Source organism: Heterocephalus glaber, unplaced genomic scaffold (assembly GCF_053883595.1).
Source record: "Heterocephalus glaber isolate CG9 unplaced genomic scaffold, H.glaber_assembly_v1.0 deba00000621, whole genome shotgun sequence".
Taxonomy (NCBI): Eukaryota; Metazoa; Chordata; class Mammalia; order Rodentia; family Bathyergidae; genus Heterocephalus; species Heterocephalus glaber.
In genome coordinates, this window is record NW_028258153.1 from 912708 (window position 1) to 1056886 (window position 144179).

Sequence of the window (144179 nt, forward strand, 5' to 3'; positions counted from 1 at the left end):
TGCTTGAAGAAGAGCAAAACTAATTATAGCTAACAAATTGAAGAGGAAAGAAATGGACAGTTAAAGTGTGCTAAGGGCTCTTCTGCTGTCATTTAGGATAAAAATTATGAGTGTTTTAGATTATTTAGAAAAATATATGGTCTAATATATACATTATATAGTCAAAAAATGAAAGCACTATCATAAGTTGTAAAACAAAAAAGGGGAAAGTACAGAAAGTTTTATTAATTCAATGGATTGTAGGAAAGGGGGAAAGGAAGAAACAAAGACAGACGAGGGTGAACAGAAAATCAAAACTAAGGTAGAAATAATCCATCAATCAGTAATCCAACAATGGAATAAACACAGTACAAAAAATAAGAGACTGTATCATCAAAAACTCGTTAAAAACCTTCTCATAGTGTTTTCCTGTATTTGGCTTAGTGAAGCAAAAAATACCGTGATCTGAGCAGCTTATAGACAAATAGAAATGTATTTTCCGGTTTGACAGGCTGGAAAGCCCAAGGTTGAGGCCGCACAGTCATGTGCCTGGTGAGGGCCGGCTTCCGGTTCCGGGTGGATACTTCCGTCCACTCCCTCACGTGGAGGGAAAGGGCAAGGCAGCATTCCCGGGACTTGTCTACAAAAGGGCAAGGATCTCATGGTCTAATCACTTTCCAAAAGATCCCATCCCCTGACACCGTGAATTTTGAGGAGAAACAATAAGATTCTAATTTTTATTAAAAAGCATATTAAAGAAAAGACAAAGTAAAGTTAACCTTCTTGATCTGTTGTTTTTTAAAAAACCTTTAAAACTGGTGGCATAATAGCTAAGGAAGAGGGGCACAGTGGTGAATGCCTGTAACCCCACCATGCTAAGTGTCTGAGACCGGAGAATCAGTTTTGAGCCCAGCCTGGGCAATTTAGTGACACTGTTAGAGTTTCCTTTTTCTTAAAAAAATAAAAATCAAAATTTCAACTATAATACAATATAATAAAGACGAAGTTCATTCTCTGTTCTCTGGCTACACTGAAATTAAATGAGATTTTTAACAGTAAAACATTGCAAAATACATAAAGATCTAAGAGAATCATAAACAGCACACACATTTGGAAACTCTAAAATGCACTCCTGCATAATTTGTGGATTAACTTTAAAAGATAACACAGTGGAAATTGTAGCACACTTAAAATCAGAAAGATAATTAATTTGATACATATCAAAGTTTGTGGATACAGCAAAAAGTTCATTTGTTCTTGAAAACAAATGAAACCAGGCATGATGGATCATGCCTGTAATCCCAGCACTCGGAAGGCTGAGGCAGGAGGATTGCTGTGAGTTCAAGGCCAGCCTGGACTATATAGAGTTGAAGGTCAACCTGAACTACATAGCAAGACCCTGTCTCTAACAAAACAAAACAAGCCAGAAAAAAAAAAAGAAAAGAAAAGGAAAAGGAAAAAACCAAAAAGACAAATGAGTAAGTATTCAACTCAAGAAGGTACCAAAGTAATACAAATTTTAAGAAAGGAATTTAAAAGAATAGGAGCAGAAAGGAACAAATTTTACACTTTTATATGAAAGAAACAAGAGATCATCAAAATCAAAAGCTAATTTTTTGGCTAAAATAAGAAATAAAAAAATACAGGAATAAAGACATATGCATACACATACATATGCATAATATTAGAAATTAAAAATCTACCTTAGTTTAGTGGAGACTTAAAAACCACACATGACCATTTAAAATTTAGATAAAATATTTATTTTCCTTAACAAAGCTGAGCTTCAAAAACGGACCCAAAAAGACAAAGAAATTCCAATAAAGTCAATAGCCATGACAGAAATTAAATTCATAATAAAAAGGTACTACTAGCATTCTCCCTCTTCAGTAAAGACAGCAGACCACACGATTTCACAAGGAAAGTTTTACAAAACTTTTAAAGAACATTTATCCTACCTCGAACCATTTGGGGGCTAAGGGGCAAAGAAGGAAAAGGGAAACTGCCCAGATAATTTTATAAAGCTACTACAACCTTTGTATCAAGACAGGGCAAGAACAGTAAAGAAGAGAACATCACAGGCAAATTACATGCCTGAGTTAGATGCAAAAATCCTAGTTAAATACTAACAGAGAGAATTCAGCATAACACATCTTCAAAAGGCCTCAGAGTGCTTTCATGCCTTTTTACGACCTGGACCTGCTGTCCTTTTGCCCTGGTCACACACTGGCCCTGACTCAGGGCTGGAGCTGCCTAGCTCAGCTCCTCACTCTGAAGGGGCGACCCAGAGAGAAAATAACCATTCTAACCCCGCAAGGGGCCCTCATGTTGCCTCATTGATTTTATTTTAAAGGCTAGTGTTTGTTTAATCTCTGCTTGACCATGGAACCCTCTGAGTCACCTAACATTTACTGACTCCCAGGTACGCTCTGGAAAGTGCTGTCTTCAGAGGGGAGGGACTATTAAGGTGTCGGTGGCACCTTAGAGAGCAGACATCCTTTTGGAAAAACATCCTTGTTGTGAATTTTGCGAGCATCCGATCTGTCATAGAACATCTGATTTGCTCCCAGAAGTGAGAGCCACGGGGCCTGGCAGCCCTACCTGCTCGGGTGTACCCGGCTCAGTTCTGGAGGGCGGAGCCTCCCGGGCCTGGCACAGGTTCCCAGAGCCCTAGGCCTTATCAGGAGCTTCTGAGCTGCTGGGGAGGGAGAGCCAGAGAGTCCCAAGTCCCTCTCAAAGCCTAAAATAGCTGGGCGCCTTGAAAGGAAAGCGGGCTCCTCCCTTCACCACGTGATGTCTACCGGATCCCTAAGGCTCATCTTTACAAAGCAAGCCCGGAACTCCCTAAGCTAGCCTCTCCCGTCTGGGCCATTGGACTTGGTATCGTTGGAGCAGTGGCACCCGTCAGGCGCTGGTGTCCTGGGTGGTGGGGAGGGAGGCAGGGGGCTGGTGTGGTGGTTTCTGCTGGGCAGACCCCACAGGGAGAACGAACGGGAGGAGAAAAAGAGCAGCTTAACTGCCTACGGATTCGCAGAGATTTTACAGGTTACTGATGTGTGTGTGTGTGTGGAAAAATTAAGAATGAAACCTAGAACTCTTAAATGTTCATACGTCTTTGGATTTTATTTTATTTTCTTAGTCTTTTTGAGGCTGGGTCTCTCTATGTAGTTCACGCTGGCCTTGAACTCACTATGTAGCCCAAGCTATGAACTCAAGGCGATCCTCCTGGCTCAGCTTCCCGTGTGTTGGGATTACAGGCGTGAGTCACCACAGGCTTCTGTTTTCGGTTTTCAGAGAGGAGGAGGATGCTGTGGGCTGCAGACACAGTTTAGCAAAGTGGCTTTAGAGACGGAAACATGGAAACTGCTTAGCCGAGGCCTTCCTACTTGTGGGGTGAGGGCTCCGGATGCAGGTCCCGCGGGCCTGGGGAGCCCCACTTGTTCCTCAGCCCCCGCAGCAGTCCTGCTTCAGGAGGAGGCACGCGGTGCTGCGCGTGGCCAGTAAGAAAGAACCCCGGTGAGAGGGGCGCCAGCGTGGAACCCCGAGGGCGGCCCAGGGGAGCCCCGGCAGGGCCTGGGGCGCCGGCTCGCGGTCGCGGCGGGCCGGGGGACGCAGGATCCGGGGACCCGGCAACCGCACGCGGGGTAGCGGGTCGGAGGCCGAGCGGACCCGACAGGGCCGCGCAGAGGGACCGCGGGGCCGCAGCGCGTCCGGCCCGCAGGTGCCCCGGGCCCAGAAGGGAGCGGCCTGGTGGGCGGGGCGGGGGTGTGACTGGGACCGGGTGGGCGTGGTTGGTCCCGGTGGGCGGGGTTTTGGGCGCCTGGTCTCAGACTTCCCGACTCCAGGTCTGCATGGGTCCCCTCCTCTCTCGGGAGTACTCCGGGTCCCGGGTCTCTGGGTTTGTCTCATAGCCGGCGTTACTCTGGTTACAGACTCACCGCTTAATGCCTATTTCCTGTCTTTTTCTTTTCTGGACTGGGGATTGAAACCAGGACTTTTGAGCTGCATCCCTGGCCCTTTTACACCCTAAGTGTCTGAGTCTCGAACTTGCGATGCTCCTGCCTCAGCCTCCCAGAGTGCCGAGTTTCCAGAAAAGCGTGCCGCCACGCCCTCTGGGTACTCATTTTGAATTTCCCCAAATCCATCTCCAGGAGCTGAGCCGTCCTGCGCGTCACTCGGCCCCTCTCTATCCCTGTAGGATCCAGTTTGTGGAAATTCACTCCGGCTTCATCCCGATTTTTCCCCCTGTGGTTATATTTGCTTTCTCCAGGACCCTGGAAAACTGTTTCCTTCTTTCTCTTTGTGTTAGTAGGTGAGGGGCGATATCAGCTCTGTTGTTAGAGGAGAAGGTGGGGGTCCCCGGGGCCTCAGCAGGAGCAGGGCCACAGGTAAACTCGTCCCTTCCCCTTCCCACCCGAGGGGACGGGATTCGCCTTACCAAGGCCACATTATCACAGATGGCTGCTGCAGAGCTGAACCAATGGGAAAAAAAATGCAAGTATCGATTTGCCATTTGCTAGCCGAATCGGTACCTCGAATAAAAGGTCAAGTTAGACAGAATTTTCCCGCAGTAACCTCAGCACCTCCGAGCTGGAAGTAAACCGCGGGAGTGAAGGAGGGTTCAACCCTCTGCGGCTGATCCACAGGGATTCGCGGTCAAGCCAGAGGGCCTCGTAGCTGGGAAGCCAACAAACACAGCGCGGAGGAGCCACTACGTCTCAGGTCTGAGCTGGAAAACATTTAATGGAGAAAAGAGAAAAATACAGGGGAAAAGTTGAAAGTGTCATGTTGAAAGAAGGAGTGAACAAAGTGGGAGCGATTTCAGTCCAATTATGATCAACTCCGATCAGGAACGGAGAGTTGCTAGAAGCCAAAATTGGGAGATGTGTGGGCCTTCAACGAGGAACGTACGCAGTGTTTTCTAAACTGAGGCTCTTTCATTTCACATCTCTCTTTTTTGCATCGTGTCTTCCTGGAGAACATGGAAGTGGGGTAAAAAGAAATCAGATCTTGTGTGACTTAAAGCTATGGGGCCCTGAGGGAAGATAATAACATCTCCGAGCTGTTGCTGTCACCTGCTAAATAGGATTGTTTTGAAAAGTAAATGATATAAAGTGCGTATGCACACCTGGAGCTGCTGTTCACAGATATAATTGCCACTGCTAAAATTACTATTCAGAATAATAAAATATTTCTGTAGAACTCATGCTACAGCTTTAATAGTCAACAGATAATTTTTAGAAAAAGAAAAAACTAATTCATGAGTAATACTAAGTCCTACCACACGTTTCCTGTTCTATCTGAAAGACAGTAATTCACAAGTAAAGATATTGGCATCTTCTTAGTTTTGATTTGTTCTATTTAAGAATAATCAAACATGGGCAGGGGATTTAGCTCAGTAGCGCTGTGCCTGCCTTGCAGGCACAAGATCCTGAGTTCAATCCCCAGTATAAAAAAAAAAAAAAAAAAAAAAAGAATAATCATCAGGCACATGAGCTTAAATATCACATGGTTTCTCATATATGAGAAACCTAAAGCATAAATAAACGAAGAAGCAAAATAAAAGGCAGATAATAGGAAATGGAGATTTTTTGCAAATAGAAGATGGAAGGAGGAGAGAAGGAAGGGAGGGGAGGGCAACATAGAAAGAAGGGGTGTTAAGTTCGTTTACAAGCTCCCCGCCATGAATGTAATTACTAAGTACTTCAAACATGGAGTAAAAAAATAAAATAAAATAAAATAATAGAAGAGTTTATATACTTTGGTATAAAGATGCTGGTTACAATTCTGTAGTGAAACTCAGATTGGATTAAAGCAAAAGAATGAAAACAGAGACATTTACTGGACTCCTCAGAAGATCCCGTGTCATTATACCACTGCACTTTGTTTGCTTTTTCATGCCACCGCTCAAACCCAGGGCCTTGGGCACAGTAGGCAAGGAATCTACCACTGTGCCACTGCCTCAGCTCAGCTCCTTGTCCTAAATCCGTCTCAATTTCAGATGTTTTTCACGTAGTCTTGTCATTCTCTGGGTCAGCCTCTGCCTTCCCAGGGTACCCAGGTGCTTGGGGGTGTCAGGAAAAAATGGAAGCTATTCTTCCTGTCCATGGAATCCTTACATCCCAGGGCTAGCGGAAGAATTAAATGGTAAGTTAATATTGCTCTCATTCTTCTCTCAGGAGGCCATACAATAAGATTTACATGAGGAATATTGAATTTGCACTATAAAGAAGTCCCTTAGGCATTTTATAACTAAATCCTTTTAGGCAAAGACCTGCAAAGACTTGCCTGGACTCACTAATGCTATTTATAAAATTTCCCAATTTTACATCAAACTGAGTGGACAGTGATAGGATAAATGTCCTTTGAGTCAACCTCAAAGAACATTGCAGTGGGAATGTGTGATGATGGATTTGTGAGAGGCCTGGACAAAACCCAGACCTGGGTGTGAGAGGGATCGCTGTGTGCTGTGGTCACAATACAGTGAGCTCACCATCCACACGACTGTCCTAGGGATGATGTGGACGTGAGAGGCAGAAGATCTTGGGGCAGGAGTAGGAATCATCAGGTTGTGAGTCCAAAGGCAGAGAACTGGCTATGCTGAAGAGGTCAGGAGGGACAAACAATGGGCAGCTATGAGTGAATCACAAGGACCCGGATTGAAATTTTAATGTAACACAGAGGACAAATGAGGAAAAGAATGACAAGGTTATAAAAAAAATCAGTGTCATTTCTGCGGCAGCTCCAGGATTTCTAGCGTAGGAGGTGACTGTGAGCAGCTATGTCTGAAGAGTGTCTAGCGCCATCTTCAGTGCAAGCACACTGGCTTTACTTGGATTGTGTGTTTAGTTAGAGTGGCTGGCTGTGGAATAAGGAGATAGTGATGTCTAAAGCACTACTCCTTCCAACTGTTAGCTTTTGGGTCCTGATAATTCTTTTCAGATTCTTGGCATCCTGAATGAAGAATTGGACAAGACACATGGAAAACATAGCAAGGATTGATAGTTATTGAAGGTGGAAAGTAGGCTCTGAAGAGTGAGAAGGTTCAGAGCAGCCCCACAGTTAATGGTGGGGGTCTTTTATATCGCTTGCCCCTAGATTGCTTCTTCCCCCTGTGAATGAGACATTTGGGGATGATTGTCCTAGCAGAGACGCACTTGATAGCAGATCTAAACTGTCCAACCAAAGGCCTCCTTGGTCTCATGCCAGATGTCAGTGGAGAATTGAAGATAGTGCTTTCTGATTGGTCTCATACAGTGCTGCACAATGATTCCGGATTCTGTGTTCTTCGAATGTGTCCTGAGACTCTGTGACTGCCAGGTCATACCCACTTGCTCAACCAGTTTGCCCTGTCCTAATCTCCAGTCTCACACTGCCTCTTGTACTATCAGATCCTCTAAATGGACCCGGAGAAGGAGGAAGTGGAGGAGGAGGAGGAGGAGGAGGAGGAAGAGGAGGAGAAAAGGTGACCATGTTGGTTAGGTTCTCCAGAGAAACAATATATATACTTGTTTTTAGTTCCTTGCTTTAACTAAATAACAATAACAACAACAACAATAATGATGATTTAGTAATAGCTAAGATAATTTCAAGATTTCAAGGAGCATCATGATCAAAGGATTACCAACCACCAGGATTTGCAACATCCCTTTCCAGACCACCAGAGAGATGCCTAGAAGACTCCAATAATCAATCTCTTCCTAACCTGAGACCCCTCTTTTTTGCGCTTGCCTAGGGCTGAAAGAAACTTGAACCTTGTGCTAGGTTAAGATGGTCTTTTGGGTGCTCAAGTCTGCCATCCTTTGGGTTTGCTGGCTTACTGAATAAATCTGTTTCCTTGCTTCTACAACTTGCCCCGATCCCTTGGTTTCCTTTTGAGTGGCAAGTAAACAGGTGTGGGTTCAGCAACAGTGTTCGTGACTGTTGTGTCCAGGCCCTCTGTGGATTGGACGATGCTGGCTCACACGGGGGAGGCCATCTATCTGTTTTACCCAGCCTACCAATTCAAATGTTCATATGTCCCAGAAACAACCTTACAGACACACCCGGAAAGAATGTTTAACCAAATACCTGTGGCCTAGTCAAGTGGACACATAAAGTTTACCACACAGTAATGGGAAAAAATGGAATTTTATTATGAAGATGATAGGAAAATCATGTTTCTGCTTATTTGCAAAGAAACCTAGCAGTTTTTGCAGCTACCATGGAAGAATTCTGATTTATGTGTGCAGCAGATGACTTTTATATCTTCACTTGTGGTGTCTCTGTCTCTATTGCTGCTGTTGCCAGGGTGCCATGTCCCCTGCTGCCATCTTCCATCTGGGGCCTCTCTGATGTCATCCGTCTGTCTCTGTGGGGCCCAGTCACAGCTCCCTGGAAAGACCTGTTCCAGTTTAGCTGCCATGAAGTCAGAATGTCACCAAAGGGGTCTGAAGAGGTCCCCCAAAGAGGGAATGGGGACTTTAACTCATCCCACCCACGGGGTAGGTTGTAGGTTTGTTAGCTTCAATCGCAGAAAAAGAATTTTCAGAACATGTCAGTGAGAGGCATAAAAGTGGTTCATTAGGCAGGCCTTTAAAAGTACACATTTGGAATAAAGTGCAGGCCTGAGAGAAAAGCACATTAGGATCCAAAGCTGGGCATATTTATGTGGTCTTAGGGTGTCTTCAGGATGGGTGTTGTAGGATTCATATTCCTACTATCTGTCAGCCTATCCATCTGGCAGGGTCTGTGTTAAAATGCAAACCATTTGCGTGTGTTTGAACCTGGAGCCTGCTGCCTGCTTTCTGTGACAGGAAGTACAATTTATAGGTGAAAAGCATGGGCCCAGAGCCCAATTTCTGGGTCTATTGTGTCCTTAAGACTCTCAAAGATAGGAGCTATGGCCTCACTGGTAGGAAGGAAATCACTCTGGAAGGCTGTACTTTAAGAACTGTCTAGGCTGGGCTGGGGGTGTAGTTCAGTGGTAGAGCATTTGCCTAGCATGTGTGAGGTCCTGGGTTCAATCCCCAGCACCAAACAGACAGAGCTGCCCAGGGCTGCTCCCTCAGCAGGGCCCTGTAGGAGGAGCTTCCACAGAAGGGGTTGGCACTTCCCCTCTTCTGTTTCTGATGTAAATGGCCACATTTTATGGGTTAACTGTGTATTCTTATGCCTGAAACCATCACTTGTTTATTCAGATCTTGTGGGTCAGGGAATAAGGTAGTGCCCAGGAGGTGATCAACGGTAGTAGGGACCTCAGCTCAGCTGTCTAAGCGTCTTTTAGGACGATGGCCAGAGATCTACACTTGGAACCAAGGGACCTAAGATGGCGTCACTCACTCACAGATCTGTCTTGAGGATGGCTTTTGGCCAGGGGCTTGGTTGCCCCTCTTTGTATTCTCTCCCTCTCTCTATCATCTATCATCCTTCAGTAGTTTAGGCCAACTCTCTTTACATGCTGGCTGATTTCTAAGAGGGCAAATATGGGAGTGTATTAAGGGATAGGTCTGTGAGGAAGATCGAAATATCCCACTCTGAATATATTTCTGTGGCATACTTTGAGTTATTATTCAAAGAAGCTGCAGATCTCTGCAGACACGGGAATAGCTCTGAAAACTTTTCTTTCTGTGAAAAAAAATGACATCTCTCTAGATTAGTAAACTGTGAACACAGGGTAAGGCTTTTTCTCTGATATCCCCCCAGCTGCCTAGGAAAGTTCTCACAGGAAGAAGAGAGTGGGCTCTGACACACGGCCTTGAGACAGATGACCATAGAAGGTCCCCGACTACAGCTACCTGGGAGTCTTGGTCTGGGTGAGAAGACCAGCTCTGTTCACCTTACATTTCTCTCTTCAGTCCACTAGAGCTTGTCATCACCCATCACTCCCAGCAGCCACAAACCCCAGTTTCTTCCTGTAGCTCTGAATATTCCTTAAGCTTCCACTACCTAGCACTCCTTTGAGTCTTACATTGTAGTTCACATTTGCACTATATTTGTGGCTCCCAGGTTTATGCGCAGAATAAAATTTGTTATTTTTTCTCTTAATCTATTATCGGTTTATTTCATAGACTAAAATTATCAAATGGAGGGAGAAGATACAATTGAAAACTTCCCTGTCTCAAAATAAAAAACACAGGACTGGGGTATACCTCAGTGTGAAGGCCCTGAGTTCAATACCCAGTAGCGCAAAATATTTTTTCTGCTTATAGTAGTCATATAGTGCTACTTCTTCAGCTTTCTATTGGGCAGTGCAGGTCCCAAGAACAGCCTAGACTCATAGAGAGGGGAAACAGATGCCCTCTTGGTGGGAGGAACTGTTGGTGGGCATCTTTACCATCCATCTATGGCAAGCCTGTGGGCTCATGCCCACATGGCTTTAATAAAGTCAGAACCTCCATCCATAACTGTCTCAAATTTCCTGTTACAGCCCAATTATTACTGGACATCTGTATTTGTTACACTTTTTTTTCTATTTAGTTAAAATATGCTTCCAATTCCAGAGTGGAAATCTGAGTTGAAACCTTCCTACAATTATGAAATGGGCTGTTTTCCTTTTCAAAGATTATCTCACTATGGTTTTGACCTCAATGCTGAAGGACATTTTGATACCCTTTTTTTCTGCTATACAATGTTTCTGTGCTGGAGTGGTCACAGGACAGATGAAAATGTCAAAAAGATACACAGTATAAGCTCCTGGAATACTTTTTTCTTTATATAGACGAATCTCACACAAAATGATGATACTCATAGCTTCAGAGTACAATTTGTCTTATCTCTTATTCATTTGAAATTCCCTCTTTCAAACTATTTTATTCTTTTCTTTTCTGCCTGGATTCATTTGATGAACTATCTGAAAAAGAGATTTATAGAGTTACATTTTCCTCATCTTTGTAGGCACAGATCGTATGCTGAGAAATGCTCTAGAAAAGCTTGGGTCGTTGGTGTGTTTAGCATTGGGCTCTGGAAGCTGGGATTTCTCTGGTAAACTGAATACTTAGGGTCTAACCATTTTAGCTCCTAGAAAAATCTTAGAAAATGTACTAATTTAATTTCTTGCTTTGTACCTACAGTATATGAAACATATTTGAATTTTGATTCATAATTGAACATCCTTTAGCTCCATGGCCGCTTCATGAAGATTATTTTCTGACACAGCTCTGCTGGGACAGAGCACCTGGGGTGAATATGGAAATTTCAGGAAGTGACTTTGTTGACAAAGTTGGGTAGTTTTAGTATAACTTTCCTTTTTCTGATAAAATTGAAGGCAGGCTCTTTTTTTCCCCCACAAAAATTGCTACCTACTTGGAGAATTTACTGTAAACCTGAATAATTTCTTTTGGCCAAATGAAGGAAAATTATTGTCACTATAATCACTGAGAGTTTTATTCTTGTTTTGCTTGGCTCTTCAAAAGGAAATGAGCGATTAGTATAGGATTGGCTGTGTTAGCAGGAATCCCAGTTCTTCCTAAGAGGAAGGCCCTGAACAATGGTGTGTGAGCTTTTACTGGGCCATTATTATAGTAAGTAGGTATATCTGTCCAGGCACATTTTGTGAGCTCCCATTTTAGTTAAATATACTATATCTTGCACATTTCCCCAGTAGACTTTTGATACTCTCAGAGAGCTAAAATTTGCAACCATAAAAGCAGTTCTCTGACCATGTGCTATTTTTATTTGCATTTGATAGGATAAAGTTTAACTTTAAAAAGAGTTAGGTGATGATATTTACTTAAAAAATAAAACCTTCCTAATATGACATGATTTGTCAAATCGAGGATAAGCTACAGAATAAGAGTGCCACATGCGTGTCCCCATCCAAATGCATGCTTAGGAAATGTGTGGTAACTAAGGATATCCTGTAGCTATGAGTTAGAATCCTTTCTGATCCTTGTAATGTGCATATTACATGAAGTCAGTCTCTACAGCTGTCTCGGTTGTTGCCCTCGTGTTTGCCTTTCACATGTTCCTTTATCTGTTTTTTCACTTGTTAATTCCCCAAGCTTTGAAAAACCTACCATGCACCAGGCAGAGGAGGTCTAAAAATGAGTAGAGCTGTGGTCCTACCCCACCGGAGACAGACATTTGTAGGGTGTTGTAACAAGGGGCTGAGGTCAGTAACGTGGATGCTAACAGGGGCAGAGGTCAACGGAGGCTTTTAGAGGAAGGAAAGTTCATGCTGAATCTTGAAGAAAGAGTGGAATCCCTAGGCGTCCACCAGATGCAAAGTGGGACTGAGGGTCAAATAAGAGCACTGAAGAGGGAATTATCGATGAAAAAGCAGAAAGATTTGTGAAGCTTGTCAGCAAAGCTACAAAGTGCATGGAGCTGGAGACCAGTTCTCTTCTAGACAGGGATCAGTCCTGTCAATGGTGGCCAGGGCAATTGTGCAACTTTTGTGTGGTGCCTGCCTTTAGGAGCTCCTGAAAAAGTAGTACTGTACCTTTGAGATCTTCTATGGGTAGCTATAATGCCATTCATTCATTTGTGAAAATCAAGATGAAGGAGTGCATATTCAGATCTTCCAATTTAGAAAGCTAGTCGGGGATTTAGCTCAGTGGTTCTGGCACCTGCCTGGCAAGCGCAAGGTCCCGAGTTCAATCCCTGGTACCAAAAAAAAAAAAAAAAAAATACATATCCAATTTAGAAAGCTAAATTAAGTGAGAAACAATCATACAGACACTTTGCTTTTGGAAGTGTGCAATGGGTGGCAAGTAGTTCTCAGTGACTGACCACCAGCCCTGTCCTCGCTGGCCCCGCACAGATCCCAGACACATGGCACCTGAGCCCTCAATTGGTAGTCAGATGGTTAATCTGGCTTTTGTTTCTGTAAATTTTGCTTTGGCCACCAGGAGGTTCAACACCAACCATAGTGTTAGTATTTCTGTCTGAGAAAGGTTTCCTCTTTTTTCTGCTTTTGATTTCTCCTTTTAAATGAATAAGGTCATCGTGATTTCAGCTTAGGATGTTTATAGTAAAGACACTCCAAAACTGCTTAGGGGAGGGTAAATCAGTCTAGATAGAATAGAATCATACTCTGGGAGACTGAAGCAGGAGGATCACAAGTATAAGCCCAGCCTGAGGACTTAGAAACTTAGTGAGAACCTGTCTCAAAAAAAAAAAAAGAGGTTCAGTGTAAAGGCTCTGACTTCAATCCCCAGTAATGTAAGAATTTTTTTTAAAAAGAAAGAAAAAAGAGTTTAAGGTGTAAAAAAACACAGTGCTGCCACCCCCGCCCCCAATCAGGCTTGGTTGCTGTGAAATTAGTCAAATAAAATCATAAAACTTAAACATCAGAGAGTAGTTATAAAGGATCATTGCAGCCAGTAATGATCTTAGCTTGATCTGGCTTACAAATTGTATTAGTCTTCTTAGGTGAAATAACAAAATACCACAGAGAAATTTACACAGTGGAGCACACAACAGAAATTTTATTTTCTCACATTTCTGGCAGGTGGAAATCTGAGGTCAGCATGGTTGATTTCTAGTGAGGCTTATTTTCCTGGCTTGCCAATGGTCACTTTCTTCTTGTGTCCTATGTAGCCAAAAGAGTCAAAGAGATAGATAAAGCTCTCTGGTGTTTCTCGAAAGGGCACTAATCCTATTTGACCCAGGTCCCAGCCGTATGACTTCATTTAACCATAGTTACTTCCTTAGAGGCTCCACCTCTGAATATGATCATACCAGAGGTTAGGGCTCTAGTGAATACATTTTTCAGGTAAGACATAAACATTTAGCCCATATATCTAATCAAACTAAATTGAATCCTGGGTCCCACAGAGCATGGTGTGTACTTTTAGTTTGGTCTTTAGCCTCATCACAACTGTGTGTCTCTTTCTCATGCATTTTGTTTATTTTTTTGAGTACTCTACTAGAATAGCAGGAAAACAAGGATTTTTGTTTATTTTTTCTCTACAGCAATACCTGCTTCATAATGAGATCTGATAAATAATCACTAAATGAACAAATGAATAAATGATGATATGGATTTTTAAGAAAAAAAATCCAATTTTGGATACTTTGAAAAGAGATAAAAAAAAGTCCTGAAATTTTTGAGTGGAGAAGTTTCCAGGCCATTGACCCAAAAGTTTTGCAGTTTTACTGCAAAGAGCCTTTCAGAACACCTTTCTTCCTGTGTGTTCAAAGTCAAGCTGAGCGTCCAGACAAGCACAAAACCCAGTGTTCAATGGAGGACTCAAAGGGAAATTATAAAATAGGAAATCTAGTTTTCTTGTTTTTGATATATCCATTGATTTCTTACCATGGTAACATTGGAAACCCAATATACTAGAAATTATTTTATAGTAATTGAAAGAGTCAACAAATTTATAATCTGTCCTCACATTATCATTTAGGAATTAATTGTAGCACAACCATGCCAGCTGCACTTAATTGCTTCCCCAAACTCTGAAAGGTATTTCATAAACAAGTGTTGTTTTGGCATGTGGTAGTTATAGGAAGTTAATACTTTAAAAATATTATCAGGGCTGGGGATTTAGCTCAGTGGTGCCACAACCTGCCTTGCAGGTGCAAGGTTCCGAGTTTGATCTCCGGTACCAAAAAAAAAAAAAAAAATCAGAGGTGACTGGTGAGTGTATTGCCAAGAAAATACGAGCCCCTTGTTTTGAATTGGCCTCCTTTTTTGTCCAGTCAAGTCTGTGTTAGAGGAAAGGCAAATGTCTACTCTGACTCCATTTACTTCATTATTTTAAGACAAGTTGAGAGTGACTCTTGTACCAGTTAAGCAGTGTTCCTCTTTGTCTCCCCAGTCCAATAGGTCCTGCTTAGTCAATGTTTACTGAACAGAGGGAATTTATTGAGCACTTATGATGTGTACACAGCCATGCCAGGGACTGTCAGCAATACAGCAGTATCACAATGCAGAATTTCTGGTGCTGCAGGTTTAGTGTCTCCGAGGAGATGTGACTACCAATGAAATGACCCTCAATGGTACAGGCGAATGAGTGTGTGCTCTTTTTGGAACTGAGTAGCTCAGAGCTCTGCTCTGGGCCCTTTTCTTTCCTTGCATTCATTCCCTTGCTGATCTTACTCAAGGCTTTTTAATGGCTTTAATGAAGTTTTTATGCAATTGGCTCTCACATGTGAATCTTCTATCCAAAATTCTTCCACCTGCATCTCAAATTTGCACATTTAAAGAAGCCTCCAGAAAACTCTCTTTTCGATCAAGCATTATCTTTTCAGTAAATGGCATCAGCATCTACCAGCCTGTTCAAGCTAGAAACCTGGGAGCGTTTTAATCTCTTCCTTTCCCCCACCTCCAATCCGTTTATTCCAAACATTACAGCTCCACCTCTTTACCTCCCAAATAATCCCCTCTAATTTTCACCATCTCTGCTGCCTCCACATGCTTTGTACCACCCTTCGCCCTCATGGGTTGTAGCAACAGCTCTCTAACTGGTCTGATCCTCCTTCCAGCAGTTGGTGTTAAAAATATAAGTCAGATTGTATTACTCATTTAAAATCCTTCACTAGGGTTTGTCCATGGCATAAGACAGCATGGAACCATACACACACACAAATTAATGAAGGCATATGAAAGTCGGTTCATCTGAATGAGATCTGTTGTAGTCTACCTGGCAGTGTTTTATCAATGTCAATCTCCTGATTTTGATGTTCTACTATACTCAAGGGTTCACAGAAATCAATCTATTAATGTTGTAACTTCATGGAGTCTAATTAGCTAAAAAGAAAATGTTTTAAAAATACTTCTAAGGGGAAAGAGATCCCTTATTGACTTTCCACTGCAACAAATCAGCTCCTTCCCAGGCCTACAGAAATCATTGCCTATGCTATCTCTTGCCCACCTCCTTTGAAACCCCAGACAATGTTATTCTCCCCTCAGGATTCCTCTTCAGCCTCACTGGATTTCTGGCAGTCCCTGAAACTCAGCAAATGCATTCATTCCCCAGGACGTTTGCATGTGCTGCTGTCTACCACTAGTGGTTCTTCTTTATCTTCCAGAGAAGTCTCTTAGACACCTAATATATTGGGCTCTCACTTGGGTCTTTTCTTTAATAGACACTTTGTGATCTTAATAAATGTTTACTTAGTATTCATTGGTACTTATGTACCAATGAGAGTGAAAAAAATCAAACAGATCATATCTGCTTTATTTACTAATGTATTCTTTGTCTCTAGTGTGGTGCTTGGTCTAGAGTCAATGTTTAATAAATGTTTATTGGTAAAAAGAATAAACAGATATGATTTGGGGTCCCAGAAAATGGAGCTGTCAGTGGTAAAAGTAGATTTAAGCAAGTCTCTTTCAAGCACTTGATAAAATTTGAATTAACAAAGGATATCTGGCTTGGTAAAATGTTGGGTTGTGTGTGTACAATTAAGATTCTGTCTTGAAAATATAAATGTGTATCACAAATGTGTGCAATTCTAGTTTATGTTTTATCTACTTTGTTATCTTTATCTTTTATGTTTTATTACTTTAATCTACTTTGAAATTCTTCAGTCTGCTGTAAAGCCAACTGTAGAAATGACCACAAGTTCTAAATAGTTAAAATCTCCAGCAATAATCTTTGAATTTATTTGGGCTCATTTTGATATTTTGGTGCAAGATCAAAGAAGGAGGTGAGGTCATTTTAGGCCATTTCATTTTTAAAAAACCATTGTTTTATTCCCATTACATTTTTAAATGCATACTTCAGAGAATTTGGAAAATACAGAAACATAAAGATGAAAAGAAATAGCATAGTTATATACCCAGTTATCTAGAGATTTATACTTGTATTCTCATACTGTTCTTTCTATGAATATTTCTTTAGTAAAATTAGAAACATTTTATATAAGAAATATCTTCATTTAAAAATATAACAGTAGCATAAACAGTTTTACACTAGTAGGTACTATTTGAAAGCAGTATTTTCATTAATAGGTGCCCAATTTATTTTATTATTCTCCTATGGTGTGGAGGCACTACAATTTATTACTACCCTTTTCAAAATTCAGGTGACTTTTTCCTAGTTTTACAGATTTGCAATGTGATGAATATCTCAGTACACAAATGTTTCTCAGTTTTTTGTTGGTTGGTTTGTTTTTGTGGTCCTGTCAGTGTTCCTAATATTCTCTTAGAATAATTTCCTACAAGACGAATTTTAGAGTCAAAAGGCATCAACATTTTTAAAGTTCCTGATAGTGTATGACCCAGTTGTTCTCCAGAAAAACTTCATTCCCGTGTCTGCAACCATGTTTCAGAGCTGCTTTGGCATTCTGCTTTACTCTAGACTGAAATCGGTATGAATCAGGCATCTTGGATTCCTGCCTGGAGGTTTATTATTTGCTTTTTTAAATTTTATTTTTTTAAATTTAGTTTTATTGGTACATTTTAGGTATACAATATAATGACATTCATCATTGGAAATTTGTACCTCTTCATAATCTCTCTTGGTTCTTATTTTTTCCTCTTTTCCCTGCCCTCCCTTCAACCCCTCCATCCCTCCCTATTTACAAAGACTTTATTTCCATTTTTTCATTTTCTCGTATTAATTGATTCCCTTCTTTCCTTTCCCCTACCCATCCCACTTTCCCTTCCCCTTTGCCCCTTTTCTTCCTATTTCACATTATCTATTATACCTTTTAGTCCTTATTTACACTTTCAGTTTCTCACACTAGAGAAACTATTTGGTATTTACACATGTGTGTCCTATTTATTTCACTTAAGAGTATTGGAGGTTTATTATTAAGGTACAAGAATGGCCTCACTTTGGGGTGGTCTTGTATCAGAAACAACCTCAAAGCTTGGATACCCAAAGACAGTATCGCCCTAGCTGCTGGCACATTATTATTTATTTCTTCATCATTCTAAGGAGAACTGTTAGCATTCGGGTCTGGTTTTTTGAGCTGTAAATTGGAGAGAAAAGTACAGGAGGTGTGTAGTTTAAATTCCCAGAGCATTCCCTCAGAGCAGTGAAAAGTTACATTTTTGAATAGATACCTGTATTTCATGGTCCCATGGTGTCTGAAGAATTTAGGGCATGATTAAAAGAGATGAAAGGAAGCAGTGTCAAAAGCCCTAGAAAATCTAGTGTGTCAAGCTTGAAAACGGGATTTCAAGCTTTGTGAATTCCACAGTCATAGCTGTGCATCCTGTCAGATTCGGGCCACTGAATAAATATCCTTGGAAGCTGGCACTGACATTTAAGAAAAAAAAAAAGTAGAATTAACCAATGACATTCCAGTAGGCTGACAAAGTTTTCTGGAAAGTAGTATTTTTTATTTTTAATGAGGTAGGAGCTGACTCCTCTTAGTCCAATGAGTATTTTTGGCTTTTCTGTCCATGCCTTCAGTATTTAATTTCAAAATCCTGTTGATGGAACACAGCAAGGAATTATTCACAGATTTGACCGTGGTGAAATACAGTGAATTAAAAACAAGTAAACAATGTCTTTGTGTGTGTGTGTACAGATATGGAGCATTGATGCAGAATTACACAGTCTGTAGACTGGAGAATCCAGTAGATTCACATAGGTTGGGACTTTCTTCTTAGATCTGTTCAGAGATGTGTGGTGGCTGTGGTGAGACCTAATAACCTCAGAGCAACAAAGCTTGGCATAAGTCTGCCTATCTTCAAAGCAGCAGTTCCAGTCGGGTTAAATTCCTCCAACACTGTATTTCCTGTTATTCAAGAGCTAACAGAGATCCAAATCACCCACCCAGCTTGTGTCATGCTTCCCTTTGAAGGCATGTTTGGGTGTTAACTAATTACTAGGCAAATGGGCTGTTGTTTCTGAGAGTTTTTTTTAAAGTATGTTTATACTGTGATTAGGCTATTTATAGGAATCTTTTTAAGCAGTTTTCTGAGTATCTCTCTATAAAAACAGAGAGAAAGTGAACAGAGCTGGGAGAGCTAGGAGCAGCAAAGTGAGCTCTTTTGGTGAGAGGGTGGTGCTGATGAGGTATGGCCCCCTGAATACCAGAAAAACAGTTCTTTTCATGCCAAATGGATATTTCTTGTGGTCACCAGGGTGCTCAACCTTGAGGCTGGGTTAGAGGAGCTGGCTTAGCAGGAGAAGACTGTTCCGCTCAAACTTAACCTCTGTCTTTGGCTTCTTTCCTGGCGATGAGCTGTCAACATGGCCAGCCTGCAGGATGGCTTCTTAGTTAACAGAGAAGTGGAAATGCCCTGACCTTGTAAATGCCAGGTGTCAACTGTCAAAGATAATACCTCAGGTGGGCACAAGGAGGGCACATCTGTGCCCACAAAAGGGAGAAGAGTGAGGTGTCCTGTGTGCCCAGGCAGCCTGGGCTGTGTGGGTCTGGTATCCAATGGTCAGTGGCTTGCTCTGGGCGTGGCTCCCCTCACATATTAAGCTCACGTGTGAGATCAGACAGGAACACACCTGGCCTTTCCAAACTAGATCTGACGGCCCCTCCATCATCCAGCCCTCCAGGCAGAATTCAGAGCTGGCCTGCCCACGAGTGGAGGATGGGCTGACAAAGGGTTTTCTGATCAAACCTTTATCACATTGAAAATATATGTTTTTTAATTTATTGGATGATCTTACCTGTAGCTTTTTTCCTTCACCCTTCTTTTCCATCATGTTTGTGATGATTGTGTATTACTCTACGACCTGAAACTGTCACATAGCCAAAACCAAGTGCTTAAAAGCTAATACTATAAGCTGGGCATGGTTGTTGCAGGGCTCGTAATCCCAGGACTCTGGGAGGCTGAGGCAGCTGGATAGCAAATTCAAGCTCAGCCTGAGCAACTTAATGATTTAGTTAAATTGTCTCAATTTTGGTTTTTTGGTTTTTTTTTTGGTACCAGGGATCGATCTCCGGTCCTTGCACTTGCACAGCAGGTGGCAAAACCACTGAGCTAAATCCCCGGGCTAATTGTCTCAAATTTTAAAAGGGCTGATGATGTAGCTCTGTGCAATCTTGAGTGCTACACACACATGCACACAAGAGACTAACACTATGAAATAACTTCCTGAAGTTGGTTATCTTCACTTTCAAAAGATCCTAATACACATATATAAAGTGTTACATTTCTTTTCAGAAGTACTGCTTCCATGGTACTAGTGTGATGGAAAGAAATGGACACGATAAACCAATTCAAAGAATGTCAAAGAACAGCCATTCTTTCCCCTAATGAAATCTCTGGGACCATTTGCTTTGGGTGGCCAGTGAGTATAATAGAAACTAATTAGCTTATTTATTTAATCTGCTATTTCCCTTAAAGTTATCATAGAAAGCACGATATGTCTCTTTCAAGTACTGACTATGCATCACTAGAAAAAGAAGGGTATTTCCCTTTCTAACCACAAAACCATTGACCTCTTAATAACATCAACAGTAATCCCTTAATAATCGTTAATAGTCATCTTTCTTTCAAATTTCCCCATTGTCCTTAAATGTCATTTACAGTTGGCTTACTTGAGCGAGGAGCCAGTTAACATCCATGCATTGCATTTGGCTGTTCCATCCCTTAAGTCTCTTTCAATCTAGAATGGCCTCGCCTCCCCTGGTGGGGGTTGTAGCTCAGCAGTGCCACCACCTGCCTGGCAAGCACAAGGTCCTGAGTTCGATCCGTGGTACCGGAAAAAAAAAAGGAATAAATGGAACACCCACCCCCCTTCTGTCCCTACATCAGTGACTGGATGAACTCTAGCTGGCTGCTCTGCAACAATTAGCTTTATCAACCGCCAACCAAGAAGGCAGAAAAACAATGGGCAAGAGTCTTGCCACCCTAACAAAACTTGGTGCCTGTATTCCATGACTCATATTTTGACCTGGGATTTACCTTAACCAGACCTCAAGAGCAAAGAGGACAAAATAAAAATCCTGACCTTTATGTGGATCTGACTCTGCATGTGGTAGGTCAGTGGCAGAACCTGGCTGCCTGTCACGGATTTGGCACCAGTTCCTCTGAACACCCACTGTGATTTCCTTCTACCTCCTGCAGCTCTCAGTTCCGTATTCAGACAGCTGATGCATTTGAGCTGTGGGAAAAGTCTGTACCTTTCGGAAGGCACAGCCCGCACCTGCACTATTCAGAGTCTCCCTAGTGAGGAGACTACACTAAGTGCAAAGATGTTTACACAATTTCTCTTCCGCTTGGTTGTATCTGGTCTTTTTCTCTGTTCTTTTCCCATAGAAGAGTGGAAGCTCCCATGACAGAGTGGCAGTTAGGACAGTATTAATGCTTTAAATCTTACAGTTTGGGTGCATGAGGACATGGGGAATCATTTTTAACTCACAATGAAAGGAAAGAACAACTGAAAAATCTGACTTCTACATGAAACACAAGGGCTGATAAAAATATGGTGTATATTTAAGTACATTTAGTGCAGTAAGAGACACATGGCCATTAATTCCCCTCAATACTCCTCTTCAATTTGAACACACTGATGCCTTCGTTCTTGACACTTTCTGCAGCAGTTCTGAAAGTCTTCTTTCATGAGTGTCTTCAGTTGCTTTGTCATGGCTGTCTTGATGTCCTGAATGGATTCAAAATGTTAATGGAAATTTCTGTCAAATGCAAACATTAGAGTGTGTCCTCATCCATTTTATTGACTGGATCTGGCACTGTGTGACTTCTAGGTCTTTCCTAAAGTCAAAATAACCATGAAAGGAAAACATTGGAATTGATTCAGGACACCAGGACAGCCACAACAATGCAATTAAAGACCCTCAAGAAAGAAGACTTCTAGAACTGCTTCAGGGAGTATATTTTGAGGGGGATTGATGGCAATGCGTCTTCTGCTGCAATAGATTTTTTAAAATGTAAATATTCATGGTATATTTTGATCATGCCTCACATTTAGGAAGTTGTATGCACTGGTTACCTGGGATGGGTCAGATGTTGCACTTATGGACTAGAATGCTTCAGTAAGGCTGTATCCCAGTTCCAGGAAGGACGTTAAACTGGGTACTCCGAGGTACCTGCCATCTTCCTACATCTTATATTCTCAATCTGAAGTGTCAAGAGATTGGATGAGACCTGTAAGGTTCCATTCAACCATGAGACTCCGTGACTTCATCACGTTAATAGCAACTCCAATTTTCCCATTTTGTCTCTCTCCTCCTTCCACTACTAACCCCTCCCTGCAGGCCCTTGCTTTTGTGTTTATGGGGAGACTCTGTAATGTTAGAGAGCCATGAGTCAGAAGGGCCCTGTTCTTAATCTTCAAGTATTACTTCACTGGTCAGGTAATTTCCTATCTGCGTCTATGTTTTCCCACATAGCTATGGCCTACCTTTCTACTTAAGACCAGTGACTCCAAATATGTTTATGCTTAAATATGTGATATCACAAGGTTGCTTAGAAATGGTTGGATTAATAGGGTCAGGGATTTAGCTCAGTGGTGCTGCCACCTGCCTCGAAAGTGCAAGGTCCTGAGTTTGATCCCCGGTACCAAAAAAAAAAAGAAAGAAAGAAATGGTTGGATTAAGAGAACATAGATCAGTCGAATATGATAGTACTGAATGGAATAGTTGAAAATCAGCACACACATTGCTGACATGAAAAAGAGGAATGCACTGGGCTTGGAGCCTGTGCCAGGTCTCTGCAAGCCCATTATCTCACCAAGGGCACAGTGGCCCAGGAGGAAGCTGGCCAGCCCACTTGGCAATGAGCAAAGCAGTTTGCCCTTGTTTACCATGTAATGCAGATTCCAGCTCAGGGCTCCTCCCATTCAGGACAATTCTCCTCCCAGTGTTGAAACTCCACTTTCAAAGTCATATATTGGAGCAACGTTATTGTTTGTATCTACACTGTGTGTAATTCACTACTGTTACCTCTTTCTCATGTGTTAGCCTATAGGACAGATACCACCGATAAAATTATAAAGCTTTCCAGAATGATTCATATTTGGAGAGAGATTCAGCCGCAAGACTCATGCCAGGCAGCCATAGAAACCACAACCTCAATTTGTGCCTTATAAAAGTTCTTCTATGAAGCTGAATAGCCCCAAATTCCTGCTTTGTATTTTCAACATAGATTGAAACATAGGTTATTAATGTGTATGGCTATCAACCCCTCTCTCCTTTCTATTTTTGCTGCCTGGTCGGCACACCCATGGCCTTTTGAAGTAGCTGGGATATAAATATAAAATGGATTTGAGGCCCATTAGGAGTGGAGAACAGCTGACAAGGCAGCGCAGAGCGCAGGGTGTGCAGGGCCTCCCCACCCGCCCAGGCTCGTTGGTTTCGGTCTGATCACTGTGTGCTTTATGCTGAGCAGGCTTTAATGATCTAAAGGCTGGCATAGGAAGCAGGGTTTCTTGCCCTGCGCCTGTCCGTGTCTATTTGTAATCTCTGTGGTAATTAAAGCCAGACTTTTTGTTGGAGCATTATCTTTGGCAGCATTTAACGTGTGGTAGTAGTGTATATGCTCCTTTCTAGATTATTTTTAAAGGTGCACATTATATGCTAGTAAAATGTTTAAAAATCGTTTATGGCTCAGAGTTTGTTGGCATCCTCCTTCCCCACTGATGGGAGTGTCAGCTTGTGAGTATTAAGTCCTTAGGTTGGGAAAGTACTTGTCTAAAAGCAAGGTGAGCATTTAGAGTGACATTTATGATCCCTTCTGCAGACCCTGGCAGGATTTTTGGTTTTGCTACTTTGCTTTTGGAGGTGTCATTTCTTAAACTTTCACGAGGGAAGATTGCTATTGCTTATTAATGATAGTGCACTTACAAGTCACATTGTTGACAAATAACTAACATTTTTCTATCAAAAGCTGGGAGTCATGTATAAGTTTTGAGTTAAAAATGCTCCATATAGGGCCAGGGATTTAGCTCAGTGGCACTGCACCTGGCTCACAAGCTCAAGGTTCTGAGTTCGATCCCTGGTACAAAAAAAAATGCTGCATATAAAAGAGGTGATTGAAAAATATGGTGCAGGTTAAAAAAAACTTATTCCAGTAGAAGGCATACTTCTACAAATGATGGGCTAAGTGTGTTTAGGGTGAGAGGGAATATACTGAGGAGGATTAATGGCGAGATGTGCCTTTTACTGTAATAAATTTTAAAATTTAAACATTCACCTTATTTTTGACCACCCCACATATACTTAGCTAACCACTTTCTCTAACAAACATCTATGAAGTGGCCACTAGTGTCAAACACTATGCCATGGATGGTTATACAGATGTGATCTCAGCCCTCCAATACATAGTAGCTTTTAGACCCAGTTTAGTGAATTCTTAATTTTTTGTAGACTATTTGTTTTTCTATTACAACAATTTAAAGATTATTTTGGCTTGATATATAGATAGCATATGACTTCAATTTCTATGCTCCCGTTTTTCCAGCTGTTTCTCAGTTTTCTCTTCTGTAAAATGGGCCTAATGATAAAACCTACCCAAGAAGGCTGTTGTCAAGATTAAATTAGTTAATAGGTGTCAGTGTTTAAAACAGTGCACAGTGACAGTACGAAGGAAGAGCTCAGGAAATACTAGCAACCCTTCTTATCATCTGTCCAAAAATCGTCTGGATTTGCAGTTTCGGGTTGATAGGAGCATTCTGAATCATGTGGCATTTTACCAGAGGTATGTTTATCAGCAAACTTCTCATTATGCCAGGCTTGGTGGTGCACACCTATAATCCCAGCACTCTGAGAGGCTGAGGCAGGAAGATTTTAAGGTTGTGCTCCCCCTGGGCAATTTAGCCACTTAGCAAGACCCTGTCTCAAAATAAAAAATAAAAATGGGCTGAAATATATACCCGCTATTTGCAAACAATTCAGTGTGCAAACAAAAGTGATCAGCAAAACTTTGCTTCCTTTTGCAAACTCCACATAGAGTGACAAATACAACCACAGCCATCTTCCCCACACAAACACAAATGCAAGCATCTTTCCCCAAAATGTAAAACAAATTAAGTTCATGAACCGAGATACCACAGTAGCTCAATATGAAGACCCTGGGTTCAATCACCACTACCAAAACCAAACCAAGAACTCTTCCTATCACATCTCAGCCAAATTTACTCTTCTTGTAGGAGTTTGTATCTTAGCGTTGTTACCACCAGTAACATAAGCCAGTTCTTTATTTCACCATACTCCCACCTGCCACGGGGCCTTTGCACATACTAATCCTTGTCCTGGAATGTCCTTCCCATTTCTCCAAGTAAACCCCTGCTATTCTTCAAAGACCACAGCTTGAGCTTTCTTGTGCTGAGGTGGCCTGTCTGACTTATGCACCACTTGCCCTGCATTCAGTGCAGGTGACATTTTACATTTGAGGGTGTGATTATTTGATTAATATCTCTTCTCTCATCGCAATATGAGCTCCCAAGAACCAGGGAAGTATGGAGGGTTTTTTTTTTCATCATGACAACCCCTAGCATCTAACCCAGCCCCTGTACTCCATGCTACATACTTAACAAACATTTGTTCAAAGGATGCATTAGAAGGCTGTGTAGATCATGGATTATTTGAATTAGTTTGTGTATCATTTATTATTTAATGTTAAAAATGACACAGTGTTTATAATAAATACTAACTATGCAGACATACATGAAGAAATGAAAATGCTCCTATACCCTGTACTCTCACCTCCCAGGGGCGTCTGCTGTTAATTAATAACAGCCCTCCCAGATTTCTTCTCCCTGAGGCTTGACAGTCATACACGAGAACACATACGCACCGTTACGGTTTAGTCTAAAACCTCTCCCTAAAGTCTCAAGTGTATGGACGGTGAAGAGTACAGCAGATTCATCCACTGGGAGTTCCTAGCTAACTGAGCTGTTAGGGGCTGGGTGGGAAGAGCTGACCATGGGGCGCCTCCTAGAAGGATGTCCCTCTCTGCCGTTCACTGCCATAGGTGCTCACCTTCCTCTGCCAGGCCCCTCTGCCATCTTGCTTCTGCTGAGGAGCCAGACAACCCAGGGCTGACACTGTGAGCTGAAATAAACCTCTCCTCCTTTAAGTGGCACACGTGGGGTATTTTGTCACAGTTACGGAAAAATGACTAAAACTTACAATGTATGGTCGCATAGCAAGTGGGACCATAGCACTCCATATTTTTTTGTTTTATTGAACACTAAAGTGGAGCTATTTTTCTAGGTCTGTAGCCAAGAGATCTCATTCATAAAAATGATTAAAAATACTTTGGAAAGGTCTAAAAGACAATAAAATGAGTGATCATGAACTTTCGGTCCAGCTTAATAGAGATTTTTCAGTACATTCCCACCACAGTAGAATTTGGTCCCACCTTGAATTTGGTCTTTCTAATCTTTGTGCATTTCCTTATCTTTTGACCCCTGAGGTTTTGTCCATACCCTTGGAGAGTCTTTGCATATTTCCAAATATGGTAGAATTCAGTATGCATCCTCTGCAACTTGCTATTAACACTCAACATTGTGCTTGTGAGTTTCATTCAAACTGAACTAGGTCACGCAGGCATCTTCGCATTCCTTAATGTAGAGTATGTCACTGTGAGCAGAGGGTGTGACTGGTAGCCCACCTCTACCGCTCCTTTTTTGGCTGTTTGAATCAATGCAGCTATAAACACTCTTGTGCCTGTCTTCTTTCGTGCACATGGGAGAGGATTTCTCCAGAGGTAGACGTGGCAGGGCCTGTGAGGAAGTAAAGGGCATGTACATCTCCAATCTTACTAGGCACTGCTCAACCCAGTTCTCCAAAGTTCTTTCGTTGTTGTTTTTACCCCTGCTTAGTAGCCCATGAAAATCATCTACACGAATTTATTTCATGGCGTTCTGTGGATATAATGTATTCTAATTTATTTATCTATTCCCAACCATACTTACTGAATTCTTTTAGAGGAGAGTAAAATCGCATGAAGTGTAAACTCTGAACTGACATGACTGCAGCTGGAAGGCCCTGGAAGGTCTTTGGATTCCTATTAGACATTCTCCACTTCAAGGGTAAGGTCAGTCAGTCGCGCCGTTTGACCCCTTCTCTTCCATGGACCATGAAGCCAAATGTGATGCACTCAGGTCCCCTCTGGATGCCCACAGTGGAGGGAGGTGGGAGGGCAGAAGGCCAGAGCATGGGAAAGGAGTCTCTGCAGAGGCCCAGACAAAGCCGGGGGGAGGAAACATCCCCTCTTTGCGTGCACCTGTGGAAACCCCAGTGAGTATCAGCTCACACGCTGCTCCTGGGCTTCATTGTCCTGGAAAAGGGGAAACAGATGGCAGTTTAATAAGAACTTGATAGCATTGTTCGGGTGAGCAGGAGGCGTCCTCTGGGGAACTGGGAGAGGCATTCAGCTCAGAGCCACAGCAGCTTGGAGAAGGAGCTTCCTGTGGTCGCTGCCTCGCTCCCCACCTCTGTCCCACAGCAGCCTAGAGGAGCTGGGCATCCAGTCCTGCTGCAATTCCTGCCAAATCTCTCTGGAGAACCAGGAGCTGTGACCCAAGGGTGTGTGTGTGTGTGTGTGTGTGTGTGTGTGTGTGTGTGTGTGTAGGACTGGGTGATGGACTGGCTAAGATAGGGAAGCCCACGTTAGCCAGCGGGGCCCAAAGCACAGGGCATGAACAGTGTGGTACGGCGGGTCAATAACCCTGTCCTCGTCTTTCCCTTTTTCCTTTCCATGTATCTTGACCTTCAAGGGCTCCCCTGAGCAGCTACAGCTGCTGCATTTTGTTCCCTTAGGAAAGATGGAGAAGCTACAGGTTCTGCACCCCCCAGCCCTGTGCGGCAGCGGAGTGTCAAACATGGCATCCGAGTGATTGTTCTTCTGGGAGCACAGGAAGCCGAGCTTTTGTGGTAGCTTTGGCTTCTGAGTTTGCCTGACTGAGGAGACAGAGTCGCCGCCTCTGCACTGTAGGGGAACTGGTGAAAGGACACCTCTGCTTTGGTGGTGCAGACAGGCGCCTTCTCCAGTGTTCCCACTGCACCCCTCACCTGCTCCCCCCATCGCCCCGTTTCTCCTGTCCTGTGTATCTGGGGGTGACAGCCTCACCCAGACTCCTGTAAGGAGCCCCGGGAGGCCTCGTGGACTGCCCACTGCAGCCGAGTACCTGCGTCCTGCCCTCTGATAGGCCTGTCTGCTGGTTTCCACACATTGCTCCTGGCGTCCATGATTCCACAAAGCATTGCTTCCTTTTCTAAGCTGTCTCTTCTGCAGTTCTGTTGACTAAATAGAAGCCAAAGCTGGGTCTGGTGCTACAGGCCTGTAATCCCAGCACTCTGGGAGGCTGAGGCAGGAGGACCACAAGTTCAAGCCAAGTCTGGGGAGCTTAATGAAACCCTGACTCAAAATTGATTAAAAAGATGGGCTGGGGATGTAGCTCATGTAGCTCAGTGTGAAGGCCCTGAGTTCAACCCCCAGTAACACACACAAATACACACACACACACACGCCACGCCTTTTTCAAGGGGCACATAGGGCCTTTCCTGACCAGGCCCCTGGCTGCCTTCTGGCCTCATTCATCTGCCCCATGATCATGCCCAGCCATCTTGAGAGGTGGCACTTCCTCATTGGTCCAGGCCCTTTTCCCATCAGCCTCCTCTCCTTCAGTCACAGCTCAGTCTCCTCACCTCCCCGACTCATTGCTTCCGCCATGTCAGGAGGTCAGGGGCATCTCTCCTCCTGCAGGCCACCCAGTGCTGTCACCAGTGGCTCCTCCTGGAGGTCTCCATGGCATCTGCCAGTGAGTGGCCTGTGTCGTGACTCTGCGGACATCATTTCCGGTGCTCCTCCAAAGTTAGGCACAGTGACAATCCTCTCTGCTCCTGCTCCAGTGCCCAGCACTCAGGTGTGGACAAATAAATATTCTGTAAATTTCCTTGGGGGATGGGGTGGGAATCTTAGGGTGTTAATGTCTCCCATAGTTTCTATGAGACTTGTAGAAGGGACAAATCCTTGAGAACGCCCATGGGTTCCAAGAGATCCTCATCACTAGCTGATGCCTTACATTCCTGGCACCACCTGCCACTTTGCTGATGAGCGACCAACTGGCTGCTGTGCAGGAACTGATGGTGGACCCAAACCGGGGCACCGCTGCCATGTGTAGGGACAGGAAGGTGGAGAATGGCACATCAGCGGTCCAGCTTCCAAGGATCAGCGCTGATGTTTTCCCTGGGTGCTTCTGTCTGTGCCTTCTGCACAAGCTTTGAGCAAAAATAAAGCCCCTTGTGGGGCACAGATGTGAAGCTGGCATCTGTGGCTGGTGAAGGGGGCAACAGCCAATGGGGCAGAGGCTGTGTGGTCCACATTTCACATCGTTCCTGGAGAGGTGACTGCAGACAGCGTCAGGACCCTGCTGATGCCCTGTAGCCCTCCCCACTGCCCTCAATTTCTCAACTGCAAACAGATCAATGAAATATTTAAAATTCTGACAGAAATGACAACTCCAGGAGGGAAAAAAGGGATGGTTTCAGCACTGGATGAAAGATGAAATACATCTAGAAAAGCAAAACCTTTTCTCCCTACATAAGACCTTACATATTTGCCTTGAACAAAATGTTGTGAGGTAATATTTTTGCCTCATAGGAATAATTTTTCTCCTCAGATCTTTAGGGTTATTTTTATTATATCTAGAATTTCAAAAACCGTGGTTTTGCTTACAGTGATCCGGGACAGTCAGCTCTGTAAATGAAAGAACAAGGCAGAGAAAATGGGTTTGTCATGAGAGCTGAGAAAGTTACTGCCTTCAGATGCCAGTGTGTGACATGAATTGAGAGTTGGAAAAAAAAAACTGAGAGCTCTAATGCCTTAAAAATATTCTAATTTTTTGGGAAAATTGAAGCAAATGAATTTAATTACTGAATTATGCACAGTAATTAAAAAGCAATCCATCTGTAATAAACTGCATATATTTTCCAATGAAGAAAGCATAAAAAATATGAAACTCAGGTGATTAGAATTGTAGGTAAATTTAGAAAGTAAATTTGAATAAAAATTATTCCTTTCCTTTTATAGTAGTTTTTGGCCATAAATTTGGTCCTACTAAAGGAATCTATATAAATAAGATTAGAGGTATTTATAGTTTTCATCCAGAATGCTTAATTTCTAAAAAATTCAAGTACACTGTGTTCCATTGTAGCAGTAGTACATTACTTCTTTTTAGAAGAATTACATTTAGGAAAATGTGCCCATCCACATGTTTTTAGGAGCACAGCTATTGAGATAAAAAATGATTTTCAGATTGATATTCAGAACCTATTAAGGGATTATGTTTAAAGTTCAGCAACTTTGCTGTGGCTGCTTGCTATTAATGGGTTGTGCTGCCATAAACATCCACAGGAGAAATGTGAGCATTGTGTGCTGCAAACGGGTACTAACGAAGAAAGATAATATGGTAACACTGTCCAAAACTACGCAAGACAAAAACAAGTCTTTGCTGTCAGACCATTCATTCCTCCCAGTGAGCCCTGACAGATCTTCCCTAAAAGCTTATGTGTGCAGATCTCTTATCGGAAATTAAGGCCTTCCGTGAGGCTGGAGGAAATGGTCCTGCCAAACTGTAACTTTGGAATATAATTTCAGTCGCAATGCAGGTGCACCTGGATCTGCAAGTAACCCAGATGAGTTGGAAAAAGACATTGTTTGGATAATCACGTTTGCTGCCTGGTGCCTTTCCTACATCTCCCAACTCTTACAAAATCCCTATCTCTCACCGTGATTCCTCTCTTGGAATTGCCTGCTGTTCCCCCCGGATGGTGTACTCTGATCTGAATAAAGTCTTACCTCCCTTCATATCCTTGCCTTGGTGAATCCTGTTCACCCCCTGTCGCCGGCCCGCGACCTGTGTCATCTGGCATGGCAAACATTCTTACTGAAGATTGTTCAGTTTAAGATTCAGCCACACGGGCTCTGGCAGAAATGTGTCACCTGGAATGTGCTGTGGCATCTTCCTTTCCTTACCAATAAGAAGGAAATCTAGGCTGGGATTTCCAGACCCCAAGCAGGCAGCACAGCCTGTGGGCCTCTTACTTCCTGGGTTCAAATCTTCCCTCAGCCACTTTCTGGCTATGAGATCTGGGGCAAGTTACTTGGCTTTTCTGTGACTCAGTTTCTTCACTGGCAATTGAGGACAATATTTCCTTCTTAGTTTTGTTGGATGATAAATCAATTCATAAAAAGTTTTAGGGTAGTTAATGACTGTACATAGTAGATCCTCAAAAATGTAAGAGATTATTGACACTGGAGAGCTCATTCTTTCTAAAGCATTCATAGGAATCAAGGGTGACAATTTCTCAATACCTTTCTGTTCATGTATTTTAATTTTTATCACTACATGTTTGCAGTACTGTACATAATGATCCCATTCATCGTGGAGAGTTGATACATGTACATAATATATCTTCTTTTTTTATTTCTTTCTACTCTCAATGCATTTTTCATACATTCAGACTGTTCAGTAGAGGAAATCATTTTTCAAGAAAGTCAAAATTATGTGGATAAAATATCTTCTCTTCATGTCCTAGCATAAAATGTTAAAAATCAAAATAAACCAAAAAAAAAAAAAAAAAAAGAAAAGACAAAAGGAAGAGGGAAAAAAACCTGGCAAGGGGACAGGTTTTGAGGATTGTTTTACAAAAGTCATTGTGTTCTGATGGCTTGGCAGGCTACTGTAAACACCCGGAGATGGAAGTAGGAAATCGGAGCCAGGAGCCGTGGCTATCGGCCTAACAGAGCCGTTCCTTTCTTCCTGGTCATTTCCCTTCCTGAGTGTCTGTAGGAACCACCCACTTGGGTGGTTCTCAGGTTTTTAGGTCAAACACAAACCCTGGGTAATGCCTGAAAAAGCCAAACAAGCGGTGACAGTCTGCGCAGGCTGGATGACTCGGAGCCACTGCTGTCTGCGGAGCCCAAGCTTGGGTGACGGTCGCTCCTCCGTCATCTCTGCAGCCAGGAGAGCAGTAACCCTGCTAGGTCTCTGTTGCAGCTTACGGTCTTCTGGAGGGCAGCGGGCTCCTCACGCGGTTCCACCATGGATGAGACGCAGGAGCCTCTCCCCATGACTATCCACCTCCTCGCCGACTCTGGCCACGGCCTGCTCCTGCAGCAGGCTCTGGACCGGCTCCTGGATTGCATCTGCCCAGAGATGCGCCTCTTTCTGGTGTCTGAGCGGGTTAGACCGGTGAAATACCATGAACAGTGCCCGCCTCGGCGTTCCCGGTTCCCGGGGATGTCCGTTTTGCTGTTCCTGCATGAAAGCCTGGGAGGGGAGCGGCTGCTCCGCATCCTGGAGTCCCTGCAGCAGCCGCCCTGGCAGTGCTACCCGCCCCAGGATGCCCAGGGGAGGCTGTTTCCCTACCTCCTTGCCAGCCAGAACTTCTACAGCCTGGACAGCCAGATGCCCGTCTGGGGCGTGAGGCAGGTGCACTGTGGCGCTGAGCTCCTCAGGGTGACGCTCTTCTGCAGCTTCGACAACTACGAGGATGCCATCAGACTCTACGAGATGATCCTGGAGAGGGAAGCCTCTCTGCAGAAGAGCAACTTCTGTTTCTTTGTGCTCTACGCCACCGGGAACTTCTCCCTGCAGCTCTCCCTGAAGCAGCTGCCCCTGGGGACGGCAGTGGACCCCAAAGAGTCTTCCGTGCTGCAGTTCAAGGTTCGAGAGATCGGCCAGCTGGTGGCTCTTCTCCCCAATCCCTGTGTCCCTATCAGTAGCAGCCGGTGGCAGACCCAGGACTACGATGGCAACACGATCCTGCTGCAGGTATTTCTCCTTTCCTTTTATGGTCTTGTTCATGCACATGGAACTGGGTGATTTTATGTCTTAGGGGATGAGTCAGTCTAGTGGTTCTCAACCTTCCTCGAACATTAGGATGTTGGGAGCTTTCTGAGATTTCCATTTCTGACCCAGGCAGTTAGACGGGACTCTCTGGGGGAACCAGCGATTTTTTTTTTAAAACTCCTTGGATGGTTCTACTATTTAGCATGGTTGGGAGTCACCAATCTAGTAAAATCTCCTCATGGGACACACAAGGAAGTTCAGACTCAGTGACCTTGTAGCTGACGGGTAGTTTGTAGCAGAATAGGATGATGCTCCCTCCCTAAATTGACCTGACATCCGAATTGACTGTGTGCACAAACTTAGCCCACTCTTAAGATCCAGGAACACAATAAGCCTTTCCTCCTAACTAAAAGAGCTCAACTCGTGGTTGTGTTTGTGATGTTCAATTTGTAGGACTGTGGCTCAGGTTCTTCATAAGCTCGGTGAAGGTGATGTTGGCATTTTCTATAGCAAAAGTTGGTAGCTATACAAAATGATCCAATGTTCATAAAGTTCATCATTAAGATAATACTCAGAACTCAGTTTTAACTATTATTATTCATTGTATGCCTTAAATGAAGGGCTTGCAGTGGATAATTTTATTTAATCCCTAAAACAATCTACAAAGTCATCATTTTTCCATTTTGCAGATGAGAAAACTGAGGTGTGAGAGTGTCCAGTTACTCACCCAAAATACAGCTAGGAAGTGTCTGTGATCTTCAAAGTCCATGTGGTTAGCTGACTCTTGCAGCATAGTTTTCCACTGATGTGTATATACATGTAAATGTGCAGGCAGAGGGTTGTCCCTGAAGCCAACAGCAAAATATTCTGTGGCTTCTGTCCTTGAGAAATGGGCAGAAACCCCTCCAAGGCTTGCTGGACAAAGTGCTAAGAGGCTACAGTATGAGTTGTTGTTCCCTCTAGTACATTTTGTTGTCAATGCTTTGACTTCTAAATGAATAAAACATGGGTCATACTGCTTCACTAGTAAATGATTTGTAACTTATTTACTTTCTTGGTCTCAAAGGTGGATAGGTACTCTTCCTTAGGTTGCCTATTATACAACTCCCTACTTTCCAAGGCATTTGCAGTTTCTCTTTCAGTCTTAGTTAATCAGCAGAATGTAAAATTGCCCTCCCTGGCAAACACAACCATAAACGTGTGTATGCAGCAGGGGGCACGTTCTGACTCATTCCTGTTTTAAAGGCTAATTGATGTTTTCTTCTTCAGAACCACAGCTTATACAATTACTGTAGTTATTTCAGAAAGTTGAATCAAATCTGGGGAGAGCACAAGGGTTCTTTGGATAAAGCAAAGACCCATGAGGGATATCAAAATAGCCCCATTTCTCTTGGGATTGTTTTAGGAGTCCGGTCAGTTTTCAGACAGACTCACACTTTCTTAGTTCCCTTGGAGACACCAACTCTTTCCTGGTCCACTGGCAAGTTCTCTAAACGTTATGCATTCTGTTCCCCCCTCCAAAACGCTGCCTTGGACTCTTCCCCATGGTCCCACCATATGCATGACTCTAAGCTTTTATAAACAAAACCAGGGACTGTCTTCTGGAAAATTCTGCTCTTCACAAAAGTGCTGAGGAAAGTTTGCAAGGCCAGAACACTGCAGTGACTTATCTAGAGCGATGTAAGTCTCAGAGGGCAGTGCATTTTTCAGGGTAAAAAGCCCAGCCCACACTTCCTTGGGGTGGGGGTGGGGGACAAGGAATGGGTGGCTGCTGCTTTGGCTTTTGTAAGTGCTATGGTTTGTATCTAGATGTCCCCCGAAAGCCTCATGCACTCATAGGTGGGGCTCTGGGAGCTGAGTGGGCATGCATGTATGATACTCATCAGTGTTTATAGCTAAGCATGATGCTGGGAGGTGAAGCCTGGCCACTGAGGGTATTCCCGGGGGCGTGGCCTGGAAAGGTCTATGTCCCTCCCTCCTCCCTTGATCTCTCAGCTTCCTGGCTATCTGGTCGTGGGCAGTGCTCCTCTGCCATGCCACCCCCCTGCCTTGGAGCCAGCTGACTATGGCCTGGAATCTCTACAAACTGTGAGCCAAAATAAACCTCTCCTCCTTTAGGATGTGTGTGTAGGGTACTGTGTCTCAGCAGTGAGAAAGGAACTTAGTAAGTCCAGGCCTTAAACAGCATGCCAGAACCCAGCCCTGACCTCTGCCACGTTTGTCTTGGCTCTGTCGTCAGACGGGCTTCCCCTCGGTGATGGCAAGATGGCCCGAAGCGTGTCTGAGGGGCACACCCTTCATATGGGCTCTGAGCTCCTCCCCGGCCATGGCCACAGCATTTTTGGGCCCCAGTGCAGTGAGACTGGCTTGGATCTGCTTGTCTCATCTACGTCAATGATTGTGCTCAGGGAAAGGGACTGAATGGATTAGTGTAAACCTGGGGAGAAGGCTCTGCCCTCTGCTTGGATTCTGTGTGGAGCCAGACTGACCTGTGTGACCCTCAGGAAGGGTGAGGGACACAGTGAAGAGCAGAGTCGAGGAGACAGATTCTGGTGGCCCCAAATGACTGATGTCTGCCAAAAATAAGAAAATATTAAGCTATCCAGAGGTATTCCTGTCCCAGGGTCAGAATGGAAGCATGTGTTCCCAGGGGTCTGAGTGTGGGGCACGAGACCCCAGGGGTCATGGGAAAGTCCTGGGCAGGGATACCTGCCCTGCATGACCTGCATGGCACAGCAGGAATTAGTCGGTTGCAGAGGGAGAAAGGTTTTCCTGACAAAGGAGAGAGTGGAAGCACCTGCCTGAGGTTCCATATAGCTGGAGAAAAGGCAAAGGGTAGGGCAGACAGAGTGGGTAGGTGGACAGAACAGATCATCAGGAAAACAGTGTGTCATAGGGTATGAGCATCAAGAGCACACGGTCTTTTCTAGCTCATGGCATCAAAGCTTGCACCTACACCAGTGTCTGACACACGGTAGGCAAGTACATACATACATACATGCATACATACATACATACATACATACATTTATTTATTTATTTATTTATTTATTTATTTATTTATTTGAGGTGCTTTAGATGTGACCCAGGGCCTCTTTATTTTGAGGGAGTGTCTCATGTATTGCATTTTTTTCAATTTCATTGAAGAGTTTAAAGAGTAATGGCAATAGTTCTTCTCTAAATGTCTTGTAGAATTCAGCAGTGAACCCATCAGGACCTGGGCTTTTCTTTGTTGGTAAATTTTTAATTACATTTTCAATTTCACTGATTATAATTGGAGTGTTTAGAATTTTTATATCTTCATTTAACTTTGGCAATTCGTATCTATCTAGGAATCTGTCCATTTCTTCTGTCCTTTCTATTTTATTAGAGTACTGGTTCTTGAAGCAGGTATTGATGATCCTCTGGATTTCTGCTGGATCTGTTGTGACTTCACCTTTTTCATTCTTTTTTTTTTTTTTTTTTTTTAGTACCGGGGATCAAACTCAGGTCCTTGCACTTGTGCAGCAGGTGACAAAACCACTGAGCTAAATTCCCCGGCACCTCCTTTTTCGTTCTTAATTGCATGGATTTGAGCCTTTTCTTTCCTTTTTTTTTGATAAGGTTGGCTAAAGGTTTATTGATTTTATTTATTCTTTCAAAAGAAAACCTCTTTGATTCATTGATTTTTTGGTATTGTTCTCTTAGTCTCCATTGCATTGATTTTTGCTCTGATCTTTATAATTTCCTCTCTGGTACGAGGTTTGGGTTTGTCATGCACTTCTTTTTTTAGGAGCTTGAGGTTCAGCATTAGGTTGTTTATTTGAGCTCTCTCTGTTTTCCTTATATAGGCATTCACTGCTATGAATTTCCCTCATAGAACTGCTTTCATTGTGTCCCATAGATTCCTGTATGTTGTACTGGTATTATCATTTACTTGTAGAAACTGTCTAATTTCTTCTTTAATTTCCTCTGTGACCCACTGGTTGTTCATGAGGGTGTAATTCAATTTCCATGTGTTTGTGAGGGTTTTGTGGTTTCTTATGCTATTGATCTCCAATTTTATTGCACTATGGTCTGATAATACACAGGGGGTAACTTCAACTCTTTTTCATTTACTTAAACATGTCCTGTGAGTTAGCATGTGGTCTATTTTGGAGAATGACCCACTTGCAGCCTAAAGGAATGTATATATTCTGATTTTGTGGGGTGGAACACTCTGTAGACATCTATTAAGTCCATTTGTTCAATAGCTTGGTTCAGTTCTAGAATTTCATTGTTGATTTTTTGTCTAGATGATCTGTCAATTTGTGATAGTGTGATATTGAGATCCCCCACTACAATTGTATTAGTGCTTATTTGGATTTTCATGTCCATTAATATTTGTTTTGTATAGTTGGGGCATTCGTATTTTGTGCATATATATTTAGGATTGTCATCTCTTCCTCTTGGATTGTTCCCTTCACAAGGATGTAGTGACCATCTTTGTCTCTCTTAATTAGTTTTAGTTTGAAATCTATTTTGTCTACAAATAAGATTGCTACCCCTGCTTTTTTCTGGATTCCTGTCACATGGAGAACTGTTTTCCATCCTTTTACTTTCAGTTTATGAATTTCTTTTTGAGTTAGATGTGTTTCTTGTATACAGCATATTGTTGGATTTTGCTTCTCAATCCATTCTGCCAGTCTATTTCTTTTGATTGGTGAATTGAGGCCATTAACATTGATGTTTATAACTTGTAGATATTAACTCATCCTTGTCATGATGTTTTACTCTTGTTGGTTCTTTTATTTTTTATTATTTCCCCCTCTCCCTTTAGTTTCTTGCCTTGCCTGGTTGCTTTGCTCTGTTGGGCCTCATGGAGTTGTGATCTTCATTATCTTTTTCTAGGGTATTTAGAATTGTTTGCAGTGCTGGTTTGGTGTTCATGAAATTTCTCAGGTGTTCTTTATTGTGGAAGTATCTAATTTCCCCATCAATTTTGAAAGATAATTTTTCAGGATACAACAGTTTAGGTTGGAAGTTATTTTCTTTTAGGGCTTGAAATACTTCACTCCAGGCTCTCCTTGATTTGAGGGTTTGTGTTGAGAAGTCTGCTGTGATTGTGATGGGCTTTCCTTTGTAGGTGATTTGTTTCTTTTCTCTAACTGCTTGTAGGATTTTGTTCTTCTGTTAGATTTCCAAGATCTTGACTAGGTGTATGTCTAGGTGTAGCTTTTTTTGATCATGCCTAGTTGGAGTTCTATATGCCTCACTTATCTGTACATCAAATTCTCTACCTCTGCCTGGGAAATTTTCTACTATTAGTTCTGTGAACAGTTACTTTTTTAATGTCAATTGTACTTTCTCCTGCTTTTTTGTAGACTCCTCTCAGTCTTATGTTATTTTTCTTTGCATCATCTAGCAGCTGCTAGATTGATTTCTCATAGTCCCTTGCTATATTTAAGAAATCCCTGTTTTCATGGTCAGTAACCACAATCCTGTCTTCTATATCTGATAGTCTATCTTCACATTCCTTGAATCTGCTGTGAATAGTTTCAGTGGAGTTTTTAATCTCCTGGATATGTGTTTGAATCTGTTTCATGGATTCCATTTCTCTCTTATGTTGGGCGATCATGGTTTCCATTTCTTATGCTGGGCATTCATGGCTTCCAGCATGGTTCTGAGTTCATCTATTTTTTTTTATCTGTTTCTGTTCTAGTGCCTCTAATCATGTCTTTCACTCTGCTTACCATCTCTGTAGTTATCTGGGAAATTATTTCTGTTTTGAATTTTTCTAGAGCCTCATTCTTCCATTTTGTTACTTTCTGTGCTATGAGTCCAGGGTGCCAGATGGTTGATTATCAGATGTTTCCACCTCATTTCCCCCAGAGTTTGCCTTTGGTGGGGTGGAAGTCCGAGTTTGTCCTTTGATTAATTGTCTTCTCATTTTTGTTTTTGGTACTGTCCTTGGTTTAATTTCTGGGTTGATACTTTGAAATTGCTTATTGTAAGTATCTTTGTTGCTTGTATTTTGAACCCTTATGGAATGATTGCTTCTCAGAGGTGTCTTCCAGGTATAGCTGGTCTTTAGGTTTTGAGTCTCTAATGACTCTGAGGCTATCTCATTTTCATTATACCAGGAAGGACAACTGATTAGACCAATCACAACACCTTAGCACAAGTGATAAAATCAGCAACACCATAGCATCAAGCACAGTTTAGAAAATGACAATTTGTGATAGTTATTAATCTATCACCTTTAACTGTGTGAATTAAATCAAAATCGAGGACCAGCCTAACATACTTTTTTTTGTACTGGGGATCGAACTCGGGTCCTTGAGCTTACGCAGCAGGTGGCGAAACCACTGAGCTAAATCCCTGGCCCCTCAACATATGTTTATAGTGAATAAGTTCTTCAATATAGCAACTTTACCCTTCATGATGGGGAGTTAGAAGGAGTTCAGGAGGGAGGGATAGATAGGAAGAAGGATAGGGGAAGGTTAGCAATGAGGCCAGAGGACACAGGAAGATCATGCAAACTCTAAGAAACTGTTGAAGACAAGAGGAAAAGACAGAATGAAAGAACAAAGAAGAGAACAGAACAACGTAACAGCAATAGGGAGGCTAGAAACTGTGTTTACTTTACTTTAAAACTAATGACAATTGAGAGAAGGAAAAAGAGAAGAAAAGAAAAATAAAGAAGAAAACCAAATTAGGGCCAGAACAGGAACAAAAAGGAGATGAAGAACAAGGTAGGACAGTAAGAGAATGAGTGAGAGAGAGAGGGAAATAAAGGAGAAAGGAAAGAAAAAAGAAGAGAAAAATAAAAATTTGAAAAGAGTAGAAAAAAATTAAAATTAAAAATTAAAAATAAGAGCAAAAAATTTTTTTGAAAAAAACAAATAAGAAAAATGAAGGGCCTCCTTCAGGGTGTGTCTCTGCTGTCACAATAGACAACATGGGCAGCAGTGTGCAGCTCTAAGTCAATGAGTCTCAGCAAGCCAGTAGCAGACCCGTGAGATTCAGGCAGATTTCTGGATGCAAGTCCCAAGTTGAGCGCCCTGCCCTCCTGCAGGGTTGAACTGTGCAAGGTTCTACTGCAGGTTCCAGCTGCCCTTCCCCTGAAGATAGTCCTGGTCCTGGTGGGAGGTGATGATCCCTCCAATTTATCAACTACGGTGGTGTGGTGTGCCTTTATTGCAGAGATTCTCTGCACTTTTCCAGTGGGCTTCAGTTTTCATCAAGGAGCCTGAGAGAGGCCCTCTTTCTATTGTTCACTTCTGCTTTATCTTCTGGAGCTCAGGACAATGGCCTTTATGACTTCCTGTGCCTCTGCAGTGTGGAACCAAGTAGCGGCACAGCCAGGAGGCCAGAGACAGGGGGATAGGAGGGGCTGTGTGGCTAAGCTGGTCCCTGGGGGGCGGGGCGCGGGGACCCACACAATGGACTATTATTCAGTCATAAAAAGTGATGGAATTCTGATAACTGCTGTAACATGGGTAACCTTGAAAACATTATGCTAAGTGAAAGAAGCCAGACACAAAACGACAAATATTACATGATTGCACTTACACGAAGTGCCTGGAATAGACAAGTGCATAGAGACAGAAAGTAGAACAGTGTTACCAAGGGCTGGAAAGAGAGATGGATGGTGAGTTTGGTTTAATGGGTACAAAGGTTCTGTTTGGGGTGATGAAAAATTCTGAAAATGAATAATGGTAATGGTCACATGACATTGCAAATGAACTTAATGCCACTGAAATGTACAATTAAAAAATGGTCAAGATGATAAATTAAATGTTCTATGTATTTTGCCAAAATTTTAAAAAGAAAGAAGGCTTCCTGAAATTTTTAAAAGGTGAAAACAGCGAAGTTTTGTTATGCATACTTTACCACCACAATAAAAAGAATTAGTTAATTTTTTCAAAAAAGAAATATAGATGGAGTGCAGATGATCAAGGTAGGATTTAAAGAAAGCCATTTATTCAGAATTTTAGAGAAGGGACTGATGTGGTCATAGCTAAACTATATAAATTTAGAGCAGTAACTGTACCTATCAGGTGGGACAGATTGGGTGGGGGACAGACCGAGGACTTCAGATGTGACTTCAGTCATCCAGTTGAGAGTTACAAAATTCTTGAAATAGGAAATGCACAATGAAAATATGGAGTTAAATATGAGCTGCATTTCAGGGGTTGTCTTGATAGGAATTGGCACCTTTTAGACATAAAAGATGGAGAAGAAGGAGGTGACAGTGAGTCTGGATATGCTATACTGGGTTTGAGAGCCTTTCTGGTTATCTTAGTCACCTTCCTTGTCACTGAGACACAACACCCGACACCTAAAACTTACAGGAGGAGAGGTTTATTAGGGCTCATGATTTTAGTTCATAGTTGGCTGGCTCCAAGGCAAGAAGGGCTCAGTGGAAGGGCCTGGCAGAGTAAAGCTGCTCACTTCATGGCAGCCGGGAAGCAGAGATGAAGGGAAGGGAAAGGGAGGGAGATATATCCTTCCAGGTCATGTCCCAGAGACCCACCTGTTCCAATCAGCCACATCTCCCAACACCAAGCCAGCTGTAGCACCTCCATAATCCAATCACCTTCCATAAGCTTCGCCTATGCATGCATGAGCTCTCAGAGGACATCTAGATGTAAACCATGACACTGGCCATTCCTATGGAGACATTTCACATCAGGTGGCTACTGAGGGGTGCAGGTGGTGGTTGAAACCCTGGGAACGAGTGACATTAGCATGAAAGAAAGTGTGGGAATGAGAAGAGATGGAACAGGACCCAGGAAATGTCCACACATTGAGAGAGGAAAGGGAAAAAGAACCAGTACAAAAAAGTAAGAAAGAACAACCAGAAAGTAGGAGAAGATCATGGTGTCACTGGACCCAGTATCTCTGTTGGTGGCATGTGGTCCCTAACACGTGGCTTCTCAGCTGTGCTAGAACAAGTCCCTCAGTCCTTCCATACTGGCCTTCTCAGCAGGCCAATGGACACTGGTTGTGCTGCCATGGCCCCCTGAGTGGTCACCACCTGCTGCAGCTCCTGTGTCCTCCACTGGCAATTTCTGCCACTTGCACATCCCCTCTGGGCTTATGGGAAAATCCATACAATATCACGATATCAGGCTGTAATTTTTAACAAGATCTTCCTGCAGATCTGAAGACAGAGATGGAAAAAAATCCAAAGACTTCTGTACAAGAACAACTGTTTACAAAGATCTCTGGCCATATACTCAGAGCTCCATGGCTCAGGGCATTTATGTGTCTCTTCCAGGTCTTCCCCACATGCACTGATAGGCAGGGATCCAGGCCAAACTCAGAGTGGAAGGAGATGGTTCCCTCTTATTCCCTCTAAGGCCACTTTCTATATCTTTGCCCAAGAAGACCTCTTCCCAAGTTGACTGGAATGGGAGAGTTCACACCCACCTTACCTCACCTCACCTCACCTCCCACCATTAGGGATTGTCTCCTGTTCTGAGGACCTGGGTGAGACAGATGAATTATCTTAACACATGAGCCCAGCACTGGTGCAGTCTGCAGTTTCTAGTCTCTACAACAGATGGTGCTTGTCAGCCATCCATTCTGGGGGATTTTCTCACTTTATTCTCCCACATGAGCTGAACTCACATCTGGGCATCCTTCCTGCAGCCCTTGGGTTGCACCTCTCTGGATGTGCTGCAGTCAGTATGAGTGGAATCCGCACACGTCCCCAAGATGTAGCCATGTGGGAACAAATCAGGTGGAAGGAAAGATTCTCTTTCACACGTACACTCCACTTTCTCCTCTCCAATCAAGACCCATTCCTACACTTCATGCTGTCTTCTAGAACTTTGGTGAAAATCTTCTGTACCTGCACTGCTCAATATGGCGGCTGGTGGCCACAGATGGTTGTTGAGCACTACAAATATGGCTAGTGAGGCTGAAGAACAAAACCACTAATTTTATTTAGTTTTAACAATTTAAATTTCCCCCTAAAATCAGCAATGAGACAAGAATGTCTACTTTCATCTCTTCTATTCAACATAGTATGTGAAACATTAGCCAGAGCAATTAGACAAGAGAAAGAAATAAAGAGGATAGGAAAGAAAAAACTCAAATTATCATTATCTGCAGATGACAGGATACTCTACATTGAAGACCCAAAGAGCTCCACCAAAAAAACTCTTAGCATTAATAATGAACTTCAGCAATGTAGCAGGATACAAAATCAAGACACAAATCAATAGCATTTGCAAATACCAACAAGGAATGGAAAGAATAAAATTATGATAATAATACCATTCACAGTAGCTTCAAGAAATTAACCTAACCAAAGGAATTAACCTAACCAAAGAAGTGAGAGACCTCTACAAAGAAAACTACAGTATTCCAAAAAAAAGAGATTGGAGAGGACATCAGGAAGACAGAGATGTCCCCTGTTCCTGGATAGCCAGAATCAATATGTCAAAATGGCCATACTCCCCAAACCATTATACAGATTCAATGCGGTACCAATCAAAATATCAGCAGTATATGTTAAGATACAGAAAAAAACAATCCTAAAATTCATATAGAGCCAGAAGAGACCCAGAATGTCAAAAGCAATTTGGGGCAGCAAAAGCAAGTAAGAGGCATAGCAGTACGTGACTTCAAGGTATAGTGATTAAAAACAGCATGGTACTAGAATAAAAACAGACACATGCGTCAATGGAACAGAATTGAGGATAAAGAAACCTCCCCAGACACATTCGACTATTTGATCTTTGACATAGGGGCCAAAAATTTATGTTGGTGGAAAGATATCATATTCAACACTCATTTGAGTGAGGCAAAGTACAAACAAAGAGAATAATAAGGGATGGATAGAAGGGGGAAAGGAGAAGGATCTCTTGCAATAAGGAAGCGGTCCAAAGAAAAAAGTGTGAGAGATTAGGAGAAGGAGGGACAGGGAAATAAGTCAAATAAAGATATGCTATGTCCAGGAACCTAATAACCTCAATTAATGTAAACATTATATGCCATAACACGAGCTAAGATCAATATCAATAAGAATGAATAATGAGATGGGGAATGGAGGGGAGGGAATTAAAAAAGAAAAAGAAACAACATGTGGTATGTACATGTAACCACTCCCCAAGATGACTGTAAACTGTGTGAACTGAAAACATGTACTAATAAAATAAAAAATAAAAAATTTAAGAAATAATTTAAATTTAGTGACTATTGTATTATACAGGAATTATATACATCTTGTCATTGTATCTTAGTTCCTAACATTGCCTATTATGTTTTAAGCAAGAATTTAATATCTGCTAAATAAATAAGTAATACTTAACAGTTAACAAAATATAAATTTTTGCAATACATAAAGTAGGCCCCTGGTTATTATTTAGGTAGATAGACATAGAGTCTTATTAAGAAGATCCAGGACTAGAAAATGTAACTTAGTGACACGATGCTTGTCAACCATGCACAGGCCCTGGGTCCAATCTCCAGCACCAAAAGAAGAAAAGATAATTCAAGTGAGTTTTATTATTATGGCTGGACATTTCTGCGCTTTTCATCAGACAGGGGAATGCTAATTTTTTAAAAGAGAAGTCTGAGACCCTCAGCCATCTGGCAAAAGTGGGTGCAACATTACTAACATAGGGCTGCAAATTTAGGAGACTGAGAAGAATCCCTGGCCAAGGAATAAACCTCCTCTTGCCAAAAAAAAAGAGTTGAAATTCATTTGTACTCTGATCATTTGGAGTGCATCTTTCTAAGATGTATTTGCAAAATGTTACAAACTGAAAGCCTGGTGTTTGCAGTTCAGGGAACATTAGCAACTATCATGATGAAGATTATTTCTCATTCATTTAGAACTCTCAACTCTTGAAAAACAAAAACATGCTTAAAGAGAAAAATGGTTAAGCTGTGAAGGGATGCGCTCACTTTGGGAAGAGAAAATAATACAGTATTGCTTCTTGCTAAAAGTTATTTCAAGAAGATAGCCAAGAGGATTTCTCCAACAGTGAGGAAAATGACAGCAGGGGAACAAATGATGGAGATAATGAGAAAATAGGCCAGGCCTATTTAAGACTTAAAACCAGTCTTTTTCCAATTAACTGACACTTTGAAAAGTCCTTCTTTCAATGGATTGCCCCAAACCACTGATCACAACCTGCTATTCTGCAGCAGCCAAACTCTGAACAATCTCTTGTTCAGGGCAGCAGAGCCCAGGAACCGAAAGAGAGCAGAGAAGCACGTGTACACCTGAGGGTCTGAAAGCGTGGGGAGGTCCGTGAGGAGGAGGAAGAAATCCAGAGAGGAAGGAGACCTGAGAAAGTTTAATTTCTGTAGAAAAAGAGAAGAGGAGGGAGATGGGGAGAAAAAGGGAGGGCAAGGGAGGAAGAGAGGGAGACAGCACAGGTCCAAGTCCAGTCAAGAAAGTGGGAGAAATGGCTAACTGACAGGTTGGGGTCACGGAGGAAGCAGGCAGTGATGGAATTCATAGCACAGGTAGAGAGACTCGCCACTTCCTGCAGAGAGGAGGGCTGCCGAGGTTAGGCGCTGGTAGATTTGGTGGTAGGAAACTGTTACTTTTCTCTCGTTGCTGAGACAAAATACCCGACACCTAAAGTTCAGAGGGGAAAGGTTTTTTGGGTGAGGTTCACAGAGTTTTCAGTCCATAATCAGGTGGCTCCAAGGCAGGGTGGTACATGGCACAGGGGCAACAGTTCACAGTGGGGGACAGTAGCAGAACAGCAAGAGTCCTTAACAGTGTCTTTCTACCCCTTTTATCTTACTCCGACTACTTAGGGCGGGTGGCACTCAAGCCCTTAATCCTGGTGCCCTTGGACCTAGCCCCACCCTGAGTCAATCACACACTCTAGATTCAGCCACCTCCAAACTAGCCCCACGTCATTCTCCGGAGGCTTTGGGAGGACATCTAAACACAGGGCATAACAGACAGAGTTGCTAACTCATGATGGCTTTTACTTTCTCTGCAATATAGATGGTGAGAGGAAGGGGAACATTATGCTACTGAAGGTTTCAGGACAGTTCAGAGGGTTAGGAGCAGCTGCTGGGGGAATAGAGGGAAGACGAGGGAACAAGACTGGAAAGCAGCCTAGGTAGAGCTGGATACCATGCCAGGCCAATCATTTGGCTCCTTTTTTTTTTTAAAGAAAAGTGACTCCAAGCCAGGGTTGGGAGATTTTGTAGGAATTTACGACAGAAAGGGAGTAGTGTGGGGAGTTGGAGGTATTGGCAAGGACATGGTCAAAGCTGTAGTCTTCGGACTCAGATGGCTATAGAAGGCAGAGAAGACTGGACAGGGAGAGAGAGACTAGGGGATGGTGTAAGTGGTGAAGAGCAGATGTAATGGAAAACAGAATCCTGGCCTGCTGGTCTGAGTGCTTGCTAAGTTGCCTAGACTGTGCATTTGTGATCCTCCTGCCTCAGCCTTCCACTTAGCTGAGATGACGGGAGTGTGCCAGCACACTTGACAGAGGCAGAGCATTTTAAGGAAGACATGATCTGGTGGAAGGGCCACGGGACTGAGGGACCACAGGGGAGTGAAGAGTACACTGGGCTGGCTCAATGGGGACCATGGACTCCCAAGGCTCAAGGGAGCTCTTTGTCCTGCCCTGAGATGTTTCAGCACAGGTGTGGCTTCAGGATCAATTTCCTTCTGATGTGAGGCTGATTGAGGTGACCAGGCAGAATTTGGCTTCTCTTTCTGATCAAAGTTGTCAGAACATGAAGTAGGAGCTGCAGAGTTAAACTTATGGATTTCTTTCTCCTGACTGGGTGGTCTTATATCAACCCAGAATTACTTTTGAATATGAAAAAACATGGTGCCCATTTCCTGGCCTAGAAGAAAGGACTTCACTGGGTGAAATAAAAAGGCGTCTGCTGATTCTCCAGAGGAAGAGATGGCAACAGAGCCCTGTGCAGGACTGAAGGAGTTCGTTCTCCAAGGAAAAGATATTCTAGCTTGTAGATGGTAGGCAGTGCTTCTTCCTCTCTAGTTTTGAAAAGATAAACAAGATGTTCTTTAAAAAGTAAGTTTGAGGTGACACGAGGTTGATGTGTGTGTGTGTAGCGGGAGCCTTTATCTTTTATTTTATATATTTGTACAATCAAATTATTTTTATAGTGAGCAATTATCACTTACAAGATATGATCAACATATATGATGAATGCTTAAATTAAAAATTTTTTCTTATAGTAAAAGACAGACTGCTATTACTCCCCTTCAAAATCCTCCCCCAGCTTTGAACACACTTATGCCCCCTGTTCTTACCACTTTCTGAAGCAGTTCTGGAAGTCCTTTTCAAGAATATCTTTATAAGATGTGATAAAAAATATGGTGAATGCTACTGTCAAGTGCCATGCAATGGAAAGGCAGGCTTACAAAAACATTAACCTGTGTTCTCATCCACCTTATTCACCAGATCTGGCATCATATGACTTCTGGCTCTTCCCCAAAGTCAAAATGACAATGAAGCGAAAGGTAAATGTTTTGAATCAATCCAGGACCTGGAGTGAGCCATGACAGTGCAACAAAAGACACAAAAGAACTTTAGAGTGCTTCAGAAAGTAGCCAGAATGATGGGATAAGTGTGTTCCAAGCTAGGGGAGTATTCTGAGGGAGATTAATGGCAATATGTCTTTCATTGTATAAATTTTTTAAAAATGCAAACATTCACCATATGTTAGGACCACATCTTGTAATGTAGGCTGATTATCTATAGTCCAAAAATCTGAAATGCTCCCAAATCTGAAAACTTTGAGTGCCACTATCGTACCACAAATGGAAAATTCCACACCTGACCTCATGTGATGGGTCACAGTTAAAATGCAGATACACTAAAAATGTTGTGTAAGATTACCTTCAGGCTCCTGGTCTATGGAACATAAATGTTTAGACTTTGGTCTCAGCTCAAGATATCTCGTTATGTATATGCAAATATTTTGAAACATGAAAAAATAAAAAATGTGAAACACTTCTGGCCCGAGCATTTTAGATAAAGAATACTCAATCAACAAGCAAAAAGATACTCCTTGTTAAGAACTAACAGATGAAAAGAAAAGACAGGAGGGAAGGAAGGAAAGAAAGGAGGGACATGTAGGGGGAGAGTGCAAAATGAAATTAGGCAAAAGAATTTCCAGGAATGAGAGCAGGAGGTCGGCTCTATATGATGAGGAACAAACTCCCATGGCCACGAGTGAACTCCCTAAGGCACAGATTTCTGGGTCTACCCCAGTGGCTCCCAAACTTTCCTGTGAAACTTCCCGATGCCCAGATTGCACCCTGGCCTGGTGGAAGCAGAATGTCTAGGGCAGGACCTGGGCGGCAGTGTTTTCTGATAACCTCCAGCTAGTTCTGATGTGCAGCCGTCTGGGGACACACATTTCCCTGTGAGTTTGCTGGTGGACACATCTTGAGGTGCAGCAGGCATCCTCTCTGCAGTGTCCTCTAGACAGAGTCTGTGAGCTGGCAGGGGCTCGTGGCAGCCCATGGGGCACTGTGCTCAGGTGGCTCCATCCGTGCAAGCACAGGAGGAGGGGATCCGGTGTGTGCAGCTCTCTGGGAACCTCAGGGTCCAGGAACAGAATTTAGAGATTCCGGAAGAGCAGTTTTCAAACTGTTCTGAGATATGCAGGGCCTTGGTGAGGGGGTTGGCGGCCATAGCGGAAGCGATGGGGAGACCTAGGGTGGTTCCATGGGTGGGGAGACCTGCAGCCCCAGCTGTAATTCGACTGCTTCATATTTTAGCTTGCAGCTAAGATACTGTTGGGGAAAAAGGACTTCTTATTGAGAGAGAGAGGAGAGAGAGAGAGAGAGAGGGAGAGAATCATTGATTGAGAGAGAGCAAGGACTGGCCAATTGTGGCCCAGGAGCTAAAAAACAGTTTTCCATTTTTAAACAGCTGGAAAAAAATCATGACACGTGATAATTATGAGATTGAAATTTCAGCCTTCATCGATAGAATTTCACTGAAACACGGCCACACCACTTATTTATGTCTTGCCTATGGCTGCTTTGTGGCAGAGCTGAGTGTCTGGGATATGGTCCATATGGCCAGAAAACCTCAGATATTTACTACATGGCCCTTTACGGAAAGTATTTGGCAACTTCTGAAAGGAGCAACTGAAGTCTCCATTCTTTTTTTTTTTGCAGTGTGATAGTCATCACCTCTCCACTTCTATCAGAGATATATAGGAGATACCTATACATCTCCTACACAAGCAAGCACTTTGTGTCTGTGTATAGTAGTCAACTTGTTTTGACCTGCTTTTTCACTGTCATAATTTCTGATTTCCTGCCTTGAGAGATAAATATGTACCACTCTTTGTTTCCCCCTTGAAATAGGTGATTTGGGGGGCAGTGGTAGTTCATAGGAAAACTAAAGAGAGAGTGGAGTTCCCGTGTACCTCTTCACCCTGACCCCACAGACACACTGACTCCTCAGCTGCCGACAGCTCCCCCAGAGGGGCACGTCCAATACAAGGAAGGAGCCTCCATCCACAGGCCATTGTCACTTACAGCCCATGGCTTACACTAGGGTTCACTCTTGGTGGTGCACCTACTACAGGTTTGACAAATGTGCAGTGACACCTGTCCCATTACAGTATCACTTGGAGTACTTCACTGCCCTAAAAGGCCCTGTGCTCTGCCCATTCTTCTCTCTCTCCACAAACCCTGCCAATTACTGATATTTTTACTGTCTCCAGAGTTGTCTTTTACAGGATGCTGTAGAGTTGGCTGTAGACCATATGTAGCCTTTTCAGATTGGCTGCTTTCATAGCAATAGACATGTAGGGTCCTTCTGTACCATTCTTTTTGGTATTTGATTGAGGTCTGGATGAGGCAGGGGTGGGTCCTGGATACCAGTATCTAAGGGCTATTAACAAGGTGGAGGAAATTGTCCTTTTCTGAAATCCTCTCGGGGAGAGTGCTGTGCAAGAGGTGGTATGCCAGGTTCCCAGGAGTTTGAGGATGAAAGATGCGATGGTGAACTGCACTCTGGGGAGAGATGCAGCTACCTGCAGGAGGGGAGCTTTGCTGAGTGCTGTAAGATTGGAACCAGAATGGGATTTTCAGGGATTAAAGAAGCAGAGCTTCCACACAAGCAGTTCCCTTTTATTTTCCCATGTAGTACTACCCTGTATCCTATAAAGAACATTTGTTTTAAAAAAGAGCCAAATTATTGGCCTGGGTGGAGTGCCCACATTGCCTTGGACTAGCCTAAGAGATACACCATTATTAGCATAATCTAAAAGAAGGACACTAACTTTGAGAGATTGGATTCCTCTTTCAGTCCTTATCTTTCCTGAGACCATATGTCCTGGTGGCTTTTTTCTTTCAGCATGGTTGGTAACACATTATTTACTGCACCCAGAGAGGTCACCGAATGACATGTTGGGGAAGTCCTTGCATTGTTTATACAATTTAATGTACTACAAATACGGTATTGCAAAGCGGCCATTTATCCTCAAAGTCTTGCACTTGTCAAAAACCTAATTTAGGGAGCCAGGTGCACACCTTTAATCTGAGCACTCTGGGAGGCTGAAGCAGGAGGATTGCAAGTTTGAGCCCAGCATAGACAACTGAGTGACTTAGCCAGATCCTGTCTCAAAAATGGGGACGGGGGCTGAGGACATAGCTTAGTGCAAAGGCTCTGGTTCAATCCCCAGCACTGCTAAGAAAGAAAAGAAATGAAAAAAGAAAAGAAAGGAAAAAAATTAACCTTGAGGGGGAGAGAGACAGGTTCAGTCCAGGTGATTTTGCTGAGCGTCTGCTCTGGACGTGGCACAGCAGAGGTGAGGTGTGTGCTTGGTACTGAGCAGATGGAAAATGTCTTCTTTGTCCTCTTGTTCCCCAGGTCCAGTCGAACCCAGGCCTTGGTCCTAGGCACGGCGAGCTCCCTTCTGTGAGTGGCATCGTGGGAGCCGACGCACCCCATCAGGGCCCCAGGCTGACTTCTGTTTCTGCGCAGAGAACCCTGGAGCCCAGGAGCTGGAGAAGCCGGCCCAGGAAGTTCAAGGCGCGCTCTCTGGAGCTTCCTCAGCCCAGTGGGATGTCAGAGGCCAGCTTTAGTGGTGCCCTCTGGAGAAGCCCTGGCCGGTCTGCCCAGGCCAGCAGCTCAGCCACGGGCACCCAGCAGCATCTGCCTTCTCCCTGCCTCGAACTCGGGCCCACAATGAAGCTCCTCAAGGAAAACAGCTTTCAGAAGCTTGAGGCTGAGATGGATGTGGACACAGGGTTCACCGTCCTCAATCCAGAGCCCAGACCATCTATTTGGAGCAGATTTCCAAAGGACTTACAGGTCAGCCAACCGCCTAGTTTGCCAGGCACTTCCTTCGAGGCGACCACCACCACAACCGAAAGAGTGGTGAGGGAACACATTCACCCTTTGTTACTTGCTGGCCAAAGGGAACTTGGTCCGAGGAAGACGATCTCAAGATGTCCCCTTCACCTGGCAGTCCAGGGTGAAGAAAAAGAAGAGGAATTCTTTATATAGTACAAAAAAAGTGTTTTCTGAAGCATAAGATCAAATAGAATGTTATAGAAATGAGGCATTGACCCTGAAGCATCTTGTGTTTTATCCTTTCTGAGGGATCTGAAAGCTGCTCTGCATAGATCTGCATTGCTTTCATTTCAGATGTTCAAAGGGAAAAGGTGCCACAGCGATTATTTATTTGCTGTCCCCACCCAAAAGAACACAACCAAGCCCAGGGAGAAAGCCCAGCACCTTGTTCCTGGGAGATGCACTAACCCAGCTGGATGCCTCAAGCTCAGCAGGGATGAGGATAATTGCATGGCATGCAAATGAATGGGAAGTGTTACCCACTGCTGATTAGTGTATGCAATTTAGTTTTAATTTTCACTTGGTTTGCATAGCTCATCCCCCTGGATAGCCTGGACTATTTAATCTTAAGTGCTTTTAAATTTTTATGTGACCTCTTTTGTAACTAGGCCCTGTTCACCACATATCCTCTTGTGATTCTGCCTTTAAAGTTTGCAGCTGGAAGCAGTGAAAATGCAGTGTTTTGAATGTGGTAAAGAATTTATTTTACTCCTATTTAATGAGAGGAACACTGGGAGCTAGAAAACTGGGTTAAGAACGAATAGTAGAATCCAAGGGTTTCCTGCTCTTTGGTTTCTTGTTTCTGCTCCACAGTGAAGAGGCCAGTGGTTCTTCCTATACATCAAGGAAGGCTTTGGATGATTGGGAATTGAGATCCCACTGAACACAGCAGGAAGATTGGATTGACAGGGCCCCTGGAGCAGGAATTCCCAATGTCCTCTCAAGTAGTCATCATTCATCATTTACATGTTCACTCAGCGAATAATTAGCCAACACCTACATTTGAATAAAACATCGTGCATGTAGTCCACATACATTCTATGGCCATCAACCCAAAAGATGTTTATGGTTTGTAACAATGTTGCATCGACTCTTATCAACTCCTAAAAAGATGTCGAAACCCAAATTCATTCCTTTAAGAACTTCTTTCACAACCAATATCTGCGTTTGCCACTGAGGATGTGATAAGCCTTTACAACCTACAGGTGAAGACTGGGCAAATTACAAATTGCAATTGTAATAGTAAAGGATAAATTCTCAGCTGCCCACACACTGAATTTTTTTTTTCTGCTTAGGCCTATATGTAGGTTTAAAAATTTTTTTTTGGTACCGAGGATCAAACTCCGGTCCTTGCGCTTGCCGCAGCAGGCGGCGAAACCACTGAGCTAAATCCCCAGCCCGGTTTAAAAATTTTTTGAGACTGTATATTTCAGTTAACTTATAAGGTTATTTGATTCAATGAACTTCATTTTCCAGGACAGCAGGACAGATACTATGGAGAGATATAAATGCTGATTTAGCTGAATTTTTGTTTTTTTGTGATGTTGGCGAGGAAATCATTCTAGGCAAGTGCTCTACCACTGAGCTGGATCTTTCAAAGCCCTAGATACTTGCTACACCCAATGGAGAGAGCACTAAGATGAGGCCTAAACACAGACCTTGTGGAAGCAAGCATAGCAGGGCTTGTGTGCTCTGCCCAGAAAATGGAGAGACGTGAAGAGAGCTACAAATGCACAAAAATGAGACTCCTAAATTGATTTTTTGTGTGTCCTTAAAACATCACTATATTCTCATTCCCATTTTATGTCTCTCTCCCAGGTTAAATTTTGATCTTAAAAAAGCAGAGTGAAGACCTTCATTGCAGCAGGGATTTCTATAACAAGAGCTTTTAGAAAAGTTTTATTTCACTCAGTTACTGAGCTACCTTGAAAAGCACAGCAGGGAGAAGTTTTAAAATTTCCTTCCAACTTTTTTTGACATTATCTAAATTTCTTTAACATAATATGTGGGTAAGAATATAAATACATGCGATCATAAAGAATATTTAGAAATTCAAAAGAATACCTCATGAGATAAGCTCGTAAAATAATGTACTCCTAAGATGTCACCTATGGTAACTTACTCAGAGTGAGTCTAATTTACAACATGATGGCATGGAAATGCCACTTGATGGGTGACGGAGGCCCAGATTTTAAATGTCCTATTTATGTGATCTTGAATGTCAGGCTCTGTGACCCTCTTTTGCCTTATCTATTGTAATGAAGGTTGTTTGAAGAATCAAGATGATGTATACGAAAGCATTCAGATATTAATTATTAAGCACTATAGATGCGGAAGATTTTTTTATTATTGTATTTTAATTTATATTATATTGTATTATTAATACAAATGAGTTTAAAAATGTCATGAGAATTCCATTTTTTATGAAATTTTAATAAAATCAATGAAACAATAAAAAAATCCACCTAAGATTTTTATTATGTGCCATTTGTTTTATATTTCTACATCTCACAAGAAGATTAAGTACAGTAAATACAAATATATCCTAGAGTTCAGTGGATATTTCTGCAACAGAATAAATTATGGACTAATTTGACACAATTTATCAAATAAGTCAAACATAACTATAATTACACTGTATTCCCTATAATGGAAAATTTTAAATCTTTTAAATCTAAAACTTTTTAAATCTGAGAGTTTCCCAATGATCAGAATATATTTTATTTTTCTTTATAGGTGTATTGAAAATTAGTTGCACTGAAGTTATTTGGCAACTTTTAATAGTATTGGACACTTTTTGCCAAGCAGTATTTGAACATGGCTAAGCTTGAACAGAAATGGTAACATTTGGAAAGTCACGTGTTTGTCCACTGAGTGGCACCAGTGTCTTTATGCATGGGAGAGGCACGGGTGGGAAAGCCCCTTTCTTAGAGAGTGGAGGGGCCTCAGACATACCTCCCCCTTTCTGTCGACTGAAAACTCCCAAATCTCCTTTCTGTTACCAACAGAAATGCGCAAGATAACAGTGCTGTCTGTCACTCTCCGGGCACTCATGTGTTTGGCTTCCTGCCCCGTTTCCTCCCTATTCCTTCTTTCCTCTTCTTTTCCATTCCTTTTTCCTTGCTATCTTTCTCCTCCCTCCTTCCCTCCCATCACCTTCCTTCCCTTCCTTCCTTCCCTTCCTTCCTTCCTTCCTCCCTCCTATCCACCTTCCTTCCTTCCTTCCTTCCGTATAAATTGGGTTCTCTCTAGGTTTCACTCTGTTTTAAAGTTTTCTTTGCTGCGTGTTCTAGAATTCCCTTAAAGGGGGGCTCTGGCTGCACCTTCCAGAGGAAGGAATCATCCTTGACTGAGAATGAGAGGGAGGAGATGTCTCAAGGAACAACCTCCTGAGCATCCAGTTTTTCTTCAGGACACTGCTCTGGGTTGACTCAACCCATCTACCCTGGAAGAAAACTCAACTCCTCCCCCATACTTCTCTCCTTTCACACCCACCACACCTTTCTCTGAGGTTTGAGATGTTTCTTGAGTAGTTTTCACAGTTAGCAATTTTTAAGATTCCTGTGGCGCATCACAGGAAAAGAAAAGGCATTTATGACACTTTTGGCACAAAATTAAGATTTATTTTATTAAAGAGTGGATTTAAATTTTATTTTAACTTTGAAAAAGTCTTATTTTTTCCTAAAAAGAACTGAGAGTATGTAAAGGTGCATATGTCCAATGATGAATGTCATTATATTGTACACCTAAAAGGTACCAATAAAAGGATAGACAAAAAAAAGACTTATTTTTTCCAGAGACCACCTGGGCTATTGAAGATACAACAAGGTTTCTGATTGCTGATTTCCAAATCCTTCTTCAGCCAGAGATGCTCCTGAGGTGTTCCTTATAAGAACAATAATTCTAAGCAGGGGCAATCTTGCTGAATTGGAGCTGCTAATAACAAGGGCCAGCACACGACTTTCTATTTGCAAGGTCCTCGCCCAAGCATTTGGACATACACAAGCATTTTGAGGTAGGCCCTGCTTATCCCCAGTTCAGAGATGAAGAAATGGAAGCAGAGAGATGTCCACAGCCTAATCTATACTTTTATGAGTTAGAGATACAGTTGGGATTAGAATCTGGACATTCAAGCTAGAGTCTGTGTCTCCAACCACTCCCTGAAAGGATGCAAGAAAAGGTAATCTGAGCTCATCACATGCCTGGCCTGCCTCTTCTCCATGCTTGAACAACTGCTGTACTGCCCTGGTTCTGGTCCTGATGCTCAAGCACACCCTAATTGTCCAGAGCAGTCCACCCCCAGACTTGCGAAGAGAGCTCTTTCTTGTCATTTAGGGTTCAGGTAACCCCCCTGCAGGGTTTGATCATTTGAAACTTATTAATGCACCCTAGAATCCACTCTCACCTCCTGGCATAGGGGCATCTACCCACATCTTGGTCTAAGAGTGAACAGCAAAGTAGGAATACAGAAGAGGGTCACATTCTCCAGATGTTAGAGGTAAGAGGTGGTCTTACTTTGGTTTGCTGTAACAAGATGCCATACACTGGGTAGCTTCAACAATAGAAACTCATTGTTTGAATTCTGGAGGCTGGAAGTCTGAGATCAAGTGTGACTACTAATTATGATTGTCAACTTCACTGAATTTAAGAAATGCCTAGCAGATTAGTCCAGCACACTTCTGGGAGCATCTGCAGGGGTTTCCAGAAGTGACCCACGTGTAGGCCAGGGAACTGAGGGGAAGTCCCAACCTGACTGTGGGTGGCACTCTCCAATAGACTTGTGGCCTGCATGGAGTGAAAGGGGAAGAAGAAGGAGGAAGTCACCCTGCTTTTGAAAAGCTCTATTCTCCTTGAGTGGTTTCATCTTTTCGTGCCTTTGCCTGTCAACATCAGACTCAGTTTCTTCAGCCTTTCATTGCAGGCTCTCCCTTGAGCTTCTAGGCCTTTGATCTCAAACTGGTACTGATCTTTGACCTCTCTTGTTCTTCAGCTTCCAGCTTCTTAGACTTAGCAGCTACTGGAACCTCAGGTGCTCTAATGCACAGATAGCCATTGTGGACTCTCTCTCCTCTGATACTGTAAGCCCAGTTAATAAATTCGTGAGTGTGTGTATGTGTGTTTTCCCTGTTGATTCTGTTCCTGAGAGGACCCTAACCAATTTTTGGAATTGGAGTGGTGTCATTGCTGTGGCTAGACAAGCCATAGAGGGTGTAAGTAGAGCACTATGGGTGGTCCTGCTGAGAGCTCAGAAAACCAGAAATCTGATAGGAATGCAGACAGTAAAGGTCAGGCTCAGAAGGTTGTGGATGAGGACTCTATTGGGAGTTAGACTTGAAGCCATGTGTGTTATGTTCTGGCACAAAAACTTGTCTATATTTTACACTTGCCCAGAGACTTTAGAGAAGGCTGAGTTTAATGGACTCATGGACCTGTTGGAGGAAATTTCAAGGTAGCCTGGGCTGTGGCATATACAGCTGGCTGCTTTTAGTCAGAGTTATAGTGAGAAAGAGAGCAAAAAGAGAAGCAAAAAGATTTGGAAGAACTTAAATTTTAGTCTGAAAGAATCATGTGCAAAGTTGGGGCCAAAAGATGTGTGCATACTGAAGAGATTAGTGCCATGAAAAAGAAACCAAGCCCTTTGTACAGGGATGAGAAGAAAGATGCCTTGAGGGCCTCCAAAAAATCAGCAAGACCCCACCCATCACAAGCTTAATGTGCAAAAATATAAACCTTTTGTTGAGAAGAGAGTCCCAGGGACCCCTGCTGAGAAGGGCTGCCTAGAGAATTGGTTCCCTGGGATTCATTTCACCATCCTCAGTTGCCCAGGCGCTCAGACCTCACAGCAGCCATGACTCCAGACGGCCTGGCTACTACTTGAGCTGGATGCAGACCCTGGCATTGTCCAAGTGATGCAGGTTTTACTGGCATGCCAAATACAAGAGTTGTGGCACCAGGGAGGCTTCCTCCCAGACTTCCAAGGAAGGCCAGGGAAGCCAGGCAAGGAGTCCCTGAGAGGGCAATGCATAAAGCTGTGGGAATGAAGACAAGTGTGCAGTGGTGCAGGAAGTCGGAGATGTCAGGAATGCAGCACATCTACGGAGGAGGAAAGAAGCAGGCAGTGAGCAAAGTCAGCTTGAGAGAGGCTATGTGAGGTACATCCAGCCAGCACGGCTGTAGGACTCCTGTGGGGTTTTTGTGTAGAGAGATAGCATATCGAAGCATTTTTTCCCAGGAAACAGCTTTATTTGGGCTGGCACTGACTCAGCAGAACTGCATCCAAAGGCTGAGTACAGAACATGGTGTAGTTCCACCCTTTTATGTATTTTTTTGTGTCTTTCTTTCCCTTATATGGGCATACACTAACATTTCACAGTCTGCTTGGGTACACATTAACATTCTACAGTCTGGTTAGGTATTATTTATGTTACAGCACTACATCAAAACTACACAGGGTACACAGAGGCTAATAACCTCCATTGTAAATGTTCGGGCCCCACAATCGGGGGAGGCCCTACCACAGGACTGCTCCCCTCTGGAACTCCCATCATACCACTGTGTGCTCCAAATACAAAACATGGAGCTGTAGAAATTAATGTTTATTCTGCTGGGTTTTAGCCTTGCTTTGGTCCCATTCTTTTCTATCCTTCTATTCCTCTCTTTTAGAACCAGAATATTTAACCTGTACCATTACCATTGTATATTGGGACTATGTAACTTGCTTTTTTGAATTTTACATGAGTTCATAGTTAAGATGCCGTTAGTCTTAGAAGAAACTCTGGACCTGGGTTTTTAACAATGATGGAATTGTTGAAACTTTGGGGAAGCAATTATTGCATGTTTGGCTGTAGACAAAGCAGTTGTATCACGTTAGGCAGAATTATTATCTTGTCATTGTGTTTATTTGGATGTTACATATGGTTTAAAAAGATGTGATTAGGTGTCAAGTTGACAAGAAGTGGACTTGTGCCAGCTAATCTTAGTTGTCAACTAGGCTGGATTAAGAGACTGCTGGAGCAGTGATTGGATGATGGAAGCATGATACTCATTGGTGAATTAATTCACTTGATTTTCATGGTTGAATGCACTGTTAGGACACCAGGCTCATTTGGAGGTGGGTCATGGGGGCATGTCTTTGGAGGTACTCTATATCTTGTCACTATTCTCTGTGTTCTACCTCCTAGCTGCTATGGACAGAGCAGCTTTGCTCTGCCAAGCCCTCCCATTATGATGTTTTTGTTTTGGAGGCAATGGATTATGGACTGAACCCTCTGAAACTGTGTGTAAAACAATAAATCCTTCCTCCTTGAAGTTTTAGTTGTTGTTTGAGACAGGGTCTCATTATGAAGTTCAGGGTGGTCTTGAATTCACTACATAGCCCAGTCCATCCTAGAACTTGCAGTGATCTTCTTGAGTGCTAGAATTACAGGCATGCATCACCACACCCTGTATCCTCCTATAAATTTCATATGTCAGGTATTTGGTGCCAGTGATGGAAAGCTGACCAACACATCAGGGTTCTGACATCATGTTCTAATGATGGTGCTCTCCCTGTCTTGAAGTTGAACACCTTCTTGCTTGCCCTCACTTGGGGGCCGGGGGAAGGGAGAGAGACAGAGTGCTTGCTCTCTGGTTTCACTTGTCATAAAAACACTAAGCTCTCATGAGCTGCTCATCCCCATGACCTAATCAACCCCAAGAGTGCCCCCAAATACCATCACACTGGGGATTCAGCTTCAACATAGGAGTGTGGGAGCAGGGACATCATCACTCGGACTGAAACACACATAACCGTTAGGTTCCTGTCTTTGTTTTCACTTCTGCATCCCCTCCAGAGAGCTCCTCTTTCCATCTGCTTTCCCTTTCTTTCTCACATGAGTCTTTTCCTTATTTGCCTGTTGACTGCAGACCTATGGCAGCTCACAACGGCCCCTCATCTCCTTTTCTTTAGTGAACTCATGCCTTTCTCATTCCTCCCATTGTGCACATGGCTGTGCTGCATCTGAAACTCCCTGCAGGGCTTGGGCCTCCTCCAGCTGTCCCACAAGCACATCCTCCATGCTCACCACAGCGCTAAGTCCAGGCTCCAGGGCCTCAGCCAGTCAAGCTGGCTCTGGAAGCCCTGGGTGCAGCTCAGCTGAGGAGTTTGGAGTTGTAGGGACTTCAGAGCATCAGGTTCGCTCTCCAACCAAGGGCCAGGCTCAGGGAAGAGGAGAAAGGACTCCGACACTCTCATCAGTCAGGCTGTCTGAATTCCTGCAGCTCAGACTGCTGTGGATTTGAGCGGCATCCACCATACATCATGGTCCTTCTTACCTCTCCCTCACAGCACTATGGTCTCATTTTGGGATTTTCTCATGATGTGTGCAGTGGTTTGATTCATTAAACAATTTAAGTATCACTAAACTTCACCGGGACTTTTTGTTTGTAGTTAATGTGTTTTTTGGCTTTTTTAAACCCATCACAAGTGCAACCTTCGTGGGCATGGTTGTGACCCAATCTGCGTTACTGAGGTTGCCAAATGTTTCCCCCCTCAGCATCATCCCAAGAAAAGACAAGTAGTTGTTTAAAAATTAACGTAAGTTTGGACATTTCCCCATGAAGGTCTTGATGGGAGGAAGAGCCTACGTGAAAGATAGAAACCCCATCCCTGACTCCTGACCTGGGCTCTTTCACCTGGAGGATTAATCCCCACATGCAGGGAAGGGCATGCAGGGCACCCCTCATTAGAGTGGGACAGCCCTGAGCCCAGGGAGAAGCACATCCAGCCTTTGGCTGTGAGGATGGAGGCCTTGGGATCAATTGGTTTTGCAGCCTGACTCGGGGTGTGAATCTGCCAATCCGCCCTCCTCTTATTCTGGGTGCTTTCTGAGCCCAGGACTCCAGCCTCTATTCCTGTACCAAATAACTGAGGCTGATATGATTGCCTCACTGATTGGGCTAAGGCTAAGAACAAAATTGGGGCATCATGTTAAGAAATTGAATTTTCAAAGAATAAACAAAGATGGTAGTAACTGTCCATGTGGGGATTCCATGTCACTTTGAAGTTCTCTTGGCTTTGATTCTTTTCTCTTTTTGGGTTTTTTGTTCTCCTGTACCTGTCACAGCTCCTACTCTCTTAGCAGGCTAAGAAGGAAGCAGGATGGGACCCACTGAAAGGAGGCAGGATCCCTGCAGAGAAGATCTGCATGTAAACTTTTGTCCAGGATAGACAACAAAAATCTTACAGGCTCTATACTATATGAGGTCTGACCTAGGTAACCAGGACAGAGCCTCTAACTGGTGAGAGCTCTTTTATTTAGAAGCAAAAGAAACTGAGAACTAATTTAAATAGGAAGGGGCAAAAAAGAAAGTTATTGGATCATGTAGCTAAAAATACCATGTCAAGAAACCACAGCGGGGAATTGTAGCCCATGAATTTACTCCTCCTATGGGAAGAGGGCGTCTTTTTGCAGAATTCCTAAAGAAAATTAAGAGACGACTCCGATGGGCCTGGTGTAAGTCAGATTTCCATCCCTGAACCGATGGCTTGGAGTGACGGGCTCTTTGGTTAGTGAGGCTGTGGCTCTGTGTCCAGTTGCATGAACAAGACTTAGATGATGGGAAAGAGGGACAAAACAACACAGAAATGTGTCCTGCAGGAAAAGGAGTTCCTGTTGATTGAAAGTGAAAAGAGATGACAGCAGACAACAGAACTGGGCTCCTGGCCCAAACTATAGTGGCAACAAGGGAAGGTTACCCTTTGTGTGTGTCCCATGGGGAAACCTGCCTTCAGGCTCCTGGTCATCTCTCTCTCTCATGAAGAATCTGCCTCTGACAATGCAAGACCTTCAGCACACGGCTTCCATTGGTCTGTTTTGTTTTCTCAGGGCCTGTATTAGTTTCCTAGGCTGATGTAACAAGTGACCACAAACTTCATGAACAGAAAGGTCTTCTTGCATAGTTCTGCAGGCCAGAAGTCCAGGATGAAGGTGATAGTAGGGCCACCCTTCCCAGAGGGCCAAGGAGAGAATCCACCCTGGCCTCTTCCAGCATCCAGAGGCTCCCGGAGTTCCTCACCTCCTCTTTCTGCCTTCTCCTCTTCTTTGTATCTTTCCTCTGTTTTTTACAAGGACATTTATCATTGGATCCAAGGCCTACACAAAGGATAATCCAGGATGAGCTCATAGCAAGATCCTTAAATTAATTACATCTGAAAAGACTCCGTTTCCAAATAAGGTCATGTTCCCAGGTTCTGAGATTCGGACCATAAACATAACATCTTGGGGGCCACCATTTAACCCACTCTAGAGCCTTTTAATGAGCAGATTTTTTCTAGTGTATGTTATTAGTATTATTTTAAGTTTATTGGTACATTTTAGGTATACAGTACAGTTACATTCATCACTGGGATCTTGTACTTTTACATGCTGTATCTTGGTTCTTATTTTTTTTCCCATTCCCCTGCCCTCTGGTTTATGTTATTATTATAATTTTTCATTGTCTCTCATTCTCCCTTTGTCCAGCCTAGCTCTCCCCGTCCTCCCTTGCTGGGCCTGTCTGACATCTCCACCACCGCATCCATAAGGCCAGAAGTGATATCTGAACCCGGTAGGTGCTTGCTGACTGTCAACTGAAAGAATGAAAGACTCGGTCTCCTCGGACTATGTCCCATTTGCACTTCCTCTGTAAATGTACTGGTCCTCTCTTAGCTCCTTGGATCACTGTTGGGTACATGCATGTATTTCCGTTTCTGTTTTAATCAATACTCTCTGAAGACTGTTTTTCATAATTCTAGGTAATCATTTCTGCTTTATCATTTATGCGCCAAATATTGTGCTCAATGCTACCCTAGGAATCAATAATAGATAAAGGCATTATAAATCTGTCCACATATTGCACAAGTTTGGTTTTATCTGCATTGCCTGTCCAGATATAAGTAATATTGGCTCTTCCCCCTTCCTCTCAATACTTTTTCTCATGTCAAATTACAGGTGAAACTACCAATCATCGAACCACATGTAGTTAGAACCAGTAAGATTTTTTTCAGTCTAACTCTGATTTCTCAAATCATTCACCTTTCCCAATTCTTTTTCTTACATTGGCCCTGAACAGCTGAGGCCTGGAAGGGAGACTTCAGATGGACAGGAAACCGCTTCCTGCTATTTGAAAAGGAGGAGGCTAACACGTTTATTTTTAGTTTTTAATTTTTTGAGATAGGGTCTCACTATTAGTTCAGACTAGTGTTGAACTCACTATGTAGCCCGGGCTGGCCTCGAACTTTCAGTGATCCTCCTGCCTCAGCTTCCCAAGTGCTGGGATTACAGACATGTGCCACCATGCCCGGCAGGCTAATACTTATTTGTAATGACTTTCCATCTACTATATAAAAGAATCGCATCTAGTAGGTTCCTCCACCTGAATAGTGGCCCCATCAACTACAAATACCTGCTGCAGACAATTAGTGGAGCAATTTCGGTCAAGACTTTGCAGCCACAAAGACAATTACAAGACAGAACGAAGGGCCCACACCTTTGCACAGCTGTGCACAGAGGTTTCCAAGCAGCCTACAAAAGTCTTCTTGGAGCCCCTGCTCCCAAGCAACTTGGTGCCAGACACTTTGGAAAGGTTTGCTTGGTTTGGGACCTCATGGATTTAAATCCATTTGTGCAGCTTTCTCACAAGACACAAGTTCTCCCACTTTTGAACAAAGTCATCCTGCAGAGCAGAGAATCAGGTTTCGATTATCTTACTCACTGCACTGTAAATGAGCAAACTTTAAACGGGCACTGCAGACACCACAAAAATGTTGTCCCATTGCAAGAGCACAAAAACATAAATGTCTTTCTGTAAATGTTGCCCTAAAACAAAAAACCTGACACAGGAATGAAGACCTAAGGAATGAAAACCAGTTTGGGGTCAGACTCCAGAGACATAATTAAAGGGGAACTCGCCTGTGCATGCCACCCCCCGGCCAGGCAAGCTCTTGCTTCTAGCCACACTCAGGAATGTCCAGGGCACTGAGCGCATTGCTTGACTCTGTGAGTCTTTGTCATTTGTGTATGAAAAAGGATTAGTCCAACAAGGCTATGAAAGCCTGAAGCCTAAGGAAGGTTTTCTGTAGTTGCTTGTCTCATTATTTAGGAAGGAGGTACACATATAACTCCATCCTTGGCAGCCTTGATTAAGTGCAAAAGGTAACTTAGTGGTGATGCAAGTGGTACTGGGGTGAATGCCTCCACTCAACCTGGATATGCAGGGCCCTGTTCGGTTATGCAGCAGGTGGCCACATCTCTGTTCTCTACAGACTAAAGACCCAAGGATGGCAGCTTCTACACCTTTGCAAGGTTCCATGGGGTTGCTTCTGCAGGAAGCCTACAGAGCTGAATGGAAATAGTTGCAAATGAAATCAACTGGTGAGATCTCAGCTGGCACATGGGGCTGTGACCAGTTCTTTTGCTCCAAGTAGCCTGAAAAGGAGAAGAAGGGCCCAGAAAGGGACCACAGTGAGTGACACTTTAAAATTCATTAAGGATGCGGTGTGAGACCTGAGTGGCTACACCACAGCAGAGGCCAAGCCTGAGCTTCCCTTGGCCACTGGCTTGAGACAGTCCAGCAAGGTCGCTTGCCACAGGCAAACAATTTGAGAACTGGAGGTGACCGGGGCGTAGACTTGTCCTGGGAGACTGAAGGAAGAAAGGAGGAGAGCATGACTCTGGGTGGTGAGTTTACTATGCAGATGAGGCAAAGGAAGGAGTGAGCTTGCCTGCCAGGGTGGAGTCAAATCACAGGAGCTGGAGTGGAAAAGGAACTTGTCCAAGCTCTCTCTCCACCACCAATGACTCACAGCAGGACTTTTGTTTAGTGTGACAGGAGCTGAATCAAGGTCCCTGATAACCTGAGCCCACTGGAATGTGGACCTGGAATGCAGGTAAGAAGAGTACTGTGTATGTCTCGGTCAGGCTGTGTGCCAGATGTACAGTTCTTGGTAGGATGATGATGGTGATGATGATGATGACAGGAAACAGGGAACAGACTTGGACGGGCAGACGATCTTCAGATGGGGGAGATGAGAGGAAGAAGAGGAGAAAGGGAAGGAAAAAAGGATCAAGATGCAGTATGTATGTGTACCAATACGCCACAATAAATATATTCATGACATATTGCAAATATATACTAACAAAAAATTTAGACACTGATAACTGTGATTATTTGTCCATTTGTCAGGGGCGCTAGGATGTTTTGGTTTCCATCACAATTCCAAATGACAATTGTGACTATCAATTCTAAATGTTGAAATCTTGGCAGATGAAAACCTCTGAAGTTTAAAATCCTCAAAATTGTAATCCTGAAAGGGGAAAGTCTTTAATTTTGGAATCGTGAAAACCCAAATCCTGTAAAAGGCACTTTACATTGGGAGGTGGGGGAGAGAGAGCAAGCTGAATTCTGGAGCAGGGATTCGTGTGGGTTTAGCTGGACACGGGATAGTTACATAGTACTAGGACACACACCCAGAGACCTGGTAAAGCTTATTTTGGGTGTGCCTGTAGGGAGATTGCAGAGGACATACATAATGGGTGTCCTTCAAATGGGTGGCACACCTCTCTCTTTGCAAACACAAGTGCAGAGAGCATTCTGAACCTCACAAAAATAAGGACACAAAAAAAATGCAAGAAATCATCCCTCCCAAATTACTCAGTCTTGGACTGTGTGTGTGCCATGCTTGCCTTCAAAAAATGCCTTCATCTGGGAATAGAACAAATTTGACCTTCTGAACCAAAGGTAGGTCCCTCGAGGTTCCTGCAGTGTTATAGAACCCACTAAAGAGTGGGCTGTTCTGGGCTGGCCATTTGTCAAGGAAGCTAGGCTTTTGCAAGACAAACTGGAGCACAGTTTACTTTGGTTAATGGACAGCACTTTCAAAACTACCCCTGCTGGGTGATTTTATTAAAATATACAATTTATGCTCCTCTTAGAACTGGAGATTGTGAAACTTTTCTGGTCATTTATGTACTAATGACTCAAAAGAAGTGGAGTGCTTGATAAATACTCATTTGAAGAAAATGGATTTCAGTTGAATCTCTAATCTATCATGACAGATTTGGAATTAGGTGTGATCGACGCTTCCAAAAGTGAATTTCAATGTGTTAATAGGCAGTTTTGCTTCTTTCCATTCAGCCCAATGTAGTTGGCAGAAAATTTGGGTGAGTGGATTGGACAAGAGATTCTGCAGCAATGAAAACTTCACTTTAAAAATGCATTACCTATCTTCACGGGCATCCCACCCTGCTGACAACGTCTTAGGAGCTTTTAATGAATTAAAGTTGTACTTGCTTGAAGAAGCCAGAGGAGGCACTGGCTGGTTCAGAAATAATTATGTGCATGGTAGGCTTCCGAGGCCCTTGCTGTTGGGTTACGGCTCCATCCCCAGCATCTGTTTCCTCTGGAATGGTGGTGTGTAAATGGGTTTCTGAACACGCCAACCCATGGAGAAGGGAGGCTCAGAAGACAGAACGTATAAAGGAAACACCCAGGCCAGTGTTTATCGAGTTAGAAGGAGGAACTGTGTCAGAATAGAGCGTGAATTATTCTTTGTATTCATCATAAAAATTATAGCTAAGTGAAAAAAATAGTAACACATGGAGGTTGTCAGATTATATGACAGAAGGACAAAATAACTTCACTTTTGCTAATTTTCATTGTTAACTAAGCTCTATGGCAAGCAAACACGCAACCCATAGCCTGTCCCTAGATTGGGAGACAACACAAGTTGCTCACATATGTGATTGAATTTTCCAAGTATAAACATTGCTTCATTTCTCTCTGAAAAGGAGTTGTGAAGCCAGGCATGGTGGCACATACCTGTAGTTACAGGACTTGTGAGGCTGAGGGAGGGGGATTGTGAGTTCAAGGCCAGCCTGGGAAACTTATGACTTAGCAAGATCCTGTCCCAAAACACACACACACACACACACACACACACACACACAAGCAAAAACAAAAACCCCACAAAACAATCAAAACAAATTGTGTGCAGTGAAGGCTCATAATTTGTCCTATTTGGGTATTAAAATTCTTGTCAGGTGACAGTGGGTTACTTGAGTTAATCAAGAAAGTGTTAGTTTTTAAAAAGTGATCATTAAATCTTTATAAATCTTCAAATTAACGTAGAAAAGGCTTAGTTGTGTAGAATGAAGAAATGTAGAATACAGGAGAGAAAATAAAAACGTTGGATTCGCAAACAAGAAAGAAAAATGTGGGATCTCATAAACAGTGGAAATCTCTTGCTATACTAGTTCTCCCCTCTAGTCCTCTTGTGATTTCCTGATGCCTTTATAATTGCATCACACACAGTGTGTCCTGTAATCTGAATTTCTGGTGTTGCACATGTACCTGATTCTTCAGAGGGCAATGAGGCTATGAAGTCTAAAGATTAGTGTTTTAGCCTCGCTGTACTCCCCAAACCGTCCAATAAAGTGTTCAGCCCATAATAGACCTTGAATGGTAAGTCTATGCATTTTATTGGCTACCATTTCTGTGGGTAGGCTTTTATTCTAATAACACTGAAAGTATCAATATTTCAAGTCTTTCTTATTCTTTGCAAAAATGATGTTTTAAAAGGTAGGTTTTACCATTGTTGAATGATAGTGAGGCCAACCTGTGAGGAGATGTTGGCCTGACTGCTACCAAGCATGCGATTTGTCATTCAGATCTGCACATCATGTCCTTTGGGGGTGAGGGGAAGCTCCAGGGTTGGACAGAAGATAAAGGAAGTAAAGGAAAACATGGGCTGGAGTCTTCATCATGAGTTTGAAGAGAAGCTTTAAAAATATTTCCAACACAAAGACATGACAAACGTCAGAGGTGACAGATATGCTGTGCTGTGTGCATGGGTGGAAATACCACACTGTACTCTATAAACATACACAACTGTTACTAAATGAACCAAATGGGAAACTGGGGGGGAGGGCAGGACAAGGGCAAGGGTAAGGGGGCAGTGATGCTGGAGGAGAATTTAAAAATGCCCAAAAAGAACTTTCTTGTGGATTCCAACAGAAGGGACAAGAGAGGTGAGTTAGCAGGTCTAGGGTTGGCTGGCGTGAATGACTTCAGGGGTTCAGGGTGCAGGAAATGTATCCTGGCCCTGGGTGGTTGGGGCAAGGGAAGTTGTCCGCCGTAGAGACTGTAAGCCTGCCTGAGGGAGGGGCTGAGTTGCATCTCCAGGAACTGGCAGGGGCAGACTGGCAGGGGCAGAATTTCCAGGGCCAGTAAGGCCCCAGATGTCAAAGCAGCACACTGAGAAGAAACAGTTAATACAAACGGGGGGACTGCTGCCAGGGGCATGCAGGTCAGTGAGCACACAGATGGGCACTATGCCAAGGCATTAACTTGGTGTTATGGCTGTGTCTAGATGTCTCCTCAAAGCCTCATGCCATCATAGGTGGGGCTTTTTTCAGAGGAGGCTGGTTCTAGAGTGTGTGACACTTAGATTGATTCATAGTAGGCTCAAGGGCACTAGGATTAAGAGTCTGAGTGCTACCTGCCCTAAGTAGCCAGGATAAGATATAAGGGGCAGAAAGAGCTGTAGTCGTCTCTTTCTTGCTTTGCTGCCTTCTGCCCACCATGAACTGTTTCTCCTCTGTGATGCCCCTCAGCTATGCCACCCTACTGGGTAGCCAGGCAACTCTAAACTAAAACCTCTACAAACTGTGACCTAAATAAACCTTTCCTCTTTTAACTTTGGGTGTCAAGTATTTTGTCTCAGCAACAAGAAAAAAATAACTAAGTCATTCAGTTGCAGAGACCTCTGATTTGGTGCTCTTTTAGCTAGATTAGGTAATTTGCCCAAAGGCATTAATTTCTAAATTAGGATTACCAACCTAGACATCCTGGTTCCTGAGAACCACAGAGGGGCATGGTGGTGGTTTATGGTGGTGGCCTGGAGCAGGTGACAGAACAAGGTTCCAGTAGAGAATGAACTTGGGGAGGAGAATGGAAAGAATACATTATGAATTAATAAAAAAGACTATCTACAAAATTTCATTCAGCTAAAAGAAATACCTACTGTATATACTGCCATGCCAGTATGTATTCTTGTAAATTCGAATTTATCGCCTTGCATTAAACTTTTTAAAGAAAAATGATAGTAAGGCTTGGCTTTAGCAGCAAATGGTTCTGCCAGTGTCCACAGCCAGCACATATTCTGGGAACAAAACAAGCTTGGAGAGAGCATTGACAATGCCAAGGGACTAATAGGTGCACAGCCACCACCCAGAGGAATGGTGCTGGCTGCCCCAAACAAGCCTCAGTGTCACAGCCACATGCAGGTCAAAAGGGACATCACTTCTGAGGGTCAGCACAGGGGCTCTGAGGAGGAGACGTGAGCCAGATCACAACCCAGAGGGAGGCAGAAGGCTGGCACCAGGCCACTCTGTTCTTTAAGAACCTTTGCCATTAGTGCTCATTTGTTGCAATGTAAGAAACCAAAATTAAACTGTTCCCATCAGGGAAAGCCCCCGAGTTGTGTCTTATTGATTCTGCCCAATTCAAGGGTCTGTCGTGTTCTAAAAGCCTAAATTATGTGTTGGAATCATCCTAGAAAGTACATCAAATCTAAGAATCTGCGGGCTTCCTGCAGAGTAGCACTCAGAAAATATTTATCCAATTAATTCAGTTTCATTGAAGAAAATCTGTTTTTAAATTTTTTAAAAATTTTGTTTTATTGGTACATTTTAGGTATACAATATAATGACATTCATCATTGGCAATTTGCACTTTTACATAATCTCTCTTGTTCTTATTTTTCCCCCTTCCCCTGCCCTCCCTTCAACCCCTCCAACCCTCACTATTTACAAAGACTTTGTTTCCATTTTTCCATTTTCTCATATTAATTCCATTCCCTTCTTTCCTTTCCCCTACCCATCCCACTTCCCCTTCCCCTTTGCCCCTTTTCTTCCTATTTCACATTATCTATTATACCTTTTAGTCCTTATTTACACTTTCAGTTTCTCGCACTAGAGAAACTATTCGGTATTTACACATGTGTGTCCCGGCCCGGAGAAAAGGTGTCACTCGCCTGCTCTACGTATTCGCACCTTTTTAATGAGTATTCACAAATTCAGGGCATTGCGTGCACCTGTGTGAAATGGGTAGGCTCCTACCGCCCCCTTGTGGCGAGAAGTGGAAATGTTTTCATTCGGAGAGTTGATTATATAATAATATAATATAAATAATACAATAATACACTTGATTTCAATATGGATTTGTTTCCGTTGCTTTTTTCTTTTCCTTTTGTTGTTTGCTTTTGATAAGCTCTTTTTTGTTTCATTGCTCTACGTGTGTCTGCAGAATTTTTACTAAATGAAATGAAAATCTACATTAATTTAAATTAGTCAAACTCTTAAATTGTGTCCACCCAATACCTATTGGTCTCAGGTGAACCAGACCTTGTAGTTTTGGGGCCAAAGAAACCAAAAACAGCAGAGCAACTGTTGGATGAGTTGCTAGGGATTCCAAACTGCTGAAGACGTAATTTCACAGGTAAATATTAAAACGTTTTATGAATTTAATTGTCAGGCCATCTCCTATATTGACTTGGCGTATTTTGGGGGTGGGGGGATGAGAGAATTATTGGAAAACTGGGCTACGCATTTTGTTAACATTATTTGGAAAGAACATTTCCAACCACTGGAAATTGTAGCAAGCACTGACTGGAAGAAATTTCACAGTGATTCTAGACTAATGTAATTCTTTTAAAGTTTCAGAAAGTAGCTTTTTTTCTTCCAAAATAGGAAAATTATAGATTTTAAATGCCATTCCTAGCCTGTACGATTTTTGTGTTCCTTTCTTTCTTGTGCATTGCTGTACTGCCTCTGTGGTGACCAAGTGCCTCTTGAAGGCCATCTGTGGGTGGCTTTGACAGTGTCTTTGTGAGAGGCTGCTGTGTTTATATTTCTTCCTTTCTTTCATTATCCCTGATTTGACCCTTCTGCCACTCTCTTAGCATTTCATCTCTAGCACCCATTCCTTTTGATGGCACCATTTAATACTGCCCAGGAAATATTCCTTGCTGAGCACGGAAAGAGTGTGTTTCGCAGGAGGAAAAATCTTGGTCTTTTTGTGCTTATTGGCTAAGAAAAAGAATCTAGACCTTGTTCAAAGTTTTTCGGCAATAACTTAGATAAATTTGTCAGGATCCATATGTATATATGGAATTTTTGCCTGATCAAGTGAGGGTATCTGAACAGATAGTTTAAACTGATCTTAAACAGTGACACAGTCGGAAATGATATCCAAGATGAGTGTTAAAAGGCCCACTTCCTGCTCTGGTACGGCCTATGGAACCTGTGTAGGAACACGACTGAGAGATGGGACTTGTCTGGCTGTTCCAGGGTAATTCTTGGATGATAGAGTCCAAGGACGTGGCCTCCTGTCCCGGTGCGGCTGTGTATCCCTCCCTCAGAGGAAGGCTGCGGTCTTCAGTATAATTACAGGCTTCGGGAGCAGTGCCAAGACTGAACTCTCTGGCATCTTGCCTTCTTCCAGGTCATGATCACAGCGATCCTTTGGGGCTCTCGGTCTGAACACAACCCTAACAACTGAGCGTTGGACGAGGGTATGATCCTTGTGCTATTACACAGCCCCCAGTGCTGCCACCTCGCCTCTGACCCTTCCCTCCAGCGTTTACCTTTCTGCAGCACCGGCAGGAGTCCCGGCCTGGTTAGGAGTTGCAGACCGGACAGCGCCCCCCTCGGGCTGTCTGAGGAGGATCTGATCACCCTGACTTAGGGTTGGCAGGCAGGACGGAAGCCCCGGTCACGGCCCATACAGGCTCACCTGGTGCTCCTCAACATTCTTCCTCTCCTCCTACCTGAATCGGAAGCTCTTTTGGAAGCTGGGAACTTGCCCGCTCTCTTTAGCTCCGAGGGAAGCCCTAGATGTATGTAGGAACTCGTACTTGGTGAGGGGGACAGAGAGAGAGAGAGGGCAAAGGAGAGGGAGAAGAGGAGGAGGAGGAGGAGGAGGAGGAGGAGGAGGAGGAGGAGGAGGAGGAGGAGGAGAAACAGGAGAAGGAGGTGAAGAAAGTGTTAGCAAGGTTTAGATTTCAGTAGAAGCCAGAGAAATCCTAAGGGTGAAGCAGAGACCCAAAGCTCATAAGCCCTGGATTCAAAAAGAGTGTTCGCACCTGCTGTGATCTAGGGTAATGATGCCTTTGTTGCTTGGGCTCTTCAGGCAACCATCAGGAGACAGTGAGGTGGGATTGTTCATAGGCTGAAAAAGTCAGGGACATCATTTAGCAGACAGCAGATCCTCTTAAACATTACCAGTTCTTAAAATGCCCAATGTGCCCAGATTGCTTCTATTTCCGTACTCAATGGGGTTGCGCACAAGCAGAACCTTCACTGGGACATAGATCTGAAATCACAGAACAGAGGACATTTTTCTCAACACCTAGAAGGACAGTAGAGCCCTTGTCAATGGCCATTAGGCCAAGAAAGGGTTCAGTGTCATGCCTGTCAAGTGGGTGGCCTTACAGCTCTCTCAAATTGTACATTATTTAATTTTGAACTCAGACTTGGGACTACAGCTCCTATATTCCTAATACTTGATCAGACTCACTCTCAATTCTCTCACTTTGCTCTGAATTATTTTATGTACCTCTTAACTAACAGGAACCTTTAATTCATCATTTAATTTAAAAACAGTCCGATTCTGTAATATTGTGTTGGGTCTGATTTAGGCCAGCTATACTGTTGGTGCTTCATTCCATGTGTGCAGTGGGTGGGAGACAGTGCCACTGTCTCTTGCTTAGATCAGCCTTCAGAATCACCATCCAGATCTTTATTTTTGACCAACTAATTTGAGCCTCTACTCTGCTAACAGAACTACTTGAAGGACAACTTCCAGTGGTGAGGCATTAATATAAATAGTGCTTTTCTTCCTACAGGGTGTCTCACGCATGAGGAACGTCATGTGCCTGGTGACCTGGTGTTTTCAGCGACTGGAGAGGAAGACGCTGCCAACAGAACATGGCAGCCAAGAACTTTCCTGGGGGCAACGTCCTAGGAAACTGGGGGTCCTTATCGTGTCTATGAAACACAGATTTTATGGACAAAGCCTCTGAACTGTGTACATCGATGAGTGTTTTGTACTGTTTTACTAAAAAAAGAGTAGACTTCATGTTCTTCAACTACAATTTCATGTTCAAAACTTAAACTTAAAATGATATATACCTCTTCTGTCTTCAAATGCTCTCCCATTCAGCTGAGAGGACTTGAAATAAATGAAACTTAAACACTGAAACTCTGCCACCACTTGGAGGCAGTAGTGACCATTTTATCAAAAGCAGTTTGTCATTGTTAGTAACATGTCAAGTTTTGACTTGTAAGGGCATTGTAGTGGCAGGATACGGAGACCTAGTTGTTCTTCAAGATTTTATCTTCCCACTTGGTATTGTTGTGTATTATGTCTTGGGAAGTTGTGAATTTTTTTAAAAAATTACTTAAAATTAACATGGTTATATGAAATAAAACAAAGTGAACTATAAAAAAAGTTATAAAAGAGTACCAAATTGCATGCAAAGTATTCAATCTCCTTTTAACACAAAGTGTACATTGCTTTTTACAACTTTAAGAATGCTATTTATGTCAGAGAAATGATATCTTTATTATGAGTCATATTCTTGGTACTGTTTAACAGTGAAAACTATTAATAACTTTAACAGCATAGATCTCTTTTCTAGCTTCAACAAGAATATGATTTGAGAACTTCAAATAGTGACTTTCTTACAATGGGGTGACAGCATGGTAATTTCACCGGGACTCTTTCCTCCTTGGAAACATGGCCCTGCGTGTAGGTGGTATTGGCATTTTGATATTTTCTTAAGACTTTTCAGAAGTAGGCATTCTGCATTGTTCTGTAACAAACTCGTGTTGACCAAATGGACAACTTGTGTCAGTGAAGTCAGAAATAAGGACTACTCAAACGCGGAATTAATCCGTAAAATAGCAAAGGAATGCAGTGTTGAAAAAGAGTGGGTCTTTATCTGATGGGGCAAAACCTCCCAGCACTTGGGATTTACAACACTCCCCTGACCTTCCTCATTTGCTACAGAAATGCCTTCATAGGCCAGACCCCTCCTCCCCGGTGCCCGCCCTGCCCCCTAGTGGCTGCAGAGGCAAAATTCAGGCTACCTCGGGAAAATCCAGGCTGATCCCCATAACCAAAAGATTCTAAAGAGGGGGAAAGGGTTCTAGAGCTGACCCTAAGGTGATAGTCTGAAGATTTCACTTGTGAGAATTTCCTAAGTAGAATTGGGAAGTGGAAGAAGGGCCTTTTGAGGATGTTTCAGGTGAGCTATGGCTTTGATCTCTTTGGTGTTCTGTTAGGTGCCCCTGCCGAGAACATACCTCCCTTTTAACTGCTGTGGGGTCTTGAATTGTTCTTCCTGAAATACGACTTCAGAGACTGAACCCTAGGCAATGCCATACCCTTATCACAAATTTATCGAGAAATCTCTATTTATTTGTGGTGGAAATTATAAGTTGATGGTGGTTAGGAAATCACAATTGCTATTATTTGAGACAGGGTCTCACTATGTTAGGCTGGCTTTGAACTCACTGTGTAGCCCTGGCTGGCCTTACACTCACACAGTCCTCCTGCATCAGCCTCCTGATTGCTGGGATCACAGGTATATGCCACCAAGCTCAGCCTGGGAACCATAATTTTTGAAATAATTATTTCTTAAGCAGTTTTAAAAAACATTTTAGCATGTATTACTCTGCATTACATAACTGCTTGTCATGCTCTTATGGTAGATGATTGTCATATAATATGATGAGGATTCTTACTCTATTAACCCTTGCATAAAATTTGTGGATCATTTAGTGTGTTCTTTTGATTTTAGAAGTATTGTTTGCATTTTTTTCTAAATTTGAAAGTAATGTATTTGGGAGAAGTATAAAATATTAGAAAGACATATTATTCGTAATTTGAGGTAACTGTTACTGAAACCTTGATTTACATTTGTTTGTTGTTTTTCTGTGACTAAATATATGTTTTTCAATATAGCTTTCAAAATCATGGTTTGCAAAGGTATTATAAGAATAAGCTAAATTCATAAAACCATTCTGATTTTTTAAATTATTTATATATTAATTGGTACATTTTAGGTATACAATACATTCACATTTATCATTGGGCATTTGTACCAGAACATGATGTATCTTAGTTCTTATTTTTTTCCCATTACCTATGCGCCCTTCACCCCCACCACCCTTCCCTATTTACATAGACTTTGTTTCCTTTTTTTTTTCTTTCTCATAATTTTTCCTTTCCCTTCTTCCCTTTCCCTTTCCCCTCCTGCCACCGCTACCCCTTTGGACCTTTTCCTATTTAAAATTATCAATTATTCATTTTAATCATTTTCATCCTTATTTACACTTTCAGTTTCTCACACTACAGAAACTATTTGGTATTTACACATGTGTGTCCTATTTATTTCACTTAAGAGTATGGCCTCAATATGCACTCATTTAGCTATAAATGACTCTAGTTTCTCATTCTTTATGGCTGAGTAGTACTGCATTTTAGTAAAATAAACCACATCTTCTTTATCCAGTTTCCAGTTGATGGGCACTTGGGCTGTTTCCAAGCTTTAGCTATTACAAACTGTGCCACTATAAACATAGGTGCACATATATCGCTGTGGTATGATTCTTTTAATTCTTTGGGGAAGATACCTAGCAGGGGAATAGCTGGGTCAAATGGGACTTCTAGTCCTAGTTCTTTGAGGTATCTCCACACTGATTTCCATAGTGGTTTCACCAGTCTGCCCTCTCACCAACAATGGAGAAGGGTTCCTCTCTCTCCACACCCCTGCCAGCATTTGTTATTGGTTGATTTCTTGATAGCAGCCATTCTTTGTGGGGTGAGGTGGAATCTCAGTGTTGTTTTCATCTGCATCTCTCAAATGACCAGTGATGTTGAACATTTTTTCACGTATTTATTTGCTGTTTTTACTTCTTTGTCTGAGAAATGTCTGTTCATTTTGGATGCCCATTTTTGAATCGGGTCTTTGAACTTGGGGGGTCTGATTTTTTTCAATTCTTTATGTATTCTAGATAGTAGATCTTTGTCTGAGGTACAGCTGCTAAAAATTTCTTCCCATATTGTAGGTTGTCTCTTAGCTCTGTTGGTAGTTTCTCTTGCAGTGCAGAAGCTTTTTAATAAGATGAGATCCCAGTTGTTGATCCTTTGTGTTAGCTCCCATGCTACTGAAGATTTGTTCATAAAGTCTTTTCCTATGCCAATGTCATTGAGAGTTCTACCTAACTTACCTTCCAGCAAGTTTACTGTTTCTATCTTGATATTTAGCTCTTTAATCCACTTCGATCTTAGTTTAGTGCAGAGTGATACATATGGGTCTAGTTTTAATCTTTGGCAGGTTGAAATCCAGTTTTTCCAACACCATTTATTGAACAAGCTATCTTTTCTCCAATGAGGGTGGTTGGCTCCTTTGTCAAAGATGAGGTGGCTGAGTATGCCTGGGGTTGTTTCTGCATCTTCTAATCTATTCCACTGATCCATGAGTCTCTTTCTTTGCCAGTACCATGCTGTTTTTATCACAGTAGCTTTGTAGTATAGCTTCAAGTTGGGTATTGTGATACCCCCAGCCATGTCTCTGTTGCCTAGAACTACTTTTGCTATTCTAGGTCTTTTCTGGTTCCAAATGAATTTTTGAATTGTTTTCTCTAGTTATGTGAAGTATATTGTTGGAATTTCAATTGGTATTGCATTAAATCTATATGGTAATTTTGGAAATATGTCCATTTTCACTATATTGATTCTTCTTACCCAGGAACAAGGAATATCTTTCCATTTTCTTATATCCTCTTCGACCTCCTTTTTCAGGGTGCTGTAGTTTTCAGTGTAGAGGTCTTTTGCTTCCTTTGTTAGGTTGATTCCTAGATATTTCATTTTTTTAGATTCTATTGTAAAAGGAATTATTTCCCAAATTTCTCTCTCAATGAGTCTGCTATTTGCATATAAGAAAGCTGTTGTTTTTTGATTGTTGACTTTATATCCAGCTACTCTACTGAATCTGTCAATTAGGTCTAGAAGACTTTTGACTGAGTTTTTTGGGTCTTCTATGTAAAGTATTATATCATCAGCAAATAATGAGAGTTTAACTTCTTCCTTTCCTATCTTTATTCCTTTTATTTCTTTCTCTTGTCTAATTGCTATGGCTAAGGTTTCCAGAACAATATTGAACAGGAGTGGTGAGAGTGGGCATCCTTGTTTTGTGCCTGATTTTAGCATGAAAGTTTTCAGTTTCTGACCATTTAGTATGATGTTGGCTGTTGGTTTTCCATAGATAGCCTTAATCAGGTTGAGACAAAGACCTTCTATTCCAATTTTCTCTAGGGTTTTTATCATGAATGGGTTTTGGATTTTGTCGAATGCTTTTTCTGCATCTATTGAGATGATCATATGGTTTTTGTCCTTGACTCTGTTAATATAGTGTATTACATTTATTGACTTATGGATGTTGAACCATCCTTGCATCCCTGGGATAAATCCAACTTGGTCAGGGTGTATGATCTTCTTGATGATCCTCTGTATTCTGTTTGCCAGTGTCTTGTTGAGGATTTTTGCATCTATGTTCATTAGGGAGATTGGCCTATAGTTCTCTTTATGGGTTGGGTCTTTCCCTGATTTTGGAATCAAAGTAACACTTGCTTCCAGGAAAGAATTTGGAATCCTTGCTTCCCTTTCAATTTCCTTGATGAGTTTAAAGAGTAATAGTGATAGTTCCTCTTTAAACGTCTTGTAGAATTCAGCAGTGAACCCATCAGGACCTGGGCTTTTCTTGTTGGTAAATTTTTTATTACATTTTCAGTTTTGCTCATTGTTATTGGGGTGTTTAGAATTTCTATATCTTCTTCATTTAACTTTGTCAATTCATATGTATCTAGGAATCTGTCCATTTCTTCTGTGTTTTCCATTTTATTAGAGTACAGGTTCTCAAAGTAGGTATTGATGATCCTCTGGATTTCTGCTGGATCTGTTGTGGCTTCACCTTTTTCATTCTTAGTTGCATGGATTTGAGCCTTTTCTTTCCTTTTTTTGATGTTTGGCTAAAGGTTTATTGATTTTATTTATTCTTTCAAAAAACCAGCTCTTCAATTCATTGATCTTTTGTATTATTCTCTAAGTCTCCATTACATTGATTTCTGCTCAGATCTTTATAATTTCGTTTCTTGTACGAGCTTTGGGTTTGTTATGCTCTTCTTTTTCTGGGAGCTTGAGGTTCTGCATTAAGTTATTTAACTGAGTTCTCTCTGTTGTCCTTATATAGGCATTCACTGGTATGAATTTCCCTCATAGAACTGCTTTCATTGTGTCCCACAGATTCCTATATGTTGTACTGGCATTATCATTTACTTGTAGAAACTGTCTAATTTCTTCTTTAATTTCCTCTGTGACCCATTGGTTGTTCAGAAGGGTGTTATTCAATTCCCATGTGTTTGTGGGTGTTTTGCAGTTTCTTTTGTTATTGATCTCCAATTTTATTGCACTATTGTAAGACCGGGGGCCTTACCAAACGCTCCGAGGAGCTGACTGCAGCGACGATCACCCGGGAAGGAACACACCGGACAAGTTGGAAAGTAAAACAGACCTTTATTAGTCTGGCCAGACGGCACTCCCAAAGCAAAGTAGCTGAGAGAGGCAACTGGCTCAGAGTCCGAGGCTGTTTTTATAGGGGGTTGAAGGGGGAGGTTACATGTAGATTTACTGGAAAAAAGGTTAATGACTCATTATTACATGCTGATGGTCAGCAGGCACACAGTAAGACCTTGTGACCATATGGTCACGACCGTCACATACTGATAGTCAGCACATCTGGTGATGGGTTGTTTTACTGATAGTGAGTCTGGGAATTTTCCAAGTTCCGGGCAAACAAGAGGGTGGATGATTTCACTAAGAACTCTTAGTTACAGATTTTATCTGTTTAGCAAGACTAGCAAGCACATTTTAGCCATTAGACATAACACAGTCTAAGGGAATACATAAATTTTGAATCACACAGTCCCACACTATGGTCTGATAATATACAGAGGATAACTTGAATTCTTTTACATTTACTTAGGTTTGCCCTATGAGCCAGCATGTGATCTATTTTGGAGAATGACCCGTGTGCAGCTGAAAAGAATGTGTATTCTGATTTTGTGGGGTGGAACACTCTATAAACGTCTATTGAGTCCATTTGTTCAATAGCTTGGTTCAGTTCTAGAATTTCATTATTAATTTTTTTCCTAGATGATCTGTTTATTTGTGATAGAGGGGTGTTGAGGTCCCCACTACAATTATGTTATTGTTTATTTGGTTTTTCATGTCCATTAATATTTGTTTTGTATAGTTGGGGGCATTCGTATTTGGTGCATAAATATTTAGGATTGTCATCTCTTCCTCTTGGATTGTTCCCTTCACAAGGATGTAGTGACCATCTTTGTCTCTCTTAATTTGTTTTGGTTTGAAATCTACTTTGTCTGTAAATAAGATTGCTACCCCTGCTTTTTTCTGGGTTCCTGTCACATGAAGAACTGTTTTCCATCCTTTTACTTTCAGTCTATGAATTTCCTTTTGAGTTAGGTGTGTTTCTTGCATACAGCACATTGTTGGGTTTTGCTTCTCAATCCATTCTGTCAGTCTGTTTCTTTTGATTGGTGAATTGAGGCCATTAACATTGATAGTTATAATTGAGAGATACTGACTCATTCTTGCCATGATGTTTTATTTTTGTTGGTTCTTTTATTTCTTATTTTTCCCCCTTTCCCCTTAGAGCCTTACCTTGCATGGTGTCTTCTTTCTGTTGGCCCTCAGGGAGTTGTGACCTTCATTGTCTTTTTCTAGGATATTGCATAAAATTGCTTGGAGTGCTGGTTTGATGTTCATGAAATTTCTCAGGTGTTCTTTGTTGTGGAAGTATCTAATTTCCCCATTGGTTTTGAAAGATAATTTTGCCGGATACAACAGTCTAGGTTGGAAGTTATTTTCTTTTAGGGCTTGAAATACTTCACTCCAGGCTCTCCTTGATTTGAGGGTTTGTGTTGAGAAGTCTGCTGTGATTCTGATGGACTTTCCTTTGTAGGTGATTTGTTTCTTTTCTCTAGCTGCCTGTAGAATTTTGCTCTTCTGTTGGGTTTCTGGAATCTTGACTATTATATGTCTAGTTGTAGATTTTTTTTGATCGTGGCCGGTTGGAGTTCTATATGCCTCACTTATCTGTGTGTCCAATTCTCCACCTCTGTCTGGGAAGTTTTCTACTATTACTTCTGTGAACAGTTTTTTTATGTCAATTGTACTTTCTCCTGTTTTTTTGTGGACTCCTATCAGTCTTATGTCATTCTTCTTTGCATCATCTAGCAGCTGTTGGATTGATTTCTCATGGTCCCTTACTATCTTTAAGAAATCTCTGTTTTCATGGTCCTTAACCATGATCCTGTCTTCTATATCTGATATTCTGTCTTCAGATTCTCTTAGTCTGCTCTGCATGCTTTCAATGGAGCTTTTAATCTCCTGAATATCTGTTTGAATCTGTTTCATGGATTCCATTTCTTTCTTATGTTGGGTGATCATGGTTTCCATTTCTTTCTTATGTTGGGCATTCATGGCTTCCAGCATGTTTCTGATCTCATCCATTTTCTTATCTGTTTCTGCTCTAGAGCCTCTAATCATGTCTTTTACTCTACTCACCATCTCTGTAGTTCTCTGGGAGATTATTTCTGCTTTGAATTTTTCTAGAGCCTCATGCATCTGCTTTGTTACTTCCTGTGCTATCAGTTCAGGGTGTCCAGGTGGTTGATTATCAGATTTTTCCTCCTCATTTCCCCTAGAATTTCCTTTTTGTGGCATGGAAGCCTGCATTTGTGCCTTGCTTAAATGTCTTCTCATTTTTGTTTTTGGTACTATCCTTGGTTTAATTCCTGGGTTGATATTTCAAGATTGCTTAATGCAGGTATCTTTGTTGCTTGTGTTTAAAGCCCTTGTGGAATGATTGCTTTTCAGAGATGTCTTCCAGAAATAGCTTGTGTTTAGGTTTTGAGGCTCTCATGACTCTGAGGCTATTTTATTTTCCTTATACCAGGAAGGAAAACTGATTAGATCAATCACAATATGTTAGGCCAAATGATACAATCAGCAATACCATAGCATCAAGTGCAGCTTAGAAAATGACAATTTGTGGTAGTTATTAATCTATCACATTTAACTACGTGAAGTATAATCCCCTGTGCCTCTGTAGTGTGGGACCAGGTAGCAGAAGAGCTGGAAGGTGGGGGGGGGGAGTGGAATTGGGCCTTGCAGGCACCCACATGGCTAAGCAGAGCGCCAGATGGAGGCAAGGTCCAAGCTGCTCCTGGGACCTCATCGTGGCGTGGCCAGGAACTGGGACACAGCCGAGGAGCTTCACACTGCTTGGCTGACCTGCGGAGAGTCCATTCTGATTCTGATTATTATTGGATATCTGTATTCTTGTTTTCAGGATCATGACTAACCTTGCATAGAATATCCTAGTGCATAAATCTTTTTGTGCATTTTTGTTTTTTAAAGGTTGCGATTATTTTCATTTAGGATGAAATTTGGTTATTCTAAATAGCAGATAGAACTTTCCCTTCTCACATCAAAGATCAGCTATAGAGAATCCAGCTGTGTACAATCCCAGGCCATTCCCAGCGTATTGCTCCACCCTCCCTCCATAGGCCCTGTCCTCCTGGTCTGAAGAGTTCCAACCCTCACATTCATGCCCCAGGTCACTCGGTAACATGGGAGAAGGATGGGGTTCAGTTTGCACTGTGCAAGAGGAAAGATCAGCAGGGATTGGAATGATAAAGTTGAAATCAGTCTTGGGACCCGGTGCTCCTTTGGCTTTCTGCTGCCTCTGTTGACAGGTCACACAGTTAACCAGGTGTCCTCCAGTGTGGCTTTGTGAAAATACTCAAAGGAGAAAGAACTCAAGCATGCCTTTCTGCCCAAGCTGTAGTCATAAACCAAGTGTGTTTCTGCTCTAATTGTGAACACCTGAGTGCTTCCAGCCTCCCAACCTCGGCATCAGGTCAGCTGTGTGTGATCTTGCCACTTCCAAACTGTCATGGCAGAGAAGACAGGGCCACCAACAACTTGTTTAGTGATTCTTATGCAGGATCCCTTGCAGTATGGCTGAGAATAAAATACCCTAACCTGTTCCCAGCAAGTATAGGCAGCAGTGCCTTGATCCAAGCAAGAATTGGCTTTTATGGTGAGTACACATTACACATAGAAAAGTGTTCCTGTAAGTGGATGAATCACTTGGGTGATTGAGGACCCACAGAGCCATTCAGCTTAGCCTATGTCTATCCTTAACCTCTCCATGTGACAATAGCCCCATGAGAGACACCCCGGCCAGGTGCAACTGATGGCTTCTATGTCTAAGCACAACCTACTGGGTTTCCTTTCAGATGGGTTTGCCCTATGGTGCCTTAAGTTAGTGAAGCCAATCATAATGTAGGTCTTCTAAGAAAGTGAGAAAAAAGCCCTCATTTTAATAGATACAATTTTATAATTTCAGAATTGTACTTTTTCTTCTTTCTATAATCTGCCATAATTAATTATATTATAGCAAATTATGTGTAATTAATGTATTAGGATTTGAAGTGTATGAGACCAAATACCTGTCATTCACTCTAAGTGGAGAGGTCTAAAACCTCTAATCAGATATTTCTGAAGATAATAATTTCAGACGTACTTTAGGTAGAAATTACCATAATATCACATGTTTCAAAGGTGAACAAGGGTTAAGAAGCATGGTATTTCTCGAGCCCAAAGCCTTGCAATAACCTCACACTCTTTTCAGATCGAATCTTTGGTCTCTTGCCTCTTTTAAAAAGCAGAGCTGTTTCTCAGTTCACAAACTGATCAGGACTTTCAGAATATGTCTGTATTTCCTGCTCTCATATTGACTTTTTGTTACATGATGACAAAAATCATTTAATTTTTCCATTTCTATATCTCTGTATTACAAAAGAGGTCAAGGGTAACTTAGAAGAATTGCATTGTCCTGGTGTTTGAATTATCAGAATTAAGTCCTACTAAACAATCTTGTTTAACTTTTTCCTATATCTTACAATGCCTGAAAGTGATGTGAAATTCTGTGGCTGCACATAATATCAAATACCCAGAAATGGTGAAACAGGCTTCCAGTGTCATTATAGGGATGGTGACATGCCTCCAAACTGTGATAAGCTGACAAATGATTGAAAGGAAGTGAAGGTTTGTGCATGAGTATTTAAATAAGATTGGTGGCCCTAAAAACCTGACATGAACTTAAGTTTTCCAAACTACCAGCATTTCCTTAAATTAATACCTACTACTTGGCGGTACTAAAGTTCAGCACTACCAATAAATTTTGATAGCTCACTACCATCACAAAGTAGATGCTTAACAGACAGTTTTCCATTGGGCTTGGATAGAGATCAGAGCAAGAGGTATTGGATTCCACAGCAGGAAGCTCAATGAAAGCAGGAGAGAGTAAATATCGTTTGGGGGACCTGAAAGGCCCCCTAGGGAAAGGGTCAGGGTTTATACAGGAAGCTATGACCCTGGGTACCAGTCTGTGCTAATGTGCTCTCTCTCACCTGCTAATGTGATAAATACGAGATGCCAAAACCCTGATATACTTCAAAGAGTCTCTTTACAACAAACACTTAAGACTCTTTTTTATTTGTGTACATGAAAATCTTGTAGAGTTAAATGGGAATACAAGAGGTTGTATTATGCTGATGGGACAAATGTGGATGGAGAAAATAAAATATAATTAAAAGCATAAAAGAATAGCTCCACTATTTCCTCAAAGAATGAGCAAATATCTGATTTTTGAAATAATATAGATAGCACAAAGTGGGTGGGTATGGGGCTGTTCTTCTCCATTGCTATGGAGACCACTCCCTTCCACTCAGCAAAACCTGGGCAGTGCTTCAGGTCCAACCCTCCCCTCACTATGTGGTGGTTGAGATAAGAAAAACAAAGACCATCAAGCCTGCCCTGGAAAATTCCAAAATCCCAAACTAGGATGCATGTGTGCCAGACCCTCCTGCATGATCCTTGGAGCTTCCTGAAGGTTCAGGCATCTGGACTGCATCTCATACATCCTGTTATACAAGTGAATTATGGGAAAGGAAATGTACGATAGATGCAGCTGATGAGACTCAGGACAATGTCAATCATATTCTGGAAGATCTTGAAGGGAGGTGCCCCACAGCAGGCTCAAGATTTAAGCCCATATACCCAGTCCCCCTAACCCTCATGCCATTTTTCTTTTGCAAGCATAGGCTTGCTCACTCCCAGTGTATTATCATGTGCCATTAGTTCTCTGTGCACCAGAACCTGGGAATCTATTCCTTACCCCATAACCCACAATAACAGAATGCCCCTCAAAAACCACTTAGAGTTGCATCCTGTAATAAGTTTTAGTATTACCCTGGGTGATGGCATCCTGGACAAGTACCTGTGTTCTTGTATATGACAAAGAGTTGGACACAGCATGTGATGATAAACACAGCAAAGTTTAATTAGGCAACAACAGTGAGTGGAGGGGAGTGGCTCCATAGCCCCAGTTGTACTATCTATGTTGTTTACCCCCAAGAAGACTGGTTTCTAAAAGTCTGTAAGAGATGCTGAGGGTAGAATGTGTCTTCTATACCTACTTGCTGCTGAATAGTGTGTTGGCCCTGCCTATGTAGAGGCCATGGATTTCTCTGCCTGCCTGATTGAGGAGGCTAATGGGGCCATACTCCTCCTCCAAAAATTCATTGATGAGCTCTAGAGGTGAAGGTAGGTTTTGGTCCTTGGCTTGGGTCATCATCTGTAGTTTAATGGCTGTCAAATGGGAAGAAAAAAATTTGCCTAAGAGATTAAGTGTGCATGGTCCAATAATAAGGCTATCAGAAGCATAAATAAAGACCCAATTAAGGAAAGTAACCAGCATTCCCAGTTCTAGATTTTTGACAGGATCTTCATGGCTTAGATGGTTCCTGGTATGTCCTAGAAGGATAGTTAACCAGCTGTTGTGCTGCATCTTTGTCTATTCCAGACTGATTGACATAGATGCAATATTTTTCTTCTAGAAACAAACATAATCCCCTTTTTCAGTGGTCATGAGGTCTAATCCCCTTCAATTTTGTAGAGCTGCCTCTACTAGTGAATCTATTTGATTCTAGAAGATGATAATGCTCTGGGTGATTTTGTCTAGCCTGACTGTCAGGTCCTTACTAGGAGAGGAATGAGTTCTATGACTCACTTGATTCTTGTCTTGGTGGTTAATGGAACTGGAAGGGGTTGGTTATTAGGACCTATAATGATCTCTGTAGCCAGAAAAACAAGGGTGCATGTTCCTGTGTAGTTTGCTGGAATGACACAAGTAGGAATTAGTGCCCCACAGGAAGAAAGGTCCCTGAATCTTAAGATAAAAATTATTTTCAATGTTAAACATATGGATGAACTGATTGTTTTCATTTTCCCCAACAAATAAAGTCCCTGCCAATGTAGCTCCAGTCAAAGGCTGGAAGGGCCCATAAGAAGTATCTGGAGTAGCTTTGCTACTTCTGTTTTCCCAAAGTATGAAATTCCTTTTTGGTTTCCACTAACAATGGTTCAGTCGAGTTTACATAACCGGCACCAGCAAATAGTCATTGGTCATGGGCTGAGACCAATCTCCCTGTGGGAATATAGAAACACAATTGGAGGGTCTCCCTTGGCAATATCCTGACCCCCTGTCTCCTAGCCCTGTGTGTTCAGAGATGGCTTCCACAAGAACCACACCAGGTTTTTAAAGAATGCTGTTTAGTTTACCTGGATACTAACATGGCCCAGTAAATGATTTATCTTCAGGGTTTATTTTCAAAGAGAGTCTTTTAATGTCCCCAAATCTTGACTTTGGCTCTGGTTTTGAGTCTTCTTTATACAGAGAGGCACCTGGGACTTAAACAATGTGTGAATAGATATTGGTCCCCAAATGGGTGGTTTTATTGGAAGAAACCTGAGTAAGACTATGTTGATAGGATCCGAGGAGGGTAGTAGCACTCCTGTTGAGGTTACCTTGGTCATTTCATTGACCTGAAAATCATGCAGGCTATCTGAGAACATTAGCTGAAAAGGGAACCCCCTTGATGTTTGGGGTAGCCCAGAGTTGAGCCCAGAGTTGAGCAGGGATGTGCACAGCAGTATTCTGGCTGGAAGTTGGGGAAAGACACAGCCAACAGTGCTTGGCTAAGTTTGGGTTGGCAGAATTTAATAAGAGAAGGATAGATTTAAGGTTCTGCTAATTATCTCCCCTAGAGGCAGTCCTTGAATCACCAAAGAGAATCTCAAGAAAACAAGAATAAGTCAGAAGAGGTCATTTTATAACTTGGGGCAAGGATCTCAAAAGTGAGTCATAGCAAGCAAGAGAGTAGCCAGACTAACTATATGAGAAGGGACCTTATTTCCAGAATGGGGCTGAATTTCCCTTTTTTACTTACAGGGGACAAAATGGTTTATGTATTTGACTCAGCAGGTTGGCTGGTGTTTTCTGAAAAGAAACTGGAGGCCATCCACTGGTTCACAGGTGTATGAGGTTTGTGGTCTTCTTCTTTTCCTGGTGGTTCAGGTGGCTAGGGTTTTACCCTGGAGAGGTGAACCCAATTATCCATTCCCTGTACCTTCATAGCAGAAGGTGTGGTTAAGGGGGTTCTGGAAGGACCTGTCTTAGTTACTTTTCTTGTTGCTGAGACAAAATACCTGACACTCAAAGTTAAAGGAGGAAAGGTTTATTTGGCTTACAGCTTGTAGAAGTTTCAGTCTGCTGGATCCAAGGCAGGGTGGCATGGCAGAGAAGAAATAATCCATGACAAAGCAAGGCAGGCAAGAGGTAGCCAGCCATGGAGTAGCAACCAGCAAGTAACAATAGCAGCTTCTTTCTGCCCCTTTTATATTCTATCTAGGGTACTTGGCTTAGGGCAGGTGGTAAACCCATCAGTGGGCTAATTTAGTAATCACACACCCTTAATCCCAGTGCCCTTAATCCTAGCATTACACCATGAATCAATCCCAGCGTCACACACTCTAGATCCAGCCACCTCTGAAAAGCTCCACCTATGACCACATGAAACTTTAGGGGAACATCCAGACACAAACCATAACAGGGCCTTTCCATTTGGGGTTAGATTGATCCTGGAGCCCATCCTCCATCCAGATCTTGGTTAGAACCTGGTCATGAGGGCAGACTTTCAACTGACAATTGTTTTTAGTCCCTGGGAGTGGAAGAATCTTGTTTCCATATTCATGGAAGTTGAAAGGCTCCCAGATGGGTGATGTGTTGGAGGATCTGGGAAGTTCCTGTGTCAGTAAGCAGTCAGGTGTCAGGAAGGGTCTCCCATAAAGCACCTCAAATGGGCTGAGATTAAGTTTGGATTTGGGAGCAGCCCAAAGTCTCTTTAAGACTATTAGGAGGAGTTCTAGCCACTTATGGTGGGTTTTCTGGCACAGCTTGGCTAAGGTTCACTTGAGCTCTCAGTTGACTCATTCAACCTTCCCTGGGCCTCCAGCAGCATGGAGATGGTGTTTGATTCCCAGAGCTTTGGTGATTCCCTGTGTAATTTGGAGTGGATGGAGGGCCCATTATCACTCTGGATAAGCTAGGGATCACTTCCTTAAGGACTTTCACAGCTTTCAAGATTCATTCTGACCTTGTAGAGAAAGCCTCTATCCATCTAGTAAAGATGTCTATGCACACAAAAAGATGCATATACCCCTTACACAGAGCATGTGGGTGAAATATATTTGCCAATTTTCCTCAGGGGACATCCTTCACCATTGTATTGGTTCAAGAAATTGGGGTGGATGGTACATCTTACAGACCTAGGTTACAACGTTATGGACTCCAGGCCCTATAACAAGCCCATGTGCTATAGCAGCAGTGGTGTCCTACCCTGGCTGGAGGGCATCATTTGGGACTTACTGACTTTCCACTGTGCTCATTGTGGCAGGAATAGCAAGGGTTCCACATACCAGCATTGGCCCTTTTGGATTCCTCTCTCATCACAAATCATTTGAAGCTCTTCTGTAGAGTACTTAGGCTCTGAGTCAAGATCTTAGAATGGGACCATGGGGAGAGTTATTGATGGGCCAGGGTTATTTTGAAGGGCAGCCTGTTTAGCAGCCAAATATGTCTTTAAACTATCCTGGGAGACAGGGTCCAAGGAGGCTCAATGTCCTTAGTAATGGACAACTGCTACCTGGATTGGGAGATTTACTGCCTCGAGGAGGTTGAGGATCTCTAGTGTATGTTTTATTGGTGACTGGTGCCTAGTCAAAAGTTCCCTTTCTTTCCAGATGGCAATCTGTCAATATAAGACCAGATATTGGCTTATTGGCTATTGGCTACTGGCTGATATTATTGGATATTGGATATTGGCTGATATCCTAGGAGGAAGTCTTGCTTCAGTGACCTGGGTTAGGCTGACTACAGCATACTCTGCCCTCCTAATGCCATCATTTATGAAGATTCTGCCACCAGTGAGCCATGTGTTTGCCATTCCAATCAATGGTTGATCCTTCAGATTGAGGTGCCTGGCATAATTCTGGGGGATGATTTGTGTACATTCATGGTCTACCTGTCGGTTAGTTGGGTGGAGAGTAGTTAGGTTGCTGAAGAGAGATGTCTTGGTTTTCAATAAGGATGGCCTGGTATTTAGTGAGACTTTCTCCAGTTATCCACAGATGTCCCTTGAGTTCCAACATGGCCTTAACTTAGTGTGGGGTTGGAGCTGACAGCTTTTGTCCCAATTTTACTTTAAGGTTTCCTAGACTAAGAGTGCTGTAGTGGCTATTGCTCATAGGCAGCTGGACCAGGCTTGTGCCATCCCATCTAGTCATTTGGAAAAGAAAGCCACTGGCCATGTTTCCTAGCCCAGACACTGGGTTGGTACTCCAGTGGCTATTCTGTTTCTCAGCCATGAAGAGAGAAAAGTTAGACCTGAGATTCCTAACGCCAGGGCCTGAATCAGAGCCCTTTCAGAGCCTGCAAGTCCTCCTGAGTGACTGGGGTCTGTTCCAAAGGTTTATTCTCTGGTTCTCTAGTTTCCTCATGTTAGGGTTTGGCTATTACTCCAAAATGGGGTATCCATCTCTCAACTGCTGTTTAGACTCCAGAGGATCCAGTCAACAAGTTGCCTCTCCTCTCTTTGAGGGCAGTTGTCTCTGTCCAGGTGTTAGAACATACGCCAAGTAGGTCACTTTGTGTTGAGAGATCTGTGCCTTATGTCGGGACACTTTGTAATCCCTCTTTGCTAAGACAGTGTTGCTAGCAGTGTTTTGATCAGATCACTCCTTGGTGGGGCTACAAATGAGATCATCTACATACTGTAATAGGCTCCCTTGTTAAATTTCAGGTCTCTAAGGTCTCAAGATAAGGCCCATGCAAACAGGTGAGGGCTATCTCTAAAGCCCTGAGGTAAGACTATCCAAGAATATTGTTGGTCGAGACCAGTTTGGAGATCTTCCCATTCAAAGGCAAACAAGAATTGGGATGTAGCATTCACTGGAATAGAAAAGAAGGCATGGCTTAGATCAGGGACAGAGAACCAGTTAGTGTTTCCTGGAATCTGTGCAGGGAGAGTATATGGATCTGTCACTAGGGGGCTGAATAGGCACCATTGCCTTGTTGATGATTCTGAGATTTTATAGTAGGTGATAGTCTCTGAATGGCTTGACTATCTGTAAAGTGGGTGTGTTGTATGGGGACTGGAATTGTACCAATAACCCTGTAGCCAAAAATTTATCAACAATTGGCTTTAGCCCCACCCTACCTCTCTTTTACATGGGTATTGCCTTTTGTGAGGATATAAATTAGGGTCCTTGAGCTAAATGATTACTAGGGTGGCCTTGACAGCCTCCTGAGGGAACCACTGTACTATGTTTGGGGATTAACTCCTGGCAGAGGAATTGGGCCTGTTGGAGCTGGGTTGGCTGGGTCCCTGGCAACTAGGACACAAGTTTCCAGAGGTTTGAGTGACAGAGTGGCCCTGAGCAGGCAGAGTATATCTCTTCCAATGACTAGTATGGGACCTTTTGGTATTATTGTGAAGGCACCTTGGAAAAGGAAGTCTTCCAAGGGTTTCCTTGAGGATAAAGGCAGCTGACCAATTAACTTCTTTGAGGCCCATAACGATGGAACAGGATGATAATTTACCCCCGATAAGAGGTTAGGATTAAGTAAGATGCCCCAGCATCAAAAAGGAATGTGATTTGCTTACCCATGACATCCAGAATTACCCAAGGCTCCTGCGAGGTGACAGGGATGTCCTGTTGTGGTGGCCACACCACAGGCTGCCTTGGGCACTGTCAGTTACTATCTGGGCATTCTTCCCTGGCCACCATGGTGGTGGGTGACCTCACCCCCTTCTGGGAATGAGAGCAGTCCCTCCTCCAGTGCCTAGGGTCCTCATCTGTATTTAGACAGTCTTGGCAAGGACTTGCCAGATTTTGAAGGCACTCCTTTGCCTGGTGCTCCAATTGCTTGCACTTGAAGCACCCAGACTTACCTCCATCACCCTTTGGGTTACCTCAGTTCCACTTGGTAGCGCTGCAGGCTTTATCATGAGCCTTGTCCATTAGGGCCAGCCTGGCATTAGCCTGCCTCTTCTCCTCACAAAACTCCAGTTCATCCACTTCTTCATTGTAGTTGTTAAAGACCATTGACCTATTGACTTATCCCAGCTTGTGGGCCCTGCTGGAGTTTTTGGAGCTTCCTCCTATGTCTAGAGCTGACTGGATAATAAAATACTGTCTCAGGATAGTTTGGCCTTCTTTAGACTCCAGGTTTAAATTAGTGTATTTACAGAGTGCCTTTTCATCTTGGAAAGCTGCTGGATTTTCATCAAAGCCCTGTACTTTTGAGCTTGTCGTAAGTTACAGGCTTGAGAGTGCCTTTGTGCACACCTGCTAGGATGGCCTGCAGGTATAACCTCCATTTGATTTTCTTCCCCCAGTGCTAAAATCTCACCTGGGCCCTTCTTAAGACCTAATAACTAATCAATTGACTAATTACCACTGGGCATGGCCACAAAGACTTCATTACTGGCCTGTCTCTCAGCTCTTATGATCCTCCCTTTCCATTGCTTTGCAGAAAGAAACCAGGATGAACTGGACATCTCACTAGGTCATACAAAAAGCTGTTGTCAGGGCATAGAATCCATTAGAAAGCTTCTCAGGATCCACAGGGAATTTACTCAGTTTCTCTTTGCTTGTTGAATATCCATGACTGAAAAGGGACCTGAACTCAGATGGTACCCTCTGTACCTGCCCCTTCTTGAAGGGGTTGGATGGTGGCAGATTTAGATGTTGTGTTCAGGTCTGGAACCTTATGATAGACATAACTGGACCCAGAATGCTGGGGACTCAGTACTCTTTAGGATACTGTCTGAGCAGATTGGTAAAGAGGTAGCCTATGGGGGACAGGGGTGACAAAAGAAGGTCCTCAGCAGCATCAGTTCCTGAGGAGGGATTGGTTCTATGGCAGAATTTGCCAGGATCAGGCTTTTGGTTGAGGGCCATGAAGGCATGGACATAAGGTACCTCCAACCATTTTTCCTATCTCTTACAAAAAAGATCTAGTTGGTGTACAGTGTTATGCCTCAGACAGCTGTTAGCGGGCCACACTTCCTGATCCCCAAGTTGGTACAAACGCCATGTCCCATTACACAAGACTATAAGACATTTTTTCTTGAGGGTCTGGCGCCTGGGAGTTGAATTTATCCCAGTGTCTCAGAAGATATCCAAGCAGGGAGTCAAGTGGAATGGATGAGACACCCCCCATGGTGGGTCTTATGGACAGGAGGATTAAGGATTAGGTTGTGGGAATTTTACAGATCATTCCCTGGGTTAGTCACCAACCTGTTTGGCCCCAGGGCACCCCTGGTAAAGCTGAGCTCCTTGGGATTCAGATGTCAGATGTCTCTGGCCTTGTGTGTTTCTAGTCCTTTGGACTTTTGGACTTTCCCCTTTGGCCACAATCCATCTGGTGGTGAAGAGGTCCAGAGCTGGGGTACCCTACTGGCTGGACACCTCTAGCCAATTACAAAATCACCTAACATCATGGTATGCCTGCCTAAGGAAGGTAGGAAGTGCTTCCCTCCTTGAGAGACCTCAATAAAACCCTAGTAAGGTTTCTGCATAGATGCCTCCTGGGGACCCTGGCTGACGGAGGAGAGTAATTTGATGAATGGTCTTTAGTCATGACCCACTATCCAGGGGAGCGAAGCCTCCGGGTCCTGATAAATTTTTGCCCCAATCATTGCAAGTAGGGCAGATAGAACTTGCTCACTTGCAAAGAGCTGAAGAAAGTCTTATGGGTGAGGAAACTGGTAGATGGCTCTGTAAGAACTGACAGTAGGATGAGTCCCTAGGGAAAGAGACCAAACAAACTGGGAAGCCATCTGAGCCACTATTAGTCTGGGAGAGGTGGGATTCTGGACAATGCTGTTGCCAGAAGCCTAAGCAGAACATAGTTTTAAAACTGGAGCTCTTCAGAGCTGCCCCCAGTGCCAAGGATCAGAGCTGCCTCCAGCACCTAGGAGCAGAGCCACCCTAAGCACCAAGAAGCAGAGCTGACCCCAGCACCAAAGAGGAGCCTTCTGAGCTGCTATACCACGACCCCGAGCACCAAGGAGCAGAGCTGGCCCTAGCACAGAGGAGGTGAGCTGTGCAGGTGCCAGCAGCACTCCTCCCCTTGAAATGAGAAGACACATAAACAAGTCTCAAAAGCAGACTTCCAGATAACCGAAAGCAACCCCAAAGGGAAACGAGATAGAACAATCTGATACTCAACCACCTGGACTCCCTGAACTAGCAAAGAAAGAGGATCTGGAAAAAATGAAATCAGAAATAATTTCTCAGATAACAGCAGAGATTGTGCCTATAGTGCAAGACATGATTAATAAATTTAGAGAGGAAACAGATTAAAAAAATAGAGGAGCTGAGGAACATGATGGAATCCCAACAAAGGAAACAAATGGAATCCATAAAACAGATGCAAACAGATTTCCAGGAGATTAAAAACTCCACTGAAAGGGGTTTTTTCCCATTAAGTTTATTAGTACATTTTAGGTGTAAAATACAGTTACATTCATCATTGGGATCTTGTGCCATTACATGAGTATCTTGGTTATTTTTTTCCCCTTCCCTTGCCCTCCCTTCACCCCCTCCACCCTTCCCTATTTGCAAAGACTTTGTTTCCATTTTTTTCCTTTTCTCATAGTTTTTCTTTTCCCTTTTTTCCTTTCCCCTGCACCTCCCACTTCCCCTGCTCCTTTAGACCATTTCTTCCTGTTACACAATATCAATTGTACATTTTTAAAATTACAATATCAAGATCTAGGAGACATTACCACAGATTTTACAGAATTTAAAAGGATATAGAAAACATATTACAAAAATCCTTTGGAAATAAATTTGACAACTTCTAAGAAGTACCTTGGAAGACAAATTAATGAAGCTAATTCTGGAGGAAATATAAAATTTGAATAGCACCTATTAAAAAAAGTATATTCCTAGCTTGAAAACCTACCTATATGACAACAGCAGGCTCATATACATTTTAACTGATAAATTATATCAAACAATTAAAGCAGAAAAAAGAAGGAACACTTCTCCCCTCATTTTAGGAACTCAACATTGTGCTAATCCTAAAACTGGATAAAGATAATAGAAGAAAAAGGTATGAACATAGATAGAAATTTGTTAAACAAAACAAACTATTAGAAGTCAGATCTGGCAGTATGTAGAAAGTGGTTTTGTTATAGAGGCAGTGTTGGTTCAGCATTGGAAGATCCACCCCCCAGAAGTCATCGTTTTAACAGAGGAAAGGAAAAAGCCATATGATCCTGTCACTAATTGGAGAAAAAGTATTGGACTAAATTCTACAGCTGTTCATGGTAAAAGCTATCAGGAGACTAGAAATAGAACAGAGCCTTCTCAACAGATTAAAGACATGTACTCCATACTTCCAGCAAGAATGCCTTATATAAATGCAGAAGATACAATGCTTTTTCCTTGAGGTGGGGAACAAGGGCAGATATGCTTACTCTTTATCTGTCCGTTAAACTTTGAAACCTAGGCCCCACCAAAATACTCTGGCAATAAAATGACAGAACTAGGATAGGATTGGCACAGCAGAAGCAAAATCTTTATATGTAGATGAAATGATCATCTACAGAGAAAATACTAAGAAATCTCTAGGAGCCCCTAGAACTTGTACTTGAATTTAGCAGGATTAGCAAACACAAGGTATATATAAAAATTCAGGTCTGTGTATACTTGCTATAAATGAAGAATTGGATATGAAATTTAAAAGTTATGTCAGAGTACAAAGGACCTAGAAAAGTTAAAAACAAAAACAAAAACAGTGTTGGAAAATGTTTAGTACCTAATTTTAAGACTTCCTAAAGCTACAGTAATCAAGGCAGTGTTGGTGTAAGGAAAGACATATAGATTATTTGAATAAAACAGAGAATCTAGAAATAAACCACACATATATGGTCCACTGAGTTTTGAAAGATTATTTAACATTAGCATTTTATAGAATATAAACTCAATTCAAGAGCTGAGGAAGAGATAGTGTTTTCAGCAAACGGCACTAGAACACCTGGTATCCATACATAAAAAACTAACCTCAACCCTTTATTTCCATACATGAAAATAACTTGAAGGGATCTATGAACCTAAATATTAAAGCCTAAAAGTATAAAACTTTAAGAAGAAATTATAAGGGAAAATGTTTATGAATTCAGCGTAGGCAAGAACTATCTAGGATACAAAACACATGATGTATAAAAGAAAAAATTGATAAATGAAAGTCTATCAAAATTTAGAACTTTAAATGACATCATTAAAATGAAAGGTGGTCCTTAAACAGATCATATTTACAATGCATATAACCTATGACCAGAATATATAAAGGATTCTTAGAGCTCATTAATAGACAACTCAACTAAAAAGTAGACATAAGAAGATGATAAATAGCCAGTATAGCACAAGGAAAGGTGTGCAACTCTAGAATCAGAAAAATACTAATCAGTACAATAACAAGATTGAATTATACACTCATTAGGGAAATGAAATTAAAAGTTTTAAAAGCCTTGTCATGACTTTTTCTTTTTGTTGGATTCTCCTCCTTTGCATTTAATTTGTCATGCCCAATGAATTCATTCTGCTGGGTTTCCTGGGGTTGTGATCCTCATTGTCTTTTCCTAGGGTACTGTCTAAAATTTTTTGGAGTGCCGGTTTGATATTCATAAAGTTTCTAAGGTGCTCTTTATCATGAAAGTATCTTATTTCTCCATCAATTTTGAAAGACAGTTTTGCAGGGTACATGAATCTGGGTTGGAGGCTGTTTTCCTTTAGGGCTTGAAATGCATCACTCCAAGCTCTTCTTGCCTTGAGGGTTTGCATTGAGAAGTCTGCTGTGATTCTGATGGACTTTCCTTTGTATGTGATTTGTTTCTTTTCTCTCACTGCTTGTAGAATTTTGTTCTTCTGTTGGGTTTCTGGAATCCTAACTATTATATGCCTATGTGTAGATATTTTTTGATTAAGGATAGCTGGAGTCCTATATGCCTCACTTATCTGTATGTCAAGTTCTTTTCCCCTCCTTGGGAAGTTTTCTGCCATCACTTCTGTGAACAGTTTTTTTATGTCATCTGCACTCTCTCCTCTTTCTTCATTGACTCCAATCAGTCTTATGTTATTCTTCTTTGCATCGTCTAGCAGCTGCTGGATTGATTTCTCATGTTCCCTTACAATTTTAAAGCAATTTTTCTTTGACTGGCCACTAATTGCAATCTTATCTTCTATATGTGAAATTCTATTCTCAAATTGGTTCATTCTGCTGTGCAGACTTTCGATGGAGTTTTTAATCTCTTGGAAATCTGTTTGTATCTGTTTTATGGATTCCATTTGTTTCCTATGTTGGGATTCCATCATGTTCCTCAGATCTTCTATTTTTTTTATCTGTGTCCTCTCTAGATTTATTAATCATATCTTGCACCATGAGCAAAATCTTTGCTGTTATCTGAGTAATTATTTCTGATTTCATTTTTTCCAGATACTCTTTTGTTGCCAGTTCAGAGAGTACAGGTGGTTGAGTATCAGATTGTTCCATCTGGTTTCCCTTTGGGGTTGCTGCAGGTGATCCAGAAGTCTGTTTTTGAAACTTGTTTATGTGTCTTCTCATTTCCATGGGGGGGGGAGGGTGCATCTGGCGGCTGTGCGGCTCACCTTCTCTGCCCTAGGAGCTTGGGATGGCAGCAGGGGAGCTTCCTTCTGGGTGCTGTGACCGGCTCAGGTTCTCTGCCCTAGGAGCGTGGGATGGTGGTGGTGGGGGGCTTCCTTTTGGGTGCTGGAACTGGCTCAGCTTCTCTGCCCTCCTCCACTGAAAGTTTACAAGGCAGAATGAGCCAATGTGAGGACAGAATTTCAGATACAGAAGATAAGATTTCAATTAGTGACTAGGAAAATAAAAATCGCTTTAAGATAGTAAGGGACCATGAGAAATCAATCCAGTAGCTGCCTGATGATGCAAAGAAGAATGACATAAGACTGATCAGAGTCAAAGAAGAAACAGAAGAGAGTGCAGATGACATTAAAAAAAAACTGTTCACAGAAGTGATGGCAGAAAACTTCCCAAGGAGGGGAAAAGAACTTGACATACAGATAAGTGAGGCATATAGGACATCAACTAGTCCTGATCAATAAAAATCTACACATAGGCATATAATAGTTAGGATTCCAGAAATCCAACAGAAGAACAAAATTCTACAAGCAGTTAGAGAAAAGAATCAAATCACATACAAAGGAAAGCCCTTCAGAATCACAGTAGTGTTCTCAATGAAAACCCTCAAGCAAAAAGAGCTTGGAGTGATGTATTTCAAGCCCTAAAGGAAAACAACCTCCAACCCAGACTGATGTACCCTGCAAAACTATCTCTCAAAATTGATAGATAAATAAGATACTTTCATGATAAAGACCACCTTAGGAACTTCATGAATACCAAACTAGCACTCCAAAAAATTTTAGACAATAGCCTCGGAAAAGATAACAGGGATCAAAACCCCAGGAAGCCCAGCAGAATGAATCCATCAGGCATGACAAAAAATTAAACACAAAAGGGCAGAATCCAACAAAAAGGAAAAGTCATGAGAATGATAAGTCAATACGTATCAGTTATAACTATCAATGTTAATTCACCAATCAAAAGACAGACTGGCAGAATGGGTCAAGAAGCAAGATCAAACAATATGCTACACACAAGAAACACACTTAATTCAAAAAGAAACTCATAGACTGAAAGTTTAGGGTGGAAAACAATACTCCATGTGACATGAACCTGAAAAAAAGCAGGAGCAGCTATCTTCTTTGCAGATCAAATTGATTTCAAATCAACACTGATTAAGAGAGACAAAGAAGGACACTAAATCCTTGTAAAGGGAACAATTCAAGAGGAAGAGATGACAATCATTAATATCTATGCATCAAACACTAGTGCACCCAGCTATATAAAACAGATACTAAAGGACATGAAAAATCAAATAAGCACTAATACAATAGTAGTGGGGGACCTCAGTACCCCACTGTCACAAATAGGTAGATCAAGTAGGCAAAAAATAAGCAATGAAATACTAGAACTCAGTCAAACTCTTGAACAAATGAACTTAATAGATGTTTGCAGAGTGTTCCACTCCACAAAACCAGAATACACATTCTTTTCAGCTGCACATGGGTCATTCTCCAAAGTAGACCACATACTCACTCATAGAATATGTTTAAGTAAGTGCAAAGGAATTGAAGCTATCCCCTGTATATTATCAGACCAGAATGTGATGAAATTGGAGATCAGTAGCAAAAGAAACCACAAGAATTTCATAAACACATGGAAACTGAAGAATACACTTCTGAATAACCAATGGGTCACAGAGGAAATTAAAGAATAGGGGTGGGGAATTAGTTTAGTGGTTCTACAGCCTACCTTGCAAGTGCAAGCTCCTGATTTCTATCCTGCATACTAAAAAAAAAAAGAAGAAATCAGACAATTCCTACAATTAAATGACAATGACAATACAACATATCAGAATCTATGGGACACAATGAAAGCAGTCTTATGAGGGAAATGCACAGCAGCGAATATTCACATGAGGAAAACAGAGCGAGCCCAGTTAAACAACCTGATGCTGAACCTCAACCTTCTAGAAAAAGAAGAGCAGGACAAACCCAAAGCTCATACAAGGGAGGAAATTATAAAGATCAGAGCAGAAATCAATGCAATGGAGACTAAGAGAACAATACAAAAAATCAATGAAGCTGAGAGTTGGTTCTTTGAAAAAATAAACAAAATTGACAAACCCTTAGCCAACCTTATCAGAAAAAAAAACGACAATGCCCAAATCCATGAAATTAGGAATGAAAAGGATGAAATTACAATCCACCCAGTAGAAATCCAGAGGATCATCAATACTTACTTCCAAAACCTATATGCCAATAAGATGGAAAATGCAGAAGAAATGGACAGATTCCTAGATATGTGTGAATTACCAAAGTTGAATGAAAAAGGCCTAAAAATTCTAAACAACCCAATATCAATGAAATTGAAAACATAATTAAAAACTTACCAACTAAGAAAAGCCCAGGTCCTGATGGCTTCACTGTTGAACTTTACAAGACATTTAGAGAGGAACTACTGCCACTACTGTTTAAAATCTTCAATGAAATTGAAAGGGAAGCAAAGTAATACTCCTGAATTCATTTGAGAGCAAGCATCACCTTGATCCCCAAAGCAGAGAAAGACCCAACCGAAAAGGACAACTATAGGTCAATCTCACTAACCAACATAAATGCAAAAATCCTTAATAAAATACTGGCTAATAGAATGCAGAAGATCATTAAGAAGATCATACACCCTGACCAAGTGGAATTCATTCCAGGGATGCAGGGATGGTTCAACATATGCAAATCAATCAATGTAATATACTATGTCAATAGAGCAGAAGAAAAAACCCATATGATCATCTCAATAGATGCAGAAAAAGCATTTGACAAAATCCAACATGCATTTATGATAAAAACCCTACAAAAAACCGGATTAGATGGTCTCTACCTCGACCTGATTAAAGCCATCTATGAAAAGCCAACAACCAATATCATACTAAATGGTCAAAACCTGAAATCCTTCAAACTAAAATCAGGAACAAGACAAGGATGTTTAGTATCACCACTTCTGTTCAATATAGTTTTGGAAACATTAGCCACAGCAATTAGACAAGAAAAAGAAATAAAAGGAATAAAGATAAGAAATGAAGTCAAATTGACATTATTTGCAGATGACATGATACTCTATAAAGAAGACCCCAAGAACTTCACCAAAATTCTTCTAGACTTAATAACCAAATTCAGTAAAGTAGCTGGATACAAGGTCAACAAACAAAAATCAACAGCTTTCCTGTACAGGACAAACAAATTCACTGAGAGAGGAACTGGACAAACTACTCCCTTCACAATAGCATCCAAAAAATTGAAATACCTAGGAATCAGCCTAATGAAAGAAATTAAAGACCTCTACTCTGGAAACTATAGCACTCTGAAAAGAGAGATTGAAGAGGATATCAGAAAATGGAAAGACATCCCCTGCTCCTGGGTAGGAAGAATCAACATAGTGAAAATGGCCATACTTCCAAAACTGCTATATACATTCAATGCAATCCCAATTGAAATTCCAGTAGCATACTTCATGGACCTTAAGAAAACAATCCAAAAATTCATTTGGAACAAGAAGAGACCTAGAATAGCAAAAGCAACTCTAGGCAACAGAGACATGGCAGGGGGTATCACAACCCCCAACTTAAAATTATACTATAAATCCACTGTGATAAAAACAGCATGGTACTGGCAAAGAAACAGATCTGAGGACCAGTGGAACAGATTAGAAGATGCAGAAACAACTCCAGACACACTCAGCCACCTCATCTTTGACAAAGGAGCCAAACACCCTCACTGGAGGAAAGATAGCCTCTTTAATAAATGATGTTGGAAAAATTGGGTTTCAACTTGCCAAAGATTAAAACTAGACCTATATCTCTGACCATGCACTAAACTAAAATAAAAATGAATTAAAGATCTAAATATTAAAACAGAAACGCTGAACTGGCTGGAACAGAGGTTAGGTAGGACTCTTGAAGACATTGGTTTAGGAAAAGATTTTATGAACAAAACCTCGGTTACCTGTGAACTAGCACAAACAATCAACAATTGGGATCTCTTCTTATTAAAAAGCTTCTGCACAGCAAGAGAAACCACCAGCAGTGTGAAGAGACAACCCACAATGTGGGAAAAAATTTTCACCTGCTGTTCCTCAGACAAAGGTCTCCTATCTCAAATCTATAAAGAACTTAAAAAGATCAGACCTCCCAAATTTAAAGACCCAATCCAAAAATGGGCATCTGAAATGAACAGACATTTCTCAGACAAAGAAGTAGAAATGGCAAATAAACATATGAAAAAATATTGAACATCACTGGTCATTGGAGAGATGTAAATGAAAACAACGCTGAGATTTCACCTCACTGCAGAAAGGATGGTGGCTATCATGAAATCAACCAATAACAAATGCTAGTGGGGATGTAGGGAAAGAGGAACCCTGCTCCACTGCTGGTGGGAGTGTAGACTGGTGCAACCACTGTGGAAATCAGTATGGAGATACCTCAAAATCTAGGACTGTAAGTCCCATTTGACCCAGCTATTCCCCTGCTGGGTATCTTCCCCAAAGAATTAAAAAGAATCATACCATACTGATATATGTGTACCCATGTTCATAGCAGCAGAATTTGTAATAGCTACAACTTGGAAGCAGCCCAATAGCCATCAACTGGCAACTGGATAAAGAAAATGTAGTGTTTTTTAAAAAATAAAATGGAGTACTACTCAGCCATAAAAGATGAGTAGAGACATTTATTGCTAAATGGATGCACATTGAGGTGATACTCTTAAGTGAAATAAATAGGACACATGTGTAAATACCAAATAGGTTCTCTAGTGTGAGAAACTGAAAGTGTAAATAAGGACTAAAAGGTATAATTGATAATTTGAAATAGGAAGAAAAGGGGCAAATGGGACAGGAAAGTGGGAGGGGTAGGGGAAAGTAAAAAAGGGAATGGAATTAATATGAGAAAATTAAAAAATGGAAACAAAGTCTTTTTAAATAGGGAGGGATGGAGGGGTTGAAGGGAAGGCAGCGGAAAGGGGAAAAATAAGAACCAAGAGAGATTATGTAAGGGTGCAAATTTCCAATGATGAATGTTATTATATTGTATACCTAAAATGTCCCAAGAAAACTAATTTTATTTTGTTTGTTTATTTATTTTTTGGTGTACCAGGGATTGAACTCCAGTCCTTGTGCTTGCTCAGCAGGCAGCAAAACCACTGAGCTAAATCCCTGGCCAATAAAATTAATTTTTTAAAAAACTGTAGCTCTTGTACAGTCCCTTCACCCCTTGCCATCCCCTTCATCTATCCCTAACTCCCATGTGATCTCTCTAAACCATGTCACAAAATGATATGAGTTTCCTGGCAGAGCAAAGCTTCTGGGTGAATAGGCAAGGACTTTTAAGAAAGGATAAAAGGATCCTGTTTGAGTTTAGAGAGTGAGGGATGGGGAAGATGAGAGAGAGAGAGGGAGAGACAGAGAATGGAAAGAGCAGTTTAGAGGACCTCCCCGAGGCTAAAGTGCTTAGGACCCACAAGTGAGTATGCTTTTGGAGATAGCTTTCTCTGTCTGATCTGGAGACAGGTTCTCTCCACTATGTCTTAGGATTGGGGTTTTCCATTGTGGTTTCATGAGAGACTCTGCACAAGACACTGGATGGGAACCTCATCTTTATTTGTAATCAAGGTTTTCAGAGTCCCATCCAAGCCAGGGACGGGGTATGATGCTAACCCAAAGGAGTATCTGGTGAGGCTGCTACACATCCAAGAGGGAAAGCCTCCTTACACCTCTTCTCAGTACAGGGGGCAAGTGTCTCTTGATCTTTGATGCTTTTATATTTACACCCCCATTTTTCAAGGGGCTCAGGAGACTCTCACTACTGAAAAGGAATCCCAAAACTTCAGGGGTATGCAGCAAAAGAAAGGTCAGACATCCATAAACCTGAGCTATACAAGAAAGTTTTCTTATTCCTGGTGAAACCTAAAATGCTCTGTTCTATGACCTGGTTATCCTTTCATGGGAGATTTCCAGGGGCAGACACCCTAATGGCCTTTAATTATCTGACCCCTGCTGGTAATGAGCAACCAAGGCCATGAAAATGAGAAAGGGAAGAAATGTAAAATCTCCTTGAAAGGGGCTTTACCTCTTGGTGAGGCTTGTTGAGCTCTTACCATGAATGATGGGGTTTTGGATGGGTTCCTAGGTTCTTGTGTGTGACAGACAAATTGGATGTGGTACACACAGGTAAGGAAAAGCTCCAGAGTAATTTGATGACAATATATTGAGAGTGAATGGGCTCATGCTGGTGAAAGGAAAATGGCATGAGTACTGAGACCATTGGATTTATGGATTGAAAGTGTTGAGGCGGGTCCAGAGCACCTCCCATTGGATCTTCCCAAGCATGATTGACAACATGATTGATAGGGGGCTAAGTCATGCCAGCTGCATCTGCTGTGCATGTCCTTTCCCATAATCCACTCTGTTACAACTGGATGTATGAGTTGGAGATCATGTGTATGAACTTTCAAAGAGCTCCAGGTGAAGAACGGTTACTGTAGGTCATGCAGGAGGGTCTGGTGTGTGTTCATCCTGGTTTTGAATTTTGGCATTTTCCCGGACAGACTCAGGGATTTTAAAAATTTTACTTATCTCTGCCTCTGGGTAGTAGACCTTAGGACAAAGGTTAGGGGGTTGGCCTTGGGGTGTTACCCAGGTTCAGGTGACTGGAGGGAAGTGGCCCCAAAGCTCCAATTGTACTATCTGTATTATTAGCATCGAGAAAAAAAGGATGAGCAGAAAAAATAGTTTCTTAACAGATCAAATGCTAAAGAAAGGTGAAAGAAATATGTCTGGAAATGTCTGAGAACCTGCCTAGAAAATGAGAAATTTGTAGATATCAGGGGACGCGAGACACAGCAATCTCATATTCAGACATAGTGAATCATCACTCATACTTTTCTTTCTTTTTTGGTTCCCCAAGGAGTCATTTGGGAAATAAAAGTCACCGATGTGGCAGAGGGCAGCAGAAGGGCTCAGGAAGGCCATTTGTTGGAATTTTTCTTTCTAGATGGCAAAGGCCATTTGACATTTACCAAGGATCAAGTAGAAGGGTTCTTGATCTTGGGAGAAAAGGAAGTTCTTATCAGGTGTCATCAGACACTCTGGTTGCAGCTGGATTTTATATTAAGATAGAAGCAATTTAAAAACTTATAGAACTTGTGCAAAGCAAGTCTGCAACAGGAGACAAGCCAACCCCAGTGCACTAGAAGATCATTCTGAAAGCACTTCCTGCGTTGTTCTGATGAATCACTCTGCCACCTAACACAATAGAGTCATCATGGGCAGCCTTTCTTTCAATCAGATGAAATTCAAGTTTAGCAGTACTGTACTTTTAAACAATGTCAGACACAATTAACCCTCTCCAGTTGAAAGCAGTTTTCAATTTGGGCTGCCATTTAAATTATAGTTTCTTGTTATTTCTTTGGTGATTCCTTAACATCAGACTTCACGGACTGCAAACTCGGGTCCTATTGATCCTTTTCTTACAGGCTCATTCAAATGAGATCCAAGATATAAGCTTCATCCACATATGCTCTGTATTTTGCCATGAAGGAACTTCTAGCCCCATCACTGTGAAATTGATGTCAATCTAAAGCCTCCACCCAGTGACAAGTCAGCAACATGCCTAGGGTATGCACTGCAGGGAAGCAAGGCTTTTTGTAGAAGTTGCACCCAATTCCAATTCAGGCCAAGGGTTCAATTATGAGTTCTAAAGGTTCATTTCTGAAGGTGGCAATGAGTTCTCGCCATCATTTCCCCCTTGTCTCTTCTGGTCTCCCCGTGGCTAATGCTCCGTGGAATCCTAAAAGCTGAACCTCTCAGTGATCTTACAGAATATCTGGTCTAGTTCAGAGCCGAGGAAACTCAAACCCAGAGATGTTTAGTTACTAGATTCTGAGATGGCTCATTGGGGTTGAGAATGCAATCTGAGACCCAGAGACAATTTGTTCCACTGTGTGAAGGACACAATATCACAGCTGTAATTGTGTCACATGCTCTATGACCAAACATGCTGGTGGCAAATCCACAGTGAATTTAGAAACTCATAGCAGAGAATATAGCTCCTAGAACACACTCATTCTGCTCTCCAGGAATAGATACTCTGGGGAATCTGTAATTTCCTAGAGCGAAGGATGTCCAAACACTGAATCAGAGTTCAGCTCAGGTAGGGGCATGGGGCAGAATCAAGTGTTTCCAACTAGAAGCTCAGGTTCTGGAAGCCCTAAAAATTTTAGTTCCTCCCATTCTGCTCTTGAGGCTGAGGTCCCAGCCTGAGCTAACTATGGAGGTTAGGGCAGGAGGATCTACTGAACTATAGGGTTTTGAGCAAATGGGGGCCATGACAGCAGTACCCCTGGTGTGAGCAGTCCAGTCACCTTGGCTCAAGACTGCACGGAGGATAATGCCCCTGTGAGACATCAAGGGACCACCATGGGACAAAGGGTGGGTGCACTCCTAGGCCTTACCTCTGGACCTGCTACTCATTAAAAGTATGGTGTGTGTTCTTCCTTTCCCCCACGTCCCAGTCTTACCGACCTCGAAAACCAAATGTACCATTAAAGTCAAGGTGCCTTTGCCATCATGTTTTCAAGAATAAACTAGATGAGAAAATAAAACTGCTGAGACCATCACAGAGGGACAGAGGACAAACAATCTCCTGAGCTATTAACCTGCTCCTCAGGAAAAGGATGATTTTTTTTTTCTTCTGAAACAGTTGAAGACTTAAAATCTGCTTTTGCTAAAAAGAATGACTCCTCCCTTGGACCTAGATACTCAATGAGTAACTAATGGCAGGATAAATCTTGACATTTTGGTCTTTGTTTTGTATCTTTTTTAATACCTTAAATTGTTGGGTCAGATTCCCTGCTCAGCTTTGTGTACAGGCAAGTTAGTTGCTTAGGGAGTGTCTGTCTAAATACTAGTAATACAAGGTTGATTAGCCCGAAATTTATTTAGTCTATCTCTCCCCTCCCCTCTTCAAGACTGAGGACATCAAGATAAGAGATTTACAGGAGCATTCAACCGCCAGTTACTGCCTGTAAGTCTGCAGTCACTGCCCTAAATCTGTAGTCACCTTGGATTCCAGCAGACTCGCTGAAAAACCACCCACTCCCTAAGAAGCAGTCACTCCTCAGAGAATATATCACCCCCACTCAAAAGACAAAGACTTCTACAGAAAACCAAAATTGAGATCATGGCCCACCAGACCCTGGCCTGCCTCAGCAACCACATAAAAACTGTGATTTTGTTTCTTTGTTTGTGGGCCACCCTGATCCTCTCTGTCAGAACTGTCTCTGTCAGCTCCTCAAGCTTCTCATTCTCCTTCCCATTTTCTCTTACTTTCTAACTCTGCCTAATAAGTTGGCCTATACCTCTCACTGGGGTGTCCTGAAATGCTTTTCTGTGATGATGGGTCAAGAACCTGTTTGGGTCCGGTCCAGTCTCTCTTCAGGGAGGCTCCTTGAAGTCTCTGTCTTGTGACACCTACAAGCCTCAGCTCTTGAAGAAAAGCTGCCTGGCCTGGGCTGAAAGAACCCAGCCCAGGCCCCCAGCATATATACAGCAAGTGGAAGCAAGCTTTGTGAAGAGTATTTATTAATTGATATAGGAATTTTAATACCTGGTGCCTCGTGAATTAATTCTGCAGTCTGAGGGTATAACCGTTAAGTTACAATCTCAGATGTTTTTCATCCTAAAGCCAACATTTCACTTGGCTTTGGAATAAACAGAATAGAGAATAAGGCACCTAGGAAGAGACAGCCTCTATGGATACATCTGAAAATAAATGAATGTGAAGACACAGTGCTTAAGATAATGTGTCACTATCACGACTGCCCTGCGGGTGGTGTGAAGCCACCATGGGTTCTCCTGAGGACAATGACTTCTTTGCTCCTGTCTGAGCAAAACTGTTCAAGCAAATATCACAGATTTAAGGACAAGATTTATTTTAAAGACCCATGGCTTTGAATCCTGACATTTCTTTATCTCATTTTGGCAAAAGTTGTTTTCCTTAATATTCAGAGGTTTGCTAAAAATGTTTCTGTGGTTCCATTTTTTTATTCAAAGGGTTAAGCCTTTTACCATCATTGATTTGAAGGTCTCCTGTCTTAGGACGTTTTGATTTCATATTCCAAAGAAACATGGAGAAATGATCTCGTGCCTCATTAGCAGCTGAAGCCATGCCTATTCTTTAAAAAAAATTTTTCTGTTGTGTTGCTATAAAGAAAGGTTAAAAGTGCAGTGATCACTGCGTTGCTAAACCCCAGGTTCTGGGTGACTTCAGGTGAATGACTTTTGTCATTTGGTAAGTGTTCTATGTCCCCACTTTACATGCAACCTTTAACTTGGAAGTTTATATTTAGGGCAGAAGTGTGCTTCTTTTCTAGTATAAAAATTCATCAGTAAGGCAAAGGATTAACAAAGTAATACTGGAGATCTTTTTTAATCTGACAAAAATCAGAGTTCTGTCCTTTCTGTTGTTCAGCATCTCTGTGTTACTCCCAGTGCCACTACTCTTGGATACTTATTTCATGTTTCCCACATAGAACTTCATTCACTTCCTACTTTACTCAGTGAGTGGAATATTATCTCCACTTCTATAGATGAGGAAACTAAGGAGGGAAATGAGATGAGTTACCCCATTCTATCACTACATGAATTCTCTCTAAATATCTAGAAAATGCAGAAATTTGTAACAATGAAAAATGATGTCACACATACTAATGGGGCAGCAAGCAATCCTACCTTTCATATATATTGAGTTTATAGGTTGTAAAGATGATTAACATAAAAGAATCTGGGACTTAACTCATCAAAGATAGCTTATTTTCAACCTATGAAACTAATTTAAAGCACAGTGGTTTCGGGAATTCTAAGACTACATATTCTAAAATTCTAATATTCGGTTAACTTTCTAATATCTTTTACAAGTCTATATTGGTTTCCTATTGTTAGTATAACAAATTAGCTCAGTATTAGTGCCTTGGAACAACATAAATCCATTGTCTCACAGTTCTGGAGGTTACACATCCAAAATGAGCATCCTGGGTTTATACTGAGGTGTCAGCAGGGTCTCTGAGGGCTCCAGGGAGAAGCTATTTGCTTTCCTTTTCCAGCCATGCCAGACCAAGTTCCTCTCGTAACAACCTCTCTTTCATCTTCATGTTGCTTTCTCTTCTATTTCCCTCTTTCACATCTAGAGACTTTTGCTTATGCCCCCTCCCCCATATTCCAGGATAACCTTCCCACCTCACGGTACACTCACTGGTTAGCAGCCTTATTTTCATCTGCAGCCTTACTTCATCTTCACCATGTAGCCTAGTGTATTTGTATTTTCTAGGGATTAGGATATGGACATCTGCTACCAGAGCGCTGGTTTCCATTTGCATCATCTTTCTTGTTCACATTTCTGTCATTCGACCTTGGTAATCTCTGTGGCACTTTAGCCTTCAGCTGGCTTCTATTCCTGGCTATATATGGAAAAACTGCTTTCATGGAAAACTATTTAATTCAGTATTTTAATTAAATATTGAAGTGGATCACACTGACATTTTCTAGAAATTGAGCATATACTAAGAAATGCCAACTAAAGGCACTTTTTATTTCAATATTTAAAAATTCATGATTTATTTTTCCGTGGAAGAAGTGAATTGGAGGGCAGTTAAAAACATAACCGAGAAAGTAAAATTATTGCTTCTAGTTTGTAAAGATGGGCTTTGCCTCATTGCCTCTGTGTTATTTGTTAAATGGCTACTTGTAGCTAAACTTGAATATTGAAGTTTTAATCACTATAAAACAAATATGATTCTGATGTGGCTGTAAGGAAGCAGCTGGCAGGCAAGCTGGTGTTAGATCGAAGGGTTAGACTGAAGATCTGAAGCTTCAAAATCAAGTGTCAGGAGTGATTTTAGATATCACCTACAGCTTTGAGGTATCACTGCCTTTTTACCTTCCTCCTGTTTCTCCTCCTTCATCTCCAAGACAGGATCTCAGCTGTTATCTAGGCTGAACCTGAACTCCTGGGATCAAGTGATCCTCCCACCTCAGTCTGGACTGTGGTAGGGACCCAACCAGTGATTTTTACTTTGCTCAGCACTGTTATTTCTCTTGGCTAGGAATTTGCAAGCTAGAGCTATGAAATATTAATGATTTCTAAGAGCCCCTTGTCCCTTGGTCCTATAAGACAGTATTAAAGGCTATCATTTCCCTATACTCTCCTAAAGTAAAAATAAAAGGAAAATCACTATGAAAACAACACTAAGAGAACTTTTCTAAATGGAATAGGGAGGCCGCTAAGGAAGGAGGGCTTCTGTGGTCTCAAGCTGCAGTGGTGACCTCTGTCATCTCCTCCCTTTCCCTGCAGGCACCGGCAAAGAACACAGATCCCTGTGTTCCTGGAGTCACGACGCATGTCAGGAGGTTGTCAGACTCTTGCTTTATGGGCATTTTCACCTACTACGTATGTACATACACTGTTTTCTTTGTCTTCTGTTGCGCATACCTCTCTCTTCTCCAACTTCAGAGTTTTTCTTTAAACAATTTTAATGACATTGTGATGAATTAGGAGCTCTTTGCTCATGTAGGTTCCTAATATCCTTGCCTCCTTCTGAGCACTGCTTTAGAGCTAGCTGATCTCACATCTTCTGAATTGCAATTCCTAAGACCGCCAAATAAAATTACTTTACTTTTATAGTTTCTAAATTTGAATTTATCAACACTAAATATTTTTAAATTTGGTGTTAACAATTCTTTGCTTATATATGGGGTAAAATAAAAAGGATATTGTTCTCCCAGGGTAACTTTCTGCAAAGGATTTAACTTATGTTCCCAAAGTGTTTATGTTGTATTTAAAGGCAGCAGGAGATCTTTGAAATCCCTAACATTGAAGGCAAAGTTGATTGTTCTTAAGTGTATTTCCCTGGAGAGAATGTCCAGAGGTATCATCTAGGATTATGACCTAGCAAAGGTTTAGAAAAGTTTAGAAAAGGTTGTCCACAAGCTTCCCTTCTGTCTGTGCCATGACTGTGGGTGGGGGTGCAGACTTATCATAGTGAAGTCACTTAGGGTTTCTGCAGGTCCCTCTGCCACTTCAGGATCCCTTCCCATAACCTGTCTACCATGGCCTTGCTTAACTACAGAGGTGAGTCCCAGTCCTGCTTTCAAGGTAAGAAATATGGAGAAGCAAGAAAGAGAAAGACTGAGGGATGGAGGGAGGACAGAAAGGAATAAGTGGGTATTCTTTTACTGAGGGTGTCTTAGTTACTTTTCTCATTGCTTAGACAAAGTACCCAATGCCCAAAGTTAAGGGAGGAAAGGTTTATTTATCTCACAGTTTATTGAGCTTTTGGTCCATAATCAGCTGGCTCCAAGGCAGGGTGGAATTGCAGAGGAAAAACAGTTCATGGAAGGCAGAAGGTAGCAAAGCAACAAGGGATTACCACAGCTCTTTCTATCCCTTATATCATATCCAGGATACTTAAGGCAGGTAGCACTCATACCCTTAATCTTAGTGCCCTTGAGCCTAGCATTGCACCATGAATCAATCCCAGCATCACACACTCTAGATCCAGCCACCTCTGAAAAACTTCACCTAAGACTGCATGAGGCTTTGGGGGGACATCAAGCCACAAGCTGTAACAGAGGACTATGACAATTAGGAGTAGATATGTGGGTTGTGGGCTTCTCCTTATAAACTGAATAATAAAGATCCATCTCCAGTCTTGAGAACCACTAATTGTTTATTCTAGAGTCATCATGGGTTAATTATGAGTATGTCATTTAAAACATTTTTGAAATTCAATATTTCCACATTTTCTCATCTTTCATATTTAAAACTAGTTCAAAATACACAATAATGATTACTATATTCCAAAATGCAGCTGTTTCTTATAGTCATTGACTTAAAACACTTTAGAAAGTTATCCTTATTAAATGTGAAATTACAACCCTATAAGCCTCTCTTTCATTCTGTATTTTAAATAATTCCCATATTTGGGGTGCTTTCAGAAGAAAGTGCATAGGGATAACTGAATACAGCCAATGGGTGGGGAGAACTATCATACTGATGCTAATGCTGAGGGACAGACCCTCTCAACAATTTCACTCCAAAATTATAGTTTCAAAGGGTCTGAAATGTAGGAAACCATTTACATCTACTTTGATTCCCAGCAAAACACACCTGGATAATTTTGTGTAAACAATGAAGGTCATAATTCTCTTCTTGTTGTTGTAAGTAGCCTTGATATTTTCCCCCCAGGATAGATTTGGCAAATGCTGTGTAATTTGCATATTATTCACTTAGTTTGCATGCTTGGCATAAGCCTTTTTCTCACTTTAAATAACTGAGTTAACTGAATATGAATTTAAAAAAATTTATGGATATGCAAGATCCACATCTTGCCAGCAATACCTTCCCTCTAATTTATACAGGAAGGGTTTCTTGGCATCTTTGATTCACATATCACTAATTTTATACCCACTAACCTTGTCTTTTGGTTAAAAAGACACTGGGGCATTAGATCTCCCATTCCAAGGGCAGGAAATCTCTACAAAGATGATAGTTGCTCCAAGACTTACTGGGCTGCTTCCAGTGATCTGGAAAACCATTCAGGAGTTACTTTTCAATATTGATATAATTATTCTACCAAAGGCCATGGGTATACATTTTGATCTTCAGCCAGTTTACTTGACTTGTCAAAATAGTGAATTTGCCCAGGAATAAACACTGAGGCTCCCAGAGTAGTTCCATGTACTGCAGCAAATGATTAGTACTGATAACAATGTTGTGAGGGTTAAACTCAATTGTCAAATTGACTGGATTAAGAGACTCCTGCAGAGATGATTGCATCATAGGGTGCTTTTGCCCAGTGCCCGCTTAGGAGTAAGTAAACTCTTCAAGCTCAAACAGACTAGAAGGGTTCATAGCTTTTTTGAGAATGAAGGAACCCATTTAAAAAAGTTTCTGTTATGCCTCCTGCCAGCAGGGTTTTCTATTATTTAATTTGCTTCTAAGGACCGTAAGGGTTCAAAGCCAAGATGGTATCCAGCTAGTGTAGGTATGAAAGTTACAGCTGCTGCCAATTTGCAGAAGGAGTAGGCAAAGTGAAAGAAGTATTGGAGTGGGTGATATGTAATCTGTAAGGTCTGTTTGCCTCTACTGCTAGACTGTCAGCAACTGGGAGCCAAAGACTGTGGCTTATTCATTTCTTTATATCCAGTATTTGGGATGCATGGACACTTGTGGAGTTACTGAAGGAGTTACTGAGAAGAGCATTGCCTATGACACATAAGGTGTTCAGTATCTGCTTAGTGATTCTTCAATTTGTCCCTTTATGTTTAGCATCAGTTTCTCATAGTGAAGGGAAATTTAATAATTCAACCACAGTAGCACATAACTCATTTCCATGGATTTGGATACACCTGCAGATATATAATTATGCATATATATCATCCTATAGGACGGGTGATAGTCTTTTTTTTAACCTGCATTATTATAGAGTAGTTTGATTGCACAGCCTTATCAAATGTACAAATGAAACTATAAAATTGTAATTACAGAGAACGAAGCTGACAGGAAAATAAGAGATATTTTAGTCTTCCTATGACACTTGGCACACATTAAAGCTTCCAAATATTGTGTGTAGATAAGAGCTAGAAAATTTCTTAAGCTTATATCTTAAGAATGGAAAATCCCAATTTATTCCCATGACTATTTTTAATCTCCTAGGATTAAATTTTGCCAGAATTCAATCCCTTCTCTGCTCTTCCTCCAGGGCTGCTGCCTGCTCTCTGTGCCTCTGCTCTGGCCCAGTCTTAGTCACTTTCTCATCACAGGGACAAAATATCTGACACTCTCAATATAAAGGAGGAGATGCTTATTTTGGCTCACGATTTCAGAAGTTTCAGTCAATGGTTGACAGACTCCACTGCAGAAGGGATGGGTGGAAGGGCCCACATGGAGGAAGGCTACTCACACCATGGTGGATAGGAAGCAGAGAGTCCAGAGAGGAGCTGGAGACAGCTGCACCCTTCCAGGTCACCCACCTCCAACTAGGCCTCATCTCCTAAGAGCACACTCAGCTGCTGAGCTCTTTAGTGAATGAATCCACTGGTGAGTACAGAGCCCCCATGATCCAGGAACCTTCCCAAAGCCCCACCTGTGAGTGCCTGAGAGTTTTGAGGACATTCAAGATCCAAACCTTAATACTCTCTATTTACCCTAACCCAATAGTTGCAGATATCCCTAATGAGCAAAGCAGATTTATCACTCTTCTCAAAATGGGGCAAAAGCAGCTATGTCCTCCAAGGAAAAGCCATCATCCTTGCAATGACACCCAAGGTCCCATGCTCTCTGACCTCACTGTGCATTAGGCCAGGTGTACTGGCTGTGGGGTGCTCCAGGACAGGCTCCTCCTTATTCCCACACTTCCTTGGAATCTGTTTAAATATCTCCCAATCTCAAATTTGAATCTGTCCCTCCCATTCTGACACTCCAGATGACCTTTACTTTATGTCCCCCACCACCTGCTGAGAGCTGACATCTCCTATGATGATGCCTAGAATCAAATTTCAAAACTGCAAGTCACTGTTCTGATTCTTTGGTTTAGTTTTCAGCTCTGCACTGTAATAGACTCTGGGGATGGGTGCTTTCATAGGAACCTATCTGAGGAGCTCGGAGAAGCTGTAAGAATGAAGCAGCAATATCATGAGGAAAAGGGGTTGGGGAAAATTTAGAAGAAACAATCTCTGAGTTCAGGCAGCAGGATGAGCAGAAGTGTGCAAATCAGATATGAAGATTTGCATTGTTCTATGTAAAGAGGAGTAGAAGTAGAAGAGGCACAGCACTGTGGAAACATTCTGTTTCTAAAGTGCAGAAGTGAGGTGTAGCTTAAGGAGCAGTGTAGATGGTGGGAGATAAAGTTGGCCCAGTACATTGAGCCATATCATAAATAGCCTTTAGACTCTACTGAGAATTGAGACTCGGTCATATAGCCCATAGACATCAGTGGCACAATGTGCATGAGTTGTAGAAATATTTTTCCAAAGGGCTTGAAGATAGACTGGACAGGAGATCACAAGAGAACTGGCTATTGGCAATTTGAGTACAAAATAACAAAGACCTGGGCATTCAGAAGAGCAGTGCATATAAGGGACAGAAATCTAAGAAAACATCGGCAAGACGTAGTGACCCATAGGTAAAAGCATGGATCTCCTTTGTTTCTGGCCCAGGTAGACATATGGAACAGGATACCCAAGTGGAAAAGGTATGTCAGAGTAAGGAATATAGTCAGGGTCATAGTAGGTTCAGTTTTGAACATGTGGCTTTTAGGGCTCTGATGAAGATGTGTGGAGGATGTGGTTTGCAGGCAAGAGAGAGGTCAGGCTAGAGAGACATTTGGGACTTAACAGGTAGGATTTGGGTCCTGGAGAGAAGTGGCATGTGAGAGTATCAATATGTGGAAGTGAGGCAGAAGATTAGGATGTGGTCAGTTGGCTGGGCAAGTAGGCATGACTTGTCAATCTCAGCGATCCAGGACAAATGCACCCAATCCTTGCACCTGGGCCCAGTCAGAGAGTGCTATCTTCAATTCTTCTGGTGCAAAACCATGCAGGTTTTTGACCTGATGTCAGAATGGAGGATACAAAAGACCGTGGCCATTAACTTTGTGGCTACTGTGAGCCTTTTCAGCAGCCTGCTCTGCACTCTGCAGAGCATACTTCTTTTCCTAAAACACAAAATCCTGCTACCCTTAGAGTATTTCTTGTCCAATTTTTTGTTTAGGACAATAAGAACTTGGCTCCAGAAGGACCCCATAGCACCCTAAAAACCCCCACAACAGATGGATAGGGGAAGGAGCCATACCTGAGCAAGGTGGGAGGGAACCCGAGAGGGAGAGGCATCCCAGAAGCCAGAGAGGAGCTTGGGAGAAGTGCATAGTGAGCAGTAGTGACAGGAGGATGTGCAGATATTCCCTGGAGAAAGAAAGGGTGCATTCTGCCACAGTGTGGCTGAGGGTATGCAGCAGGCAACAAACACGTGCATTATGTGTGTGTCGCTCATCCAAGAAGCTTTGTTGTGAAAAACATTTAAGAAACCCTGAGGAGAAGTCAGTGAGAGAGGGATGCAGAAGACATGGAGGCTCAGAACAGAGGAAGGGGCTGCACAGGCCCCAGGTGCTCAGAGGAAGGCGAGATCTTCCTTCAAGAGCTCACAGAGGTCTCCACAGCATGCCTGACTGCTGGACGCAGCTTCAGTGCTTGGTTGATAATGATTTGATGTGACTAAAAACTTCTGAGGAAACAAGTCCAGAGCTCTTCCAGAGTGTGACAGTGTTGTGAAATAAACACTTAAAATGTGAATTCTTTTTAAAGTTAAGGTTGGTGTTGCTTTCTAGGAGGCTATGGCTTTATCAGAGTTGCACCGCATTTGTCTTCTGCTGGAGCGTGAATTGGAAGGACTAGCCCTGCTTCTGGATTTCCTGTAAGGTAGAGGGCCTGCCTTGGGTTCTGTTGACCATTGGGATCTATAATTGCAAATTATTTTCACATTTAAAGGAAGGATTCTATTGGCTAACTCAGTGAAAAATTAGGGAAGAAATCCAGATGGAAGTTTAGGAGGTCACAATAAGGAATACAAAGTTAAAACTCAGTTTCTCAAAGTCACTGTTTTGATATCAAATTCCGAGGGTTCAAAACATTAATTCCCTATGATAAACACTGAGAGCAAGTGTATACATTAGAGTTGAGTGTGGTGGCACACATTTGTAATTCCATTATTCTGGGAGGCTGAGGCAGGATGATTGGAAGTTGGAGTCCAGACTAGACAAGTTAGTGACTTAGCAAAACCTTGTCTTAAAATAAATTTAGAAAAAGGGCTGGATATGTAGCTCAGTGGAAGTCTCTAGGTTCGATTCCCAGTACAACAACAACAAAAAAAATCAAGAAAATCCCAAATCCAATCTGAGATTAAACTGAATTTTCAGAATTCCTTTCTCAAACTGTTGAGGTCTCTCCTGGGCTCACGTTTCTGATCTACAGTACTGAAATTACTTTTATTTTTTGATAGTTTTTCTCCTCAGTGTTGTTCAGATATCTTTGGCTCTGAGTTCGGTGGCATTTTAGTGGCTCAGGATATTAAGACCAAGTTCTACAGCAGCTTGAATAGAGTAGGAAGCAACACTGTCTTTTCCATGCTTCCACTGACCCTTGATATGCTCTGGGAGTCATGAAAGATATCAGCAAAGATTTGCTGGTTGTTTACATTGACAATGACATTAATATTCATTAAGTCATATTAATAGTCATTAATATGCATAAAGATACAGAATGAACCACTTTGTTAACTGTTGGACTTAAAAGTTATTCCTGTGAGCAGTTTATGCAGTTTCCAATAACGTGATATGAGGCCACGTTTTCAGAAATCTTGTTGTTCATTCAAATAAACTACTTTGTCTAGATAAGTTTGAATGATAAGCAAATGATATGTTCACTGATTTATGTGCTTAGTTCTTAGTGTAAGAAATTAGTGGGAGATGCAAGATCTATTTTCTGAAGATTAACTTCTTTTTTTGGTGCCAGGAATGGAACTTGGGACCTTGCGCTTACCAGCCAGGTGCAGGCACCACTGAGCTACATCCCCAGACCTGAAAATTAACTTTTATTTGTTGGGAACTGCTGAAATGCACTTTAAAATTATCTGAATAATCTCATTTTAGTACTTGAGGATAGTCAAGTATTGTCCCTCTTGCAAAATAAAGATCTTCCATTTAATATGCTAATGTGATATTTGCAAGCCTAACGCCAAGATTTCAAGCCCAGAGTCCCCCTCTCCCCAAGTCCTTGTAAATCAATCAAAGTCAGGTGCATGGGCTCAGAGGAGGTTTCCATATGTTTCTAGATCATTGTTAAGTCAGGTAACACACACGCCCTAGTGAATTGGCTTCATCGGAAATTGTCTTAACAATCATTCTTTCTTAGGCAATTAGAAGCTTATCAAAGCATCTTTAAAAATTAATGAAAACTAAGCAATGATGAATGTTAAGAAGCTTCAGGGCTGGACCTACGCTACTTTGGTCACTGCGTGGATTCTCCAGGCTTGTGTGGCCTCATTTACTCCTATTCACCTATTTAGAGACTTCAACTCCAATAATGTGTTTAATCCTTTTATGCCTGGTGTTTAGTTCTGGAATGGCACATAATAATGGAACACGATAAAAATTTTTCTCTTCCAATTCTTGTTTCTTGAGTTTTTCTAGGTAACATTTATGAATTTCAAGCAAAAATTCAAAAAAAGTTGCAACCTTTACTTAAATGGATGAAGCATGCTGAATAAAGATCTTAAACTATCTAAACCTCAGTTTTGCTTTGTTTAATCCATCAGGTACCATTAATTTAATTAAACATTTAAAAATTTTACAAAACTAAAGATAATGTTTTTGTTCTTATTTTCAGTAGTTGCTAACTGTGCTTAGAACTTTCAGGGAATAAACTCACAGCCAGAGAGCTTAAATTATGTCCTATTCCTGAGGTGAAGAATGAAATTAATTAAAAACATTAATTTCTAACTTGACAAGGTCAGGTGTTTCCCTCATGGGTTTCATTTACCGTATTTGTAACACTTGATGATTAGTAACAAACAATACATGTTTTTAATAAATACGAGACCAACTAAATGTGAGTTTTAAGAAATTGTCTTGGACGTATGTATTTTTAAAAATTTTAAAGAGCAAACTAAGAGATAGATGATAGGAAATACAGAGGTAGACTGTGAATATTGGAAAGGGATCTGGGGATAGGGAAGGACGGAAGGGAAGTAAAGGAGAAGTGAAAGTGATTAAGATGTGATTCCTCAAGATGAATGTAAGTATTATGTATCAAAACACGGGCTAATAAAAAATGAAAAGAAACAAAAACTCAGCTGTGTTAATGTGCAGTCAGGGTTATAGATATGTACTGTAGAGTGATGCTGGTCCTTTCTTCCACATTTTAGGGGAGTCTCACTGTGAGAATATGTGTCCAGGCCCTGAATCTCCTGTGACCATCAAGATGTGACCTGGAAGGGGATATTCTTGTCCCTGGCTCTCCCTGTCCTGCTTTCTTCCCCCATGAAGTAAACAGCTTTCTTGCATCAGACTGTTTCACAATCTCCTTCCTGCCTTGGAGCCAGCTGACTATGGACCGAATCCTGTAAAACTGTGAGCCTAAATAAACCTCTCCTCCTTTAAGAACTGTGGGCGTTGGGTATTTTGTCCTAGCAATGAGAAAGTGACTAAGACACATATACTCACAATAATACTAATGGGAATATTTCATTTGAGTTCTGTCCAGACAAGTTTTTTATTCTGTTCTGAAAATACACTCAATTAACAAACTTCTATAAATTTAAAAATATTTTTTAAAAGTTGCATTTCTATAGCACATATTCCTCTACAGAGAGGGCAACACTGTTATTATTCAATTATTTATTGACAATTTGAGACTTAAAAGAGAAAGTCTTCTAAAACAATGCATTTAAACATATTATTCGATTATGTTACAGCATTTCTCAAAAATATACTGTGGCCAAGTAAATTTTTACCCAGAAAATAAATAGTTTTCCTCTCTATTTGAGCAGACGTGGTCATTCAGTGGCTTGCCGTTGGTTGCAGGGTGAGACCTCCCTTACCTGGCTTACAGGGCTGTACTCAGGAATCTCACTACCAGCTTCTCCACTTTCATTTCATACCACTTCCCTTTTTTCTCTCTTCTGCCCACACTGGTTTGTTTGTTGTTGTTGTTTTATTTACAGTGCTGGGGATTGAACCCAGGGCCTTTGCACTGTGCTACATCTCCAGCCCTTTTTTTACTTGAAGGCATGGTCTTGCTGAATCTCTACATTGTCATGCTAGGTTCCAATTTGCAGCCCTGCCTCCTCCTCCCAGAGCACTGGGATTATAGGTGTCACCATGCCCAGTTCACACTCCCTTTTTCAATGTTTTATACTCTCCAAGTTCTTCTGGGCTTACAAGGGTTGCTTGGCTTACACCTTTTGCCTATGCTATTTTTACCAGATGGATTCTCCTCGATTTTGCATCCTTATTACCTCCTATTCAATTTTGAGTTCTCAGTGCAAACATCTCTTGCTCAGGGACCCCTTATCTGACCTCTGTGACTGGAGAAAATCCTTATTCAGAGAAGTCCTGATTCTTAAATTACCTGCAGTCTACTCCCCTCTTACCATGTAACCTGATATATTCAGAAGTTCAGGGCTTAGGATGCGGACATCTTTGAGCATCATTAATCTGCCTGAGGACCACAGGTTCCAGGTGTATGTGGGGCTCTCTCCAGAGGACAGGATCTTTTCCATTTTGGGAAATGTGGCATTCCCGTTTCCATTTCTCCATCTTTCACTTCATGGCCAGGCTCAGCAATGAGAGACTGCTGACAAACCTATCTAATTTATGATATACCAACGTGCTGTCTTAGAGGGACCATGAAAGAGATGGTTATAACTTTATATAAGCCAGTTGGCTCTTTGGGCTCTGGTTTCATTGTTTCTGAAATGTAGGGATGGAATTAGGTATTTTATGAAGTATGTTGAGGTCTAAATCTAGGAATCTTCAGGCATAGTTAAAAATAAGACTTCATAAAGGTTATGATTTAGTCATCTTGAACATTTTAAATTACATTGTTTCTGAAAATTGAAAACTTAAAAAATGCTAAATATCTCTAGGGTTGTTTTTCTTTCATCCTCTCTGCATATTGATTCATAGAGAAGTTTGATAAAATAAATGGACATAGTTGGAATTTAATTTTTAAAAATGCTTTGAATGCTCCCAGTCAACTAAGGAAGAATTTGAAAAGCTTATGATAGACAAATATTGAATTTGCCTAAGAGAACTATGAGATCTAAGATTTATAAGATCTATAAGATTTATGTTTTTTTAAAGCTAGTTACTGATTCCTGGACACACATCAGTTTTGGGCTCACAGCCCACAAACTTTCCCTCCACTAACCCTCAGATTCTACCCCAGCTGGATTCCCAGGCACTGATTTTGTGCCCTTTTTACAATTCATCATTCCCAAGATTAAATACTTTTTCTCCACTGCTGGATTCCAAAGAACCTGGAGGTTTTGTTCCTCATTGTTTCTCCTTCAAGGCCTTCAGACATAAGAGGTACTTAAGTAAAATTTGTTGAATGAACACATTTATTCTAAATGGCATTTTAGGGGTAGCTGAAGGTAATAAAGAGGCACTTAGTATCAACTTGTGCCAGCAAATTGGGGTCACAGCTAATATTCAATAGCTCATCAATGCTGGCCGGTGGACAAAGTAAATGATCATGTCAACCAGTGGCCAGTCAAGCTGTCACTTGGTGGACTAGATAGTTTTCACTTTAAGGTCAGTCTTAAGAGGAGAGGCAGTTTCTCAGTGAAATCTGGGCCATGCCATTACTTCGTGAAATGTTTTCTTTGCACAAGTCACTGGTAAACTATTCTTGGCCAAGCTTTGTTTGTTCTCTAGAATCCTCCTCCCTCCAGATCCTTCAGATTAGCATCAGATCAGATGTCATTTTAGGTTCAGATCACATGTCCCTTTTTAATTTCTCTCCACCCTATGTAAAGTATCTCTAACATCTCTCTGTGCACACAGAACATCATGATTGGTTTTTCAATACTTTATGTGTTTCATGCACAGCCAAGCTAAGGGTGAAACAAAGAAAAGACTTCCAGGTCCTGGGTGCCAAAGGCAAGCTATGAACATTTCCACAACTGTCTAGGTCCTGGAGCTCCAGCTGAACCTTTCTGCTTTCCCAGGCTGTGCTTTTCCTGTTTCCCTGTCAACCCCACACAGATACACAACTAGCCTGGCCTAGGGCATAGGGAGAATGGGGAGCTTGTTGTTCTAAAACCAGCAGAAGAGCTTTTTCCTTCTTCTGTGGTCTCTCCCCATCTGTCATTGTATTTTCATTTGCTATTCAGTGTTCTGATTATTCTGCACTGGGCTACTCCTGGGAGGCAGTGTGGACCCTCCCAGGAGCACATTCACTTCTCAGGTGCTGCTCCCCAGGCAGAAGGATGGAAGATGGGAAGCTTGGAGACAGTGGCAGGTAGGGTACACCTGAGAGGAGAGCTTGTTCTGCTCCCATCAACCTTCAGACAAATTCCAAGATAAAATCAGTGAGCATTTCAAGATAGTGACAGCAGAACATTACACTGTTAATATCAACAGCTCTGGTCTCCCATCCAGGAAGCCTACCCTGGCTGCATACTTAATGTCTCACTCAAGGCCTCCTTCGCCAGGCCTCATCTCTCTCCCAGGCCATCCTGCACATGTGACCCATAAGAATTGCTCTCAGCCTTATGGATTTCTCATTCCTCCCTCACGCCTTTTGACCCTAAGTAGCTAGTAGCCTGGTGGGGAAAGATTGAGGCTTCTGATCCTTGGCCTGTGATTACCCTCACAGAGAGGGGCTGCCTGGGCCCTGGGTGGCAGAGGGGCAGGTGTTCTTGGGCCAGATGCAGCTTTACCCTGACGTTGCAGTAGGATAGTGGTGGTCAGAATTTGTGGGTATGTGAAGAGTGGCTGATTCCAGTTTGCAGACGCATTAGAAGCTATTGCTCAGTTTATAACCCTTTTGCAGAGAATTTGTATTTTATTTCCTCATGGATTGTGCAATAGTCTAAATTGTCAAACTTGCAGAATGTATTTTCAGTAGGGTTTTGTTGGAGTATGTAAGTCCCTGCCTTATTTTCTTGTCTATCATAAAACTACAAAATGAGCACCCAGGCAAGGGAAACTAAGACAACTTCCTCCCATGGACCTCTGCTGTCGGGATAAAGTGGGTCTCTGCTACTGTTTTCTCTAGACCTTGTCTTATTTCATGCCTTCTTGTCTATGGAGCTAGACCACCTGCTTCCCCCTGAGAATCTGAAAGTGCCATTGCTTGCTTCTTCCCTCGTGTTTAGGGATTGGGGGCCTGACTCACCCTTGGTAAAGCAGACCTGTCCACTGGAATGGGGAACTGGGAACTAACAAGGGAAGACTCAAGGTCAGGGGTTGCTCTTGGAAGCCAGTCATGGTAGGTTGAGCCTAGGGATTCTCGGGTGTTCAGCGTCCAGGGCAGCTGGGAAAGCAGCCAGGTGCCCCCAGGATGCAGCCTTGCGGGTCTCACATTGTCTGTAGTTCTGGCTGTTTATCCCCTCTTGGTTTTTGTGCCTTTTCAAAATATAGTTTTCCAGCCTTATCAGCTCTTCTGCGAGCTTCTTGATATCCTTTTAAAAATTATTTTCAGCTTCTCTTCACTCTTTCTTACCTTTTTTTTCTCGTACTGAGACTTGAACCCAGGGACAATCTATCATTCAGTTACAATCTTTGCTGTTACATTTTGTTTTGTTTTGAGAACAGTCTTTCTGTGTTGCCTAGGCTGGCCTCAAACTCACAATCTTCCTGCTCTTCCAAATAGCTGGGACACCTGGTCACCTTAGTATCCTTTAAACATGGAGGCCCCCTTCCACCTTGGGGCTTTTGGGCTCTCTCCTCCCACTCATCCACAGGCCCTGGGTCTTTGCTCTGTGACTCAGTGAGCCCTGCCCTGACTACACTCTTCCTTCTTTAAAATGTGCAGAGGGCTTCCAGCTGGAAACCCTGATTGCCCCAGCCTTCCTGACTTATTGATTCCTAGTGCTTATCAGCTTCTACCACACTATAACATTTACATATATTAGGTTGAATCATATGAAATTGATATTTGTCCAATTTTGCCTGCAAAAACAGCAATTTCACATGGTTCAGCTTAATAAAATACCCTCAACTTTTACTGTTCCCTCTTGCCGTAAGCAACAGAAAAACAGAGATCTATGCTTATTTTATTCTAACAAGTTTATTGGAGCGTAGTTGCCATACCGTAAACCACTATGTTTAAAAGATACATTGACTTAAAAAGTAATCTAAGAGTGATCCTCCAAAGAATAATGGTATTTATTTGGGAGCAGCAGAGTACTATAATGGGAATACACACATCATAGTAAACTATGAGCATCCTCAAGGAGGTTGAGGAAGGGGAAGTTTTTATAGGCAAAAAGGGGAAAGTCTATGTGGACTGCTTGGATACAGATTCATTGGTTTTGAAAACCTCAGGCAGAAACTAGTGTCAGCTCTTCGAGGGAGGTGCTTTTCTGGGTTACTGTTCCATGGAGACCATCTTGTCAGAATTTTTGCAATCCTGAGGAATGTTCAAGGATAAGTTTGATTCAGGAATCTGTGCACACATGCAAACGTGCAAAGCACAGAGTACATGGAGAATGGAGGGGAATTCCTTTTTGAGCCTTTAGAGCTTCCTTGCAAGGGCCTGCATCTGCGATGGGCAGGAATGGGTTCTTTCCCCCCTTGTTACTTCCCAGCTCTGATTTGTCAAAAACAAATTTTTCGTGGACTCAGTAGCTTTAAAAGGTGAAATTTGAGAAGTTTTGACATATAAAACTACCATTTCAATCAAAATAATCAACCTGCCATTACATTGATGGTTTTCTTGTGGCGCCTCCTGCCTTTTCTCTTACCGCTACCATCTCCTGTCCCCAGACAATTGCTGATCTGCTTTCATGATCGATTTTCATCTTCTAGAACTTCATGTAACTAGGATTACTTAGTACAGAGTCTTTTTTGGGAGGGGCCTGGCTTCTTTTATTTTGAGATCCATTCATGTTATCACCTGCATCAGCAGTGCATTGTTTTTAATCAGTGATTAGTATCCCATTATATGGATAAACAACAATTTATCCATTCATTTGTTAATATTTGGTTAGTTCCCGTTTTTGATGATTGCAATACAGTTGTGTGAACCTTCCTGTGAAAATGTTTTTACAGATATATATTTTTATTTGTCTTGGGAAAATACCAAGAATTGGAATGGCTAGTTGGGTTATATGGTAGTGTTGTTGTGGAATGGGCCGATAATAGTCCAGGCTCTTGCATACAGTGGGTACCCAGTGTGTACCCAGTAGTAAGTAGCGCGAGCAGCTGCATTCACTGAAGATCACAGGAAGCTGTTCTCGGGGCAAGTCTGTGCCAACAGAAGATATAGCACAGACTGAGAAAGGTACAGAAAAGCACTGCACACAAGTCAAAGCACACAGGAGTAGCAACAGCAACCGGATGTGGATAAATCAGGCCTTTGGAATCTAAAGGTCAGGCACCTCCACTTAGATGCCTCCCCACGAATCTCTAGGTGTGATTGACAGGGCTGAGTCATCTCAGGGGCTCTCAACACGCATGCTCATCCCAGAATTCACTCTGACCCTAATTATATTTATGACATGTAGTACGTGCTTATGAGATGGAAGTAGGGTGAAGGTGATTGAAGGTCTGGCTACGAGATCCAACGTATGTGTGTTCTTGCCTAGAGCATCACAGATCTCCTGGGGTTTTATCTTATTTTCTACCTTTCTTAGGACAATGGAAGCAGGAATGATGGTTGGGTATTGTTTAGAATTAAATGAAGAGAAGAGAATAACTTGCTAAGCTCCATTGTCTCTCTCTCTTTTTTTTTTTTTGGTACCGGGGATTGAACTCAGGTCCTTCCGCTTGCGAGGCAGGCGCCAGAACCACTGAGCTACATCCCCAGCCCCTAAGCTCCATTGTTTCTGACTGTACTAGTAGGTTTTTGTTCAACTTCTAAAGAAATTGACAAAATGATTCCAGTGTTGCTGTACCAGTTTACACCAGCTTAACAGACACAGAGTTTCTGAGAATCAAGAAACTAGGGGCAGCTTAGCTGGGTGTCTCATCCTGCCAAGGGCCAAGTTGCCAGCCAGGGCTGCAGGTGATGGAAGATTCGCCAGGGACTGGAGGATTGGCTTCCAAACTCACTCACCTGCAGGAGTGGGAGCCTCAGTTTCTCCTTGGCTGGTGGACAAAGGCCTCAGTTCCCATCATTGCCTGCTCCTCTGGGCTGTTGGATGTGGCAGCTGATTTTTGCCAGGAGAGAGAGAACAGAACATCTCACAACATCTTTTATAATCTAATGTCAAATGTTTGTCCTAACAGGAGGTATGTGGGTAGATGGGCAGGTATGGCCTGTTGGAGTTGGGAGAAATTTTCTTTTGATTTTTCAAAATTTGAGAAGTTGAATGTGAGATTGCTGGCTGAGAAACTGAAATCTAATTTTGCTCTCTACCTGCAAGCCAAGCATCATCCTGAATTTATTTTTATTTTCTTAATTTGGCTCTAGACAGGTGAGGCATACAAGAGAAATTCCAGATAAACACTAAACCGACTGATTAGACAGAAATGGAGGCAGCTAAATTGTTTTCAGAAATTAAAAAAATATCAAATAATTAACACCCAGCTAGGAATCTGCTACCAGTGCAGCTGCCTCATCCATCCAGAACACTTACTGAGAATTAATATTAATGTGCACTTTCCATTTAGACTTTTACAGCTGCAAAGACAATCAAGTTGCATAGAAAGTAGCCCTGGCAGCTTAGAGAGCCTGCATGTGACTCCCTTTTTGTGATACTTAGCTTCCAACCAGCACATCCACAAATGATCCTGGGCCTCCTACCCTGCAAGGAGCACTGGATATTGTTTTCACTGCTGCCTCCTCGTTCAGGACCAAGGGGTCTTTAATTAATTTCTGCAGCTTCCTTCTAAGAGAACTATAACTGGCAGGACAAAATGTGACTTGAAAGGTTAGAATATTTTTTCTTTAGAGACAACTGGCTTCTCCAAACATACTCAAGCCAAAGGCGTAAACATTACTCACTCCTATCTTCAGTTACTGGCCCCAGGAGGTCAAAGTCCAGATTTGTTTCCACAGGGAAGAGAGGGAGAGAAAAAGGACTGGGAGGGATGAAGCAAAGCTGGTGCTATGTCTCAGTGTCTTCCTTCTCCCTTCTGAACCTTACTATAAAAGGCCCTTGCACACCTGAACAAAGGGAGATGGTGATTTGTGGCAATAAGAGGCCCCTCCAGCTCCTCAGAGCTAGCTTTGAATAAAGCCTTTTCCTTTTAACCATGCTTCCTGAGTTTCTGGGGGGAGCAGCAGGCATCCAGACCCAAGCAGCCAGTGACAGAACCTCTCTCATAAATTCAGAAAAATGTGACACTTCCCTGGGATTGTTGCAATGGTTTTGCACATCATCATGCCTAATGAGCAGAGCTGTAAAAATCTCCCATGGAATCACAGCAATGGCCTATCCTGCAGAACCATGAGTCTCTCTCTGAAGTCCTCACTTTATGAGTCCCAAGAGCAATGGTGAAAGCTAAAAGATGCACGGGTTCAGATCCCAGAGGAAGGGAGAGCATTTGTGAGCAGAGCACCTACCGAGACAATTCTTGTCAGTTGAGATGGGGCAAACTCGGTTCTCAGTTACACCTGTGAAGGCGTCCATGGGTATAGGGCCAAAATAATTAAATATACAACAGAGCTATGTGACTATTTGTTTTTGCAAGTAGAAAGGAGCCATTTCATTGTGGAAGATGACGTTTGCTTCTTAAGACAATTTTTCCCTTCATTATGACCCTTTAATTTAGGAAAGATATGGAGGTGCTGATACCTCCTGAATCATCTCTGTTAAGTCTAAAAAAGCTCCTCTACCATCCTTTGATCCAAACAAAGAGGGCACTATTTAGTTCTCCTAAGAACTGTATAGCTGTATCCTAGCATGAACTAAAATCGAGATCATACGCTTCTAGGCAGGGGCTGTGTCTGTCTTTGTATTATATGCGTGTGTGCGTGTGTGTGTGTGTGTGTGAACATAGTCACACCTACAGAGCTGACATCTTTCTCTTTTAGGGAAAGGCAGTACAACATATTTAAAAGTGTTTCCATTCTACTGCCTCGTGGGACAGTGGTGGTGAGGTCACTGCCGCTAACGGACATCGAGAAGGGCTGAGGAATCAGGGAGCCTCGGGCAAACCACTAAGAGATGCGTTTCATTGCCATGGTTTTCACCCTGTTCAAGGGTCTGTTTTCCAGTTCCTGCTTAATCACAGACTCAAGAAGGCCTGCAAGGCCGACCCGCTGGGAAGAATGCCTGGGAGGCTGCCGTGCTGCTTGGCTCAGTTCCTTCCCGTGTGAAAGGTGGAAGGACTGGAAGGACACAGAAGCCGTGAGATGCTGAGCTGGTGACTTCTTGGTGGATGAGGGGATGTACAGATGTTATCATGGGTTACGGGGCCCAGGGATGTGTTCCCGGGTTCTTGCATGTGTGAAAGAATTGGATACGATGTGGACGGCAAGGCAACAGCAGTGAAGTTTATTAAGGCGATGGATAGCACGCTCAGAGTGAGTGCGCTCGAGGCTGCTAAAGGAGAGAGGCATGAGTGCCGAGGCACTGGGTGCAGGGGTATAAATGTTGAGCCTGCTTTTAGACACCTCCCACTGAGGTCTTCCAGGGCATGCCAGACAGCATGATTGACGGGGTGCTGAGTCATGTCAGCGGCATCTATTGCACATACCCTCTTCCATATTTCTCTCTGCTATAATTATGTGTGTGAGATGCAGTCCATATGCATAAACCGTCAATTGCCTGACATCTTAGAGAACTCAACATGGTGCCTAAGGATATGTAAATGTGTAACAGTCACAGCTCACAGTCATTTGCACCAGGCTGAGCGTGTTTTCACTTGCTTAGTCTTCATAGCAATGCGGCAAGATACGTGCTATTTGGACTCAGGTGTAGAAGCAGGGCTCAGAGAGGTTAGTGATCTTTCAGAACTCCACACAGCTGCTTAGGGGAAAGTAAGGATTTAACCACAGGACACATAGGACAGTTAGCAATCACGTGAGGAGCAGAGTTCCACAGTCACACCTGAGATTGACATTTCATATCCAAACACCCCACACTCAAGGAAGACAGGTCCCATACCTTTCTGGAGGAAGTCGGAGGTACATTAAAACATTTCATGTGTGTGTACACATCCAAAATCTCAAAGATCTCCGAAGGCAATTTCATAGAAAAGTATATCAACCTATTTAATTTTAACAGAATGAAACCCCATAACTTCCTATTCTCAATAATGCAAATTTGGATATAATGCAATTAAAAATTGATTTCTTTCCTCCAAGGCAGGCTCACACTAGTCATTTTATTATCCTGAAAATAATCTGACCTGAATTTTACACAATTGCAAACCCACTTATGGTACTCAAACTTTTCATTGTATTTGCAATTTTATTACTGTTTTAATGAGAAACATTATCTCAGCTCAATAGCTAATATTACTATGGCAAACAAAAATGCCTTATTAAAATAAACTTAGGCCTTACTAGATTATTGAATTATACAGCACTTATAATTTAAAAATATTTTAATGTAATAACTTTACTGCAAATCTTATTTGCTTGGTTCTCTTTGTCTTTAATTTAGTTATTTTTAATGAGCGACATTCCATAAGGAATTTTCACAGCATAATTTTGCACCTCTTAAATGAAGAAATGTACTCTCTGTAGTTTGTTCTATCCTTGGTCTTCTTTCCTAAGACAAATTTACCCGTGGTTAGAACAATTAGAAAGACAGCTATATGTACATTATCACACCTCAGTAAATGAGAATTCATCTCTCTCGTGAAACATGAAATATGAGCACCAAAAGTTATGTTGACATAGGATGACTTTGAATGTTATCTATTAATGGAAAAAATAAGTTATTCAGAAGATTTTGTTTAGTTTTATTTATCACAAAGCAGATGATTTGTACAGTTTATTTTTATGCAGTTTAGAAATCATCATTTGTAAACTGTGTGTTATAGGAATATAGAATTAATTGATTTTTGCAAATGATGTTTGCATCCAGCAAATTTGCTAAATTATCTTATCAACAGCTTTGGAATTTCTGTGAACACAATCATATCATCTGTTAGGAATAGCAGTCTTCTTTTTTCCAGTTCTGTTACCCATTAGAGGAAATAATGCTTCCAGGTGCCTTTTCTGTTCTGGAGATGCAGCCATGCCTGTGTGGAAGCCCATGTTTTAGCTGGTGAAACAGGAGAGAGTAGGAAATAGGAATAGAAATGTGACTAGCAAGCTCAAGAGGCCATGCTGAGAAGCTTTCATTGTGAGGGAACAGCCCATGAAAAGGACCTGAATTGAGAACAAGGTCTGAATCTTCTGGAGACAGAAGGAAGTCCTCGTGTAGCTGGAGTGCTTGGAAAAGGCTGAGTGGAATGCAATGAGAAGTTGGTAGGTCAACGTGGGGAAGTGGCTTTTCTCAAGGGCTCTGAGGAACCAGTTGGGCCTTTTCTTCAAGAGTGGCATGATCTGATTTGCAATAAACAAGAGAATAGAAAAATGAACAAGCTATTTTAGACCAACTTCTTTAGCAAATAGATAAATGAAACAAATAAGAGATAGAGGAGGACACAAATCTTCACCAAGTAAGATATGCAAATGATACAAAATGCTTTGGGACTGTCAAATAAAGACATTCAGCTCATAGAATATACCTGTACCATGGTTTGTGCATCTTCGTTTCCCCTCTTATTTTACTATTTCCACATTTACCTTCCTCTCTCAAATCTTGGCTTTATTTACATATAAAACTTCTAACTACAGGGTGTCATATCTCTGTCCTGCTTTGAGAAATGGCACTGTGTAAGGCATACATTTTTATTTATTTTTTCCCATTAAGTTTATTGGTACATTTTAGAAATGAAATACAGCTACTTTCATCATTGGGATATTGCACCTTTACATGAGTACCGTGGTTCTTATTTTTTCATCTTCCCCTGCCCTCCCTTCATCCCCTCCACCCTTCCCTATTTACAAAGATTTTGTTTCCATTTTTTTCCTTTTCTCATAGTTTTTCTTTTCCCTTCTTTCCTTTCCCCTATCCCTCCCACTTCCCCTACCCCTTTAAACCTTTTCTTCTTATTATACAATATCAATTATACATTTTTAAAATTACAATATCAAGATCTAGAAGACATTATCACAGATTTTACAGAATTTAAAAGGATATATAAAGCATATTACAAAATTCTTTTGAAATAAATTTGACAACTTTTAAGAAGTACCTTGGAAGACAAATTAATGAAACTAACTCTGGAGGAAATATAAAATTTGAATAGCACCTATTAAAAAAAGTATATGCCTAGCTTGAAAAACCTACCTATATGACAACAACAGGCTCATATACATTTTAACTGATAAATTATATCAAACATTTGAAGCAGAAAAAAGAAGGAACACTTCTCCCTTCATTTTAGGAAATCAACATTGTGCTAATCCTAAAACTGGATAAAGATAATAGAAGAAAAAAGTATGAACATAGATAGAAATTTGTTTAACAAAACAAACTATTAGAAGTTAGATCTGGCAGTATGTAGAAAGAGGTTTTATTATAGTGATGGCTGTGTTGGTTCAGCATTGGAAGATCCACCCCCCAGAAGTCATCATTTTAACAGAGGAAAGGAAAAAGCCATATGATCTTGTCTGTACTTGGAGAAAAAGTATTGGACTAAATTCTACAGCTGTTCATGGTAAAAGCTATCAGGAGATTAGAAGTAGAACAGAATCTTCTCAACAGATCAAAGACATGTACTTCATACTTCCAGTGAGAACGCCTTCTATGAATGGAGAAGATACAATGCTTTCTCCTTAAGATGGGGAACAAAGACAGATATGCCTACTCTTCATCTGTCCATTAATCTTTGCAACATAGGCCCAAACCAAAATAGTCTGGCAATAAAAAGACACAATTAGCATAGGATTGGCAAGGTAGAAGTAAAATCTTTATATGTAGATGAAGCGATCATCTATAGAGAAAATACTAAGAAATCTCTAGGAGCCCCTAGAACTTGTATTTGAATTTAGCAGGATTAGAAAACACAAGGTATATATAAAAATTCAGGTCTATGTATACTTGCTATAAATGAAAAATTGGATATTGAAATCTTAAAGTTATGTAGGAGTACAAAGGACCTAGAAAAGTAAAAAGAAAAAAAAACAGTGTTGGAAGACATTTAGTACCTAATTTTAAGACTTCCTCTAAAGCTACAGTAATCAAGGCAGTGTTGTTGTAAGGAAAGACATATAGATCATTTGAATAAAACAGAGAATCTAGAAATAAAGCCACACATATATGGTCCACTGAGTTTTGAAAGATTATTTAACATTAGCATTTTATAGAACATAAACTCAAATCAAGAGCAGAAGAAAAGATAGTGTTTTCAGCAAACGGCACTAGAACACCTGGTATCCATATATAAAAAATCAACCCTTTATTTCCATACATAAAAATAATTTGAAAGGATCTATGAACCTAAATATGAAAGACTAAAACTGTAAAACTTTAAGAAGAAATTATAAGGGAAAATGTTTATGAATTTAGGGTAGGCAAGAATTTCCTAAAATATGAAAAACATGATGTATAAAAGAAAAAATTGATAAATGAGATTCCATCAAAATTTAGAACTTTAAATGAGATCATTAAGAATATGAAAAGTAGTCCTTAAGCACACCATATTTACAATGTATATAACCTATGACCAGAATATATAAAGAACTCTCACAGCTCATTAATAGACAACCCAATTTACAAGTAGACACAAGGAAATGATAAATAGCCAGTACAGCACAAGGAAAGGTGTGCAACACTAGAATCAGAAAATTACTAATCAGTATAATAACAAGATTGAATTATACACTCATTAGGGAGATGAAGTTAAAAGTTTTAAAAGTACAAATGTCAGCTTAGGTGTGAACCAGTTAGAACTTTCTAATACTGCTAATGTGAATGTAAAATGATAAAACCATTTTGGAAAACAATACAGAAATTTCTTGTATTACTGTTAAGAACCAACAGTCCTGTTCTTAAATTTTTACTTGAGAGGAATGAAAACACATGTTCGCAATAGATTTGTACACACAAATTGAATATCCCTTATCTGAAATTCTTGGGACCAGAGTATTTCAGATTTTCATTTGAAATCCACTTGATCTGCAAAGAGGACAGCTACTCTTGCTTTTTTTTTTTGGTGTCCTATCACATGGAGTATTGTTTTCCACCCTTTAACTTTCAGATTATGAGTTTCTTTTTGAATTAAGTGTGTTTCTGTATGCAGCAAATTGTTGGATTTTGCTTCTTGACCCATTCTGCCAGTCTATTTCTTTTGACTAGTGAATTGAGACCATTAACATTGATGGTTATAACTCATACATATTGACTTATCATTGTCATGACATTTTCTGTTTGTTGGATTCTCCCCCTTTGTGTTTAATTTCTTGTCATGCTTGATGGATTCATTCTGCTGGTCTTCCAGGGGTTGTGATCCTCATTATCTTTTCTGACGATACTGTCTAAAATTTTCTGGAGTACTGGTTTGGTATTCATGAAGTTCCTGAGGTGCTCTTTGTCATGAAAGTATCTTATTTCTCCATCAATTTTGAAAGATAATTTTTCAGGGTACATCAATCTGGGTTGGAGGCTGTTTTCCTTTAGGGCTTGAAATACATCACTCCAAGTTACTCTTGCTTTGAGGGTTTGCATTGAGAAGTCTGCTGTGATTCTGATGGGCTTTCCTTTGTATGTGATTTGTTTCTTTTCTCTAACTGCTTGTAGAATTTTGTTCTTCTGTTGAGTTTCTGGAAGCTTAACGATTATATGCCTATGTGTAGATTTTTATTGATCAAGGCTAGTTGGAGTCCTGTATGCCTCACTTATCTGTATGTCAAGTTCTTTTCCCCTGCTTGAGAAGTTTTCTGCCATCACTTCTGTGAACAGTTTTTTTATGTCATCTGATCTGTCTCCTGTTTCTTCATTGACTCCAATCAATCTTATATTATTCTGCTTTACATCGTCTAGCACCTTCTGGATTGATTTCTCGTGGTCCCTTACAATTTTAAAGGAATTTTTCTTTTCCTGGTCACTAATTGCAATCTTATCTTCTATATCTGAAATTCTGTTCTCACATTGGCTCATTCTGAAGCATAGACTTTCGATGGAGTTTTTAATCTCTGGGAAATCTGTTTGCATCTATTTTATGGATTCCATTTGTTTCCTATGTTGGGATTCCATCATGTTTCTGAGCTCCTCTCTCAATTTATTAATCATGTCTTGCACTATGAGCACAATCTCAGCTGTTATCTGAGAAATTATTTTTTATTTCATTTTTTCCAGATCCTCTTTTGTTGCCAGTTCAGGGAGTCCAGGTGGTTGAGTATCAGAGTGTTCCATCTTGTTTCCCTTTGGGGTTGCTGTAGGTGATCTGGAACTCTGGTTTTGAGACTTGTTTACGTGTCTTCTCATTCTGACAGAGGGGGTGGGGGTGTGGGCGCTGCTGGCGCCTTCGCGGCTCACCTCCTCTGTGCTGGCAGGGGTGGGGCATACATTTTTAAATGAGAACTCTAGCCATCAGTCTTGGCCATCAAACAATTGTGATAACTAGATATTTTTATTTATTTTATTGTGGGAAAATGTCAAGTTCTCTTGTTCTACTAGCCACACTTTTAAAAAAATTAATTTTATTTTACATTTTAGTTATACAATGTGATGACATTGATTGGAAATTTGCACCTTTACATAATCTCTCTTGGTCTTATTTTTTCCCCATCCCCTGCCCCCCCTTCAACCCCTCCACCCCTCCCCATTTACAAAGACTTTATTCCCATTTTTTAATTTTCTCATATTAATTCCATTCCCTTCTTTCCTTTCCCCTACTCCTCCCACTTCCCTGTCCCCTTTGCCCCTTTTCTTCCTATTTCACATTATCTATTATACCTTTCAGTCCTTATTTATATTTTCAGTTTCTCATATTAGAGAAACTATTCTGTATCTATACATGTGTGTCCTATTTATTTCACTCAAGAGTATTGCATCAATGTGCATCCATTTAGCAATAAATGTCTCTAATTTCTCATTTTTTATGGCTTAGTAGTACTCCATTTTATAAAAAAATGACACTTGCTTTATCCAGTCTCCAGTTGATGGGCATTTGGGCTGTTTCCAAGTTTCAGCTGTTACAAATTGTGCTGCTATGAACATGGGTGCACATATATCACTGTGGTATGATTCTTTTAATTCTTTGGGAAGATACCCAGCAGGGGAATAGCTGGGTGAAATAGAACTTCCAATCCCAGTTCTTTGAGGTATCTCCATACTGATTTCCACAATGATTGCACCAGTCTACCTCCCACCAGCAGTGGTGCAGGGTTCCTCTTTCCCCACAGTGCCACCAGCATTTGTTATTGGTTGATTTCATGATAGCAGCCATTCTTTCTGGGGTGAGGTAGAATCTCAACGTTGTTTTCATTTGCATCTCTCAAATGATCAGTGATGTTGAACATTTTTTCATATGTTTATTTGCTATTTCTATTTCTTTGTCTGAGAAATGTCTAACATTTTTGTCTGCCAAGGGTAGGAAGGAAGGGGGAGGGGTGGGTGTAACACAAGGACTATCTTTATGGCAATGGATAGTTTATGATAGATGGAAATGTATCATATTCTTGGATTAGGTCTTTTACATTGGGAGGTCTGCCCTTTTTTATGTTCTTTATAAATTCTAGATACTAGACCTTTGTCTGAGGAACAACAGGTGAAAATTTTTTCCCACGTTGTGGATTGTCTCTTCACACTGTTGGTGGTTTCTCTTGCTGTGCAGAAGCTTTTCAATAAGAAGAGGTCCCATTTGTTCATTGTTTGTGTTAGTTCACAGGCAACTGAGTTTTTGCTCATAAAATCTTTTCCTACACCAATGTCTTCAAGAGTTCTACCTAACCTCTATTCCAGCTAGTTCAGCATTTCCGTTTTAATGTTTAGACCTTTAATCCATTTTGATTTTAGTTTAGTGCATGGTGAGAGATATAGGTCTAGTTTTAATCTTTGGCAAATTGAAACCCAATTTCTCCAAAACCATTTATCAAAGAGGCTATCTTTCCTCCAGTGAGGGTGTTTGGCTCCTTTTCAAAGATGAGGTGGCTGAGTGAGTCTGGAATTGTTCTTGGATCTTCTCATCTGTTCCCCTGATCCTCAGGTCTGTTTCTTTTCCAGTACCATGCTGTTTTTATCACAGTGGCTTTGTAGTATAGTTTCAAGTTGGGCGTTGTGATACCCCCTGACATGTCTCTATTGCTTAGAATTGCTTTTGCTATTCTAGGTCTCTTCTTGTTCCAAATGAATTTTTGGATTGTTTTTTCTAGTTCTGTGAAATATATTGTTGGAATTTCAATCCGCATTGCATTAAATCTATATAGCAGTTTTGGAAGTATGGCCATTTTCACTAAATTGGTTCTTCCTACCCAGGAACAAGGGATGTCTTCCCATTTTCTTATATCCTCTTCTATCTCTGTTTTAAGAGTTCTGTGGTTTTCAGTGTAGAGGTCTTTTGCTTCCTCTGTTAGATTAGTTCCTAGAAATTTCATTTTTTTTGGATGCTATTGTGAAAAGAATTATTTCCCTAATTTCTCTCTCAGTGAGTCTGCTATTTGTGTACAAGAAGGCTATTGTGTTTTGAGGGTTGACCTTGTATCCAGCTATTCTACTGAATCTGTCAATTAAGTCTAGAAGTCTTTTGGCAGAGTTTTTTGGGTCTTCTATGTAAAGTATCATATCGTCTGCAAATAATGACAGTTTAACTTCTTCATTTCCTATCTTTATTCCTTTTATTTCTTTCTCTTTTCTAATTGCTGTGGCTAATGTTTCCAGAATGACATTGAATAGGACGGGTGATAGTGGGCATCCTTGTCTTGTTCCTGATTTTAGCATAAAGGTTTTCATTTTTTCACTATTTAGTATGATGCTAGTTGTTGGTTTTTGATGTATAGCCTTAATCAGGTTGAGATATAGACCTTCTGTTCCAATTTCTGTAGGGTTTTTAATCATGAATGGGTGTTGGATTTTGTCAAATGCTTTTTCTGCATCTATTGAGATGATCATATGGTTTTTGTCCTTGGCTCTGTTAATGTAGTGTGTTACATTTATTGATTTACCTATGTTGAACCATCCTTGCATCCCTGGGATAAGTCCGACTTGGTCAGGGTGTATGATCTTCTTGATGACCCTTTGTGTTGTGTTTGCCAGGATCTTTTTGAGGATTTTTTGCATCTATGTTCACTAGGGAGATTGCCCTGTAGTTCTCTTTTTGGGTTGGGTCTTTTCCTGGTTTTGGAATCAAAGTAACACTTGCTTCCAAGAATGAATTTGGAAGTATTGCTTTCCTTTCAATTTCATTGAAAAGTTTAAAGAGTAATGGTGATAGTTCTCTAAATGTCTTGTAGAATTCAGCAATGAAGCCATCAGGACCTGGGCTTTTCTTTGTTGGTAAATTTTTTATTATGTTTTCAATTTCAGTGATTGTAACTGGAGTGTTTAGAATTTTTATCTTCTTCAGTTATCTTTGGCAATTCGTATGTATCTAGCAATCTGTCTATTTCTTCTGTGTTTTCCATTTTATTAGAGTATAGGTCCTTGAAGGAGGTATTGATGATCTTCTGGATTTCTGCTGGATCTGTTGTGACTTCACCTTTTTCTTTCTTCATTGCATGGATTTGAGCCTTTTCTTTCCTTTTTTTGATAAGTTTGGCTAAGGGTTTATCAATTTTATTCATTTTTTTGAAAAATCAACTCTTCAATTCATTGATTTTTTTTGTATCATCCTCTTATTCGCCATTGCATTGATATTTGCTCTGATCTTTATAATTTCCTCTCTTGTATGAACTTTGGGTTTGTCATGTTCTTTTTGTAGGAGCTTGAGGTTCAGCATTAGGTTGTTTATTTGAGCTCTCTCTGTTTTCCTAATATGGGCATTCACTGGTATCAATTTCCCTCATAGAACTGCTTTCATTGTGTCCCATAGATTCCTGTATGTTGTACTGGCATTATCATTTCCTTGAAGAAACTGTCTAATTTCTTCTTTAATTTCCTCTGTGACCCATTGGTTGTTCAGGAGGGTGTTATTCAATTTCCATGTGTTTGTGGGGGTTTTGCGTTTACTTATGCTATTGATCTCCAATATTTTTTGCACTATGGTCAATAATATACGGGGAGGAACTTCAATTCTTTTGCACTTACTTAAACATGTCCTATGAGCTAGCATGTGGTCTATTTTGGAGAATGACCCATGTAGCTGAAAAGAATGTTTATTCTGATTTTGTGAGGTGGAACACTCTGTAGACATCTATTAATTTCATTTGTTCAAAAGCTTCATTCAGTTCTATAATTCCATTCTTGATTTTTTTGGTCTGGATGATCTGTCTATTTGTGACAGTAGGTACTGAGGTCCCCCACTACAACTGTATTAGTGCTTATTTGGTTTTTCATGTCCATTAATATTTGTTTTGTATAGTTGGGGACATTTGTATCTGGTGCATATATATTTATGATTGTCATTTCTTCCTCTTGGATTGTTCCCTTCACAAGGATGTAGTGACCATCTTTGTTTGTCTTAATTAGTTTTGGTTTGAGAAATATTTTGTCTGCAAATAAGATTGTTACTCCTGCTTTTTTCTGGGTTCCTGTCACATGGAGAACTGTTTTCCATACTTTTACTTTCAGTGTATGAATGTCTTTTTGAATTAGATGTGTTTCTTGTACATAGCATAATGTTGGATTTTGCTTCTTAGTCCATTCTGCCAGTCTATTTCTTTTGATTTGTGAATTTAGGCCATTCACATTGATGGCTATAATTTATAGATATTGACTCATCCTTGTCATGATGTTTTACTATTGTTGGCTCTTTTATTTTTCATTTCCTCCCCTGTTTCCCTTTAGTTTCTTGCTTTGCCTGGTTGCTTTGCTCTGTTTGGCCTCATGGAGTTGTGACCTTCATTGTCTTTTTATAGGATATTGTTTAGAATTGTTAGGAATGCTTGTTTGGTGTTCATGAAATTTCTCAGGTGTTCTTTCTTGTGGAAGTATCAAATTTTGAAAGATAATTTTGCAGGATACAACAGTTTAGGTTGGAAATTATTTTCTTTTGGGGCTTGAAATACTTCACTACAGGCTCTCCTTGACTTGAGGGCTTGTGTCGAGAAGTCTGCTGTGATTGTAATGGGCTCTCCTTTGTATGTGATTTGTTTCTTTTCTCTAACTGCTTGTAGGATTTTGTTCTTCTGTTGCATTTCTGGGATCTTGACTATTATATATATAGGTGTAGCTTTTTTTGAGCATGGCTAGGTGGAGTTCTATATGCCTCACTTATCTGTATGTCCAATTCTCTACCTCTGTCTGGGAAGTTTTCTACTATTACTTCTGTGAACAGTTTTTTATGTCATTTGTTGTTGGGAGCAATGCTACATAATTTTAGGGAAAAATCATTGGTTAGCTTAGTTCTCCTGCCTACAGCCCAGCTATGGAATTCCAAGACATAATTCCATTTTGGCCTCTGGTCACAACTGAGACCTCAATGATCCGGTGATGCTGTGATCCTCCAGGACAAGAAACATCCTGGGAGCTGAAAACATCCTGGGAGGAACAAACATCTACTCAGTTCCTCATTGTTCTTGGATTGTTACATCTTGTTTATGAGGATGTACTAAACTCTCTGCAAGTCATTTGTTACATTTGTTTCTCCCGATGTACTGTACTGAATGAAAGGTGTGGTAAACTGGGGGCTTTTGTCTTTGCCACCCAGAGCAGCACTGATCAGATCCAAAGCTCAGCTTCCTCTCAGTCTTATTTCTCTATCTTTCCTGTAATTTGCCATGTACTGCTGTGGCTCACAGGAGACTAGGACTTACTGCAGAGGTTGTGGTAACGTTCCCTTTCCCTGTTCCCTACAATTTGTACTTTCTCTTATTTTTTCGTGGACTCCTATCAGTCTTATGTTATTCTTCTTTGCATCATCTAGCAGCTGCTGGATTGATTTCTCGTGGCCCCTTACTATTTTTAAGATGTGTCTGTTTTCATGGTGACTAACTGCAAACCTGTCTTCTGATATTCTATCTTCACATTCCCTTAATCTGCTGTAAATATTTTCAGTGGAGTTTTTAAATTCCTGGATATCTGTTTGAATCTGTTTCATGGATTCCATTTCTTTTCTATGGTGGGCAATCATGGTTTCTATTCTTTCTTATGCTGGGCATTCATGGCTTCTAGCATGGTTCTGAGCTCATCTATTTTTTTTTTATCTGTTTCTATTCTAGAGCCTCTAATCATGTCTTTCACTCTGCTCACCATCTCTGTAGTTATTTGGGAAATTATTTCTGTTTTGAATTTTTCTAGAGCCTCATTCATCTGTTTTGTTACTTGCTGTGCTATCAATTCAAGGTATCCAGGTGGCTGACTGTCATATTTTCCCCCCTCATTTCCCCCAGAATTTGCCTTTGGTGAGCTGGAAGTCTGTGTTTGTGTCTTGCCAAGGTGTCTTCTCATTTTTAATTCTGTTGTTGGTGCTGTTTTTTGCTTTAATTCCTGGGCTGATACTCCAATATTTCTTATTTTGAGTATCTTTATTACTGGTGTTTAGAGCCCCTACAGACTGATTGCTTCTCATAGATATCTTCCAGGTATAGCTGGACTTTTTAGGATTTGAGTCTCTAATGACTTTTAGGCAATCTTGTTTTCAGTATACCAAGGAGGACAACTGATTAGATCAATCACAACGCCTTAGCCCAATTAACACAATCAGTGTCAAACACAGCTTAGCAAATGACAATTTCTGGTAGCAGTTAATCTGTCACCTTTAACTGTGAGAGCTAGATCAAAATCTAGGGCCAGCCCCAAATATGTTTGTTGTAAGTAAACCCTTCAATATGGCAAATTTACCCTTGGTGATAAGGATTTAGCAGAGATTGGGGAGGGAGGGGTAGAGAGATGGAGGGAGAGGGAAAGGTTAGAGGTGAGGCTAGAGGACACGGGAAGATCATGCAAATTGTGGGGATCTGTTGAAGACAGGAGAAGAAGACAGAGTGAAAGAACAGAGACAAGTACAGAACAAACTGACAACAATAGGGAAGCTAGAAATTGCATTCACTTTCCTATAAAAGTGGCAGTCGAGAGGACAGAGAGAGAGAGAAAATTCAGAATGGGACAGGAACAGGAACAAGGAAGGAGAGAAATATAGAGCCAGAAGATATAGAGAGGGAGAAAAATAAAAGGAGGAGGAGGAGGAGGAGGAGGAGGAGAAGGGGAAGAAAATATATATATATATATATATATATATATATATATATATATATATATATATATATATATATAACAAAACAAACAAAAGAAGTTTTCCCTCAGGATACGTCTCCACTGTCCTGTCCTGGTAGGCAGTATGTGCAGCAGTATGCGGGTCTAAGTTGACTAGTCTCAGCAAGCCAGCTGTAGTCTATTGAGATTCGACTGGTTTCTGGCAGCAAGGTCCAAGTTGAGGTCCCTGACCTCCTGCAAGATTAAATTCTACAAGGTTCAACTGCATGTTCCAGCTGTCCTCCTCCCTATGAGAGTCTGGGTTTCTATGGGAGGTGCTGATCCAACCAACTTATCAACCATGATGGTTCAGTGTGCTTTTATTGAAGAGATTTTCTTCACTTTCCCAGTGGGCTTCAATTTTCATTGAGGAGTGTCAGAAAGGCCCTCTCTGTTGTTCACTTCTGGTCTATCTTCTGGGGCTCGTAACCATGGCTTTTATGTTCCCCTTGGCACCTCTGCTGTGTGGATTCAGATGCCATGTGGCATCCCTGCCATGTGGTTGGCCCTACTTCTTAATACCACTGACACAGTTTGTAGAGGTTTCAGTCCATAATCGGCTGGCTCCAAGGCAGGGATGGCAAACAGGCATCACATAGGAGAAACAACATGGCACGCACAAGGTAGCAAAGGCAACAAGGGACCCTACCTGTTGTTAACATTTTCTTTTTTTTAACTTTGCTAAGCCTCACAGGCTGGGCTTGAACTTGTGATGGATCCTCTTGCCTTAGCCTCTCAGAGTGCTTGGATTTTGTATTTTTATATTTGTAAAGTGTTTTGGCTTCTACAGCTTATTTCAAGCACATTTTTCCTCTGTTGAGCTCCACAGATAGGTCAGATTTTCCCATTTTTCAAATACATAGGCACTGACATAGTCTTGTCTGTCAGTACTGTAAATGGATGCAAACCCTGCAAATGCACTGTGCTGCCTCTCAGGAGAGACAGCCCTACGGCAGCGCTTCACACATGGGATAAAGAATCCAGAAACTCCCAAATCCCCACCTCAGAATCTTGATTCCCCGTTCCCTCCCCTCAGCCAGCCTCCTCCCTCGCCACTGCCACCAGCAACTCCACCTTGAGACTGCGCAAGACCAGCCTACTAGCCACACTTATAGGCAGTTAATATAAATAATTGAGGAAGAGAGACAGATGGATGGGGTCACACTGGGTTAGGAAGGGTGAGCATTGCAGGAGAGCAAAGAGAATCATTAGGATGTTTAGTCTGATACATTTGGAGAAGGGAAAAGGCCAGAATTTTCATGGGCAAGGGCAGCAGCCTAAACAGAGGTGGGACAGGAGATTAGGCAAGTAGACACCAGTAATTCAAACTCCAGCTTATTACTTTCCTTTAGATACAGTTTTTTAGAAGGATAAAGGTGTCAAGGCTTGGCCTTTGCAGAGGTTCACTGTGCCAGTCAACCCCACTAAGGAGCCTGCTGGAAGAAAGGAGAGAAGAAGATCAGGAAGAAACTGGAGGCCACTGAGACATATGCAGAGCTGTGAACCAGCAGCACATGCAGGGGCAGAGAGGGACTGGAAACTCCAAACTAAATCCCTGGAGAGGCACAACCAGTGTCCTATAGATACATCCTTCTCAGCCAGTGAGGTGACGCCTCTCTGAAGACCGTGATGGGGCACTGTGTGGATGTGGTAAGTGGACTGAGCTTTGGCCTGGCCAAGAAAGGCCAGGCTGAGAGATACCAGGCCAGGGCCCAGATCCTCAGGATGTGTCATCCAATATGAATATGATGTCAGGCACTGAAGTAATTTGAGATTTTTTTATAGTCACATTAAAAACAACCAGGTGAAATTAATTTAGTAATATATTTTAACCTACTGTACTGAAAGTAGGATCATTTCAACATAAAATCAACATGATGAGATAGTACATATATTTTTTTTCCTACCAAGCCATCCAAATCCAGTGTATTTGTAGCACTTTTCAATTTGTACCAGCCACAGTGCCAAGTGCTCACCAGCCTCATGCTTGAGGGGCTGCCATATTGAATGGCACAGTCTGAAGAATTAGGGCCTGGGATGAACCAGCTGGCTGGAGTCTGAGGACAGACTTCTCCCTAGAAAATGCGTACAGCATCAGAGATCCTATTGATTTGATTATATTGTAAGATATGAAAGTCCATGAGGAAAAGGTGTCATATATTTGTACTATCCTTTTCTCATTATAAGAACTCTCAATTCAATTTTATACTATTTAATTCCCTCCAAATTGGGTTCATCTGTTTTAAGTGTGAGCTTACAATTATGAGCCAAGGAAAGGTCATTGTGTAACTCCTGCCTCAAATGCACATGATCCTCTGCCTCATCTCTCTTTCCTTCATTTTTCTGTTTTGGTCCTCTTTAAGAATTTTCAAGCTTTTAGGTTAAGAACTCAGAGACTTTACTTTCCATAGAGGCTCCAATGATAAAACAGTGGACTGTAAGTATGGACCTGATATGTAGGGAAAATAGTTTCCAGTGTTCCTGTCCTCCATGTACCTCTCAACAGGTCACCTCCATCTTGACAGCCATAGGGCTAACAGCCAAGCCCTCCAACTATTAAAATAAATTTTGTTCTAAAGTTAATTTACAAACAAATCTTCCAAAACCATGTGGTACATCACCAGAATTCTGTTTGCAGCATTTTTCTTCGTCTTGAGCAAGGAAACCAAGGATTCCACACAGTAGTTCTTTGGTGAGAGGGATTTATGTTATGGTCAACTACTGCTCTGCCCACACTTTGCTCTTGTCTTCATCACTTTCTTATTGCTGGGACACAATTCCCAACACCCACAACTTCAAGGAGGAGAAGTTTACTTTGCCTCACCTCAGTCCACAGTCGTCGGGCTCCAAGTCAGAACAGCATGGGAGAGGGGCCTAGCAGAAGAAGAGCTGCTCACCTCAAGGTGGACAGGAAGTGAAGGGAGAAATGTCCTTCCGGGTCACACCCCCAGTTGACCCACCTCTTCCAACCAGACCCAACCTCCTAACAGCAAGTCAGTTATAACACCCCGAAATCCAATCACCCTCCAAAGCCCATGAGTGCATAAGGCTCTTGGGGGACGTCTAGATATAAACCATAACACCATCTGCAGAAAGCGGAAGAAATACGCAAACATACCTTTCACAGGAATAGTGTCATCTTCAGCCTATATTTTGAGGAAAGCAAGAGGGCCAGAGATTTAGCATATATTATAATTCTGATATTCTTAGCAGTGCTATTAAAAGTGAAGAGCTGCTGAGTGTGGTAGTGCACATCTGTAATCCCAGCACTGTGGGAGCCTGAGGCGGGAGAATTCCAAGTGCAAGCCCAGTCCCCAAGAGTTACAAAGGATTCTAACATCACTATTTTAAAACATTATTATATAAGCAAAGAAGTATTTGGTTTCCAGAAGGAGGAATTGCCAAGCTAGGTGATTGAAAACATTAAAAAGGTTACATTGAAGTCTGTTTTCAAGCAGCTATGTAACTTTGAACTTTCAAGGGAAAAACAGTAAAATTCTGGGGCCAGAATTCCTGAGATCAGCTCTGAAATCTTTACTTCCAGCTTCTAGGTATATGTAAGGCTGTTTGGAAACCAAGAAGAGACCAAGCATTTTGCTGTTTTGTAATAAAAATCAAGTAAGAGCAGGGACAGGGTTCTTTAAGGAGAAAGTATTTATTGCAGCTCCTAATTTATGTCTATGTCTCCAGGGAAGGCTTGATAACCAGCTTGTATGACTGAGTGCCACAAGGACAAACATCTGAAACTTCTAGCATAAGCATTGTTCTTCCATATAATGAAAATAGCAAGCAACACTAAAATCAGGCTCACTGTACACCCAGCATGGTTCTAAGTCCCCTTGTATATGCTAACTCATCTCATAATCACAACCGTCCTTTGGTAGGCCTTGCTGTTATTTTCATTCTATTGATGGGTGAACTGAGGCCAAGGGAGTTTAAAGTCTTACCCAAGGTCACACAGCTATTAAACTGCACAGCATGGCAGGACTTTAAACCTAAGCAGTCAGACCATGCAGCCACTGGTGGTCATTAGTTGGGGCTCTGTCTAGTACTTGAGAAAAGGCTTCCGGCTGGTATCTCAAGATGACACCCCACCTCCCCACCTCCATGGGAGTCCTCTATGATTGCAAACCCTCCAATTCCACACTACGTTGAATCTCAAGAGTAAGGCAGTGTTAACACAACCCTCCAAAGTAGGAACCTACTGTGGCTCCCTTCCTTTCTTCCTTCTTCCTCCTTCCTTTCCTGTTCTCCTCCAAAGAGGAAGCAACCCAAGCATTCACTGCTGGATGATCAGATGAAGAAAATGTGGTATTACATACAAGAGGATGTTATTCAGCTTTAAAAAGGAAGGACCTGCTGACACATGGTACGACCAGGTTAACCTAGTGAAGATTTTGCTATATGAAATAAGCCAGCCACAAAGACAAATACAATGTGAGTCCCCTTCTGTGAGGTGCCTAGAATAGTTGGATTCATGGAGATAGAAGGTAGATGGTGACTGCCAGGGTTTAGGCCAAAAGGAAATGGGGAGTTCGTGTTTAATAGGTGGTTTCATTTTTGTAAGACGAAGCATTCTGGAGATGGATGGTGGTAATGGTCACATGATAATGTGAATGTACTTAATGCCACTGTGTGTCCCTACGGTGAATATTATCATTATGTATGTATAAAATGTACCAATACATGTTTTGCTATTAAAAAAAAGAAAATATCAAATGAGCAAAAACACCAAAATCCAGAAAGGGTTGATAGGAGCTCAATTTTATGCATTCCTTGGTTTATTTTAAATGTAGACTTTTGTTATTCCTCCTCATATTTATGTTGCTAATTTTTTAAAGAAAATTATTTCTAAATCACTGTAGTGGGATTCTACATAACACTTAGGGCTTGATATGTCCCTGCAGCTCCAAGTTGATGGTACTACTAGCACTTTACTGAAGGAAAACTTTATCAATACTTCGAGCAATGATCCAAGGTTAAGATCTCATTGGCCCTGGTTGTGGCCTAAACTTTTTCTGACCATGCTGTGCCCAAGGATGTGAAATGCTCTGATTGACAGTCTTAGACAGCACTTCCATTTGACATGTCAGTGGGCACTTCCTTTTCACCTAGAAGATGACAATATAGAAATACATATATAAATAAGTACACTTACATGATTAAGGTATGTATTTTCTTATTCTTATATTAAGGAATTAACCACCTATTCCCTTTCCCATTAAAAAAATATAGAATTTTATCAAATGCTTTTTGGTATCTAAAGGGTTGATAATTTGATTTTTTAAATGCATAATTGAATGTGCTTTCTAATTTTTGTTTTTGCGTGTTTCCTTGGTTAGATGTTACTATTGTCATCTATAAAAAAAAATTCAAAATATTTCTTTCTTATTCTGTGCTCTGGAACAGTTTAAATGGCACTTAAGTCACTGTTGCTTTATATTTTGATAGAATTCTGAGAAATTATCTGATGTTTTATGGTTATTTTTAATGTTAATCAGTTTTAATTTTTTTTTCACCCTGATTAATTTAATTTGGAGTTTTGAACATGTGAACCATTAGCATAAATCAATAGTCAAAAGTGTTTACAGAATCACTTTTTTTGCTTCACTTCCCATTTCACAGCAGTGTATTAATGTTACCACCAATAATATCATTACTAAAAAATGTCAAAATGTTTCTTTATAGTTGCATTTTACCACAAGACTAAGTCCATTAAAGATATACTGATGCTGCTCCCTTTTTTTTTTTTTTTTTTTTTTTTGGCTCTGGGGATTGGGCCCAAGATCTTTTGCAATGAGCTACAGCCTCAGCCCATTTTTGTTTTTAATTTTTTG

At 41.6% G+C, this 144179-nt stretch overlaps 1 protein-coding gene across 2 annotated transcripts; it reads left to right on the top strand.

Annotated features, from left to right (window-relative positions):
- Window positions 1–3766: 3766 nt before the first annotated feature.
- On the top strand, window positions 3767–53471 carry Fam124b (family with sequence similarity 124 member B). Of its 2 annotated transcripts, none has more exons than XM_087205986.1 (3): window positions 3767–28655; window positions 30389–32567; window positions 50411–53471. In XM_087205986.1, exons 2-3 carry the CDS (start codon window positions 31836–31838, stop codon window positions 51047–51049), a joined length of 1371 nt encoding a protein of 456 aa, XP_087062112.1. In that variant the 5' UTR covers window positions 3767–28655; window positions 30389–31835; the 3' UTR covers window positions 51050–53471. The 2 variants fall into 2 exon arrangements, with proteins under 2 accessions (XP_087062112.1, XP_087062111.1); XM_087205985.1 differs by having other exon boundaries at window positions 31791–32567.
- The last annotated feature ends 90708 nt before the right edge of the window (window positions 53472–144179 follow it).

What these genes read in the sequence shown, in the direction of transcription:
- Fam124b (XM_087205985.1), top strand. Translation starts at nt 28,338, where the DNA reads ATGATCATGCCCAGCCATCTTGAGAGGTGGCACTTCCTCATTGGTCCA. An exon ending in CTCCAGTGCCCAGCACTCAG is followed by an intron (nt 28,656 to 31,790) that starts GTGTGGACAAAT and finishes TCTCTGTTGCAG; the next exon opens with CTTACGGTCTTCTGGAGGGC. An exon ending in GCAACACGATCCTGCTGCAG is followed by an intron (nt 32,568 to 50,410) that starts GTATTTCTCCTT and finishes CTTGTTCCCCAG; the next exon opens with GTCCAGTCGAACCCAGGCCT.